Source organism: Siniperca chuatsi, linkage group LG15, assembly GCF_020085105.1.
Source record: "Siniperca chuatsi isolate FFG_IHB_CAS linkage group LG15, ASM2008510v1, whole genome shotgun sequence".
Classification (NCBI taxonomy): domain Eukaryota; kingdom Metazoa; phylum Chordata; class Actinopteri; order Centrarchiformes; family Sinipercidae; genus Siniperca; species Siniperca chuatsi.
The window spans coordinates 9,265,386-9,375,052 of record NC_058056.1 but is presented as its reverse complement, the minus strand read 5'-3'; the positions used below and the strand labels follow the sequence as shown (position 1 = coordinate 9,375,052).

Genomic DNA, 109,667 nt, shown 5'->3' with positions numbered 1-109,667 from the left:
CCTCTGCAGACAATAACAGGGGCAAAGTTCAGCCTAAGGTCTTTCTTTTTTACTTTCTTTTTGTACAGTCTCTCTTTGCTACATTTTTCATACAACTTTCTTATGCTCAGGGACAAAACGCTTTTGCTCTCCGCATGGGAATTTGACATGTAGTACTTAAAGCGGATCATCTTGCTTCACCGAGCCTTGATTTCTGATGGCGAAAAATACCATATGGGTTTACAGTGCATGATTAAATAATAACTTCTGTCCAGATGGCTTTAATTCTATAAATGTCTCTGATTCATTGATCCAAAACACTGAACTACTGCTAATCCAAAGCAAGGCATTCCTAAAGAAGACTTTTCGGACATAAATGTAACAATACTACAAGTGTGCAGCCGCGCTGTACTTAGGCACAGCAGTGCTTTGAACTAAATGCTAACACTAGCATGGCAACATGCTCAACAACATGACAATGCTAACAAAATGAAGCAGGTGTAATGTTTAGCATGTTCATCATATTAGTTAAGTGTGTTCGCGGGCTAACATTAGCTAATTAGCACTAAACACAAAGTACAGCTGAGGCTAACAGGAATGTCGTTAGTTTTACTGGTCATAAACCAAAGTAGTGGACAAATTAAAATTTTGACATTGCCCAACATTGCACCTATAGAGCCATGCTGCTAGCATGTAAAGAGAGTTCCTGTATACTTACATATCAAGTGAAACTTAGACATTTTCATGGTTCAGTCTGGAATTGTATTTATTTTACACAACTGTAACTCTCTTTATTCCTGTTTAAGTCAAACAAACTCTCGCCGTTAGGATTTGAACTGATGCTAACAGATGAAATCATCTCTCCGTTTCCCATTAGTTTCATTATTGATAGGTGTTTGTGAGCACATATGGACTGAGTGGCTTCCTGCTGAGTCTGTTGGCTAAAACACAACCATAAATTCATGATGCTCTAAATACAAATCTTCCCTGGGACCTTTGTCGTATGTCATCCTCTCTCTCTGTCCTGTCTTTTCTTGTTTCTTTTCAACCTAAACTGTTCAATTACACAAAAAATAACCTTTAAAACCACACATCTTTTGTTACTAAGCTCCCCAGCCATTAGAAACTGAAGAATCCCTGATGAATAAATTCCACAAAGAGCTTTCTCTATTCTCTTTGATGTAATCGATGACCTCTGTGGTGTGCCCCTTTCGCCTTGTGTAATTATATGTATTTTGTCATGGTGTTTGTTTTATACTTTGTTCTTCAAAATGCTGTCCAGAAGTTATAACCTATGACTAATTTCAAACCTCAGGGATCCAAAGCCCTAATAAAAGTCACTGTTGTTTAATGAAAATATAATGGAAATCCGCCATGGGCGAAAGAGAAGTTCAAATAAAATCGTAATAAAAAACCTATAAAAATAAAAATAAACTAATATAGACACAGATCGGCTGTTAATAAGTACGTTGTCAATACATTTCGACCTACTACCCTCTAAGGACAATTATCAGTGTCCGACTTAAAATAGACACTATTAACGCATATATTACAGATGACCTTTAAATCTCCAGTTCTAAAGTAAACTAAAAAGGTCAAAACTAAAGGTCAAAAATGAAAATCTCTATCAGTTATTTTCAAAATGAGTTAAGTAAGAGGTAAGAGTGTTTTTAAAAAATACCTTTACTTCCATCTAGACATGCGGTATAGGTATAGGTTTATGGTGTCTGTGTCACTGCTGTAACAGCTTGTATACATTGGTATTTTCGGCGCACCAATGGAGAGACATACAGTGTTATTTAAAGACGTTTCCAAGTGGGAGCTTGTACTGTAGAGGGACAAACCTGGAATTGAGCTCTGTGGGACTTTTTAGGAGCTGTGGGCCTCAGAGAGATGAATTGTCTAACAGACAAAGGTCTATTAGAAAGATGGGATCTGAGACAGCTCGGTGCTGAGCCAGATACCCACCTTAGTGCTTAAGTGAGTCGATTAAAATTTCATGATCAAATCTCAAAGGTCTATAAGAAGTAAGACTGAGCAATCTCCTGGCTGCATCCATTTCGGGGGTTTTTAGGAGGGATAGTCCGTGTGCTCTGGGGTCATCGAAAATCTAAGGTGAATTTTCTCAAAACTCTTTTTTTTTTGAAAGCCTAATGTCAGATCTCGTTTGCCTGCAGGGTGTACTTATTGCCATATGAGTTCTCAAAAGGATCCTGAATCAAAGACCCACTGTGTTCCTGCATATTTAATATTGATTCTGCTGACTCATAAGCCATTAGTTAGAATTGCTTGATTGAAAAGACCCGATAGTAGCTGATATAGTATCAGCCAAAAGGTGACATAAGTATCTTCTATAACATAAGTATCTTCAGTCTTAATTAAGTACATTCGTGTCAGTTGTATTTTCATCACCCTTTTAAAAGTGATGATTAGCCCATGAGGCATTTAATGCAAATAGTCCTAGGATAAAACACCTCATATCCTTGTTTACATTAATCTGAATAATCGTGGGTCACTGAACAAGCTGTGAGGTAGCAGACATATCTAAAGTTCACATCTTGCCTTGAGAAATGTTTAACTAAAACACCAGTCTGGATGAGTTAATCAAAAAACAAAAGCAAAGAGGCTTGGAGAGGTTAAAACTGCAGCTAATGTGCAAAGATGTAAAGTTAATTTTGCATCTTTGACTTCATTTTATTGATGATGCACAAGAAAGAATAGAATCAGCTTGTACATATGCCATTTGCCAATGAAGGTTCATGCACCAAGAGTTTATAGCACCCTGGTTAACCTGGCTGAAACTGATGCAAAATGATGTGTGTGTGTGTGTGTGTGTGTTCATGTGCATTTTTCTGGTGATGAAGCTGTGTCAGTGCCGGCCGTGGTTTGTTTGGGTGAACCCACAGACTTTATCTCTCGCTGCCAGAGATAAGTCTGACAAGTGCCACAGGTGAGAGCGGTCAGTGGCGTGACATGCCTTCTGGTGCTGAAGGCGTGTCATTTCCTGAAAGAACTGACTGGTTTCAAACAGTGGCTGCCAATACTGAGTGTGTGCAGGACTGAGCCTGGTAGAAAGTAAACTAAATGGGTTGGATATTATTCTCAACTGTTTCACAATGGCCACTGAGCATTCCTAATAGTGATGTGGTCAAAATCACATAGTTAAATACTTACAGCAGCTTAATATACATGAACCTGTATTAATTCATTTATTGGCCAATTGGGGGCAGCACAGCAAGCTGTTGTGTTACATATTATCACCTTATAAAGTTATTATGGAGAACGTGTTAGGAAAGCTGCCTGCACATTCTGCAGATACAGAGCAACGTTCATTTGTAGTTGTGTTTTCAGCCACCTGATGATGTTTAGGTCTCCACCAACTCCTGAGGGAAACATCTGGCTCTTTAGCTGCAAAATGCTCCACTATGTTCACCAGCTGGTCGCTAACTTTGTTTGTCTGTCTTGTTTGTCTTAGTGTTGGTTGAGAACAAAACAGAGCTAAAAGGAGAGTAAATACTGGACTTACATTCACCAGGTGGTCAGAAACATGACTCCAAATGAATGCTATTTTGCTGCATATCTATGGATGTATAAAAAAAAGCCATTGTTTGCTAACATGTGCACCATATCAACTTAAAAGGTGATAATATGTCAGTGTTTACAGCTTGTTTCTATGTGCACTGCCCCCATGTGGCCAAAAAAGGTAGTCATGCAGGTTTAATTTGCAGGCCATAAAAGCAAAACAATGGGCTGAAAGATGCTAAAAAGAGCTGAATGGAACTGCAAAGCTGGGTAACAACTCTCTGTGGGTTCAGAGCAACACCTTTCACATTACACATTTGATCCATTGTTAAAATAAAAATAGCGATCAGTGCACCTTTAAATACTCAGATTAGTCACAGACACAGCTGAAAGAAGTTTAGTTTCACTGCACTCCCTGAGAAGAGACTGACAAGCTGTATTTCCACAAGCCGTGACAGCCTTCAAACTGCTGGCTAGTTGGCCCACAAGGAGATTGAACCCGCCACCTTGGCGTTAGTACAGAAGCACCATGTTCAAACTAGCATACATAAGAGAGCTGCGGCAGATGTTCATGGCAAGGAGGTTCAGACAACATGGCGGTCAGGAAGGTCACCACCAAGTGAGTGAAGACTCACAGCTCAACAAGAGAATCACTAGCTGAACATTCAGAATATTATACTAACTACCAGCTGCTCCTTTCAACACTTCAGCCATATTGTTACACCGAATTATTAAATCAACGTAAAGCTGATGAAGTGGAACAACCAATTAGAAACTCAATCAAAAAGTAGCTCAAATCTCAATCTGCTCATTTGTATTAAGACAGTTTAGTTGCTGTACATCATAACGGTGCTCTGCAGTATTCAATTTAATGCAGTTCAGTCTTTATTGTCCCACACAGGCACATTTGTTCTGTAGGGCAAGACTTAGAAGACAGCTTTGAAGAGGTTTCAAACACTCTTAAAGGTATCATGTCGTTGCTCTTTCTATCCATCATTAGACTAATGAGGACTTTCATAACAGGGCGGTAATTTGAAAAAGATGCGATAAGTATTCTTCCCTAAAAAGCTGAAATCATTAGGTTTGCGAAGATAATAGTTTTTGAAGCAACATAATCAACGTTTCTTGCGTAGGTGTATTTTGGGCTGAGTGGAGCTGTGCATGGGATGAGAGAAGAGTCTTTTTGAAAAATGCCCTATGTATAGATTGAATAGAAAACAATAAACAAGGACATCACTCGAGATAATGTTTTGAATGAGTAGTTAATACATTTGTACCTTTGGCCTTCTTTTGTAAAGGGTTTATAAGAAGTAACTAAAAGCTTTATTAATGGCTAATAAATCATTTAGTAATATACATCAATTACAAGCCATTAATTAGAGGAATTTTGGGTTGTCAGATTGTGACAAATCCCTTTGGCTGCTGTGCTTTCTATTTGGTAATAATGCAGCTGCACATGTTGCACAAGACTGCAGTTAAAAATGTTAAGGCATAGTTCAACAGTTTTGGGTAATACGCTTATTTGCTTTCTTGCCAAGAGTTAAATGGTTAAATAAGAGTGCTGGACTGTTTCTTGGCTGAGCCCATATAACCACAACTTCTCCATTTTACACTTCAGTTTTTGTACAAATAGAGATACAGAATGTTAATTAGTGAGCTTTGGACAGAGCCAGGCTAACTGTTTCCCCATTTCCAGTCTTTATGCTAAGCTAAGCTAATCGTCTCCTGACCGTAGCTTACTATTTAGTGTATAGACATTAGAGTAGTATTAATTTTCTCATCTAACGCTTGGCAAGAAATCCAGTTCAGTTGATTTTGGCGGATTTTGAAACTTTGGATAGAGCCAGTCTAGCTGGTTCCAGTCTTTATGCTAAGCTAAGCTAAGCTAACCATCTCCTGGCTGTCAGCTTCATATTTAACAGACAGATATGAGTGGCATTGATCTTTTCGTCTAACTCTCAGCAAGAAAGCAAATAAGAAAGCGTATTACCTAAAATATGTTGAACAATTTCTTTAACAAGTTATTAATAAAGGTGATTTTTATATTACATAATATATAATACATTTTACTTATAGACACTTTATTAAAGGTGCCTTCTTAGATGGTGGTACCCAACTCTTACATCACCCTTTATCCATTCTCATATGTGTATGCATTTTATGGAGCTATTTTGGTAAAAAAAATGTTTTTGTCCCATTTGGACACATTTTATTGTGTAGGGTGAAGTTTAAAAGACCTTGATTAATTTAAAACATTATTTATGATATCCTGTCTGTTTGGTTTCTATACACTGTCAGCTCCCTGCTAATGAAGACTTTCATTCTGGAGAGAGAATATGCATTTTCCTAAAACTGCATATAGGAAACTGTCAAAAGCTCAACTAGTATCTGGTTCACTTCAAAGCTTAAAACCCTTTATGTTGAAAATGTCTGTATTCTGCGGATGAAATATTCAAACATTTTCCAGCATGCCCTCCTAGACTGTCTTAACTCCACTTCTCCCACATTATAAATTACCTTTTTATTATGTTTTACACTCTGTACATCCACCTAAGGAAGGAAGGAAGTGTCTATCATATGCTGGTCACTTATTGCTTTATGTCAGGTTTCCTTGAATGGGCAGTCCAGAGCTCAGTGAAGACTCTCTGTGCACAGTTTGATCCCGGGGCCGGAAGGACAGAGGCAGGCAATTTAAGCGGTTCAACATCTCTGGTCACTTCATGACTTTTTAATGTTTTCTATCCTGTTTCTATTTTATAATTCAGTAGCAGGACAGTGTACTGTAGGGAGCCGATGTATCATTAAGGAGGAGTTCTGATTGTGGGCCGACTGGCTTTTAACTCCATCTACTGGTCACTCATGTGGCTTTCATGTTAATAAGTATATACTGTAGCTCTGTGAAGTGAAAGAAATAAAAGAAGTGCAGTGGAGTGATATGTAAAATAGAAATCACATCAAAGGAAAGCGCGTTCAGCAGGCAGAATACAAATCTAAAATAATGTCCGGCCCAGGCAAGCTTTGAGTGTGCTCTCACACTGAGCTGTCTGGGCTTCCTCAGGTGACACTGCTGTAATCTCACAGCAGACATCACAGAGGAAACCCGCAGTTCTCTTCCTCTCCACAGTGCCACCGTGCTCTCCTTCACCCGCCAACGCACCATCAAAAATGCAAAATCGTGGCATGGAACCAAAAGTGGAACACGGCTCATGGTGAGGGGGGATATCACAGTGGAAGAGATTAGCGCTGGTGGGGGGGGGGGGAGTCTTAGAGTCAAAGTACTGTATTAACAGAATCCTGCAGTGAGAACAGCAGGCTTTTTATGGATAGGGGGGGCGAGGTGGTGGGGAGGTAACATTTGAGGAAACTAGTAGAAGTTGTTATAAATTACGTGGATTAAGTGAATCTTGTAGACTTGCGCATGCACTCATCAAGTGACCTAAAAACCCAGAGCAGAAACAAATCCCCGCCTGAAGAAAGAAAATGTATTACTGCTGATGCCATTAAAGCTTTGATTCAAACAATAGGAGACATTTTCAAGCAAAACATAACCCATTCCCAGTTCATTAAAGTTTCATTTGAAGTTCTGAACACCTGGCTGACAGCCGTTTCCTGGGAGAAATCCTTTGCCACACTAAGTGATGCATTTCACGGATTGAAAAATGAGCAGAAAAAGCCACAATTGCTCTTAGAGAACAATAAGAGCGCCACCTACAGGAGCTAAACTTCACTTATAATACGAAATCACTGCTCTTCCTTGGGTTGTTGGGGATCCCACAAGGGACAGATTAAAAAAAGAATGGTCAAATTTGAAGCAGCAGAGTCCTAATTTTGAGTCCCTTGTGTGAGTCAAGCTCCAAAAACACTGGATCCTACATTTCCCAGAATGCAACCAATAACATCATTTTTTGACTGGTAAATGCCCACGTCTTACAAATTCCATACTCCCCAGTTTGTTAATTCCTGCATTCTGTTATACATTACGTCCAATCCAAGGCCAAGATGACCCTGATGACATCACTATGACATCATCAGTTGTTTTTTTTCGGACTTCAGAACTCTCCTCTAGAGCCACAGAAGACATTATACAACTGTTTTCACAATAGTACTCATGACGAGAAAACTGACCTTGGCGCGTAAAATCGGTGGAGTGCGCTTTTAACAGAATTTTTACACCATTTCTAAAACTTTAAATAACAATACCTGTTAAAAGTATTAGTTAACCAACTGAACGCTCCAAAATAACAGACCTTGAGCCTCATCTAAAATTGAATGGCAATATTTTTATTAAGTTAGGAAATCAACACATTTAAGAAATTTAATTATATACACTGGTTCTACTGTATGGATTAAAAAAAGACAAAAATAAGCTTGACACACCAAGCTAATACATGATATAGACTTTGCATTTCACATACCCATAAATGATCTTGGTTCAAATTATAATTACAAGTTTATGTCATCCTCATGACTGAGTGGATGATGTGCCGTAACCTCAGAGTATTCATTTGTTCACATCAAAAGGATCAAGAACACTGTCACTGAACTGTTCTTAAATATCTTAAAACTACGCTATAAAATACATAAAGCATATCTACCATGTGTTCCATGGGAAACAAAGAAAAGGCAATGGTTTAAGAAATCATTTCTCATGAAATATTGGTAAGCCTTAAAATAAACTTTCAAGCGATTTCAGTAAGGTCATTTACAACAGGTAAAAGAGGCAGGGTTTTACCATTAAAGCAGTCAAATAATACTAACATTTGCTACTTTGTTCAAAATATACAGAAAATAACATTGGTGCAAAACGCGTCAGTCAGAGTCGCTAGTGGTATGCGCCACAGTAAACAACTATGCTGAAAATCACAGGGTGTAGCAAGTAAAATTAGACCAAGTGTTGTACAGTAGTGGCCATTGTAATACAGTAATCCAGTGTTTGTGACCTGTAGAGAACTTCTGTGGTATTAGTGTTCCTCTTTGTCTCTGCCTTTCTTGTCCTTCTCGTCCTGCAGGGCGGTGCCCAGTTTCTTGATGAGCACTGACAGCACCTTGTCCAGCGGGTCCATCACGCCCCTCTGCAGCCACTTGGGAATCGTAGTCCTGGCGTGGTGGAAGCCCAGTTTTTGCAAGATGTAGTCCACACCCACTGGGTCAATCTTACGTCCTGTCCAGGAGATAAGCCTGAAAATAGAGGAAATGTTTCCTTTAGTCAATGCTAAATGCATTTCAGACAGTTTATGCTAATTACCGGAGAATGATTTACACTCAAAACTACAGACTCATTTGTTCTTTACAAATGACTTCAGTCCCTCACTAACAGTGGTAGAACGTAGCTCAGTACAATTACTCAAGTACTGTACTTAATTAAAGTTTTGAAAATTTAATTAAGTATTTCCATTTTCTGCTACTTTATACTTCTACTGTATTTTTACTCCACTACATTATTTAACAATTGTAGTACTAGTTACTTTGGTGATTAAGTTATTATATACAGAATCTATGATGAATTTATAAAATACATTGCATTGCTACAGATTCATCTATCATGTATTCAAATTTAAAATTAGCTCCACCTCAACCACCTGCAACATACAACGCTGCTTACGCATTCATGCATTACTAATAATAATATAAATAGATACTTTTGATACTTTAAGTACATTTTACTGCCAATACTTACATACTTAACTTATTTTTACAGTATTTTTTAACATCATGGTATTACTACTTAAGTAAAGGAATACTCTAAATCCACAGCTCACTGAATAGCTGTCACTCACAATTCACAACTCAAAGTTTACACAAGCCCAACAAACGTGATGAAAACAGCTTGAAATGGGATTTTGGTGCGTCCTTTATGTTGTTTTCAAAGAAGCCTATATTCTACTGTTTCTACTAGAAATAGCAGAATTAGTATCAACACTCAGCTGCTTGCATTGTATGCTCTTTCTACTATAAATAGTAGAAATACCAAGACTCCAAGTTAATGGTCTTATACAATGCTGCGCGACAGCTTTGTATATTTGGAATTGTTTGTTTGGTATGTGCGTCATTGTGGGAATGTAGTGTGTCACAAATGCTCTTCTGTTTTCTCCTCTGCCGGTTTTGAATGAGCATTATTCGTGACTGAGCATTATGACATCATATGAAAGGGTGTGCGTCTGATCACAAAAAAACTAAACTAAACAAAAAAAAACAAAAAAACACTCCAAATGCCACTGGTGCGGTGGAGCAGAGCTGACCTGAGAGTCGGCTCCAAGTGCCAGGTGTTGCACATGAACTCCCTCCAGTCCACCGTGGTGTAGTTTATGCCGTCGTCCTTGTCCTTGTCTGTGGAGCTGTCGTCATGCAGGGCTGTGGGGCTCTTCTGGCCTGGCCGAGCCGCGAACATCCTCGGGGCAAAAAGGGCTGAGGACAGACGGGGGAGCGGAGAGGCAATAAGCTTGTTGCTTCGCACGCTCCACTGCCCTGATGTTTTCTTTTTAACGTGGCAAACACATTCTTCAACAACAACATCCAGAAGTAGAGCACAATAAACATTCATTAATATACCTGAAAGCACAGTCGGCACCTTGATAGTTTAGATCCAGACATTCTATTCACATTCAAATGCCCATCTGCCCTATTTTAATTAATCAGGATTCATCTTCACCGCTCACCTCTTCTCTCTTTCTATTCAGCTGCAGAATCAACAGAACAAAGTCATGGCACTATTTTAATTGTCATGAAGAATGCAAGGTTGTCGGCATAAAGAGTGCTAATTTTTTTCCTGTCTGACAATAGGAAACCCATTAAAATGCTGCCTGCACTGGGCTCTCTGACCTCCCCGCTGTGTGTGAAAATAACACTCAGCTTCCTGCGTTTCATGCTGCTCTCTAAAATGTGTCCAACAGCATACAAACAGCTTCACGGGTACGGAGGCAGACAGATGTGGTTCATCTTGTTATTTCTCTTTGGATAGTTTGATGAGTCATTTTCTTGACATGCTGTACAATGCATTGTTCAGAAGCTTGAAAGCATTTTCCACTCTTGAATAAAATCATTTTCATTGCTACACCTGTTGTAGATGACTCATGAATTTGTCCCAGAGAGTTTGGACAGTTGAAATGACTAAACAATGTTTATTTTCTCACTGACTGACTGAGTGAAAGGACTGTGGAATGAATGAATGACTGTTGGAAAGACAAAAACCTTTCTCCTTCTCCTTCAGGTAGGCAGACACCAGGTCATGAAGAAACATGATGAGCTCAGCGTCCATGGTGACGCAGATGTGGTCTGTGAATTCTGTCACCACGCTGCACTCCACTTTGGGTTTGCTGTTAGAGTCTGGAACAAAGCAAAAAATGTAAGATCTGGACCAGAGACAAACAACTGATTCTTTTACACTTCTGCTTAAAAGTTGCTAAAGCCTGCTTTAGTGTCAAGTGCACAATAATGTCCATAACAAGCTGGGGTTAACAGGCGTGTTGCTTTGGCAAAGCCATTCTTACAACTTCAAAATACAAATAGTCGGTTAGTCCAGGGTTAGCACTATTGGAATTGGATCACGGAATAGCAGCTGAACATACTATGGACTGACAAATCACTGAATAGGTTGAAACTGGGCCCTCTGAAACTGCAGAAAAATGGGTTCCCACAATATTTAGAGCCCAATTGCACAGTTGTGGGTCAAAAATGATCTAAGGTCACTTAAGCTTTTCTGGACTGGACTATTTGGGGGGAAAAATGGTTACATGGTTACATGCAACACTGTGGGGACATTTTATCATTTAATTATTCTAAAACGCTTTCAAATGTAAAGAAACACATTTGGTGTATAATTATACTGTTTTAATCTATGTTAAAATAGCCATTATTGAAGGAACAAAGAAAAACATCAATATAACAGGTGACTCCAAACTTTTGAACGGTAGTTTACTTAAACTTCCTCAGTGATTACATTTGAAGGATTTTATTCAAAAATCCTACATTTCCATTTGGCAAATGTTGCTTCCTAAATCACAGATTTCATTCTTAACACATAGCTGCTTTGTAAGCAGTGGTGTTAACATGACTCCTAATCTGAACACTCTGGGGGAAAAAAAGAAAGAAAGGGGGATCAAAATCAATGCAGCAGAACCAGAAATATCATGTTTTTTATTCCTCACATTCTACTTCCTTGGCAAACCTGGCCCCTACATTACCCATAATGCAACTCGACCCCCGACAGTTCAGTCAGAGATTCGGGTGTGTTATGCTAGTAGCGGCTAATGTAGCCTTGAGCCAGCATGCAGCACAGATGAGGAGCTTCTTCCTAACTCCACACCCACAGATTGTTTTCATTTTCTAACTTGTAGTCTTCAGGCCCAGCCGACGCGGCTTGGGACTTGAGGCAATTTATCAGACTTCAGCTAGTATGGAATGGAGCTAGAAAAAGCTTTATACAACTTCATCACATGTGCAGTAGTATAGTACTCCCCATTTTTCATTATCAACTACAAATGTCGCCGAAAGGTGACAAGTTTGCAGCATGTGTATAGAGTTAGTGTGTAACATGGAACTGGGACACACTGTGTTTTGTCAGATGAGGTGTGTTTGTTACAAATGCTTGACACCTGACTTTTGATTGAAACCACATTTCTTTAAACCAGATTGAAAAATAGAACAATTTTTTTTGTTGTACAAATAAAATATTACCGTGCAGCAAAGTTGATGCGATTGTCCTGAGGTCATGGAAGTCAAGTCAATTGACACAGTATTTGCTGACTAAAGTGATAAAAGGATACAGACCTGAAAACAGTCAGAAAAAACAACAGTGGGGCCCAGTCTTACCTGTTAGAGAAGGTTCATCAGGATCCTGTACGTGGATGGACTTGAAGTCCAGTTGCATTCTGGGAAGAGCAAAGATTGTCTCAGTTTCATGGTTGTAGCTGGAGGTGCTGCGGAAGCTGCTCAGCAGACTCGAGCTTTTGGCAGCCGCTCCGCTCTCTTGGTTGTTGGCTTCCACGTTCCTGAGCAAGTTCAACTCTGAAACAAGAGATAACACACGTCAAAACTCTTTTGAGTTGAAGGTCATGTTCACACTTACCTACGTTTCTGCTTTGTTAAATACTATCTGCGCCTATTTTACATTTAAGATAACAGGCAGCAGCTGCAAGGAAAGGGGGACAGAAGGTAGCTCTTTTGGAGAAGAAACGCTGCGTCTGTCTTCTTTTAGTCAGAGCTGTTTGAGGTTGAGAAAAGTTTGAAGTTTGAGAAGAGACTACAATGAAGCAACCATTTACACTCAGCTGCCACTTTATTAGGTACACCTAGCTAAATGAATGCAGTTTAATACACCAAATCTGCAATAAATTCTAACTTCATTAAGGTAAGAATATTCAGTTTTTGTTGATACTATCTTAGAGTAAGTGTTGATTGAACTTTATCCCATTATACTGAGAGGTGTTTCCAATATTTCTTCTACCACATTTATACCAATAAGGGTAGTGTGTATGTGCTGAAACATGCAGTGTGGGTATTTAGGGATGAACTGATCCGATACGCAGGATCAATATCGGCTATAATACTGAGGTTACTGAGCAGGTAACCTCGCCAAGGTGTGACCAATCCACAATTAAAGAATAAGTTCACATTTTTCAAGTCTGTCTTAAAACAACACTCACATGCCAACATCTACAATGAAACTGGATCTCTTGCATTGTACATGTTGGCATGTAAGTGTTGTTTTAAGACAAAATGTGATCTTATCCTTTAATACAGTTTTTTTTTTGCCAGTGTCATTATAAAATTGAGTGGTTCTACTATCAGTCATGGCAGGCCGCCAGCCATGGAAGCCTGACCTAAAAATGATTCCAATGAGCTCCACACAGTGAAGTATACAGATTTTAAATTTGAGAAAAAGAGGGCATTTGTATCAGATCGGTACTCAGATTCGACAGAGTTGAGGTATCGAGAAAGACAAGGTTGGATCGTGCATCCCTATTTGTGATGACAGGATACAAAATAAATGGTTACCTTCATTCCTCATGGCAGTGACGTAGTTGAACCATTCTTTGACTGTGGCGACTCCATGTGGGGGGTTTTCATGCCGCCGGCGGGTTATTTTGGTTATGGTGGCCATGGGGCTTTCGAGTGCACCGCAGGGTTTGGTCACCATAGTGTTATGACCAAGATGGAAATCCAGTGTCTGAACAATGTAGGTAGAATCATCTTTGGAGCCTGGAGGTGACAGAAACAAAAGCCAGTTATCAAAAAAGGGGATAATAGTGCCAAACCCAAGTGTATAAATGCAAAACTAATTGAGCTGCTGAAAAAAACATTTTCACTGCTGATTGTTATTTTTATTATGTAATTATTTTTCAACACCATTTATACAATGGAAGGCCCTGAAATGAACACTTTTTCTCACCGTCTTCCCAGATCTTCTGTGCCTCTGTCCAGAAGGCGATGTTGGGCTCTTCCAGGTGGAACAGAGCCCACGACTTGGAGCGGAAGTTGGGTCCGTGGAAGCAGGCCAGGGTCATGTGATTTCCATGGAGGCTCATTGAACCGCCCAGCTGCACGGCGTCCTCCGGCAGAGGCATCTGGAAGAGGGAGATGTGGCAGCCGGCGATTACCTTCAGCACCCCGGGCCAGTGGCGGTGATGGGCTGCATCCATGTCTGTGTGACAAAGACAGGAGACACAAAATGAGGGGGGGGGGTTAGGCAAATAAATCAATTCTAACCTGAACATGATGCATGCTGCTGGTGATCAGTTTTTGTGTATTATGTTGTTTTCATCCTTATCGAGCCTCCAGTCTTTCTAAATGCATGCTGCTTGTGCTTTTTGTTTGTTTCTAATTATCTCCTGAGCATGTTTGATTACATTCAGTTGCTGAACCACCTTGTCAACTGTTTGAAAAAGTGGTATACAAATTAAGCTTATTAGAATTACAAATCATTTCACTTCCTATAACTAGCACGACTGCCTAAGACACTTGCTGTGCATACCTTATGATGCCACAGTCTGCATTGCATATTTCACCCAGCAGTATAGAAAAAGGCATGCTTACAAAGCTCTGCAGCTCCTTTCTCAGTGTTGATGACAGGGGTTTTGGGGGGCAGGTAGGGGCCAGGGCCCCAGGTGGACAGGGCCCGCTTGCTGGTGTCGAACTGCTGAGTGAAAAACTCCTGCAGCTTCATGCCGATCTTGATGAGGTCTGGCGTGGTGGAGCGTGAAATGATCACCTGGAAAATGTCCCACTGCAGGTCTCCATGAACGAAGATTTCACTGCAAGGATGGAGGGAGAGGGAGAGGGAGGGAGGGAGGGAGGGAGGGAGGGAAAAGGTGAGAAACAGAGATACAAGACAGTACAGATTGAAGAAAACATAAAAAGGCAAATAAAAGGCAGAAGGAAATAGTGTAGATTAATCACTGCATCTGGAATATTATTTGTATCTGTATCATCATTTTGTTACACTGGCAGAAGTGTTGTGTTACGTGATAAGCTTCTGCTGACATCATTTCACACCTTTTCTCTGATAGGCTGGTGTCAACGGTGCACAGGTTGACCTTCCATTCGTCCTGCAGCTGCAGGTCAGCATTGCTGAAAACTCCCATCAGGATGCTGGAGCCCATGTAGTCCACACGCGCCTCCGTCGACCCCATGGTGATCTGGATCTTATGGCTGGGTTGCTGGTTGGGGTGTTCGGAGATGTGGGCTAGAAGACAGTAATTGGTTAGCACTGTGGCGTTAAGTGACCACTTATACAGTGAGGTGGCCATCAAACTGGATGAGAGAAAAACTGGTTTTGGAGAAAATTTGGAAGGAAACTGGGTTTATTTAAATTTAACTAGCAGTACTCTTTGGACCAGAACATCCACTAGATTGCAAAGCTGTTCACCCCCAAGAGTTTTTACATAATTTTTTTGCCAAAAATTGAGATGATGTCATGATGATTAAATTTAAATAAACAAAACACTAAAACGGTATTCCAATTTCTACATGATTTCCATATTTTTCCTTTTAAAAATACTATGTATTGTAGACTGGAGGTTGCATAACAAAATCAGTATGAAAAAAGATGAGCATATTCACACACTCATGTTTTCCACAAACATCTGTCAATTTAAAATGAAGTGATTAATTTAGCAATTTTGCTTAATTTATTTAAATTTCCTAAGCTTAAAAATATTTAACTCTCTTCAGTATCAATAACAGGTCTTTTTCTTGGGCAATAATTAAAATGTTTCATTTTCAAAATGATTTTGCTTTACAAAGAACAGCGTTAAAAGTCAAGGGCAGTGAACAGAGTGGAATCTGCTACATAAAGTAGAAATGTATCAATGATAAGCATTACATGCAAAGCAGCAGGAGGAGAAATAAAGTGTCATGAATACTCATAAACTCATGGTCTGAAGAAATACACATTTCTAAATACATTCTATTTATAAATGTATGTAACATGTAAATATGTCCTGTATTAGCTTATTTAAATACCAAATGCAATATATTAAATAAAGTATACATTTACACAGTGACTGTGAGAAAACAAGTGAGAACTTCTTTTTAAGCCTGTATTCTATCCCTGCACGGCTCCCAGTGTTGTGCGAGAACTCTGCACTGAACTCTGGCTCGGTTCCACATCCACAGTTTACACTTTGCTACAACAAGAGCTGCTAATGAGTTGTGGAAAAACACCAGATGCCTGAAAAATTGATGCTTTGTTTACTTACAGACCATCTCCAGGGTGTTCACGTCTATATTGCCACCCACCACCCCGCCCTTGGAGTCGAGCTTGGAGCGGCCGAGGCCGACAGACATGCTGATCTCTCGGTCCCGGTTGCTGCCGACAGACAGTCGGCCCTGACTCTTCAGCCCGCTGGTCGTCCAGCTGCAGGTGCAAACACAACTGTGAGCGCTCCTGAACTGCTGCTGAATAATGCAGAAGTGCTCTCTATGAAACATAAATGAAATCTCATTGCGAGAACTTCCCCAGCACTGAACACAGGTGACTGAAAAGGAAAAGACCAGCCAACCTCGAGTATTAAATCTGCTTCACAAGTCAACATTACAGCTTTTCAGGCCAACATGTCATTATGTACTTTAGCAATTACGTCATTATCTCAACGTGTCAATTCAATATGTTGTTATTAGGCCACTTGTTAGTACAGCTTTGTGGTTAACCTTTTGTGTCAATACAATTCCTGCTTTAAACAAAGACTACACCTATGCATAAATGTTTTTATGACGGAAGAATATTCTGAAGTCCTAAATAATTTAGACATGGAGGCCTAGTACCTTGACTTGGTGAGGAGGAGGCAAGAGACGTATGTGTTGCTCAGAGAGCCCACACATTTCCAGAGTAGAAGATGTTTTTTACTTTACAAAGACGCAGAGCTCATAAAACAGTACTGCGTTAGTTGTGAGGGTGTTGTGTTCGTCAATGATTCAGCAGGATTTTCTGCAATTCTGCCTTAACTGTAGAGATGAGAGTTGTAACGACTGCATATTCTGGTGACCAGTAAGATGCAACAGTATACAAGAGATGAATGGAGCCCATAACAGTAGGCGATAAAGGAGCATATGGGCTGGACTATCAGATGTTGAATGGATGTGTAGCAGGAGATAAAAGTGCATAGTGCAGCAAGGAGACAGTGTAGTAGCCCATTACTCCAATAAACGTAAATAAATGATACTGACAATGTCCAGCTTAGTCAATAACATTTTTAGCTTTATTCTTAGATTTATATCTTTTCTATACATTTACTTTCTCCATAGATTCTTTCACACTAAAGCAGTGTTTTCTAGCCAGCATTATAAAATGTGACTGGGCAATCTTTGTCCAACAGGACACCAACAGCAGGAGTCAATTCACTAAAAATAGCGATTTTTTTATCATTCAAAGCTTTTACTGGTGACATGAATCCCTCATAGACACATTTGCCAGAATTCTTACTCTGAGGCCAATTTTATGCGACACTCAGATGATTTATCTATACAAGCCCTGAGGGTGGAAATGTTACCAATGTCTGTTTATGTATAAATATTTATTAACTATTGCATCATCTGTTATATTTCTTTTCAAACATTAGTTTTAAAAAAGTTCATAAAAGTAGGGATATTTCTTACCTTGAAATACCAGCTTATTTCTCATAAAATAGCAATTAACACATCTCTATCTCTATCCATCCACTGTGTGTGTATAGATAGATAGATAGATAGATAGATAGATAGATAGATAGAGACACCTTGTATGTTTTAGTGTTGGCAAATAATTTAAAGTTCCTAACTATTAGACTGAGATTTTCCTATTAATGATGTGATCTTCAAAGGAATAGTTTGACATTTTTGAAAATATGTTTATTCATTTTCTTCTTTTTCTGTACAGCAAATCTGAAGTTACAGCCAGCAGGCGATTAGCTTAGCTTAGCACCTACCAGCTCCTCTAACACGTCGTATCTCCATTTGTTTCATCTGTACACAAACCTGCTGGTACTAGATTTTGTTACTTTGGACAGAGCCAGGCTAGCTGCCCCCCCTTCCAGTCTTTATGCTAAGCTAAGCTAACCATCTCCTGGCATCATATTTAGCGTATAGACATGCGAGTGGTATCTTCTCATCTAACTCTCAGCAAGAAAGCGAATAAGCGTATTACCACAAAATCACATTCGTTACATTCCTGACATGATTGATATTAAAGTATCTACATTAAAAAGGTGCAGGAACTGTAACCACTTACGTATTGTTTCCCATGACGTTGCTCATGTTCATTTGGACGGTGAGCTGTTTCAAGTTGATGGCAAACACCACCAGCGTCTCCCATGGCGCCCCCTGCTGACCTGTTGCCTTACCATTTTTACTGAAGGAAGGAGTGGATGTTTTTGTCACCGAATCTAGACGAGAATGAACAAAGATTAAGTAAAAGGCAGTCGAGGACAAATTATGAGCTTCCTTGAGTCATCATTGCGATTTGTAATTTTCCACTTCCATTTTTTGGTCTGTACATTGTTGTGTATTAAGACTCACCCTGACTTACAGCACAAGGAATTTTTACATCACATTCTGTGTTTTGGTAACTATGAGTAATATTTTTGTTTGAGTTCCATCTGGAAATGACAGGAGTGTTTGTAATTACCTCTCCTAGGAGCAGAGGAATCAGATACGCTCCTGGTGCGTCCAGGTGCAGGGGACTTGAGGTGGCCCAGGCCGCCCGGGGACATGTTGCTTCCAGTGGAGTGCTCAGAAAAGACATTGGGGGACTGGGGCATGTGCTGTGTTCCGGTGCTGCCATCCCAGGTCCTCCAGTAGGCTTTCCTGCTGGACTCGGGGGACAGATGTTGGGTGACGTTTTCGGCTGAGTCGGGGGTGGCGGGGCCAGAGGCTGAAGCAAGGTAAAGGTTGAGGGATGTAAGTAAAGGACAGCCTTTGAAATGTCAACATGGAGAAGTGGGAGGAAATGTTGGCTGACGGAAGGTCAGTGAAATGGGACATTAAAAATGAACACAAGCTAAACCCATAGAGATTAGGACATAGACGAAGGCTGAGATATTTGTAAAATCATGAATTTCCTTGCATATTTCTGCCCATAGTAAAAACCTTTCCTCTTATTCTTTTGTCCATATTATTCATTTTACTTGACGGCCATGTTAAATGTTACCATTCAGTTTTTTACAAACTTGAACAATGAACAGACAGAAAGTTTGGAAAACGCACAGTATCTAGTACAATCTTAGGAAAAGAGGAAGCTTAGAAAAGCTCTCACTCAAAGCTGAAAGTTTACAACAACTGTTACAACAAAGTGCTGGTTTTCTACAAAACAACAGAGTGGTAAAAACATATTGTACTATACATACTTGCATTTAACATTCAACAAACCGACCCTAACACAGACCAAAGCCAGTGAGTGGTCAGAAAGTCACCTGGCAGGTTGATTGTCTGGTCTCCCAGGAAGAGGCGCCTGGCAATACTTCGACGGTACCAGGCTCTCGGGAAGGCCAGGATCTCACTCAGTCGTCTCATGTCGTACTTGAAGGAAGCCGAGCCAATATCACACACAGCTAAGGGGAGAATATTACATTAGTACAGTAGTTACTGGTAGTATACGCTCCCTTAAAACAAATCTACAGGGGAAAAATAAGTACTTTTTACATTTTTCATCTATCATGCTCCCCAGTTTCATTTCTATGCTTGTAAAATGTCCCATTCATCGCTTCATGGACTCATTGCTGTATATATATTTAAAACCCCGCCTTTGTCTTGTGGTAGGCCACATCAAGGTTCCCACAGTGCTGCTGATAAAATTCTACGACTGTGCCTAAAAATGCATTTCAGATCCCCTAAAGATCCTACGCCGTAAGTATTCAGTTTGGTTGTGCCTCAAATATCCTGATTACATAGGCAAAACGGCTTGATTCCCAGATTAAGTGAACATGCAGAAGGACCCAACAGTGCTGTGTATGAACATTTAACACTATGCAATGGGTTCAAACATCTCACTAATATTATGAACCTTCATGTTGAATCAAACTGAAACAAAGTTAAAGACAATTAACAATATTAAAAACAAAAGGACATTTGTGTTGTAATACACATTCCAACATACTAATTTATGAATGTCCCTAATATTCCTTGAGTCCCTGACTTCCCCTGCCTGAAAATAAACCTTTATAAACTCCATTGCAAGTCTTCCAGAATGTTTAAGACCAGCAAGAAACTGAATCTGGAACAGAGTGAAAATGTCTTCTTGGCTGACGATGTACCTGAGATGTTGATGAGGGTGGTGTCCATTTTGCCACCTTTGGCAGGAATGAAGCTTTCAATGAAGGTGGGGCCTCCACTACGCCTCATCCTGGATAAGCTGACCTTCACAAACTCCAGGTTGATACTCAGAGAGTCTTTTCTTCCTGTTACTGAAGACGGCTCCTCGTCAACTGTACCTTCCGGAAAAAGAGCGACAATCATGAAGATCATGAAAACTTTAATCTAATTTCGGTCTTGGTGGCCAGTCATACGTTAATAACAAGTGGCATGAGTAAATACTGTACATCTATTATCCATAAAGCGTGAAGTCATGGTTATCCCCAGCTCCACAAAATCTAGAACATTTGTACATTTTTTAGAAATCATATCCACAGTAAAGGAGGAAAATAAGTTGCTATCAGCAGTAACATTAGAAACTGCAGCCCTGTATTATTAGCACATTAGAATATTAGTTTCCCCTTTTCCCTTTCTGTACCTAACGGCCCTGGGCCCGGAGGCAGGCCTGTGACAGCAGATTTCTGCTTTCCGGCGCCGTAGGGGTGGAAGACGTAGAGGGAGAAGTCAGACATGCAGGCAGTGAAACTGAGGCCTGAGGAGGTACAGGGGGGGCCGGTGAGGTCAGACTGGCTGCTGCTATGGCGGCTCCTGCCCAGAGGGCTCCCCAGCAACGGAGACGCTGGAAGGAGGCATAGGAGGGCGGAAAAACACAGGAAACTATTAACAATAGGAAACTATCACAATTTACAAGTCTGACACCAATCAGTAGCCTGTATTTGACACAAATGATTAAGCCACATTTTCATAATAGAAAGGCGTAAGCTAATTAAAGTAGAGATCCAAATTAATTGTCTGCTAAAAAGTTAATGCATCACATGCATATTAATGTAATACTGTAATATTAATACTATTTTTGGCTATAATAATTTAATTTATAGCCAAAAAATTTTGGCTTTGGAGCAAACTGTACATTTACTGTAAATATACCTGGACTAAATAAAAAATGTGACCTGAGTTGCACTAGAACAGCAAAAGAACAAAATCATGGCAGAACCTGCATGATCTGGCAAAAAGACAGACTGGAGAGCAAAGTAATGAATGCATGAGAACAAGCTGTGACCAACATTACATCACACAGGGCCCAGACATGGCATGGAGTGAAAGCTAACAGATATGCTCATGGTGTTTGATAGACTTTAAAAGATTTTGACTCTAAACGTTTTGTTCTTCACATATCTCTGCACACATTACAGCATCATTATTCCGCAAGTCGGGCTCCACAGACCTTTGCTGGGAGGTGATTTGGGGATATGTTGCCCTGGTGGAGTGGAGGACGGCGGGTGAGATCCGTCAGCGGGATGGGCTCCTGTCGGGGTCTCCAGTTCTCCACGGTTAGAAGAGAAGACCAGGTCTAAAGAGGGCAGTTTGAGCATGCACTCCACCCTGGACATCGGCAGGCAGCTGAAGCGGATCTGAGAGGGCTGCAAATACAGATAACTGATGTTTCAGTCTAAATTTCTCACTTCAATTTAAGGCGTGTAACTGTATGTCTACATGTACAACAACATCCATAGCTTACATTCAATTATCTTTGAATAGCCTGCACTTGTTACAAAAATTTGAAAGGTAAATGAGCTCTGGAGTAGATGCAAGGTGAAAAGTAAGCAGTTACATAGACATCAGATATGTTGGAGAGAGTGTGGATCATTTGATGTATATCACTCACAAATGTTTTGGAAATGTTAGAAAATAACAGTGCTTTGGGAAAAGGTATGTAAGATAATACAACAAATCCTAGGTTATAAGGACCCTGTGAGCTGTATGGTATTTAATTTCTCTGAAAGTGTAATGGAAAGCGACATATATTTGGCTAAAATGCTATTAATAGCAAGTATAATAGCTATTATGAGGAACTGGGGGAAGGTAGAGCCTGACTCAGGACCATTGACTAATAATTGTTGAAGAAATCTTGTTAATGGACAAACTGATACATATCTTCAGACTACAAAGAGCACATCTGGAAGAAAAATGGACATTATACAGGACTCAAAACAGCAACGGTGCTGCAAATAAATCCATCAGTAAGACTGCATGAATGGGGAAAAATGAGAATGAATTTCCCACACATTTTCTTTTTTGTTATGGTTATTATCTAATGTTGCAAATGTCTTAAAGATAAAGATTTTAATGAAAAAAAGTGCTCTGGAGAAAGCAAACTGTAAAGAATTACAGTCAGGTTGGCAGTACCTGGACTCTGACGTAGACAACCACATCCACAGGGAAGGAGGAGTAGGCCGACGTGGAAGAGGAAACCAGGGAGGTGGTGGATTCCTCCAGCTGCTCCACTGTCTCAAACTGACCCATGTCCTCCTCCTGGGAAGCCATAGCTGATGGGAGGACATAAACACAAATGAATGTCAGACACACAAGAAGGTGTTATTGTTCTCTAAGAACAGGATCCATAAAGATCTGATGGTGCAACAATCAAACCTGCATAATTCCTTTCCACTGGAGTGATTGGAATGGTCTCCAGTGCTTTTTCCAGGAAGTCCAGCAGACAGGGGCTGATGACCATTTCCTCTGGCAGAGTCTGGAGGGCCACCCAGGCATACAGCTTGGCCGTCTTTACTCCCCCACTGCCCTTACCTTTGGCTGCAAAGACACATGGGAGTTTAGGTCATCTGTAGCCTGGACTATACGTCGACAACACTTTTAAATTGGAACCATATTAACAATAGTCTTCCCCTATGTGGTACGCATCAATATGCATGAGCCCATTTGATCAAAGGTGCCCTCTGGATTCATGCCTTAAAATAAAGGATGAAATGGCATGCATTTGGTTCGGTGGGCCCACGTGTAGATACAAATCATCAGATCGGAGAGGGGTGGCAGTCTAGTGTCGGTGATTACGGATGGTGCTAGGGCATGCATATAAAAATGAGGGAATGCTCAGTACCTGATGGAATTGGTGGGGGTGGGGGAGGTAGGAGCGAGTTAGTCTTGCTTTGGACAGCATTGGGAGGGTTGGGAGGGCCGCTATCTTTCATACCATACAGCTTCGACTCTTTGGAGAGAGTGCGAGGGAGAGAGGATCCACGTGAGGCGTTGGGGGACTCCGTCTTCAGTGTCTTGGAGTTATAGTGCAACTGGGGGAGAGAAAAGGAAGAATGAGTCATTTAAAGCGCACAAACCCCCCCCTCCAAAAACAGTACAGTAGAAACTTGGATGTTGAGAGAGAAGCTGACCTTAACGTCTACTCCTGGAATGTAGAAGACTGTGGTCTCCAAGTCATTGGATTTGGTCTGCAGGGAGGAGGGACATTTCTTGCCAGCTAAGAGATGGGTGGTGGAGGTGTAGGTGGGCTGCAGCTTCTTCTTCTTGGGGGGAGACTCCTGGTCTAGACTCCTGAGGCTACGCTCACAGCTCCTACAAAAACCCACAGGGAGAAGACTCCTGTCATACGAAGAAGGTCTGCTTATGCCCTTTTCTGTTTAGTTATCTGAATATATAAAGTTTTATTTCCTGTATCCACTGAGGACAAGATAAAGCATAAAATTTCATTTGGTAAATCATTCGAGTGGATTTCGTAATGTAGAGGTTGATTTGACTCTTTACAAGGCGTTATTTCAAAAATGGGTCTTTCATCGTACCTCCTGAGGGAATTGTCCTCATGCTCTGGTTGCTGAGTAGTGGGGTGAAGGACACACTTCCCGCTGTCGATCTCCACACGGACATCCAGCTCAAAGTCGATGTTTCTTTCGGTTGTTGGGCCACCGAAGCCGCGGCTGGCAGGCGTGCTCGGCCAGCGCTCACTGAACAGCTGACTCACAGCAGAAAACCCCGAGGACTTCTTGTGAGACGCTTGGCTGAGAAGAATGAAGAAAGGGACTGTTTAGTGAAGGCTGGAAATTGTAAAGCTTTATTTATAGTAGAAAAAATGAATCATAAAAGAAAAGCTTTCACACAATTGTAATGTGAGATTAATGGTGCTTCCTTTCATCTAACATTCATCACAAAAATGCTTGAGTAGGCAAAAAACAAAACAAAAAAGACGACTCACAAAGGCCTTCGATAGCTCGGCGGTTTCTCGCGTTCAAACTCGTCCTCCTTTTCTGAGTCTTCGGAGGAGGAAGAGGACAGGTCATCACGCCTCATATCGTCGTGCTGGAAGGGAAGTGTCGGTGAGAAGACAGCAGGGGTGACAGGGGCACTGAAAACTGGGTGCTGGCCCTCGATAACAGACGGAGAATGAAGATGATGGAGATGATGAGAATGGAATGGCTCATCAATGGTGACTGACAACAGGTCCACCTCTGTCTCCTCAGGAAACTTCAGAGAAGGACAGAAAGTCAAACTCACACAAGGGGACAGTTTTCATGTCTTCTACTTAAAAACAAGATGTCTTAAGTAGGAAGGTAACCAAGGAATCATAACTTTGGAGGAGATAGTGTTCTGTTGATTGGACCACGAGGTATGTCCTTTTATTTATTTATATTCTTACATTTAGTGTTAATTAAATGCTAAAATCAAATTTCACTGCACAGTTTAGATGTCTAGTTTCATGACGTGTCCAATGACAGAACACTAGCAGCCTGCAACTGCTCTCAGAGGAGCTGAGAGGTCATGCACTTCCTGTGAGGAGGAATCAAAGAGAGACAGCGTGAGATGAGGAGGAAGATGAGGACAATGTGATGCCCCGACAGGAAAAAAGGTGAAAGACACTCTAGAGGGTGACAATGGAAAAATGCCCAAGAAAGTCTACAAGTATACAAGTCTACTATCCTTAGCAGCAGCCCGGGAAAAAAAGCCCAATTGTCAACAGTGACAACAGATCCCAGAAACAGGTACTAAAAGAGTTTGACTGCTGCTGAACATCGATAAAATGTTTGCTAACTGCATCTGAAACTAATCCGGACTCCAGTTCTTTTTAGGCAGCAATCTACTCACAAACATACAGTTTATTGATAGGTCAGTGGCCGGGGTACGTGGGTGGTTAAGGTCAAATGACCACAGAAGGATTGATAAGTGAAGCAAACTCTGGCAAAGGCTTTGGTTTTTGTGCGGAATAAAAAAAAGAGATACAACTGGCGGATTTAGTTTCCTCAGACAGAGCTAACCGTTTCCCCCCCAATTCCAGTCTTTATGCTAAGCTAAGCTAACCGGCTGATGACTTTAATTTCATATTAAAACAGACAGATATGAGAGTGGTATTGATCGTCTCATCTAACTCTCGATAAGAGAGGTAATAAGCGTATTACCCAAAATGTCGGGCTTTTCCTTTAAGGCTTACTGACTGTTGAGGCTCGTCTAAAGATGCCATATGAAGCACATCAATAAATTAAGATAGATCTTCCTATGTCACTGTAATTACCTTGAAGAAACATGACCATTGCTTGGTAGACTAAAAACCTCGACACTGTTCTTTACAATTTGTGCCACTACGTAAGTATGATTTAGTGGAATACCTGGTAACTGTTATATGGGGCACAAATGAAATGAATGAACCAGGGAGGTGATGCTGTTTAAGTTTTCAGACTTTTAGCGAGAGAAGAAGTGAAATGTCAATAAGGTGTTTGGCTTGAAGTGTCAAATTAGTTTAATTAATTTATCATAAACCTTTATCTTTATGGTAATTACTCCAATTAATTGCATTTTTTTATTATACACCAATGACCAAAGCTGGATTGATGTATATAATCTTAGCCTAAACTGTATTTTATCTGATATTGTTGGTGAGAGAGGAACTACTGTTGTGACAAAAAACAGCTGACAGACTGTGGTTCAGAGCCTAATCATGCATAGTTGTTAGAAATCTGCCAATATATTAAGGCTGAAGAAAAGTTGATTTGGATTTGTATGCCGTTTCAAGACAGGATGAGAAAGTGCGACTCCATAATTCATTAAGCAGCATTCCAACTATAAACTTGTATTTACAGGTGAGTCATGCAAGACTCGCTTGCGTTAGGGTTATTCAAATAAAATCAGGGACAAATTGCTATCTCATATATCTCTGGTTGATGGAATGCCACTGGTATTTATAATAAACACTGTAGAACATTCATTTTAAAATAAATCATGGTGTAACTGGGGACACAAAGTGCAGGATTACAGTAAGTTATCATGCAAACAAACACACTGCTGTTCAATATAACATTGGTGCATATCTATATAGCTGACGCTAGTATTTCATCATCCTGTTTTGATTTTGCATATTCAAAGTCCCATCAGAACTGTCAAGGTGATCACAGAGGACAAGAGGAAACAAATATTTGTTGGTGTTGGTTAGGTTTTTTAATTTGTTAAATGTAATCTTTTGAATCATCTACCTTGAATACCTCTCCTGGACTGACAGATGCATGTGCAGAGTCCAAGGCCTGATTATTGATCTTCAATTGAACAAAAGAGTTATTAAAAAAGGAGTTCATCCAAAATTGTTTAAAAAAAAAAAAAAAATCCTCAGAGCACTGGTCCCTCCATTTCAGCAGCCTTTAAAATCAACTGTAAAACCCATGACCATATGACATCATATGAGTCTTAGTATGTAAATATCATGCAGTAGGGAGTACAATTACAGTGACAAACACACAAATGGAACATGAATGAGACGATGATCTTCAAACTGTCAACATAAACGAAAAATAACTACTTTATCATCACCTTTATTACTGATTTCTTTAAAACAAATGTGTCAAGACCATACAGTACTTGCAATATTGCAATCAAATCTGTATGGAGCTAAAATATGTTAATGTATCATAGCTTTCTCTGTGTTGTCAGCATGTGAGATGCGAAGGATATTTTTAGAATTACCGTGTCCTGGATGTTGAAGGTGACCCGGGGTCCAGGGGAGGACGCATCCACACGCATATCTGGTAAATCATCCACATCCCCTATTCTGGAACTATGGACACAGTAAAGTGATGTAAATAAACTGCCAGAGACGCATAAATACAAATACTTAAAGTTGGAAGTGACATTGCTACAATACACATTACCTTACTGTTGGTTTCAAGAAATACTGTAACCGAACACTTCTTAATCAAAGCACAAATTGTTACTCATCAGATTCATTTCCAGTTATTTTTAGTCATTTATTCTGCCCCAGAGTTAATGTTTTTCCATTGCTTAAGGTCTTATAGTGTGTCAACTGTTTTAATATCATTACTACATTAATTCTGAGATATCTGCATAATTACTATAAACAAATGAGATAAGCACTTTCTCTCCTCTATGCTACATTCTAATTTGTGAGTCACTGCATCCTCTTTGTAAGAAGGTTAATGGGAAATGGGTTTCAAAAACATGTAGCGCCAACAGCAGTGGTGTGAGACAGAGGTTACTTGGTCTTGTTTGTTTACAATAAATGCTGGATGAAGCACCCATAACAGTATCATTTCCATAATAATATGATACCAGAGAAAGTGGCTATTCCTGCCCTCCTTTTTTACCTCTGTCTGTCCATCCGTTTTAGAGGGGGTCGGCCTGCTGCCGCAGAGATGCTTTTGGAGCGGTTGTAGCTTGGTTTGTAGCCAAGACCCCACTTATCCTTTAGAGAGGCCGCCTGGTAAGGAACAAACACAAAGGTCTCTTAAAAGTCTATATGACAGTTTCCAAACTTCTTTGGTGAATACATTGCTAATTGGGGAAGCTAAATGGATGAGCATTCACCCTCATGCTGGAGCGACGCAGTTTCTTTCGGACGTCTCTCCTGATGTCATTGACGGCCACAGACTCCAGCTGCTGATAGCGCTGGATCTCCTGGTTGATGGTGCCTTCACTGGCCCCCAATTTCCTGTGGTTAAGAAAAGAGACAGCAATGAAATGCGAGACATTTCTTCACAAGTGGAACCAATTAGAAGGATCAATATCACATTACGCAGAATAAGACGGTGTAGTCCCTCATTCGTCCAGGAGTGTTCTATCGTAGAAAAGGTTTCGGTCGTAGTCATCTGGACACTGTTTTCAGAATCAAGACGTTTCGGCTCCCATCCGGAAGTCATTCTCAATTGTGAAAAAATTGGACGGGAACTGGAAATTTAAACTATCAGGCCTATTGTTGTTATGCAGCCAGAGAACAATAGGCCTGATTACTGGGCCATCTTGAAACTATTAGGTCAGTTTCAGGTGAAACTAGCTATTTACAGATACTCAGGCAGATTCCTTCCTGAGGGCAGGGCTTATGTAACTCAGAGTAGTTTAAATTTCCAGTTCCCGTCCAATTTTTTCACAATTGAGAATGACTTCCGGATGGGAGCCGAAACGTCTTGATTCTGAAAACAGTGTCCAGATGACTACGACTGAAACCTTTTCTACGATTACGCAGAATCAAAATCAAAAAGTGAGTAAGCAGGAATCTTACTTGAGGTCATCGATGACCTTGGCCTGTTCGTTCAGCTCTCTGATGTCCACCACTCTCTTGGTGAACTTCCTCCCACGAGCATCAATCACTTGGTTCCCCATCACCATCTGCCTTCTGGGGTCAATGGTCTCCTGTTGGGTCAAAGCAATGATAAACACACTTATCTGGTAAGACTGTTGACAAAATGAAACAAACCTCATGATCAAACCCAAAAAAATTCCACCAGGTAGCTGCTGTAAATAAGAATGCATCCTTCCCAAATCTGTCTGATTAAAGGTGAGTTATTTTGATAGTTATAATTCAATCAGAATTGGTTATATGTAGTTCAATCCACACACCAGGTATGATAAAAACACAAAATTTCACAAAACAGGAGACACCACCACCACGCCACTCAAAGTGCAGGAGGAAAAAATAGCTCTATTGTCACAGGGATTTGTGTAACACACATGTATTTCTTTTCACCCATCATTGAAGCTTAATGAGAAGGGCAGTGAAAGCAAATGCTAAGCGACATGGTTCTCCATAATCATGCAATTTAGTTAAAGGACCAGGGTGTAGGATTTAGTGGCATCTAGAGGTGAAGTTGCAGATTGCCACCAACTGAATACCTCTCACCTTCCAAGCGTGTAGGAGAGACTACGGTGGCTGCAAAACTCGTGAAAGGACCTATCTAGAGCCAGTGTTTGGTTTGTCCGTTCTGGGCTACTGTAGAAATATGGTGGTTCAACATTGTGGACTCTGTAGAAGGGGACCCGCTCCCTCTGTAGATATTCTAAGGGCGGGTTCACACATAAAGTTCCGATCCCTGAATTGAACCAACGTGAGGATGACACATCGTTTCAAATTTCCAACTGGTCCGGTTGGAGTTCACAAAGGCGAGAAACGGTCGAGAAATTCTAAAGAAAAGCCATGCGGTGGAAATGTTCAATTATCGGTCATACAGTCTGCGAGTAAAAAGACAAGAAACCCCTCCAAATTTCTACCTGGACATCATACATCATGGAGCACCGTCAGCTTCTTTTCATTTTGATGTTGTTCTGGAGTGCCTATCAGCAGACTTAAGAGGACCGCGCATTTGAACGTCTCATAAGACAGCGGGTATTAAATAATTTAATAATGCAAGCGAGGAAGACACTCTGCCATCAGACAGTCTTCACAGAAGATGGCTGGTTCTGATGAGATCCTACCACCACTTGTGGAACAGTGAGGTAAGTGGGCCAAAATCACAAAGTTTTGTCATTTTGGAAGCAAACATGCTACTTGTTCGCCTGTCCCCAAAACAGGAAGAGAAAATGTTTTTTGCCCAATGTGTCCGCACCAGAGTTTGAGTCCGGTGTTCTCACCGACCCAAACTAACCGCACCAAGGGGGTGAACGATCCAGCGTTCAGTTCAACCGGACTAAACAAGACTGGTGTGAACCCGTCCTAAAGTAACGGAAATTAATATGAATATTATATTCCATTTCTGCCAATAGATCCTCCTAAATGCTACACACTGGACCTTTAAAGCATGCTCAGCATTTTGGAAACCACAACCTTCATCTGATAACTGCAGGTGACTGAAACGTAACGCCACCTTGCAAGTGATTTTGTCAGCCCAGAGAAGAGTTTAATACTGTGGGTGGCTACATACACAGGCCCAGGAGAGAGGTCTTTGGGCCCTGGCACTGCCCGCTCGGAGGCGAGGCGATGCACAGTTTAAGTAGTCAGCTGGGACAGAAACACTCTGAGGCCTGGGGCTGAGGCCCAGGATGTGGTTTACCAGACGCTTCCTTAAGGTCAGCCGAGGGCTGAACTGGCTGTCTCGACTCTGTAAACAACGGCAGGGACAGATAGGTGGAGAGGTGGAAGAATGGACGACTCAGGTCAGACTTTACCTTCTGAAGCTTTAAGGTAAGCCAGGTAGGATTTGTTCAAATGTACTGAAGAGATATTAAAAGAATAGTTTGACATTTTGGAAAATACACATATTCGCTTTCTTGCCAAGCGTTAGATGAGAAAATAGATACCACTCACATGTCTATCTGTTAAATATGAAGCAGCTGGTTAGCTTAGCATAAAGACTGTACAAAGGTAACCAAATTCACGGTTCAACGTGGGTTATGTGCCGGACTATTTCTAGGCCGGATGCCATGAACTCGTGGAGTCTTTTCGTCACTGTGAGGTTATCAGGCAGCGAGCGGCTAGCTGTTTCCCCTTGTTTCCAGCCTTTGGGTTAAGCTAAGCTAACTGGCTGCTAGGTGTAGCCTTATATTTAACAGACATAAATGAGAGTGATATCGATCTTCCCTTCTAACCTTCAGCAAGAAAGCAAATAAGAATATTTCCCAAAATGTCAAACTATTCCTTTAACTCATGACAACCACCAGTAGGAAGCTCAACTGCTGAAGTTCACTGCTTATGTTCTGCGTTTTTCTTTTATTACATCTAAAGTCTAAAGAAAATGAGTTAATAGATATCTTCTGAGAACATCCTATTTGGAGTCAAAAAAGAGAACATTTGATTTACTGTTGACAGCATATTTTTCTTAACATTACAATGTGCCATCACAACTCATTTGAAAGTGATATTTAAATGACGAAATGAACCCATTATTGACGGACCATGTGGATGGTAGGTGACATGGTGTCGGCTTCGTCCTCATCTGAAAGGTCCCCCATGTTGACAGAGTTCAGGTCAGCGATGTCGTCTACGTCCTCCTCGCCTGTCAGCGACGTCAGCGTGTTACCCAGCGCATTAAGGCGCTTGCCGATGTTGGGATCCATGTGAACATCAATACCACACATTTTCCAAAGCACATTCAGAGTCCAGGTACCAGCACTACTGCTCTCTGTATTTTGAGGAGGAGGAAGCCAGGAGGGAGAGAAAAGAAAGAACAGCAGAGGATGCGGATGAAATTAATGCAAAATAAAATTTCAGATAGTTGTCTCATGCTTATTGTGCAGCTTGAGGGTGTGATCCATATTTTATGGACTACAGCTTAGTTAAAAGAACTTGCCTGCAGAGGGTTGCCCTGTAGTCCTGGAACATACTTCATACGTACCATCAGGGACTACACCTGTATACAGACCACACACAGGCAACAGTATTTCAGAGGAGCTGCGTGTGTGCGATATAAAGTAGCATAAGAATTCTGTTTCTACCAACTGAAGTCAGGTCATTAATCACAAGATAACAGGCCCATGTAGTACATAGTTAAAATGTTTCTCTGTATCTTATGTTTGTTGAGAATCTCTGAGACTCAATTCATCTTTTATTAAGTATGTGTTTAATAATGCTACTTGCAACACACAAATATACAAAAATCGTTCTATATTTTATTTTGGTTTTGAATACTTTCCTTTCTTCACTTCAATCAATGCGTTTGACATTTATGAGTGAAGCAAAATTAACCTTATGTGTGACAAAATTCACACTTAAACATAATGCGTCACTCACAAGCATTCATGACCATATCCCCTCGGATTTCAGGCTTCCAGTCGTCCCAGGATGTCTCGAAGCCCTCAGCAAAGCGGATGCAGAAATTCTTGAAGTGGCCTTTGCTTACCAGGGACTCAGAGGAGCAGGCGGTGATCAGTGTGCTCTCAATGGTCAGGACCATAGCTGAGCCGGTGTCAAAATCTATGCTGTGGTTGGCCTGGCAGAGGGGCAAAGAGAGGGGTCACCCAGGCCTCAAGTGAGGGTGAAATACATGGAACAAGAACCCACTTCCATGTGTTCGGAAAAGGCAGAGTTAGCTGGTAACACTTCATTCTACAGTACTTTATTTTCACTTAATTAGTAAAATAAAATCATGATCTATGCGGTTATTTTCATGTGATTTTAAATAAATGATACTTGCAAAACTGCAAAATAATTATACTTTCTGCAAAGTCTGCAAATGACAGACTATCAATAAGCACTGCTCTTGTAAATACACCTATGAATGAAATGTTACCAAGCTTTTCAGTTTGTTAGATTGTGTCATTGCAGGCACATATTACCTGAATTTGTGGATTAACTTGGCATTGGTCCTAAAATAGGGGTCTGATAATCATCCCAGTCATAACTGAAGGCAGGTAAAAATATGTGACCTCTTAACTAACCAATTATCTATTATTATGACTTGGATCAAAATCAGACCATCGTTTTGGAGCAATTACAGCAGGAATCCAGGTAATTTCCAAAGGTCCACATGTTTTGTCTTATAAGAGTAGACAGAGCCTGCCATGTGCACCACTGCACTGTGTCATTAGATCTAGTATTGTGTATGAAATTTTGTACAATTTCATGGCAGTCTGAAAGATTAGCCAGAAAAATATCATTGTTTCCATTTAAGCAACAGATAACTGTACTGTACACCAATTGGCATAACCTCTTTTTAGTATGAAGTAATTACACACCCCAAACATCTCAGACACAAGCTCAAGCTTCATTAGTTGTTATGCCAGCTTTGTGGAGGAAATCTGATTGTAAGTGGTGTGACCTGCCATTTTTAAACAAAAGAGCACTTGTGATGCAGTGTACTTGTGACATGGAAGAGTACTGATCACAGTAAGTCATTGTCCCACAACAAGCCATCACAAGAGATGTAATAAATTGTAGGTTACTTTTCGTGCATTTTTATGCCGGCCTACTGATGTGCTGGCCCCAGCTTCAGAGTTGATGCCCTCCGTAACTGGTACTTGTCCTCTCTATGGAAATAAGTGTGACACAACAGCTGGTATATCTTGTCTCTATGGACATACTGTAAGTATAACAAAACAACTGATATGGACCATTCATTAATATCCAGTGTTTCCCCTAAAAGATTCTATTAGTGCGTAGGGGTGGTTATGTAAATCTTTTATCAAAACAAAAACATTAATAACATTTTAAATGTTAGCAGGTATTTCTGAATTATTTTACATATAAATAAACAATTTAAAAATAATAATAATAATAATAATAATAAAGAATCTGACAAAACCTTCTGCACTGGAAGCAGTCTATCAAAGTCTGATGAATACTAAAATGGCACACAGTGCATGACATCCACATTGTGCACTACTGGTGCGCCTCTCCTGGATGGATTTTTATCATACAAAATGGATTTTGTGGACAAAAAATAAATAAATAAAACATCACTAACATTATTCTCTTAAACACATTTAACTAACTCTATTGTACAGTAACGTTAAAATATGTTGTACATTTGTGTTGCCATTTAAATACAGGCCAGCCTGCATGTACTAGTTTTAGAGCAGTGTACTATATCAGTGGTTGTTTGCTTTGCATTAAAAGTGTACATTATAGAGGTTGATGAGGGGAATGAAGGTGTGTGGTGGGACGGATTAAAGGACAGTCTGCCCACTAACAGCTTAGGTAGGGGAAACACTGATATCAAAACTGATAACAGAGGAATTGTTCTTTTATAAAAATAAAGAACAAGAAGGCAATTTTGTTTTTAAAGGCTATTAATGAAACCAAAATTAATGTCATGAATGTCATGTACTGTAAATGTTGCCAAGTGCTGATGGAGATGATGATAATCTAATTTTCTTTTCAAAGAGGGGATGATGTGAATTAATCATTTGACAAAAGAAGCCCAAACATTATTCCTACGTGCTTTTACTTTTGTTTAGTTAGAGTCAGATTCCTAATAAAAGCCATCGAGTTTTAAAACAGACTACTGACAACACTAAAAACAACTTGGTTTCAAAAGATCTTATGTGCATTTAATTTGCTGCAACACATCAGCAAACCATGGCTTCTATGTAGAACAGTGAAACGCTGCTAAAAATTGAACTATGGTATTTGAATGCCACTGAAAGATGCTAAAGTGGTTTTAGCTATCTGAATACACTATTTGCATTAAACATGAAAAAACGTATGTAAATGTGAATATTTTAACTGAATGACCTTCAAGCCAACAGATTGCAAATCTGCTATTGTTTATAGAATAAGCAACTTCAATATATGAACTTGGAAAACTACATCCGGGAGTTAAAATGTAAAAATGTTACAGTTCGAAAATATTGATTTTAGAAGATCAAAACCAAGCAGAGCAGAATACCTGGGATGTGTTGGTGATGGGTAGGCAGATTCCAAGGTCGTTGACAGTCAGTTGCAGGAAGAGGGTGCTGAAGGCCTGGGCTGAGGTCTGTTGGATGCCTGGCAGCTTGTCCACCACCTCTTTGGTGGCCATATGGATGTCCTTGTTGAGGGCCAAGCGCTGCTCGTTCCAGTTATCATACGCTGCCTTGTAATTCAGCCAGAAGAGCACAGCTGCAGGAGGGCACATAGGTGGGTAGGAAGAACTTAAAATTAGATCTTGAATGTCATGTAAACAAGCCACATTAGATTTAGAGATATCGATGGGGGATTTTTGTTGTGTGTGAAAATCAGATGCAATTCCATCATCGAGCCATCCTTCTTTTACAAATCGGTGTTGAGTAGGTGGAATACTTCATGGAAACTATAGGTAGTTTCATAATACAAAATCCAAATAATAAATAAGGTTAATAGGAAATGGTTACAATTTTCTTCCCACACAACAAAAATAACTGACCACAACAAGTTTTATGTGAAATTTGAGTTTAATTTTTCCTTTCTTGTAGTTTAAGGATCGATAATTGTTTAAGGCCATGATACAAAAAGTGAACATGAGTGGTAAAACAGACATCAATATATTAAATAAAAGTTGTTACTGTATTCTGTTTGTTGGATGTTTTATTCCATTATCCTCAGAGGATCATGATTAATATTGGTGACAACACTGGGAGTCAAACCAACAGTGCTGATGCTTTAGCCAATGTGTTAAGGCACACAGGACAAGCTTTGACATTTGATATTGGATGTGATGCAGAGAAAAAGTAAACTGAACCTCGGTCAAATGCCACTGGCTGGGCGAAAACGATTGGCCTGTTGAGCGTGATGAGGACGGCCTCCTTGTCTGAGGAGCCACTGATCTCCTCCTGCAGAGCATTCCGCAGACCGATTCGAGTCCGGAAGTAAGCCACCTGGTGGAAGTCTGAGCCAGCTTCTTCATACACCTGTAAAATGACGGGGTAAAGAGTGTCAAGAGTGTATAATGAAGCACAAGAAGAACAAACCTTACTAAAAAGGGTGGATTCTGTATGATTGTATTTGTACTTTATTGTGAAAGTTACTGTAAAAAAACAACAAAAAAAACAGAGCTTTTATTTCACCAGTATGAGGCGGATCTGTACCTGGTGCTTGACTATCTGTCCAAGAGCCAGGTTGAGATCTACTTGACATTTGCCAAACAGTTTAAGGTAACTGCTGCTGCCACCAGGCTGAGCCTTGCATTGGATCCTGTTGGATAGCTCCAGCTCGATAAGGCCTGTCTCAAAGCGCACAGCTCGCATAGAAGGAGTAGTGGCTGTCATCTGGATTCCCTGTGAACAAGAAAATGGCATTCGGAAAATTCCTCAAAGCTTATCTTCGGCCACTGTGACTGATGTGTTGTTTTGGATTTCCATGCTGAAAGAAACTGAACATGAGATACCTTGAACATGAGGCTGAGAGAATAAAGCAGGATTTTTGGCTTGTCTGCATCTGTTGAAGTATCGTGCTCATTCCACAGTGGGATGGGTTGTTCTCCTCCTGCATGCATGGAGAGTATACAAGTCAACCTCACAAGTTCACACAGACTGTTGTAAAATGCTAGATAACGTGTGATATAGCGGGATTATGTTGTCTGTGTGTGAGTGTGAGTGTGTGTACCTGTATATGTGTGAGTGCCTGAAGTGTCCCAGTGCAACTACATTTAAAGACTCCCTGATGTGAATAATTCCCATACACCATTCTCATTATTCTTTACCCTAAAATGGCATGAAACTCCCAGTTCTCTCTCTTTTGGACAATGACATCCATCAAGCTTAGTGAGTTAAACGAAGTATTATCAGTACTGCAGTGGAAATCAACATGACTGGATTTGTGCCAGTGCCTTGGGCATTGTTTTGTGTGGAAAACTATTTTATTTCAATGACTTAAGTAGTAGCTGTAGGCTACAGAATACTGCAGGGAACAGTCAGAGGTTTAAGATTAAATTAACTTTATTGATCTGAGAGGAAAACTGGGCCATTACACCAGCAAAGAAAAGAAAACCGTAATGTACAGGTTCCACAGATACGTTATGTGCAAGTTTTGTCTTTGTAAATTAGTTAAGTTTGCAGTATAAAAATACCTATGTAACAGTGTGCGAGGTGTTTGGTACAGTACCTGAGACCTTCTGAATGACCTCGTTGACCTCCTTCATGAAAACCTTCTGCAGGAAAACCAGGTGGTTGAGTAGGTCTGTGGTCAGGTTGTGCTCAAATGAACCAATCTATACATCAGAGAAGACAAGTTAGGGCTAGTTAAAATCAACATCGGTTGCTCTGTTAATCCATCTTGGTGGCTAATTAGCTTTTATTCATCGTCCTGGCGTACAAATGTGAAGCCTCATCAGGAGCGTCTTACCTCAGCTACACAGCGCAGGTAATTTCCTTGGAGGTAGTTTCCTTGCTTTGCTGGGAAGTCGTCAGGTGCCCAGCCCTGGTCTGAGTGGCTCTCGTGCTCCTCCATGATGTACTCCCCTGACATGGTGACTGGGGGCAGGGTGAGGCTGGCTGATGGCGACATGGTGGACAGGTCCACTGGGGACACTTTTGACTGGAAGCAAAGCTTGTGGCTTGGCAACTCAAAGGTGAAACTGGTTTGTGCCCCTAAACACAGAAGCAGAAGAAGTATGGGAAGAAAGAAAGCATTTCTTTCATTACTTATTTTGCAGGGACTGGACATGCCTCAACGTTGATAATAACACCAGAAAGACAAGGTCATTTTATTTATTTTTTTTAAATTCAGTTTTTCCAATAAAATGCCTTTTTAAAAAGGGACAGTTCCCCCCAAAATACATATTTTTCGTCTTACCTGTAGTCCTATTTGTCCATCTACATGGGTTTACATCAACATGGAAATCAATGTCAGATCTACTCTCACACACACCTGTCATGCCATGGCTCTTCATGCGACCCATTTTGTACTCTGCTTTCAGTGAGGGCAGCAGGGCAGCCCCGATGGTGATGCCATCGATCATGGCGCTGAACTTGAGGACGATGGGCTTCTTCTCCAGGCCTTCGGGAAGCTGAGGGAACTCATTGGCTTCTATGGGGGTCTGATTGATGCTGGATGCTTTGTCAGAGGGTTGCGGGGTGGGGGTCTCCTCTCTAGTAGGAGGTTGACTGTAAAGGGAGAAAAAAAAAAAAAAAAACATTCAGTCAGAATTGGCTCATTATCTACAAAAGTGTTGACTTTGAATCTGTGAAGGTGGTGCTCTATCAAGTAACTGTTGCTATTGTTAATGGCTGGACTGGATTTGGCATCCGGTGCCGCAGATCAGTCCCAGATGTGAGGGGTAAACTGTTTGGAAGCTGAAGTACACATTGAAAAAATTGTGTTTGTGTTATTATGGAGAGCTTTGCAGATACTGGCTCATATTACTGTGAACATTAAATCATAAAAACGTTGTTTAATATCCTCAGCACACCTACAACTCTATAAATATATTAACATAATTCAGAATATTACCATGGAAACGGACCACACACAGGCTTTGAAAGCAGTTAACTGGCAACAGTGTGTATATACTGTAGTAACCTGTCACTATATGAAAGACTTCTTACGAGGATTTTATTAAGTATAGATTACAATCTAATGGCATTTGGTGTTGCATGATTCATTTAGGGTTTTAAATATACTTACAAGTGTAAAACAGTTTTGAGTCGGTTTCTCGTTACTTAAATGCTATAAATGAGACTTTGTTCAAAAAGAATTAAAAGATAGATAAATGAAGCATACATATTGGAGGGCTGGCGGATGAGGTCAGAGATTTGTTTGGAGAGCTGGTGGGAGCTGCGGACCATCATGCTGTGCAATGTAGCTGGGTGCTGGGGGATGTTGATCATGATGGCCCCCACTTTGAAGACAGCTGCATTGTTGGTCTTCAGTCCTCGCTGGGCGCTGTACAAGGCCTGGGACTTGGCGATGTTGCATTTGACCACCGTTCTGAAACACAGAGTAAAAGGGAATGAGCAACAGGACTGAAATTAGATTTTTTTTTTTTCTCTAAGGTGATGTGGACATTTGAATGGATGTGCAATTTAAGTGGAATTACTGAGAGGACATCAAACAGTGAAACACCATGCAGATTCAAGACAGCATTCAATTTTCTGGGAACAGATTGAATGAGCAATCATGACAGTGACACATGTTCCACTATGAATGAATAAGATAATGATTTGTACATTATGGCAGCCGAATGAAAGGTCTCTTATAAAGAAAAAGCTTTGTGATCCTGCCTCTTGTAGCGAATACAGCTTTCTCTACATTCTTAGCTAGCTTATGTAACTGAATGCTGAAATATCTGATGGTAAGATATTTCAGTATTTTGTCAGATTGTAAACATTAAGAAAACAGTCAAGAATGAAAAATAAAACAGGCCAACTTTCTGCCTTCATAAAATCAACAGGAATGGTAAACCTCACCTATGAAAGTGGCTTCAGACACACAAACAGTTAACATCAGCTAACAAAGAGTCCTGAGAAACGGTTCACTGAAAATACACATGGGTGACAGGCGACTCAGACAAATGGAGGATGTGCAATCAGGGCAGCTGTGTTTTTAAATTAACTAATGCATGTGAGCCCTAAATGGTAGCATTAACATACAGAAACTCTTGTTTAGCTGTGCTGGTGGGAGATGTTGGGAAATCCTCCAGTCTATGCAAGTAGTTGGAAGAGAAAGCCAAGGAATATAAAAAAAAAAACAGAAGAAGAGCAGAAGAAAGTGTGAAACAGTTCTGAGACACCATACGGTGAAAACACAGTTTTTCACAAGCAAGAACATTAAGGAGCCACTTAAAGTGAAAATGTGGTCAGCTCTGAGGGTCATGCTCCCTTGCTTTTTTTGTTTTGTTTTAGATGCACACGTTTATCATGAAAAGGCTCTGGACTAATAAAGTGGTTTGAAAGAAGAATAAACTAAGCCAACAAGTAAAATTTAATGTTATCATTAAACTGCATGTGGAAGAAAATATCTCAAAACAACTGCTGACAATCTGCTTATATGGTAGACACCATGCTTTAATTGTGACCCAACATATTTGCATTAGATCCTGTTGTTGATTATCACTTTATCCCTGTTCTTTGTTTGCACACTGCGTCCATTTGAATCAAACTGGCGAGTAGGAAAATATGTGGAGTGGCACTGCAATCATTCTTACTTACATCTGAATGTTGGGCAATTTTATACATCAGTAACAACTATGAAGTGCCAGGCTGTCTGGCATATACAAATTCAAACACTTGGGTGCAGTTTAGAGCATACAGTATGAAAACAGGATTAAGTCTCTGTTTTATTCTCACAGTGGGAGCATCTGTTAAATAGAATGAGATGAAAAAAAAACGTCTTAATGAAGCAGCAGTATAAGTTCTAAACTGAGATGAGACATCAGCCTGTCTGAATGCATGACTACAAGGCTTGTAACCTGATTAGGGTGGTTATGTTTTGAGGAAATTGCTTGCGGTAAAAACAAAAACCGCTGTTAAAATTACCTGGCTGGAAAGGAGTCGGTAATTGGCTCTCGCTGAGTGCCTACGCTTGTGGAAAACACTGCACCTACGTCTTAGTTTTCTCGGGGAAATTATAAACGTGCTTGACATTAGAGTATCCATGTGCAAGTTCTGTTGTGGTGTTTATCACGGAGTATGTTAAAAAAGTAAACAACCAATTTGGCCAAGTTGTAATACTTATGAGCTATGAGAAGTTCTATATTTGAGACCACAGTTAAAAGCAAACAGTTGTTCTCTTTTGTAACACAGAAAATAAAAGTATATTGATAAAACAGCAGGAATCATTCAGAATTCATTACCAGTTTCAAACCGAAATCAACAAACCATCAACCAGCGAGGGTTAGGATCAATACACTCTGTTATGCTATTCAAAGCATAATTATACGTCCCTCCTGTTTCTATGAATTTCTTTCAAGATGAGACATAAAAACCTTCATTAAAGGCTTATTTTTTAAAAATAATTGTTAAATCACTTCCCTAATTAGCAGAAGTTAAAGAGAATTTGTACGTACTGGATGTCAGGTGTTATGCCCTCCAGTAGAACAATGTTTACCCCTCCTATGTGAGCCGACGCACACGTCTCAGTCATTTTCTGGTGCAGGATATCTGTGGACACGTGAAAGAAAGATTCGATTAAACAGAACAAACTTTTACCAACCAAAAATTGCTGTCAACCTGTTTTTGCAGAAATTAAATGAAATATATTTTGTGTATGGAATCAATCATTTAATCAGGACAGAAGATTTTGGAACTTTACATCTTAAGAATACATACTTCAAGTTCCAGGCCAAAGACTGCAAATGTTATCATTAAAATTGTACTTATCCACCAAAGACTGGCTTTGATGCTTGATTCATGTAAGACATTTACTACCACAACTGATGGATTTTCTTTAAAGGTCATTGCATAGGTAAAACCGTTTACCTGAAGTGACTGACCAAGTTAAAGCTAATAAAACACAGCAACAAAAACTCAGGTTCATTCCCACTAACACCCACACAGATCTCAGCCTCACCTTTCATCTTCTCCTTCAGGGTGAAACTTCCATGGATCTTCTTCAGCTCAGCCTCCATGGTCAGCCCGCCGATGTCGGCCTCCAGGTGGGTGCGGTTCACCATGCCGATGCCGAACACTATGAGCGTGACGTGCTGGGGCTCAGAGCTCACCAGGCTCCGCCTGCGCCCGCCTGCGCCCGGGGGCTTGTTAGGCGTGGTGGGGTCTTGCTGCTCGTTCTCAAAGATCACTTTACAGAGCGGCTCTGAGGGCCGACGTCCACCTTCTGAGATCAAGATTCGTAATTAATTCTACATTTACACAATAATACTGTTAGTGCCTATTTATAACTGTCATTTTTGTAAAGACTAGACATGATTTGTGGGGTATGATTTTAGTACACCATGATACAGTCTTTGTTTAACTGTAGGTTTAGCAGGATGACATGCCCCTCTTTCAAAAATGTAGTGCAAAGTTTTAGTCCCTCAGAAACTTATTCTGTCACTGCATCAAGGTGTGTTCTGTTGAAACGCTGTCCACTACAAGCTACTCTCATACTTAACAAACTCCTCAGGGGGAATGTGGGGTCATAACAGCAGCAAAGGGTAATATTAGGATAAATGAACTAGAATTTAATAAATAATACAGCAAATAGGAAGTATTACATATGACACAGCAGAGAAGTACAACATTCAGTGAAAATCAAAAAAACATAACGTAACGTATAATAAAGTCATTTGAGACTCTGATGAATGAAGCAGCCATAAAACGTCCTGTAGTTCAGGTCAGGAGGGAAGAAGGCGTGTCAGGAGAGAATTGAGATGCAACAGCAAGGTTTGTGAAGCAAAGCAGAGGGTGCAGATGGAGATGAAGAAAGAGAAGAAGGGAAATCAAAAAGCACAGCAATATCTTAAAAATAATTATGCGTGGAAGGAAGGTATAATGGGTAAACGTGCAAAAAAATAAATGCATGGGTGGGATAAAGGATGCAGATTAGGAACTGGATGACTGCTGGAAGCTGATTCCCACCTGAAAGGCAGTTCTCTGGGGAGCTTTTCTCCAGGATTCCAGTGGGATCGGAGATGAGGGAGTAGAAGTTGAGCAGCTTGTACATGTTCTGCCAACATTCTGCGGATGGCTCGCTCTGCTCTGACACTGTGATGGAGTCTGAGTCGTCCATCTGGATGGCCATGTGGTCTGCCACGTCACGGGAGCCCTTCCTTGACACCTGAAGACGTTACACAATATTCCACATTACAAAACAAATAGAAATGTCACAATATGCATCATGGGGCTGAAGGGTAAATAAACAGTCTGGCTGACTTATTTCTTCTTTTATTGCCCACATTTTTACAGTAACAGTAATGTTATGAGCCTGTACGCTGTCATGACAATGCAAGGCGGTGAGATCTGTAAGATGACAACAGCTACTAATGACATCAACTTCAATATACAGGAAAGTAACTCAGTTATTTCTGTAGAGAGATTTCTAGCATTTCTAGAGAGAGAGCCCTGGTTTACATCATATCTGTAGAAGTCTGTCATGAGTCCCTCTGATACATCTTTTACCTTTATAAAAACCCACTTAGCTTGAAGTTAAGTTTGAAGTACATGTTCCAACTGTCAAAACAAAAACAAACGGTCCTGGGGATAATCAAGCCAGAGAGGTTTCTACCATTTTTCATGTTTTGTCTGAAAACTGTGGACTGAATAAAATTCTTATAAACAGCTGAAACTGTGTTCAGTAAAGGGTGCCCATTCTGAGAAATTCCTATTATCTACTGGCTCCCTCTAGGGTTTGTGTGTGGAAAATGAAACATTTTGTAATTTTACTGATCATATTTACACGCCTGGGCAGGTCTGCCACTGAGGAATATTCAAGACTTTTTAACACTATTTGATCCAGATCTTAACTAAAGTCCTTAGGCAGGTACTGGCTGCTCGAAGTTGTAGATTAAAAAAGGTAACTGGTAAATTATGCTGTAGAGGTTGAAAGTCCCATTCAGTATAAACATGCTGCTTAGCGATGCAGTTTTACTGAAAAGGTCTATATATAAAAGATGACTCCTCAAAAGTGTAAAAAAGGTCTATCTTTATTATAGTTACCTTAGAGGTGCGTCGCTCTGAACGTCCAAGGGAGCTGCGTCCTCGAGGCTCCCTTCTCCCCAGCGTGTCCATGCCTGATGGAGGCCCATTAGATGGTAAACCCCCAGTAACGCCTACTCCTCCGCCACCTGCTCCTCCCCCTCCACCCACCCCTCTCTTGCTCTTCAGGGTTTGGGTTCCGCTGCGTCCCGCCCCGTTGAGGCTGCCCCGTGAGCTGCGGCTGAAGTCAGAGGACCTGAAGTAGCGGTACGGCCGGGCCTTGAAGGTGGGTGTCGGGGAGGCCGAGCCGGCAGTGTAGCGGCTCAGCTTGATATCAGTCTGCGTGGCCTTGATGTCGTCAATCATGGTGCTGAACTGGTGGATGAGGCGCACCAGGGCCATGTCCACGCGCTGGCTGATGGCCTGACAGGCTATGGTGAAATCACAGTGGAATGTGTTGAAGTGGCGGCGGTTGAGGTCGTGGAATGAGAGTGGAGCTGCAGTGGGGCCCTGCGGAGCACTGGTTGACTTCTCCATCACCACTGCATTCAGGCTGAATGTCTCAATCAGCAGAGCTGGCTTGAACTCCAGCAAAGGGAGGTTCACCATGCCCTGTCTAAAGATGGAGGGAGGGACAGACAGGTTTATGTATGTATTAAGCAGATATTCTGTACTTACGTTTAGAGTGAACACCACACTAAAACTAATGAATTTCCTAATCATTTTTTATTGTTGTAACTTTCAGATGTTAGGATTAAGATTTATTTTACCTCCTGGATCTTTTGTTTTTCCGCTCTTTGGAGGTGTCAGAGTCAACGATGTCCGCTCTGAGACACTCTAGGTTGCCAGAAAAAGACAGATACTCTCCAAAATACATCTTATAACTAAGAGGAGTGGTGTCTTGGGCCTGGATGCCTGTGTAGCTCAGCAAAGGCTTAAAAACAACCTGAGGGTGGAAAACAGATATCAAGGCACAAAATGAAGACGTTTTTGTAGAGGTGATGTGTTAATTGAAGTATGAGCCTTGCAGATAGTGCTTCCGATACCTCCATATGGAATGAAGATAAACATGAAAAGACAAAGGACTTAGAGAGCATAAGTGACATTACATCACTTGCAAATTGATGTATTTTAATCCTAAATATTCTGCCTGTTTCCACGCTATCAACACAAATAAGAACCACATTTAAAACCTATTTTAAAACCACAAATTCGCATATTTCATTGAAAGTTTAGACAGAAAGCACAATAACTGAACATATGACAAAGAAATGCAGACAGATGTATTCACAGCACCTGAGCATCGGCCAGTTGAACCGCAGCTGGACACTGGTTGCCCTCTTCAATGTCGGCCATGTCGTCCTGGCTGGTGCTATGCTGGGAGTGGGTCCCATCCAGGGTGTTCTGGTCGCTGGACAGCACTGTGTTGAAGTCTGATGCTGAGGGGATTGTGGGCAGGTTACACGTCCCACCTAAGGGTGCGGAAGAGAGGTTCGGGATACATGTGGTGTGAGACCAGGCAGGTCTTGGGAGCTACTGCTGTGTTTTCTTGCGGAATATTTTGACACCAGAGCATGTGAGCAGAGGAGCAGCGCAGTGACAGTATGTTACTTGAGCAAGGACATGTACATATAAGCAGTAGTGAATTAGTAGAGTGCTGTAGGGTGAAACACTTTACCACTCCAGCTCCTCATAAAGTCATTAGAGGGAATTAAATGGAAGGCAACAACCGCATTACAGGGAGTGTTATGCACAATTTGGAACTCTAAACAGCCACATCACATTCACTTCATTTGTTTGTGAGGAACTGCTCAAGCTAATTTGCTGTGCTGTCATTGACTGACACCTGGGTGAGTAGATAGCAACAAAGCTTATCGTCTCAGGCACAAATGCAGCCTTTCACACATTTAATTGTACCCACACAACCAGAAGTGCTCTGCTAAATTGTAAAAAGTAAGATGTATCTTTTCAGTGATCCATGTGGGTGATTCCAAATATTGAACTACTAGTGAGGGAGGATGAAACAAACTCAGAGTGCAGCTGTTTGTAACTCAGAAGATGAGTGGGAGTACAGAGGGTGGGAAAGAGCAGCACTGTGAGGGATGAACAAAATCTCAGGTCGCTAAACTCTACTAATATGCTCTGGTTCTCACACAATGTTTGGCAGGAAGGTAACAGTGAGGAAACAACATGACTTTATCTATCCATCACAGCAGCACAGTTACAAGGGATTCCATAGAGTCTTATAAACGACCACTTGACTCTTTTGATATCAAACACAATTTATATCATTAAGCACATGTTTAATAACCTGTCAGCAGGCTGCTGTATTAGAGGACCACTAATGACCTATGGAGGTACACAGATTTAAAAAATTAATAAAAGAAAAAAAGACTAGCCCCGGTGTTGGACTGGTACACAATACTGGCCAATAACAAAACGGTAGGTATCTGAACTGGTAGCAGGAAAGAAAAACTGGCGTTCTAATTTAAAAGCTATAAACTGAGGTTTGCATTGTTTGCTCAAACTGCTTTGACATCTCTGACATCTTATCTAAACAGGCATGAATTGCTCTGAATGGGAAATATCATTCATATGGCACTCAGGTAAGACAATGTTTAAAACTGACCATGGTCTTATTCTTTAAAAAAGGCACCATGTGCAGGATTTGAAGTTTCCTGGCTTTGGCACTCCCTAAGGGTAGTGCAACAAAAGACAGTGACAGACAGCAATGCACATTGCCACTGTTTGTTGTATTTTTCAACAACTAAAAACTTTAGCCATCAGAATAATTGGATATATGCTATAATCACAGAAAAAATCTATACATGCTTTAACCCACAATATACAGTATTAATTGATTAACTGATATCTAATTTTTTGCTGCTGCAATAAATTAATTTCCCTCCAGCATGAATGAAGGTAATCTTGTCTTATTTACACACTAACAACATTCGTGTTTCCAGGTTTTCCTGCAGGATAGATTGACACAGAGTTCTAGGTGACTATTACTAACTAACAAAGGGGAACAAACTAACTTCTAGCTAGTTAATTAGTTCACCAACACCATCAGCACAACACTGAGCAACAATCCCTGACCTCCTTCTGGACTGTTAATTGTTGGCAGTGGTTGGTACTGGTAGTGGTTGCCAGGAGAATCCAGTGGGTCTAATAAAACAGCAACATTATATGGAATTTAACTGAATTCCTCCGCAACATACTAGGAGAAGCATGGAGGTGTTAACGATTAGCATCTATTCTAACAGCATTATAACAAAACTTTTAATAGTAAAAAATAGCATCATTTTGCCCTCAAAGTTCCACAGAAATTAGTTAATCTTAATGAACTGGAACACTCATCCAAATATTAAAGGGATTTTCTGCATAAAAATGAGATTTTTAATAAATATAAATTGATTGATTTGATTTGACAAGTAGAAAACCTCCAAGGCAAAACCTGAGTCCATGGTGTCTGACCTGTCTGCAGGCTGTTGTGCTGGGAGCGGTTAACCGGGGAGTCCTGGGCTCCAGCCCCCGTCCTGTTGCCCACAGCATTGGACATCCAGTTGTAAAAGCTGACGGAGGAGGGCTCTGACAGCAGCGGGTGCTCGGTCAGCATGTCTGTCCCTAAACTGTTTCCTAAGCCCCAGAAGAAAGAGATTGAGATCACATTACATCATGGAACAAACTACACATTTTTTTTTTAAAAATAAATAAATAATTTTTTTTTTTTTTTTTTTTTTTTAATCACACAGATACTGACTGCTGTTCACAGATAACTTTCATCTTGCATCATAGAGGCACACGTAGTTAATGTAAATTTAAATTTGGGGATTCTAAAAATTATGACAAAGACATGGTTTGTACAATTTCCAAGCTCTCACACCATACACACATACATTCTCATAAACAGTCATGGTCTTCTACTACATAACATAACATGTAGAGAAAATGCTTATCTTTTTACACTTTTTTTCTTATTTCGTTCACTCCCTGGTGTGTTTTGTTAGCTACATTCAAGCTTTTGCAACACTTTCTTTTATGAAGCCAGGTGATATCAGCAGGGTTTGCTGAAGACGTTGAAACAAAGTTAATAACTCAGGGCACACTCACTCCGCATATTCGTTCACTGTTTGCATGTGCTCGACGAGGGACCAAGCTGTGAATCTATTTTGGTTTGCTATTATTCACACTATTGAACGGTAGAGGTCAGCCTTGCACCAAAAATGACAAGCGCACTTTTACATGTTGTAATAAAAATCTAGGAAGTAAGCTCTGTATTCAGTTGTTACCAGAACCTTCCACACACTGTAGTTAGCAGCAGTGCAACACAACAGCGGTCCGGGCATGAGTACCTGTGCGAGTGAGGGAGGCGCTCTTGGCTGCAGTGGCGGCAGTCGGTTCGCTCCTCTGGGGCATGCCCTCCAGCAGGTTGTGCAGGCTCCGAAAGCTGCCTGTCAGATTGCTCAGGAGGCTCTCCTTCCTGGGGCTGTCCTTGACTGGCATGCCTACGCGGCTCACATGGGCGGGTGAGTCAGCTGCTGTGTCACCGCTGGTGTAGCTCAGCGACTGGTATGGATGGGAGCCCTGGGTATGACAAATGTACAGATTACTGAGAGGTCATGTTCACACAATACCACTGCCTGTGGCTTTTTATATTTCAAAAGATGAATGGGATACATAGTGACTGAAGCGATCCATTCCATCCAACAGTGGAATCACCTTCACACCACAGTCAGAAGCAATGTATGCTGTGAAATGTCACTTTCCTTCAAAGTACTCCATAACGTTCACATCAGCAGTGTTTTTCAGGGCTGCAACTAATGATTACTTGATGATTACTATTATCGACAAATCTGCCGATTATTTTCTCAATTAAATGATCAACCATTCGGTCTATAACATGTCAGAAAATAGTGAAGAAAGTTTTCCAGAGCCCATGGTGACATCTTCAATTTGCTTGTTTTATCTGATCAAGAGTCCAAATACCAAAAGGTATCAGATTTACTTGAAGACTAAGAAAACCAGAAAATATTCACATTTGAGGAGCTGGAGCCACTGAATTTTTGGCAGCGTGTACCATTAAGGCTGAGTCCTTATCAAAGCGGCCCTAGTTCAAATCCAACCTGTGGCCCTTTGCTGCATGTCATCGCCTCTCTCTCTCCACCCTTTCCTGTCTTTCTCTGCAGCTATCTCTATCTGAATAAAGGCAGAAATACGCCAAAAAATAATCTTAAAAAATAAAAACAAACAAAAACAAACCTTTGTTTCTCTGATAGCTCGCCATGTGAAGTGAAGTGAAACAACCCTTGCTAACACATCCTGGCTGCTAGTGTGTCCTTTAAAAAAAACTTGGCTGCACTGGAAGATTTTGCATGTACTGGCAACCTCATCTTTTTCTGTGAAACACTCTCACACTGGACAAGTAGGCTGGATTTACGAAAATTGAATACTGTTATCAACACAATCTGGTTTACATACAGTGTAGTACAGTACAGGTACAGAAATGTGTAGAGCAATTAGGTGATCAACAGAATATTAATCTGCAATCAATTAATTGTTTTAAGTATTTTTTTTAAGTCTGTAGCTTCTCAAATGAAAATTCCGGTTTTCTTAGTCTTCTATGATAGGAAACTGAACATCTTCGCATTCAGTAACCCATTTTACCATGGGCTCTGGGGACTTATGATGGGCATTTTTCACTGTTTGCTGACATTTTACAGAGGAACAATTGAGAAAAAAGCCTTGGTAGATGAATCAATAATGGAAATAATGGAAGTTGCAGCCTCAGAAATGTGTATGCGTAAGTATACTTTGCATTTATTAGGTATAACTGTACAATCTCATGCAACCTAATATGATTTTAACAGATAACTGGGACACAGAGATACACTAATTCTGAAAGTACCTTTATCCTGAGTGCAGACTCATTGTGTGTATGGGACTTTGACAGTTTCCTCATGATCTCCACTCCGCTGACAGGACCAGAGTTTGCTTCTTTTGGCGGGGGACGACTGCATGCTCCCTCCAGCAGCATGGTGTGTTCACTCACTGTGGCTTCACAATAATTACATAAAATAAAACTCCTAGAAGAACCATATGACTGCTCTAAAAGTCAAATCTGAAGATTCATACTATGTCATTTATGTCTGCATCTCCTTTCTGCTAACAAATGATAACAGTCTATTTATTTCTGTGCAAAAACACTGAGAAGTAGAGGTCAAGAGTTTCACCGTCCATCTGTTACCACAGATGGGTGGGTCAAAATAATATTAGCACACTGAAAGCTGTAAGTTCCCACCTGCGTCAAATTCAAATTCAGCTCCATCGGCGCTGGTGTCACTCTGCAGTGCAGCACCATTGTCCAGGCCCAAGATGGTCTCACCCAGGCTCTGCTGAGGCTCCTTGGGTTTGGTAAGCTGGTTGGGCCTCATCAGACCAATAGCTTTGAAACCTTGAGTCACAACAATAAATTTCATCCACTGTCTGGCCAAAGCAACCAGACCCTTCTTCAGGGTCACAAGGGCTGGAACCCCATCATTCTGGGATGGAAAGCAGAAGAGGAAAGAACTGCATTAGTGCCCCAGGTAAGGGATTAATTAAAATAGTGAAGGGGAGCCAAAAGCACTTAAGACCTATTAAAATAATTGGCGGTTGTTTTTTGCCCAAATGAAACCATATAACTCAATTTTAGTAGCCATTTAACTATATAGGGTCAAGTTGGAGTTTCCTAAAATTGATGCAATGGAAAAGAAGAGATTCAGAGGCCTTGCACTCACCATGGTAGCCTCCTCTATGACAGAGTAGTCAGCCTGCTGCAGATAGCGGTGAAGGATGTTACAAAGCATACAGGAGGGATTCTCATGCAGGTAGCGAGCTCGTTTAGTCACGCGGTTGTACTTGCTCCGGATGGGGATGTGGATGCTCTTTTTCTTTTGGGGAAAGACAAAAAGAGCTAAAAAGGAGGTTTGGAACTAGTGCACATAAAATCAAGTAAAACTAGATGTTGGGCTTTGGACTCCTTTACATTTACAAGTTGATAAAACAGCTGGTTTGATAAATTGCTAATTCACTGATGCAATCAGAGGACACTCGACATTTCTCCTATGCGATCATTTGTTTGTGTCTACAGATGTACTGCTCACCTCAAGAGCTTCTGTCATGATGCACCCCATAACAGCACACACGCGCAGTGTGCCCTCCATGTCCAGTTTGCGCAGAGAAGATTTGAGCTGGTCGATGGGAACCAACCAGGCTCCAATAGCAGGCGTGGCTGTGCTGAGCAGATTCAACTGTCTGTAAACACGACAGAGAATCAGAGGATCTTTTATCACCTTATAATAACTATTGATCAATATATTCTTAAACATATTTATACATTGATGTTGTTCTCCTGCCTCAGATAACATGCTAAGGGCTTTAACATATGTATTATCATAATGTCAACAACCTTTCCCATGTAACAATGGTTAAGAATTGATTTTTGTTGCTTTATTTTCAACTGCAGACCCCAGATACATGGTGCACTTGGTTAGTTGAGCTATAATAAAACTCTGAGGCTGACAGGTCTGCATCAGCAGCAAAGTTGACAAGGGTTGACAGCTGTTGCCAGGAACATGAGAGGATTTCTCATAAAAAACCCTCTCCAACAGATAATATTGTACTTATTACACTATATTGCCTTCACACGGCTGAAGCTAAAAGCGAACAACTAGTGAAGTCATCTGTACTTCAGCCAGATGACGGTGAAATGTGGTTGCTTTTTGTCTGAAAGGAAAATTCTATATATATTTCAACCTTGCTTATTTCCCATAAATGTGCCCTGGATGTAGATCCCTATACAGTTAGCCGTAGTAATTATTACCTGGGTCTACTTTCTGTGTTTACTTGGTCAGACTCAGAGATAAGCGTTTGAAATGAGTCATGTAAAAGTCGTATTTATTCGGAAAGCTGTAGGAGGCTTACGTAGATTTCCCCCGATATATGTTGTTTTGCGTGAATACTCATTTCCCTGAATCTCTACAATGGATGTGGTGAGTGCAAAGTTAGCACGACCCATAGTGTCACAATAGCCACATTTATGGGAAATCCCCCAGGTTGAAATATACCAGAATTTTGCTTTAACTATGAATTTATCTTTTTGTGTAGTTTTAGCACAAATCAAGGACTTACTGTAATTATGTGAAAGGATTTTTGCTAAGAGGTCTATAGATGTCAGTGGAGTCGTACCTGGAGATGGCCTGTGAAGGTGAACGCACATTAGTGGGAGCAGCAAAACTGAACCAGATCTCCCTGATGGTCAGCTTCATACTGCTGGAGTCAGGAGGCGGGGGCATGAGGGGGAGGTCTTTCTTCAGGTCGTCTGACTCCACACCTTCATCCTACAGAACACAAGAGAACAAGGTTTAACAGGGGCGCGTTCGGCTCCAACAAAAAAAAACAGAAATGGTGGTGCCTTGAACACCCTGTTGTGTAGGCAAGCGCACTGCCTTTTTAATACGGCAGGGTTTATATACACGTCACTGTGACTGGGTAACACCTCTGACACACCCACCAAAGAGCGAAAACGTATCTCAAAGCCCGATGCACATCGTTTTGAGGAAACACGTCGCTAACCCGGAAACCTGTAGCAAAACGGTGCAAACCGTTTTCTGATTGAATGTGCCCCTTGTGGATGACATTGGCTGGAATGAGTTCCAGTATTGCAGCTTTGGAATAGATTTACTGCCATCCTCTGTGACTGGAGCCACAACTCATCACTTTCAGCCCGATTACAGCTTTGATTCGCCACCCTCGCTTATTTTCAAGATCAGAGTGGATCTTTCCAAGTTTGATGACTTTAATGTCTTTCTTCTCACTCTGTTTAGGCTCAACCTGATTCTTTCAAATTACCAATGTAATTTTTTGATACACATCTGAACCAGTCTTAATGAACTAATTTGTGTGAGCAAGACAATTACTCAAATCGGAATCAGAGACTGGAAATAGGATGCATGTTTGCAGAGTAAAAATGCAGCAACACAGAAAATAAAGAAAAAAACAGATGAATAATCCACAATTTTAAGATGAGACGGGCCACGCATACACATTTTGTTTCAGATCAGTGCAATACAGCTTTGATTCTCTGTTAACAAGTTCACCTGCATTTTCTGTGACATTTAGGAGCTTGTAAGCTTGCCCTAAGTTACGTTTGTAACAGATAAAATGAAGAAGAAATGGGCTTAAAGAGAATTAACTTTGTCCTCACATAAGCGAGTTTGAGGTCAGTGTCAGCAGAGCTAAAAAGGCTTTTTATGCGTTTGTCGATCTCAAGAAAATGAGATAAAAGAGGACTGCAACGCACTGTGACACTCAAATGCCATGGGAAAAATTCAGTTATTAACTGAGCTCATAAAATAAATATTGCAGAATGAGGTTTTGATGGGGTTAAAGCAGAATTTACGTTGGTTCGGACCTAGTTTTCTTTTAATCTGAGCAAAGAAAAAAATCTGAGGGAGGTATGCATCTTTTAAGCCAGTTCACAGTAGCATAGAGAGCATTTCTCACTATGTCACCTGGTCGTCTGAGTCTGAGTGTTCATTGACATCAGAGGCAGGGCTGATCGCATCATGTGGCAGGTTGTCATCAGAGACGTCAGTGCTGTAACCGCTGCCCGTCTGAGAGCCAGTCGAACCATTGGACTTAGACATACCCGTCTTTCCTCCAGTGTCTGAGCGTCCCATCACACCAAATGAATTGTAAAGGATGGCTCCTGACTGACGGCCCCCTACAACACAAAGTGTAATACATTCACAAATCTGTACACAAATTCTCTACATCCTTCTTGATATACACTCATCTTTGATTTTTTCATACCCCTAGGTCTCAATATAAGTGCTGCTCAGAGAGTTTGGGATGTTTTACCTTTGACCGTGAGGTTCTCGATGCCACATTCAAACATGATCCAGCCCCATTTCTCAAGAGACGCTGTGGAACGGCTGAGGTCGCCTGCAGTGCCCTGGGCATCGGTTTCATCCACCAGTGAAAACTCCTCCAGTTCCTCCAAGCCAAACAGGACTTTGGACTTCTCAAAAGGGATTGCTGTGATGGCACATGTGCCAATGTCTACGAAGAGGAGAAGAAACAATGCAACTGTCAGAAAATGCCACATTATTATACACATCCCTGCAATTTTTAAAATTTCAGCAGAGAAGTGCCTGGGGAGAACAAACTAATCTGAAAAAGGATCATTTCTAAATAACTTTGGAGTCTAAATACTTTGCTTGCTACTGTAGGTCAAGTAGCATTTTATCTAGGGACAACTCGTACAGAATATTAACAAAGAGATTGTAGGTCATGTAAAAAGAGTAAGTAAACCACTTCAAAAGTGGCACAAGGGATCAGTCAGGGCTTTCATTCTCCTGAACTAACCTGTGGAGTCGAGGCCTCGCAGCTGGCTGTGGATACGGTGGATATTGAGCCTGGCGGCGATCTCTTTGCCTTTCTCGATGCCGGCGTTGGAGCGCAGCGAGCCGGAAGACTGAGGCTGCATCTTGGTGGCTGAGGCGTACTTCTCCAACATGACTGATGGTCGGCCATGTTCTGTGGTATTGGGTGTCTCCTCTACAATACCCCTGAAAGAAAACGTGTGTTTCAGCTTGGCTGCTGTCGCGAAGCCAGAGAAATACAATTTGTTGATTTTGCATTCTGAACACTTGCACAGAATAAACTAAATACAAATCTAAGTGAATTTTTCCCAAATTCCCAAAGATTATTACCCCACTGATAAGGTTCTAAGGTGAATGGTAGTGTTGAAAAAATTACATCCAAACAACCACAACTGAATGTGCCAGCAGGCATTTTAAAGCACGTAAAGCAAATTTGCCAAGAGCACATATACTCCAAAAAGCTTCGCCATTGCGCACGCACACACACGAGGAGTAGTCGAGGCATTACCTGTTCATTCTGAACTGGGTGGCAATCCTGTCGAAGCACAGCGCCACTAGAGACACATGTGTGACGCACTTATTGGAGCAAGACGGTGACCCCTCCTCTACAGAAGCCTGCAGGAGGCAAAGGTTCACCTGCAGGAAAAGGGAGTAAACAAAAAGACAACTAAGCCCCACCGTGCTGTAAAATGTTTTCTAAAAATAAATAAATCGGATGCTATCGACATAAATAATAGCCATGCCCACGAGAAGCTCTTAAGAAAAGACAAATTATTGCTCCACAGGGATGAATACAGTAATAAACAGATTAGTCATACTGTGTGTGAGGCTAATTTTCCCAAATGTAAGATTTTTTTTTGGTATTTCTCTATATGAAGATATAGAGAGGGCAGTAGAAAAACCAATACTGTAATAGTTACAAATGAGAAAAATGTATCATGCATCCAGTCAAGCTTTTAGTGTAAACAGACTTTAAATTCAGTTCAGTGTAATAAAAAAAGAAAAATATGAATGGTTTTGATTGTACAGGATACATCTCATATAGGTAACATCTGTTTTCAAACCTACGCTTTTGTATTTAACAAATGGCTTAATAAGTTGACCTACCATCATTATTCTACACAAATGCTGAGCGCATTGTATATTCATTGTTTAAATGTAATGTGATCTATAGCAATGCTCATGATTCTGTGCTTGCTCTTGAACCTCTCTTGGTCAGAGCACACTGCTGGCCTCATTATTCGGGGTCATGGGTCTTACCTTGGGGATGGAGACGTTGGCTTGAAGGCCCTTGATTTTCACATTATCTGGTTTGACGGACAGGTCTGTTTGGCCATGGGAGATGTTGAGCGAGCCAGGGGTCGTGCCCTCTGTCTTGGACAGCTTATGCTCCTGCTTGCCTGTTTGGCTCTGTGTGGATCCAGATCCAAAACAGTGGGACATCAGTCATTGGGCAACAAAGCCACTTTTTTTTTATTGGGAAGCAGATTTTTGTCAAATCAAAACATTTAGAAGGACTTATTTAAACACTTATTTCATACTCTTGACAAATAGTCAATAAATAGTCATCACAAGAACTACAGCTTTTACTTTGAAAAGCAAATCACTTGAATATTAGTTGATTCAAAGCCCGAACAATGATTATTAAGCTGTAATATGTCAACATTCAAAAATAAATATTAACATATGAAACTATATTGCTCTGTTCTGTGCATTGTGGTACTTACGGACTCAGTGACTGTGGACTTGCTGATCTGATAGGCTTCATTGAGTACTTTCCCATGCAGGTCATCCAGAATGCCTGCAGGATGACGGATACTGGCAAAGTGGACCATGGATTCGATGTACCTGAAAGAGGCCAAACAGACAGTTAGCTGTAATAAAACAAAAACTTTTCATTAGGGTTATAAATATTTTGTATTTAGTTGATATTTAGTTACATTTGTAAAAGACAGACACTTCAAACACCCCAACTGTTAGGGCATTATCAGAACTGATTCAGATATAAAAATCGCCCTTTCCAAGTATAATCAAATATACTATGTCAGTACTTGGAGGCTGACCCCTCTTCAACCTTCTAGCTACAGTTTACCCATCTCCACACTGCACTAGCCAAGACCTAAATGCTTGTAAGACCATTTTAAGCCCAGCACTGTTAGCCTTTGGCAAACTAAACATTCACACTGGTAGACACCCAAGAGCGAGACCAGACTCTGAAGCACTGTCAGCAGAATTTTAGATCCAAGATGCAGTGAGCATAGGGATTAAATTGGCTTAGGGTCAAATCTTAGCTTCAGGCTAAAAAATAACCCTTAACTAAGAATGTGTAGTGTGAGAAAGACTTTGTCAGCCAACTGTTTTTATTTTTCTAATCAGGTTTTTCAAATTGAGATCGAAAACGTAAGACGAGAGAGAGATGTGGTCAATAAAGCAGTATGACATGCAGACTGAAAACAAACAGTATTTTAAATCAGGACATAGTGAGAGTTTAAACAACACACACACAGACTGAAAAAATTACATGAAGTATAGTTACTACCTGTCCAGGGATTCAGCCACAAGGGGCGTGAGCACCACATTGATGGCTCCCTTCACCTCCACGATGGCAGTGGTCCTGGTCTGCGCTAAGGGCTGCTCCAGAGTCCAGTCATCTGTCGTTGTGTCTTCATCTGTGTTCTCCATGGCCCTCTTGTCCAGTGGGGTATATGGTGTACTGTGGAAGCACAAAGAGACAATCTCTGGTCATGCATTATATATTAATAATAAAAAATAAAGCATAGGTTGCTATATGTAAAGACAGTGTGAAACAATACATCATTTGGGTGTTGTTGAGTGTACTGAGATATACAAATACAAAAAAACACTTTATTGAGTGAATAGGTTTTTACTGTGAATGTATTGGGTAAGATGGGTGAAAACAATGTGGCTTAAATACCTGTTGTTCTCTCCCATCAGCTGAAGTCCTCTCTCCAGTAGAGAGCTGGCTGAGAGGCCCTGCTTTATCACCTGTAACGTAAAAGAAAATGTTACACCCCAAAACTGGTGCACTGGGTGTATTAGGGGTGGACACATCATTTTAACAGCCAATACCAAGACAAAGTTCTGAAGTTTAACTATAGTATTACATGCTGAAGGAGCCAATAACCTTGCTACACGCAGACAAAGACGGTTAGTTATAGTCAAAGACCTTAAAGCTGGGGACAGACAGCTGATCAAAGGAGGCAGAGCTCTCCTCACTGGTGGGTGTGTCCAAATCTAGGGGACGGTGCAGAGAAGACTTGGAGGTCCTCTTATTGGTGGGCTGCTTGACAGACCAATTTGAGACCTGGCAGAGGTGAAGTAAAGAGTGTTTTAATTGGACAAAAAAAGACATCACAGTGAAAATGAACAGGCTGGGCAATAGCACAGTTTCAGGCTTAGCTTTTATGTTTTTTGTAAGAAGCAAATTAAGTACAAGTACTTGTTTCGATCATTGATGGACCCAGGATTTGCACATATATGGACTAACGTGAAACACTTTACCTGATAGTGGGCTAGGTAGCTCTGGTAGCACGCCATGACGTGGGGTTGGCGGGTTACAAGGCCGGGTTCAGCCATCTTCTCCGCCTCCACTGAGCTCTCCTCCTCCATGGCCAGGGCTGAGACGAATGAGGCCTGGGATGTGTGGCTGGGCAGGGGCTGGGGCGGCAGCGGAGGCAGCATTGGGGGCAGGGGCAGGGGACGTGGCTCAGTGATCAGCTCCCCATTGAGAACGTAGGTGAGGGGGCCCTCAACACTGTGGTAGATGGAGCTCCGGCTGGGGGGGAAGTCAAAATATTTATACATGGGCATCAAACGATAATGTCAAGGTGTGGCCAGTTATAGCCCAAAAAATGTCAATATAAGCATGGGTGTTTTGGTGGCAAATGGCCTTTTGTTGCACTTGAATGACACTCCTGATACTGTCACTGTAGTGTTCTATGTCATAATTTAGCTATACATTTCCCTCTAATGGCAAATGAGTGATGTCAACAATTCCAACATTGCTGATATTATCCACCTTTTTAACTGGATGCCTGCCAGAATCTATAGTACCTCTTTTCTGTGTATAGTTTTCTGTGCTTGAATTAAGCCTTATGTTTCCACAGGCCTGTGCCAATTGAAGCTTTTCATGAGACTGAATTGATTATTTGTGTTTGTGTGGAGGCTGTATCAATCGCGTGTTGAAATCAATGTGAGAACATTTTGACTAACAGAAAAATGACAAGGTAGTTGCAGAACAAGACTGAAATCCAATTTGCCAAACACACCAGCAGTAAGTGGCTGCCCACGCATCAAACATCTCATTTGATACAACCCTTCTAGATCACATCCGTCCTTGCATGATCGAATCAAAGTAATAAATGAAAGCAGCAACGTGTTTAGCTTCGGGGCAAGTTGCTTAACACAGTGAAATGGCAAACTTGTTCGGTATTAAACATAAAAATGTCCTAACACTGTTAATGTATTCCTGCATATTGTGCCACAAAGACACTTTACAATCATTGCAAAGATGTCAGTGTGAGTCATCAGAAAGTTATTTGACACAATTGTTTACTGCCTGTTTCTCCATTCCAATCTGCAATGGTTTCCAAGTACAAGCTAACTGTTAAAGACCCTGCTGTTACGGTAACTCCAATACATGAAACAAGGTTTCTATATTATCTGCTTCTAAGTCCAGCTACCATGAAACTTCAAAATTGCAAAACATAAATTCTATTGCTCTGTCTAAATCTGCAAAAACTTGAAATTATGATTTTTTAATTTTTAATACTATAACACCATCGAAATGTCACAGTGACATCCCAAAATGGGAACTGACCAATTGGAGACACTTAACCAAAAACCAAATTCCTGCATTGATCACAAACGTAAAATGTAAATCATAAATCAAATATCCTTCACAATGGCCCCTTTAACATTATTTAAAAGGGTAACACTTCAAGCAATCTAGCAAGGTCAGAATTTGCTAGACAGGTCATTAATTCATCTGCTCTTACAGATGAGAAACGAGAGACTCTTTGATGTTACTGTGAGCTGTGAGCTGTCTAGACTCTACCATCACCTTAATCCTGTGCTTAACCTTGTACTTGATCTGACCGTCCACCGTCTCCTCTCAAATTTTCAAACCCTTTAACTTTGAGAACTTTTGTGAGTTTGACTGACACCGAGTTATGATCTAAGCTGACCTGTAGTTCTCCATGTGATACGGGGGCTGCTGTGGCTGCTGCATATGCTGCATCTGCTGCATCTGCTGCCTCCTCTTCTTCTTGCGGCCTGGGTACGTCCCTGGACCCTCATCGGCACTGCTGATTGGCTCAAAGTCCTCAGCAGCGGAGAAGTAGGCCTCGCTGTCAGCCACAGACATGCTGGAGTCTGCAGAGCGGTACTGATGGAAGGTGTTGGAGTCAGCTGAAGGCGTGAAGGGAAATGAGCCGTAACTCCTACGCTGGCGTGGTGAATCCAGGACGTTCTCATCGCTGCGGGAAACCTCGCTGCTGAACTGGACGCCTCCGGACAGAACTGGTGGAGGCTTGTCGGTGAAGACGGCAGCCGACAGGCTCTTGGTGCTGCCCAGTCGACCTGAGTGTACAGAGGACTGGCGCTTGAGAGGGGAGCAGAGGGGTGAGCGCACTGAGGAGCGGTCCTGGGAACTGTTGGGTGAGACTGGCGAGACCTCGGGGACCTCCCCTAGGGTGCTGCACAGAAAGAGGAGAAATAACAGAAGTAACATTTGGAGGCTATTATTGACTGTGTGTGGACATTAAAATTATATGATTATATGTAAAGACTAACAACATTCAGGCTGAAAATCCTGCTTGTGCTGCCTTCTAGTGGTTCCTACATGCTGGGACAGCTTATATTTATGTGTTAGTATTGTTTTCTGTTAAAATACATCACATATGTAACAGTAAACTAATAGTAAAGTAAAGTAAAATAGTATTTAGACAACAACTCACTCAGCAGGGCTTTTGCCGTTCATAGGGAACATGCGTTCCTCTGTGCTTGGCGAGGGAGTGTCCCTCTCTCCAGCCAGCAGGGGCAACGCGGCACTAGAGGAACTATTTTCCTCAGAGGAGGAGGCGGAGCTGTGGGAGCGTTGGGGCACCTGGAGACTGAGGTGTTGCTGACCACGCCTCTCAGGCAGCTCAGGAGGCAGGCATGGCGAGTGTGTGTCTGTCTTCAGTCCTACAACTCTCCCTGAGAAAACATACATTTGGTTCAGTAACTGTTGATACTTCCAGACAATTTTTTTCTGTATCAGTATGGTAGATTCAGTATTTCTCACCCCATGCATATATTCTGTATTTCATAGGGAGGTGGTCACACTTAGTTCTAAGTGCCTATCAATTAGGCAGACAAGATAATGATAACAAGCTCAATATATTACCATATAATATAAAAAATTATCATGTAATGGACCCCTAGGTAAACAAAGACCTGCAAATTACTCCTAGGGGTCGCCATATGGGATGAGTAGCTGTTGTTTTAGTAATTAATTAACATTGTGGAATTTATCTATTCTTACTTTTGCTTGGGATTCACAAAGAAACCCTCAAGCAACTCAGAATATCAGGAAATGTATATCTCTTTGCAAATCCATACCATCCACTTTGGGTGTTTCCTTGGTAATAATCCACTCCCCTGGCTGTAGCAAAGATTGGCCATAAGACATGTCTGACTCAGTGCTGGAAGAACAGAATGCAGATGAAGAGGAGGGCGTCAGCTCTTCAAGCTTGAAAAAGTCCAGGCCCATGTTGGTACCTCCAAAGAACCTGCAGCCTCCAAGGCAGCCACAGCGGTTCCTGCTGCGCCTGTTGCGAATGCCAGCCTCTTCCGGCCATAGGAACCAGAGTCTGAGGAGAAGAGGGCAAAGGGAGAGATAATTAAAGAGAATGATGAATGCAGCAAATAAAAAGTTTGGAAGACTGGACAACATCTTAGTCAACATCTGATAATCATTTATTACTTCCTTCTTTGTTCTGTTTAGTTTCCAGAAATCTGCATTGGCATACACTCCTAGAATCATGAATGTACATACATACTTTACCATTTCTTATAACCCACATACAGCTACAGTAATAAGAAACATCATGTCCAATTACAAGCTAGACAAGAACACCTGTACTGATAATGGTTCCCTGCAGACCTTTTATGAGATCTTGAGTTATTATGTTGAATCTATTAACCCAGTAGTTGGCCAATCTAGCAGCTGGTTATCACATCATGAGCTGGATTACTGCATATGACTAATCATCTCGTTTTGTTTAAATATATCTACTTTACATTACGAGCTGAACATCTTATGACTGTATCAGTGACTCATTATACAGCGGTGTGATACAGCAAGTGAGTCACTTCCACTTTAAAAAGAAGTTTCAGCATTGACATTTTTGTAAACAGTGTTTTGAACATTACCAGTGTCCCTTGATTAAACTAAATCTTAAAGCAAATTCACAAATGAAATACAGGTGAATAACAGTGGCCGATGATATAAATAAGAAATGCCAAAATGCCACAATGCCCCCCCACACACACACACACACAATGTGAGAGAAGTGCTTAGAAAAGTAAATAACACATGATAGTCTGTGTTTTCTACCTTTTGGTCTGAGCATCGTGTAGCTCTAGAAAATGCCTCTGGACTTCACATTTGGCTGGGTGGTCAGCAGCCAGGGCAATGTCTGCAGTGATGAGGTTCAGGTTGACTGAACCTGCCTCCAGCCAGACAGAGCGTCGCAGCAAAGGGGGCTGACCGAGACCTAATGGCTGACCTGGACCTTGACCTTGTCCAGCCGGCTGCAGCCTGGCTGTCTCGCTGTGCTGCTGCTGCTGCTGTTCGATGTACTGCCGGATGTTAACGTCCTGCACCACAGCGCTGATGCCCTCTCCCACCGCCTGGTTGTGCAGGTTGCAGTTAGCTACGCGAACGATACCCGTCTGGAGAGGAAGAAAGGAAAAATGGAAGATCTTTACACATACCAAAATCTAACAGCATATTTATAAACTGACATGGAGTTAAATAGTTATTAATAAATATCTTTACTTAAAATACAATCTATAAATGGTCGGTGCTTCTTACCTTGATGTTGGCAGCACAGCCATGCTCCACAATGAAGAGGTCAACTCCATCCATGGCCAGTCGAGTCATGGTGTACTTCAGCTCCTCTGATGTGCGACAGTGACCTGGCAGGCAGCTCATCTGAAAGACAACTATCATTTAGTAGCAGAAACTTTTCAACGGTTGCAAGGAAGCCATCTCCAATTTAGTCTGGCTGTGCTTTACTGCTAGATGGCCTGTGGCCACAGCTGCTCAGTTGTCAGAAACTAATGAGGGCTCTCAGGCAGAGTTTTTAAAAATATCCTTGTTAGTATTCGCATATAAACAAGACATTTTGTGAAACAGACTTGTTTTCTCCCACAGTTAATTCATACATCACAATGTTGTCTATGTATACTATGTATGGCTGCTGTGAGTAGATCAATAGTTTTGTGATAGAGACTGTTCAGTTTCTCCATCTGTGTAAAAGTGTGCTTTCTGAGTCATGCATCATTAGAGAAAGGTCCACAGTGGTCTCCTTTTATTATCTGTTGTAATTTGCACATTTCCTTTCACAATGGACAGTGCTGACCAACATTCAAATATCACACACAAAAAAAAAGCCTTCGGCCATAATGAGCTAATTTAGTGGCTTCCTGCATGAGATTCAGACACAAAGAGCTGCTAACTAGTAGAGACCAATGCTCGACAGCTACAGCAGATGAAGTGAAAATGTGGGAAATGAGGCTTCGGCCTTGTGCAGCATTTCATGTTATACTGCCTGTTTGTACCTTGGCATCGCAGATGCGACGGTCAGCGCCATGCTGGCAGATGACAGAGGGCTTGGGTTGTTCTAGCTGGAACTCTCGGGACACCACGTGGAAAACGAAAGTCTCGCCCCACTCTATCATACTGGCCACCTAATAATCACAAACACACACAGACACATTAGTATTTCGAAACATCAATAAATACATACAATACTGCAAGGGCAAATGCACAGAATAAAAAACAAAATAAATACAGTCATTGTGGGGGTGGACAAAGCACAAGGAAAACCTTAATAAAACATAATACAATCAAATATAACACCACCACAAGCTATAACATCAAAACTTATGAATCGTTCTGACACAGTCTCAAAAAACAAAAACAACTAAAGATTATAAATCTTCAAAAGTAGTTGCAGGGCTATTTTTGGATCGTTTTATATTGCACAGGTGGTTTATACAAGCAAGCTTTACAAAACCATGTTTTGGAAAGTACACACTCAGCTGACCTAAAGACCCATGACATAATCATAATCTAAGGCTGTTTATCCATTATAACATTTATCCCTTCCACATTCTCTTTCACTTTCACCAATCAAACACACAGACACACACACACACCTGTGGAACAGTGACCCTGCCGGTGAGCCCCCCAGCCTGCATGTCGATGAGCCAGGCGTACTCCAGCGTGTCGCTGCCCAGGGGGAGGCCCTGAGCGGAGAACATGGCATGGGCCCTCATCTGCAGGCCAGACAGACTCAGGTGGCCGTCCCTCAAAACCCCGTCCGCTGTGGGACGCTGTGGGCAAAAGAACGGTTTAACATACACAAATATTTTTAATCTTACATCACAGAAACTGAACATAAAGTGAAATTCATTCCATAATATCCCTGCACGTGCCATAAAAAAGAGCTTGTTATCTCACTGGAGGAGAGAGATTAGGGCTACACATTCTTTGCCAGGGATTAGGGAGAGATATTCACTCTGGGCACCAAATAGGATCCAACTCATGGCTAAAGCTTAGTAATTATGCGTGGTTATACAATATGCAGGTGCTTATGCAAACATGTGGCTAGTGAAAAGCATGTTTTACATTATGCAACGCTGATTCGCAAGCTTTATTCAGGGTATTTTCTAAGGACTGAGTACCTACCAGATTAAAGAGTAGTTGTTTGTGTATTAATTGTTTAGCTTTTTCAAATGTGAGATGTGCCATAGTTTAAAGTTTGTATTACTGTACTGGATTGCTTACCCGTTTAAATAAAAAATTAATGTAGGGGCCGACATGCCACTGTTACCCCAAGGATCATTTTGCTATATTTTTTGTGCTTCTGGACACAAACTTTTTATTTATTAAGCAATTTCCTACAGATAAAATCTAAATCTAGGCAATAACAGCACTGTATAGGGCCAAAAGAGCACATCACATCAGGCACATGTGTAGTTGTGCTTCAAACCTGGTAGTTGTCACTGATGAAGATGTGAACGGGAGACAGGAGCAGCTGAAGCATCGTCTCCTTGTAACCCTTTTTCATTTCAAAACACAGGCGCTCCAAAAAGCCGGATGGACCTTCGGGACCCTCGCTGCTACAGTGCTGGGGGCACAGAGAAAGTAAGAAAACATGTAGACTCATGCATCAACACACATCAAAACAAAAAGCATAGCTGGCAGATGTAAATTAAAAAAATATATATATTCCTTGCAAGCCAGGAAACAACTGAGGGTAAATAAAGTGGAATCAAACGTATATCTACACACTTTACTTGTATGTTCACACTATGTCATCCAACTTATACTCAATTTTTGTGCGCATTGGATACATTACATACATACATACATACATACATACATACATACATACATACATAGTCTCAATTCTGTATGTTTTCATATATTTTGCTAGCGCTGCTCATTGACTGTTTTTATTGTATGTGTCTAATATTCCGTTTGTAATGCATTGTATGTAGTTTATCTCACTTCCATATGTTTCTGTGTTCTGCTTCTGTTTTGCTAATGTTGCTCATTGCTGTTTTTATTATATGTCCAGCCCTTTGAGGCATGCTCTGTGATACTGGGCTATAATAAACTCTGACTAGACTTGACTGTGTACATTCTGCCTACATACTGCAAGTGTATTGTTCATTTTTGTCTTTTCTCATATGTTGTATCCTGATATTTTTCATCTATTTATATACATCAAATTTATATTTTACATATTTCTTTAGTGTCTATATTTCATGTCTCTACTGCTGTCTTGCATGCATACATTAGTGCACATTTTCATCATTTGGTTTTTCCACACTGTAGTGATGGAATAGTTTCATAATCTTTGAGAGTACCCCATTTGCTGTACTTCTACACTAATCTTTCTCTCTTTTTTTTGTTTTTTAAAAACCAAACCATTAAAACAGAACTATTAGCAGACATCAGTTTTACCATTGGCAGTCGGCCGTGGACTTTGTAGAGGTTGATGTACACGGTGATGTCCCAGGGGCGCAGATCCAGCGGATGGATGTCTGAGGCTCCCTTCTGTTCGCTGTCCTCCATTCCCAGAGGAGACCAGCCGAGGCCCGAGGAGGTGCAGGTGGACAACACGGGACTGGATACCGCCTCCTCAAAGTCTGTGTACATGTCGTCCTCACCAAAATAGTTTTCCTGTGGGAACAGATGTGGGAACAGATGAAAGGGAGGTTAGAAGGCTGTTTAATAAACTAACTGACTTCAAACTGACTTCTAACTGATTCATTACACCAATTCTTTCCTAGCGCACTGGATCATCCGAACTATTAAATTGAACTACTGATTACATTGAGTGCAAAACACCAACACGATTATCAACGGTCTCACCAAAATCTAGAATTTTGATATTACAAACTGACTACTGATTTCCGTACCTTGATGGCGATCAGTGCTCGGAGCAAAGGCCCATAGAGGATGATTTGAGAATCTGGGGACATTTCCATCTCCACATGAAGTCTGTCGGGGGGGAGCTCTGAGGGGTCAGTGGGCACCCGGTTGTGGGCGGCTGAAGCAGACGTGGAGGTGTAGCGTGGTTGGGTGTTGTGGGGTACCGAGGTGTGCTCTGGGGGACGCAGAGCTGACAGCATGGATTCCTCCATCTCAGACACTTCAGACACAAATCACAGGCAGACAACATTATGTAAAACAGCTCATTAAGACAGGTAAGGTGACTGAGGGAAGATTTTAAAGATAGTTCAAATTTCTTATAGAGTCCACAGTCTCATGGTTGGCTTTAGAGCAAACAACAAAAAATTGATACTAAAGCGGTAAGCTTACACGACTGTTTGAGTTGCTCATCAGCCTTCTGGGGATAAATGGGGTGCCAGGTGTAATCAATGATGAGCAAGAAGTTGGGTACACTCCAGCAATCCACCCAGCCAGCTCTGATATAAAGAAGAAAAACATGTACGCTCAGTGCACAGTCATAATGCTGAGTTTATCATCATTTCAAGTGGATTTTACAGTTCATCATTCGCTTTATGAACCGTTCAAGTTGAGGACATACAGTAGAGGAGAGAGACAGCAAATGGGTTGCGCCTGATTTCTCTGCAGCACAGAGTGCACCGGTCCAGACAGAATTCGATCGTAACCTCCCAGGGGGTAAGTGGGTCTCTCGCAGTGCTACATCAGTATAGTCTGGCTGTGGGCTATACATAATAAATGATCTGGATGTTGAGTTATCACAGTGCACAATACATGTGCTACCCAACTAACAAAGGTTGTCCAGCTCTTTGAACTTTCACTGACCTTTAGTGTGCTCTGCAACATTCTCCAAAAGGGATGACTAAGGTGGATGTAGAACAGTTCTACACATAACAAAGGGTCTAAATGGAAAAAGACTGGTGCAAGCTCCAAGAAAAGGCAGAGTTTATACCGCTTATCAAATGAGGGATACCTAAACATTAAGAAGTTAGTCCAAAGCAGAATCATTTTACACAACTGAGGACATTAACTAGAACCCTGTCTGAATAGAGCACAATTCAAAATGTCAAAATAGCCCTATTAAATGTTACTTAAAACCAAAAGAAGCAGCAACTATTGAACCAACCAAAGCATAAAAAGTGAAGGTTAGTATTACATTTACTTGAAATTACCACCTACTACCTTGAAAACATTTCTTTTCTACCTAAGCACTGATGTGAGTCAATGTTACAATGATGAATCATCCTGCTCTTTGCTAACATACTCAGTTTTTGCCCACAAGTAGAAAAATAATTCCTCACTCTGCGTGGGTGATGTTCCTCCAGCGGGACTTGTTGGGTTTGGGAGGGGGAGCACCTTGGTTCTCCCCTGGCATGAACATGTCTGGGGGCAGCTTAACGTTCTGGTAGTCTTTGGCCAGGGTGAGGAGAGGGTAGCGGCTCGGGTGGCACTCTGGCAGGGACAGTCGCATGTCTGTATCCTCTGCCTGAGGAGGACAAAGCACATATACGTGCATGCACCCACACATATTCATAGTTGGTGTATTCACATCTATGTGTGCTTGGAAAATACACCTGAATCTCAAAAATCAGCACCTAACTGATATGAAAATACACAGTATGTGCAGTCTGTAAGAATATTTTCCAGAAAGGAAAAATCCTTACAAATACACACAAAAAAAGGATATTTATTTTTGGAACAAATCATATTCACTTAAAGCATGACTCACCTTCAAGCTGAAGCGGGTATGGCAGGTGGTTGGAACAAACTCATTGAAAGGCAAAGTGAAGTCTATATTGAGCGTCTCGCCGCATGCTGCCAGGTACACTACAGAAGATCAATAATGCAATTGATTAATCTGCCCTGATCTGGAATTAAGTGGCGCATATACTGTACAATATATCATGACTTAACAAAGTTAAAAATATCCTGTCATGGACATCAGCTTCCAGTTTTAAAGAGAAAATAAAGACTACAAAAATAACGCCTTTTCTCTTTTTTCATCTTCTTTTCTTTATTGTCACGGAATCATCTGTACATATGTGTCTTAAATGAGCCAGTGATTTGTGGTCTGACTCAACATATTTGCACATTGTTACAGAAATCTGTTATGTATGTACGTAAATGTTAAGAGCCTTTACTGCAGCAAATTAAGCAATTTAGAGCCTGTTCAATTTTGGTATATACATAATTTGGTCATAATAAAAGATGCTTAGATATGCACAAAATATTAATCTACAGTTAATCTTTTTTATTTAAAAAAGAAGAAGTAGACATTTACTTTAGCCTGACCCTATAAATTGAGTTAGACTATTCAATAGATATTGCTTCTGTGGTTATTTGCATCTAGAAGGCCATCTTTCTTACCATTCTCCTGCTGCTTGGTGGAACAGTCGATCCAGTTGTGCTGGTTTGCTGCCCAGATCATCTCAAACTGGTGAAAAAGGACCTTGAACTTCCAGGAATAGGGCACAAAGGAGTAGATGTCTGGGGCGCTGTCACTCGCCCAGTCCTGAATCAAATCTATAAAGAAAGAAGAGACAGTGATGAAGTGAAAAAAATGGGAAGTTTTGCAATTAGTTTCATACATTTCGCTATTAAAATGCTAAGCGCTAAATGCTAAAGTTCTGATCTGCTGATTATCATGCACAAGATTTGTGGGCGTTCGTTCCGTCTGTTTGCTGGAGGACTCACCAGTGAAGAAGTTTTTCTGGGCGTAGATGAAGTGGTAGGTGGCCTTGTACACCTCAATCTCACACTGCCACGACTGAGGCATATTCCACACCCGAGGGTAGCTGGCTATGACATGAAACTGAAACAAAGGCAGAGCACGTACTATGTATATGCACGTTTGACATTGCATTTGCTCAACTTTTCCTAGCATCTTAACTCGACGGAGAAGCGATTTTTCAAATTTCTGTGCAAAAAGTCCACTGACAAGCTTATTGTATAATTGCCTGCTACTTACAGCCAGCATCTCAGCCTCCAGAAGAGTCCTGTACTGCATGCTGCTGGTGGTGTCCACGTGAAGCAGCTGACCTTTGATGGTAGGAGAGTAGCCTGAGGGCAGAAGAGAGAGGCAGAAAAGCAGGGCCATCAATTCTCAAAATCCAAAGCTATGGCCAAGTACTTGCAAATAATGTCATTTACCCGCAAAACTCGAAAAGCTACTTATGTTAACTACATTTCTGGGAACAGAGGAGAGCATTGACTGATGACTGACAAAATATTATCAGTTCAGTGCGATAAATTATTACACATATTTCATAAATTATCAGGGTTGAGAATGTCAGTGTGCCCTGAGGTCAGTTGGTTTATTCTGGATATGGCTTTAAATTGGTAAATTGATGGCTTTGCTTGATCTTTGGTCTGTATTACTGTATAGTGGAGGGAAAACTTCAATACTGAATTTAAGCTCACTTAACCCACGAGGTGTGGTGAGTGTTACATGTAAACATACTCAATGGAGTCTCATGTAGAAAAGTTTACAGAGATTCCAACTACTTTGACTTTACATTGTGTGCATGGTTTTACAGCAAACAAGGAACAATGGAGACATTTCCTCTGGTCTACAATTCACAGTGGTAGTACGTCAATGTGGTCTTGTCCCTGTGATGATGTCTTGAACTTCTTTCGGTCTCATGACAATTGTGACATGGGTTTTCCTCGGTCTCTGCCAATACTGGATGTTTTCAATGTAACTTACATAGCACACAAATTATTTAAGAGGATCCTATATGTGTATAACATGTAAATGTAAAATATGAATACAATAATTAGTCAAAACCATATGCTCTATAAAACTGAAGAAGTCAGTCACTATAGAGTCTCTGTTTTGGTCTTGAGCAGGATTACTTAATTTTGAATTTGACTCACCCCTCTCTGATCTTGACCTGATTCATGCTTTACCTAGGTAGTCCTGAATATGGTCCTGACCTATATGTGCAAATTTAGCCTTCTGTGTAACCTGATCACTGAGGGCTCAGCCCTATGAGGAACACTGATTTTGAACAATAAAACATTTTTCATCAAAGTTACACAAGTACAGAGACTTTTTTCATTTAGATTTTTTGTTAACACACCCCTTAGTCCTGCTTATTCCTTGTAAAAAAAAAAAAATAGTTATTAACAAGATTCCTTTTTTTTTTTCTCCCAATGACTAAACAGACCTTTATAACAGGGGTTGGTATTTTGCTTTGTGCTACATTAATTTGCACTTGTGAGCAAACAGTTGTTTTTAGCAGTTACAGAGCAATCATTCATTTGGAGTTGTGTTTGTGTCCACCTGATGAATGAACTCTCACTCTCTTTTAGGTCTCTACCAATGCCTCAGGGAAATATCTGGTTCTTTAGCTGCTAAATGCTCCACTATGTTCACCAGCTAGTCGCTTTTAGTTTTTCGCCGGTTTTTAGTTCTTTTTCACTAAAAACAGCTGCCTGCTGCAGCTGAAAACGATGTAATAAAATCAATGAGAGTGAACCAAAACAGTAAAGTTTTGGGCCGGACAACTAAACAATGAGCTGAAACTCACTATAAAGCTCCTTAAAGCCGAGGGGAGCCGCAGAGTCAGGTGATAATTCTCTGAAAGTTCATTAGTAGGAGCGACCCCTTAACATTGTCACACTGTCATTTGATACATTGTTATTATAAAATTATCAATTATAGCCGCTTTAATAAATTTTTCACAGCAAGACTGGTTTTTGCTATGATCTCAAGAGATCCTAGTTACGGGCCTAAATAATATGTGAATTATGATTTATTAAATAAGAAAATCGAAATGGAAACTGCTAAATTTTATTAAATCCCACTTATAAAAAACCCAATTCATACTGATAAAGAAATGATAAATGATATGATAAATTTCAATGGAAGTAAATAAAAGATCCAAATTTGCTTTTATCATCTTGAAGAATGTTTAATCCTCATTGTACAACACGTTGTGACATCCTAAAGTATGTGTCTACCTGACTTATGATAAGGCTGCTCATCGTGGGTGTAGTTCAGCCATTAGTCAACATATTACCAAATGATGGGAAAACTGTTGGAGTTGACGTGTGCTTCTACATGAACAAGATTTGTCCATAAGCCAGTGGGACATCTGCTGTGACAGCGGATCCAAGTGCTGACATTTTGGTCTACTGGTCTTCGAAATGCACACTTACCGTTCTCTCCTACAGTCATGGGGATGTTGACTTCTAGGTAAGAGCCTGCACCTACATTCACATGGATGGCATTGGTTTCCTAGTAACAGGGATGAAGACAGGGGATGGGGACAGAGAGCAAGCAAACAGAAAAGTCATACATGCTGTCAAATTAATAGAAAGGATGCCTTACTGCCTTAAAAATTAAAGAAAGTCACCTAATCTGAACAAAAATATGTTCAAAAGACGTAATAAAATGACAATTTTCCCTGACTCAAGCATTTTATATTTTCATTCAACATGCATTTATGTTGATATTTAGTATGCACTTCACATCCCTGCACTGCACTAGGATGAAAATTTGAAAAAGCATAAAACATGAGCCAATATCAATAGCTCAAATATGGTGAGGCATAAAGACAAAGACAAGGGGAGCAGCAGGGAGAGGAGGAAAGATCACAGAGGTTGGCAAGAAAGAAAGGAAAAAAAGAGAGAAGAAAGCACACAAGAGTAAGAGAAGGAGTCACCCTGTTTTTGGTAAAAAGCAGATCGATGGTGGCGTCAGCAATGATGTTCATGCGGAGCTCGAAGGCCTGAATCTGCCTGGGTTTTCCTGGCTGGGCAACCTCGGTCACTTTCATGGCCTGGTAGTCAGCTGGCAGGAAGAACTTCCACAGACAGTCCCTGATTAGAGTGAGAGTTCATAAAAATGACACTTATCTTACATCTATTACATTTGCACCTGTAGTGGTATGCTGTTAAAGTATATGCAAAAGATATAATGGTGCTATGTTTTCCTACTTAATGTAATTTACAAATTTCACCATTGCAAGTAAATTGGCTTCAGTTTAACTGCCAAGATCAGTCCTTGAAAAGCTCACAGAGGTTCTGTAATAGTGTAGTTTTGTGCTGATTTGCATTTTAATAGTTGCTAACATTTTAACCACATGTATACCAATTCATTAATGTCAAGATTTACAAGAGATTTCATGTTGAAATCATTACTCACCTCTGACGGTCTGCCCAGGGGCCGTAGTTGAAGTCCGTTCCTTTTCCACAGACAATGTCCAGACCCCAACATGGAGGTAGGTCCTGAAGCTTATCACTCTCACTGCACGTCTCTGCCTCCTCCCCACTCTCCTGCTCCGCAGGCACCAGACCTGCACACACACACACACAAAAAAACACACCAAGACATTTCAAGCCTTCTAACAACAAACACCGAAACAAAAATACACAAGTGTACAAAAACCCTTGCAGACAATCTTGAAACTACTGTATGACTGCTTCATAATCATCTAGCCAACGTCCATTGGTCAAGCTCATATTGTTCTGCTAGCAATGGAGTGTAAAGGGTTGTTCAATAGCAAAATACAGTACGTCCCAAATATAAACAAATCTGAAAGTTATTTCAAAGAAAAGGCAATTTCCTAGTAGCATTTTTTTTGGTATTGTTGCACCACTGCAAGTTTTGTTGGTTAACATTTTTAGATTTCGTGTGTGTGTGTGTGCATGAGCATACCAGGTTCATCCTGGTAATAGTAGATGTCAACATCGTTGGACTGCATGACCACAAAGCCTTCACCCATCAGTCTGGGAGGTCTAGATGCAAAATCACATTTCAGAGGCAAAGTACAGATTTTTTGCAGATGATATGAACTCTGTAGCCTATTCTAAATAATTCCAAGTAGGGTCACAGCAGGTTAGCAGGTACCTTAAAAGGTACAAAAGCACAAATTCAATATTCAGTCTGCAGTGAAGCTTGATTCTGGCATGAAGACACTCTTTCAATTTTATAAATGCAGTAGCCATCCTCATATTTTTGCTTCATCTCACTGGACATTCCAATACAGCCAAGACACGTCAAGGACTGTTGGAGGTTGAAATCACTGATGGCTTTTGCAGGGGCTACAGATGCCAAGTTTTTATTGAGAGTGACTCTTTAATCACAGAGGGTTAACGGAATTTTACTCTCAATGTCGTTTCATTCAGTGAAAGTGCGGAATGGTCTATGGTATCCCTGCTTATAAGGCAGTCAGTTAAAGCTGCCAGGTAAAAAACTACAGAGGAGAAAAAGGATGCTTTATTTAAACATTAAACTGCCAACATTTTTGGTATTAAAATTGTCAATCGCCCAATTCAGATATATACATCCTTATCATTTTCTATTCTCTTAAGATGCCTGCTCCTATACTCAGCAAACTAAGAGCAGAGTCTGTTTTTATTTTGTACAAACAAGCAGAGAAATATACAGTTGAGTTCAGTCCTCTGCCTGTGTTTAAGATTCACAAGGTACAATACATATTGCAGGATAAATAGGAAGAAACAGAGCGGTGCATAGAATTATTTTAAACTGATAATGATCTTATTTTCTACAGTCATTATGGTATGCTTAAAAAATGAGTGGCAAAGGATATTTTGAAGTTATTATTCTTCAGGCAAGAGTTTTATCTCACTAGTTATAGCAGTGACAACTACATAAGTTGAAAAATGATGTTTACAAGTTTCAAAAATTGCTTTGAATAAATAAATACCAGAGTCTGCTACATTATTCAGTCACTTTGGCATTGCTTTCATATGAATTTCACCCTTGAATTTAAACAGCAAAACCTCTTGAACTACCAGCCTTTAAAAATTGGCGATATTACAGCAACGCTCAAATTAAATTTAAAAAATTTGTAAAATGTTGCCCCAGCAAACTTTCTTTACCAGTAAGTGACTTGGACTTACTCATCATTCTGCATGCCAAGGTAGCGTGGACTGGGAACCAGCATGACGCGCACATTCTCCAGCGAGCCTTTGACGATGTGCATGTACTGGTCCAGGTGGCTGGATGGAGGCTTGGTGGCGTACGTCAGGAAGGCATCCTCAAAGTTCACACACAGAGTTTGGGGGAGGTAGTGGTTTCCAAACGCCAAACGACCCTACATTAGAGAAAAACACACACACACACACGCGCAATGACGGAACGAGGCCTAAACACTTTAAAGATGTGATTTTCTGTTCATAATCACTTGTTTTTCTAAACAATGCTCTTAAGCAATTTTTAAAACTGGAATCATGCCTCCTTTTTTAGACACCTGACCAAATTCCATAATTCCATGATTTTTGATGAATATGTGAGGTACTTACAGTGCTGATGTTTACTTTGATGACAGGAATGAGGGAGCGCCAAGATGAAGTGGGGTCTGGACTCTCTGCTTTGATGTCCACACTATACAGGGACCAGAGACATTCGGTCTTACAACAATTTAATAGTGCTAGATTTCCAGTCAGTGCAATTAATTTGGCCGTCAGTGGGAAATGACAATAGCTCTCCTCTGTGCCAACACATCCAGTGCATTTGGTGATAACAGACAGAAAAGGGAGCACATTTATGCAGTTTTTTCAGATTGCTTGTCATCAAATCTCCGTTCATCAATCATTGGACGGGAAACTGCTGATTCCTGCTTTTTTGCAGTTTTGTTTACCACTCAAATTTGTGGATTATTTAGCAAAAAATAGGCATTTATATCATCCTAAGTTAAGACAACTACAGAAGCAAGATACTGTAAGCACTCAGCACTCAGCAACTCAGTGTTGAAGTTTGATTTTCCCTGAGGCCTTGGTTGTACCTTTCTAGTGTCTTGCTTCTGTCCTCTCGTCCCCTCTCTTCGTCTTTTTTGGGTGTTATGAGTGTGGGTTCCAGTCCAAAGGTCTCCTGCAGTCGGGCGTAGAGGTCGGTCCGGTTGTAAACGTGAAATTCAAAGCCGTTAACTGTCACGTACAGCCTGGTCTCTGCCTTGGGGTCTGATGACAACACACAAGAGAGGAAACTCAGAACTCATGTTGATGTTTGCTGTTGCATCATCAAAAACAGATGGGAGAGCTTTTCTCTTTGCTGGACTGACATATTGTATTTATTAGATAAGAAAACCACTTTCAATCCAGGGACAGTTTATTAAAACGCTGCATTTATCAGTATTAGGATGATTACAAGCTGTTAAACTAAGTTCCTACGTGAACAAATCGCTACTCTACTCACCATGCTGTTTCTGTTTTGGGTTATACATTTTCCACCAACGAAATATGAGGAAGCCATCCTGTATCCTGTAACATGGGGGAGAGAATCAACCAATAAGCAAGCTATAAGATTATAGAGGAACAGAGGAGAAACACAACGCTGCAGCACAGGTCAGGTTACCTGATAGACATGTCTTGGTTGATGTAGTAGACATCTCTGAACATGACTTTCCCTGACAGCACAGAGAAGGAGAAGGAGCCTGTGGAGGGGTCAGACACATTTTGTGTTACAGACACATAAGAGTGTAAGTATAATATTTCCATTGTATAAAGTTATATGATTAAAGTTTCCAAAAGCAAGTGTAAACCTGTTTGGATTTGATCACAGTGGCCTGAATTCAAACCAACAAACCAGCTGATTAAAATGTTAAACAAATGATGTAATTAGATGGTTGTGTAAGAATAAAAACTTGTTTAATCAGCTTGTCTCTCTTATCACTGAGAAAAAAATAATCTTAATTAGCATCTAATTCTACAACAAGTAGGTCAGAGTTTGTCACTGAGCAAGAAAACTGAGCTGAAAAATGTCTTTCCCTGTTTCAATTACTGCATGCCGACAGAGTGACAACACCTGAGTGGTTCAACTAAAATCACCCCAGCTGACACTTCCTCATGGTTGTCGTATTTCTGACTTTTCCGCTAATTGGCTGAAGACAGGATGCATAACTCATCCAAGATCCTCTCACTAGGAAGCTTGTTTTGGTCAGTACTTTCCTGTGAATCTATGCAGATATGTTTACTCAACTCAGGCCTGGCAATGACAAGACACACCTTCAGGCATGTTCAAAGCTGCTTAACAAATTACAAACTGTGTCTGTATAGTAAATTCAAAACTGTGCTGTTTGTTATGAAGGTTTCGTTCTTGTGCATCTGTTTATTTCCAAACTTTTGTATCCTTACAAGGCCTTTTGTAAATACCGCCCCTGGACAGAGAAACAACCTCTTTAGAACTTAAGTTTGAATCAATTAAAATACAAATAAAAAAATCAATACAATTTAAAAAATACATTAGTGGGCTCACGGGTGACTGCTCACTTTGTAGCGACACATTTTGGCAGAGAGACGTTCACTAAGCAATGCCTTCCTCATAAAATTTTAACGCTGCCTTGGTAATCACTCATGCACGTCCTGTTTACTCATAACCAGTCAGCTGCAGGTTTCTGTCAACATTTTCTGCTGTGAATTTGTCAATTCACTGATAAAATGTTCAGTACAAACATGTCTCATTGCAAAGCAGGCATCACTCTGACATGCTCTGGCATGTACAGTATTGAGGGCTGCATTACAGAGCAGATGCACCTGACAAAATCTACTCTTTAGTAAAGAAATGTATGTGTTTTTGGAAGGAACTAATCACTTGCTAAAAAATAAAAAAATGGCAGAGTTACACTTTGATTAATGAACTTAAGGTGCTTTATAAATTAAGTTCTGTGTCATTTATGTAGAGAAATTCAATCTGGTGTTGGTTGCAGTTAGCTGTTCAAACTCTACAGAGATAATCACTGAGAGAAGCTGGCTCATCATGAAATATTCAGCAGAGTGAGTTAACGCCTTGAACTCAAAGCTTTGGCAGCGTTTCTCCTCCCTATTCATCACTGTGTGACATAGCTCCTGATGCACGCACCAATGTGAATGTAGCCATCCTTGTAGAGTCTGTTGATGATGAGGGTGAGGATGAGGCCAATGTTGCGGGAGTTGTAATAAGTTAAATAGATTATCCATCCACAGGACAGAATGGTAGCTGAAAGACAAAAACACAACACGGTCAGCTTTGTTAATACAAGGAATAATACGAGACAATAAGTAAAACAACATTTTTTACATTTTCTGATGTTTATAGTTTGTTTACCGTAAAGTCGGCGTATACTTTTAAATATGATCACTAATACTGATTTTGCCTGTTAAGTCAAACTGTTTAATTATACACGGGAATTACCTTGTTGTTATTAACAGTCAACAAACCGCAATTGGTCCTTTGAATACAGCTTGCCAGATGCTACTTTTCCTGGCATGACAGAGACCCATCAGCACAGAGACAGGACTGCAGCATTACAGTAGGAGTAGTCATACCAGTAACAGAACTGGAAACCTATCATGAATTCCACCTGTAAATGTGCTATTTTTTTTTAAAAAGAAATATAGCAATGCAGATGGAACTGATATAGTAACTACTTATTCTTTCATATCTGGGCTGACAGCTGGGTTTTGCTGCTGCACTAAAGGCTTTGTTTGACATTTTTTTCCCTTTTTCCCCAAAAGAGTTTTTTCCATCTTGAAAATCTTCTCTGTCAAATAAAGAAAACAGCAGCTTCATTCTGTGAGCCATGCTACATCGCTGGCCTACCGAGAGCTGCACCTGGACTGAGCAATAATTGGAAACTATCATCTGTCACACTTTAATCAAATTAAATTGCAATTAAACATTAATACAATCAGCTTGATTAAAGCATTAAATTAAAATACTAATTAAAATCTATCATGAAATGACATCTTAGACATATCAGGGAATATTACAAAGTTTTATCATACTTTATATCGTGCAGCTCAATGCAAACTTCAGTTTAATTAACATAATTGCACATATGTCCAAAGAACTTATTATAAACTGATATTGAAACAATTTTTCATGCTTACCACATTTGTCTTTATTATTTGCTAAATGAGCCACTACTATGCCCCTGATATTGAACTATCCGTTAGCATATTTTTAATGAGTATGGAAGCCAAAGAAGGTAATTTACATCTGTGTAGAGAACTTCATCACACCCATATAAAGTTAGAGAGACTGAAATAATATTAACACTCTTCCAAATAGTCAATATTTGTACCTGGCAGGATAACATGTTACAAAAAACTTAGTTTAATAAATGAGGTACAAATCAAAGTAGTAAAGATTTTCCACAATAGTTTAGACCAAAAGAAGCGATAGCATATCTTCTTTGAAACTGCAACTTGATCCAGGTCTGCACTTTACATGTGACAGATTACTTGAAGTCTCAAGAAAATATCCACTGATCTGCATATTTTCCACACAATGCAAATACAGACTACTTACCAACGAGGAGCCAGATGAAGTTCGAGTCGTGCTTGTTAAGAAAGTCATCCAGATCCACATAGCTGGGGAAAGTGCTTTCATTGTTTTTGGAAAAATGCCCATCCATGGCTACAGGCTCACAGTCTGATGTCTAAAACTGAAAAAGTCAAATGTCAGATTACATCCTTGGCACAGGAACAAAACCAAGAGGGAAAACAAAACTAAAAACCTCAGTAAAGAAAGACAAAGTTTTACAAAAAAATGTATTTGAAATATGCACCAATGGTTGCTGCATATGTTTTTCAGGAAGAGACAATACCTAAAACCGAATTCTTAACTTAAAACGGTGGCGGATGGAATTGTAATGCATACAAATAAAAAGACATGAGGAAAAAACAACATACAGTCCATTTATACCAACTTACACCTATTTACAACAAAACTGAAAAGAATCAAAACAACTTCAAAATGTGATGATTCTAGAAAAAAAAAAATCAAGCTCACAAAATACCAAATGCAAGCTTTTAATTGATGAAAGTTTAATTTTAACAAATGACATGAGCTATGTTTGCTGAAATAAATAAACAAATATTTAAATTATAAAAGGAATTAAATAATGTGTGACACTTAAAACTGCTGCTCCCACTCTGCCAGTCATTATTCTACAAATGTTGATATTATATAGAAAAATAAAACGCGCTGCCCCAATCTCCTGACAACAGACTTAAGTCTTACTATTTTTTTGTTTAAGAAAAAGAGTAAAAAGATGTCCTCATGGTCAGGGCTGAGTTATATGCACAGCCTGTTCAATGTCTCACTATGTGGGCAACATGTGCACTTACTTTGCATGTCATGAGGACATAGGCTGTCTCTGGTGATTTTCTTCTACAGTGTGTGGCAGGGGGCTGGTAGAAGGTTGTTGCACGTGAGTGTGAGTGTGAGGCTACAAGTGTATTCGGTGGTCTCAGTCAGCCCATGTTTAGGAGTCAAAAGCTTGAATACTGTTACACAAACTTACTTACTTACTCTCTCTCTCTCTCTCTCTCTCTCTCTCTCACACACACACACACACACACACACAAATCCTTATCTAATCCACTTTAAATGACACTGGCTGCAAAACCACTGAAATGTAACAAAACCCAGCACCCTCTCTTACAGAAAACACTGTTTCTAAAAGTGTCTTTTTGACAGATATTACATTTAAAAATATAAAATGAGTTAAATTTGACATTCTGTTATTTAACAGAAGATCTGGATCTCACAGGGGACTTGACATGAGCTACCTGCCAGATGCTAATCCAATTCTGGCTGTGGCTATGGGGTTTGTTTACTATGTCAAATTAGCCAGGACGCAAATACTTATTTAGGTGGTCAACTTTACTTGTTACTAAAACAGTGTTACCTGATGTGTGCATGTGTGTGTGCGCGTCTCTTATACACTACCTAAGTGTGATTAAATCTATCTGACTGCATCACAGCATAGATATTCCTGTAAGGCAAGTTCAGGTTTTGAGGGATACCCTACACTTCATGAGTTAGGTATGAGCAAAGATTATGCTGCCATCCCAAAAAGATCAGTGTTGTCAGTGACTCATAACAGTTACCTGTAACCTGAGTGTTTTCAGTTTTGGTTTAGAAGTGGTGGAGGAGGGTAATTCTGTGAGCTAAAGCAACAACCAATCCATTTTTAGTCAGCTACCACAGCTGTTTGCAAGCTTTCTAATGTTATGTTATGTTAGTGCACAGCTGTAACAAAAGAGTTTCCCCTTGGGGATCAATAAAGTATTTCTGTTATAGGCCATCAACATAGATACTGTACACATCAGACCAAACACAGCACCTGTCAACAAACCTAAATGAGAACAGTTTTGGGATGTAACTGCTTCTATTATCGTTGCAGATATGACAGGGGACAGGGAAACATACATCTGAACAGTCACTCTTGGACTGTGTACTTATGCTACTTAATAGTGAATTTTAAAAAAAAAATCTATTTTGCTAGGGAGTCTGGCAACCACAGCACAAGCAACATTTCACAGGTACACAAACTATCAAAACATGTAGTGCTGTTGTTCTAAGTATATTCATTTTCACAACAACATAGAACTAAATGGATGGACTAGAAATCAACATTAGCCTGTACCAAAGATGTCTGGTAGATTTAACCCTGCTCACCGCGTCAAACTCCACTGAAAGAATACACACCTTGTTGAATATGACCTAAGACCTTTTCGGAATTGCTGGAGACGCTTATTCGACAAACAGGTGATTCACAAAGCAGCACTTTAACAAAATTAAACCGTTAATTCAAATAACTCGGTAAACAGTGCTGTTTGGGTGTTGTATATTGCTTTACGTTAAACAAGATGATGAGGATGACAAGAGAAAAGAGAACTGTAATTTATCGAGGATAACGTCTTTGGCTTTGTTTACATATTGAACTAGTAAAGCTATAATCAACACGGTTTTCTGTCTTGATATAAGGCTATGTGTTTAGCTAAAATTCAACATGGCCAGGCGTATACCGATTACTAAACTAACAATTCACTTGAGTTCAGATGTAATCTGGAACCCAGAGCCATACCTGACACTAACCATACACCTAGCTAGCTAATCCCAGGTCTTTAATCATTTCCTGAGCATTAATCTCAGCACTGGACACAAACACGAACTGTTGCCTAACGTGTTTCTTTTTTTTTGGCGTTTGTAACGTTATTACCTTCTTTTATACAGTCTATGGTTAGTACAAGAGGCTGCTGGCCCGTCCAGTACAGCCAGTCAGCTTATTAGCTAATGACGTTTTAGCTTGTGGATAGTGTAATTATTAAGCTAGCCGCTAAACATCATAACGTTTGCACAGAGGTTAGCTAGCAAGCTAATGACAACAGGCCGCACCCTATAACTTCTCCGTCCTCAAACTGTGAAAACAAGTCACTTGGTGATAGTAAAATACCTTATTGTCCTCGATAAAGCATGTGGTTTCATCTTTGCTCCAGTTATTCAGGAGTTGCTGTCCTTTTGTCGTGTCGGACATGGACATAGCTAGCATCCTCTGTTGAATATTTACCTGGCAATCGGCCAGTTACCATTTCTTCCTGTTCTGTCGAGAGTAGTCACAAAATCGACCAATAGGAAAAATGGTAAGTCGGAGACTGACCAATTAGAGGACCGCGTGAGCGAAGCCACACACAGTTGATACACAGTCTACCTATCAACATGAATGTTTTTATAGTAGTAGAAATATTTTTAAGCTTTTTTGATACAGTTATATTGGTATATATTATATTGGTATATATTATTATTCTATTTTTTAAATGATCAGTTTCCCAAAATAACCAAAAACAACAGCCTTGTAAAAATGTAAACAAAAAAGAGTGTAGGCCAAATACAATTAAACAAATTCATGCGCACACATTATAAGCATTTGAAAATTAAAAAATGCACGTAAAATATAACAGTAAATGGTAAAGAAATAAGGTAGTTTATCAACCTGTGTTTTCCTACTGTTAAACTAAAAGCATAAAGCAAAGAGATTACCTCTCATTTAGACTGCAGATCAAACCCCTTTCTACATAAGATAAATGGGATTCAATATTCAATGTGGACCATATTTTTTCAAGGAACCATGCTGAAATATTTCCCTTATTCAGTGAACATGATACAGAGGTCTTGCTGATTTCCATCTCAATATATCTCAGTAAAACAAGGCCTCTGGCCAGTAGAGTAATAAAGGCTACGGATTCAGTTTCTGAAGCAGTGAAATGCAGTGCTGGTGGGGCCACTCCATGCCTACATGTTTCAAAGAGTCATTAGCATGGTAGTTGTAGTTGGTAGGTTAGAAACAAAAAAATAAATGACTGTCCACTGACATTGTATCCCCAAATATAGCCTATCCAAGAGCATTTTTGTGCTCTTTCCTGCCATCATATTGAAACAGAAAGTCTATATTCAGCCTGTTCCATATGTTGTTGTTGATATTTCATTTAAATCTTAATTTAAGGTTCTTTTTGAACACATTTTATCTGACAAGATTAATTATGTTTAGCATTTTCATTTTGCTAATCAGGTTTTTTTGGGAATGTTAAAGTATTTTATTCAAATTAATTACAACAATCACTCTTCATTTTGGTACTTGTGTATGTTAGTTTTGTAAATACTCTCAACATTCCTTTACAATGGTCTTTGGTTAAATACCTGCAAAGAATAGTATTCCATTTATACGAGAGTGAGACTATTTGCTGTATTCGTAAGGATAGATGTAGTTTGCTGCCAATCCAACGTAAACTTTCCATATGTAAAATCCTATACCGGTTAGGCATGGGACGATATGAAAATTTCATGTCACGATTATCCTGGCCAAAATAATTGCGATTCATGATATTATCCCAATAATCATCAAAATATGCTAAAAACTCTTGGCACTAAAACATACTGGAATCACTTTACCTTATATTTTGTTAAGAAACAAATATTTTATTGCATCTGGAGGACACACATCTTTGTTTGTTTTTCACTAAAAAGGATGTTTACTAAAATCTTAAATAAGGCAATCATAAATCATAAGGTCCCCCTGCCTGGAATGACTGGAAAGATGCGGGCCCCCCCTTGTGGCTAGCTAAGTCACTCATGTGAGGATATTCATGATTATCCCGATTCATGATTATCCCGATAATGGAAATTCACCACGATCAACTTATCATGGTGATAAGTATTGTGGTATGTTGATTAAGATTTGTAAAGTCTGTTAAAACCAGACTAAGAATCTACAGCCATAACAGCTCTGTGAGGGTGTACTTAGGCACAGCAGTGCTTTCAGCTAAATGCTAACGCTAGCATGGCAACATGCTTACAATGACAATGCTAACATGCTGATGTTTAGTAGATATAATTACCATGTTCACCATCTTAGTTTAGCACGTTAGCATGCTAACATTTGCTTACACAAAGTAAAGATGAGGCCGATGGGAATGTCTTAGTTTTGGACAAGGAAAATTTTTAACTGATCATAGTGCTAGATGAAATGTCAGGGGATCAAACTTATTAGAATTCATCTTGAGGGTGACATGAATGTCTGTACCAAATTTCATGGCAATCCATCCAATAGTTGTTGAGACATTTCACTCAAAACCACAAATATCAACCTTATGGTGGCACTACAAGAAAAGTCAAGGGATCACTAGAGTGATTAGGGTTCATCTTCTGGGAACCATGAATGTTGTACATTTTGTGCCAATCCATCAAGCAGATGTTGAGATATTTAACAGGATAAGTGAAAACTTGCTGGTGGCGCTAGAGGAAAAGTCAGAGGGTCACCAAAGTCAGTCAGATCCATTCTCAGAGGACCATGAATGTCTGTACGAAATTCCATGGCAATCCATCCAATAGTTGTTGAGATAGTTTATTGTAGTCTGGACCATAGTGACGGATCAACCAACCTAGAGCCACGCTGCTAGCATTAGAGACATTCTGTTGACTGATGTCAAACTAAATAGTTTGCCAACATGGGAGTTCTTTCAAAACTTAACACAAATGAGTTGATAAAGTGGTTTGAATCTTAAAGTAACTGAAAACTGTTATCTTCTGGCCTGGAAACCAAAAGGAAAGAATACAAGAGACCATTTGATTTCCTCTTCTATTCAAGAACCATCTAATGTCAAATCACCAGAAACAGTTAAGGGTACAAGATCAACTTTGTTATCTCTAAGAACTGCCAGAACTCCAGGGTACTGTTCAATGTAAGAGGCTGTTGTCGTGCCCTCCTCCAGTCACAACAACAAAGCCTCCCCAAAGAACGCGTAGGAGTGATTTTACTGAAAAGGTGCCAAACATCCGGCTCAAAGCTTTTCCCTGCCAATCAAGCCTTCCCCTCAAGACCAACCTATTTTGGCTGTGGCTTTAAAAGAAACCATATCTCACATGAATTATTTTTCCTGTCTTGTGAATGTTTTTTCAACTAAATTCCTGAAGGAGGTCCTTGGTACAGTCGCTACAGATATTCTATTAGTAATTAACAGTTCTTTCACTTTTGGTTCATTCCCCTCTTGTTTTAAATATGCAACAGTTCAAGGCCCTCTAGAGAACACCTAATTATAATTTTCTTGCTTGAGGCAATTATAGATAAACTTCGATCTTCAAGCTGCCTTTTTTTTTCATCCAGTGGTTTAGAGAAAGCAGTTTCCTCACAGATGATATCATTTATGGATACATCTCAGAGAAACTGCAGTCAGGTTGTTAAGGACTTCACAGTTCATGAACTGCCTCAGTTAAAGTTACTTATTATTTCTGCCTCACTGATATATCACTGTTGTACTATATTCTTTTCAGTTATACTGTCTGACCCCACAGACCAATGTTATTATAATGCTATTTAATGTTATTCAGCCACACCTTGAAAAGTTGGTTAGTCACAGATATATCTCCCAGATAGGCGTGGTGGTGTCAATCTCAGTGATTGATCTGATGTATGCTGTGTTATCAGGGTACATTTAGGCCCAATGCTGCTTTCAATGCATACTGCATGCCTAACACTTTGCCAGATTGTTGTAACTTGATCAATCAACTACTTTACATCAAGACATCAAGTACTGAATGTCTAAAAACGTTCTGCAGGACAAGAAAATATATTAAGCACTTTTGGCACACTCAGATCCATTAACCTTGTCAAGTGGTAGTTGGTCAGCCAAAATTGAGCTTGCCAGTAGAAATCAGAGAGTGATGTTTGAGTAAGATTTCTGTTTCCATCAGCAGTGTTGTAAAATTAGGTGGTGATTCTGAAGGCCAGGCTAGAGAAGGTGCACATAATTTCCAGTTAAAGAGGGCCAGCATTCCTAATGCTAAACTAAAAAACAACATCAATTTGCTTGTATTTTACCCTGCTCTATTGTGCCTGTTGTGCCTAGAACAATTTTTGGTATTTCACTGGTTTTACTTTCAAGGCACGGCTCATGGTCCCTGAATACATCTCAGAGCTATTTAACCTCATAGAGTCAGAGCTTAGCCTTATGTCTGAAGGCGATTGGATGATTTGTTATCAGGGCCCATTCAGCTCTGGAGCTTGCTGTTTGAGGAGCTTGAGCTGGCCAACCTTTACATCGTTTGTTTCTCTCGACTCAAATCATCAAACATGTCATTTTTAGCCACGGTGGCTCAAGGGGGTATCAGTCGGTTGGTCAGTCCACCACTTTGGTCCAGACTGAAACATCTCTACAACTCCTGGATGGATTGCCATGCAATTTTGTGCTGACATTCATAGTGCCCAAAAGATGAAACGTTGGCGATCCTCTGACTTTTCCTCTTGTGTCACCAGCTGGTCAAAGTTTCCACTTATTCACTGAAATATCATAATCTAGTAGATGGATTATTACAAAATTTTGAACAGACATTTATGGCTCCCAGACAATGTATCCTAAGGTCTTTGGCGATCCCCTGACTTTTCCTCCCGCGCCACCATGAGGATGACATTTGTGGTTTTGAATGAATGTCTCAACAACTATTGGATGGTTGGGTTATCAAGAAATCTGGTACAGACATTCAGCCTTAGCTTTACTTTGTTTAGTGCTAGTAAGCAAATGTTAGCATGCTAACATGCTAAACTAAGATGGTGAACATGCTAAACATCGGCATCATTTAACTCAAAGCACTCCTGTATCAGCCTGACAGCTGCTAGGATGGCCGTAGACTCAAAGTCTTGTCATCAGTTCTAAAACACATAAACATTTGTGTAAATTGAAACCACTGTAAAGGATGTTACATTGACTTGATCAGTCTTTATTATTCATTACTCCATTTGCACGAGTAGACAAAAGTTCACTGTTAAAAAAAACATCAAGTAAAATGGAAGGAAGCAAAGTGGTTAAATGTAGACCACTGTCTGTCATTTGTTGCATTTCTAATAAACATGGTTTGACTGTCTCTGCATTCAAAATTACACGTAAATGCAGGGAAAATGGAGAATGGCACATTATCAACTCAACATATAACAAAGTCAAAACAAGTAGCATGATTGGAAGCAATACCCAAAGCAAATAAACTAGACTGCATGACCACAGAGGGATGCATGTTGGCAGTAAAGATGGACAATCCTAACAGCAAATAGCTGGGTTGTTGCTATGGGAGTTAAAAAAAAAAAAATATCAGTGCCAATCCATTTTACACACAACTGGGTGAATGCATTTAATGATAACTCTACACTCTAAACACTGTCCGCCCCCACCCCGCCCCTGTCAGGAAGTATTGTGATAAGATTTGATTTACAGTGCTTTTGTCTTTTTCTTTAATGAAATCCCTGTGCTTCATGATTACTCACAACCTTCTTGTCATGTCGCTTGATCTGCACCATTCACATTCAGCACTCAGGTTTAGTAATTTAATTTAATTTTTTTTTTTTTTTTTAAAAGGGAATCCACAAGCTCAAAAGGTTCAAAGGCCAGCTGAGGTTGTTGTCTAACAACCGGCAGTCAAGAAACTAATAACAAGTCATATTTTAATAAATATAATTTCCAATTAAATTGCAAATGTCCTGGTGGGCACCTCAGCCAATTTTAACACCAGAAATTAATACAGACCCTCTTATTAACAGAAGGCATTGAATACATGAATAATTCATCCTGCAGAGAATAATTTAAGTCTTCTAAAAACATTAAACTCACATTATGCTTACAGTTGATCAAGGCAATATATCAAAATCTTAATTCTAATGGCTCATAACAGCAGTAACAATCAGTCTTTGAAATCATGCCTTGTATTGATCATTTCAGCAAAGCAGAAACAAATATTCACGCTAATGGCAGTCTTGCCTCAAGAGTACATGTGCACGCATTCATGTAACAGTAAAAACCAAAAACAATACAACAACATTTTTTCCATTAACCGTCCAATACATAAAGTGCAGGTGAAGACTGGAGTCAAAAGCTCATGAGTACGTCTCGTTCCTGCATGCTGGTGAAGAATGGCTTCCCAAACACGAATGAGTGCAGCCCTGCCCTCAGCTTCTCTGCGAAGGCCATTACAATGTTCAGGTCTCCTTCCACTGTCAGATCCAGGTCCGTCTTTAAGTTGCGCAAGGATCGAAACGGCTTCTTCCCTTTTTGCCTGTGAAGGGAGGAGGAAAGACATTGTAGTGTAACTGTTAACAGCCTACAATACTCTGAGCCAGAGGATTTGCATTAGCATCTAGTTGGGTTGCAGCTGTGCACAGGAATGCCATGTCACGATGAATTATGTATGCTGCTGCGCGATGGCAACTGAGCATAAACAATCTTGTCAAGGCACCTGTAAAATAGCATGCCCTTAGACCTCAGGCTGTTAGCAACACCATAAACAAGACCGCTTTTATGCTTTCGCACGAGCACACAAATAATGGTTCTGCTTGTGTAGCGACTGTTGTCTTTGGAGTGAGATATATTCAGGCGTTTACTATGTATGGGAACAAATGGAAGTCAAAATAATATCTCTGTGAACATTTTAAGCATTTCAGACATAGGAAGGAAAATAAAATCAGCGTAATCAAAGAAATGTTTTACAATGTTTGTAACATTTGGTAACATTTCCTTTAATATTTAGTCACCAAAAAAAAAGTCAACTGAATATCTGTATTATAAGTTATATTAATAAATTACTGCATATTGCAATTTTAGGAAATTACTTTTTTTTAAAGCATTGTGTATTTTCTTTTTGTGATCTACAATTCAACATATCAAGTTGCCATAGTGCCCAGTAGAATTTTGATCACTTGTGCACGATACCTGTCGTTTTCTTCACTGTGTGCCCTCCCATAATACTGATGCCCTTTATGCGTCATATCTGTGTTGGTTCTAGGGTAAAACACCTATCTTGTACTGTTTCCTGAATTTTTTAATATGTATAACCATAGTATACTTTAAACTCTGCATCTACTCTTGGGATTAACCACGTTTAAGGGTAAATCTTTCCTAAGATCAGAGCTCCACAACCACTTCCCCTGGAGACCTGGAGGTTTTAAATGTAATAGTTCTTTACACATCCAGTAGACACAGAGTTAACATTAGCATTCATTTAGAGTCGTGTTTCGGGCCTCCTGATGAATGCAAGCCATATATTCACTCTCCTTTTAGCTCTGTTTTGGTCTCCACCAACTCCTGAGGGAAATATCTGGCTCTTTAGCTGCTAAGCGCTCCACTTTGTTCACCAGCTCGTCGCCAACTTGGTATGTCTGCTGTTTGGTGCTGAGCAGGAAGTGTACAGTGGGTTTATCTGAGTTTTTTCACTGAAAACAGCTGCCTGTTGCAGCTGGAAACGATGCTGATGAGAGCGGTGAGAGCGAATCAAAAACAGTGAAGTCGCGGGCCGTAAAACCAAAATAACAAGCTGAAAAGACGCTAAAACACTGAGGGGAACCGCAGAGTCGGGTGATAATTTTATATCGGTTTGTCACTACAAGTGACACCTTACACATTATACAGTCAATTGATCCATTGTTAAAATAAAACTATTCATTAGTGCAGCTTTACAATAATTACATTTTTGATCTGGTGACACAAAACAAATGTGCAGTTTTGAAAGACAAAGACACAAAAACTGTTTTTCTTGTGTGAGTATAATATTTGGTGTATTAGCATTTTGTGTGCATGCAGGCTTATTTGCATTTACTGATGCAACAATGTAAGAACTTTCAGCAAGCCCAGTGTCTCATGTGATGCTGTGCCATCTAGTTTGTACTGTGCACTGTATACTTTGAGTGTAAATGATCTCAAAAAGTCTTCACAATTTCAAAATAGATCACTGGCTATGTAATGTTTCGCATAGCCAGGCTACAGAGACATTGATGATGATGATGATTTATATTTATAGTTTGTGAATTTAATGTTTTTCTACAATTAAAATGTAGAATAAGAGGCCCGAAATTCATCAACAAATACTTGTGCACAATAGAGAAGCATTTGCATAAGTCCTCAAATGTCTTTTGGAAACAAGAGAAAAGCCAAATCAAACAAACATGGAGTGGCTGCTGTCCTGAAAGGAGCAGCAAGGTCAGTCCACTGTTGGGGAGCACAGAAGGAGACGAGTCAAGCCCAGATGGAGCGATGACCAGGTCGGCACAGGGAGGGTGGCATGAAAACAAATTCGGTGAAAGCTTAAGACACGGTTGGCTGCAGTGTCTCAGATGAATTGTTGGGACTTAAGGAGGTGCTTCAGGAGCCGAGCCAAAAGGTGGTTACTCTAACCCCGATGGGACTAGAGCGTGACTAGAGATACAATTATTTCTAGTTCTTTTACAAGGAACAGAAGAAGGTCCCCACAGAGCAGGGTAATTCCATGAATTTAGTGTAAAGCTACAGTACTGGTTTCTAACTTGTTTTATCATTTAGCGTCTGTTCCAGTAAGTGCCTAAACGAGAGACGCATGAATGCAAAGTCTGGTGTGAGGCCATCAAAAGCCACAAGGTGACCTTGCAGCCTGGCATACAGTCTCATTTCTGATCAGACAAATGAGTTCTTGTCAGTGATCAAATGATGATCATAAAAACATCATTTAGTGTTTTGATGATGGGGGAAAGCGTCATCTCTGGCGCCACTCCTTGGTCAGTACATTATTTACCAAACACTTGTCACTGTGTCGATGGGGAAGTTGTCATTCTGGCATGATGCTGAGGATTCATCACCCTGTGTAGCTCGACAACCAGCTGCCTCGTCCCAGTTTCTTCCCAACACCAATCACCATCATAAACCAGTCCTGTGAACCTGACTCACCAGGCTATATTTTGTTCATGTCACTAAAGGTTTCTTCTGGTATATACAAGCTAGAGCTGCAGCTAACAAATTATTTTCATTATTGATTAATCGGCTGATAATTTTTTTTAAATGATTTGTTTAAGCTATAAAAAGTGTCAGAAAATAGTTAAAACTGCCCATCATCAAGTTTACAGAGCCCAAGGCAACATCTTCAAATTGCTTGCTTTGCCTTACCAACAGTCCAAAACACAAAAGATATTACATTTACAATGATGCAAAACAAATAGCCAAAATGATCAAATGTTAAGCCTTTTTGCTTGATTAACGACTCATTATCAAAACTGTTGTAATGGTGCTTATAAGACTTATTGGCTGAAACTGATGCTTTCCATAACCTCCGTAGTACCGAGGGTGCTACACTTCTGGTTTGTTTTATATGCACAAGGGCCCTTAACTGCTAAAGGTCTGCAATGGCGCACGTCTTCAGCGTCCTCAGAGCCTTTTTCCTGTGTAACTATCAAATGGCAAATCCTTTTCGGCTAAACTGAAGGACAGACTTTTTGTGCTCTTCACCACATACATTATGAGGGCTGTGCCTTTTGAAGGGCAAATATGAAAGAGGGGAATATTAAAATCATTCAAATGGCTTCACTTCTTCCACCAGACAGGAAAGTGCTAACCCCTGATTGTGTGTGATGTTTAGCGATCAGACAAAGCATGTTGTAAGATCTGTGTGTGAGAACATGGCTGTTATTTCGGCGAAACAGAGGGAGAGATGCATCGTGAAAATAGACTGCCTGTTGCTGTTACTAAAAAAAAAAAAATATGTCATCTCTACATCTTTCCAGTCTCATAGAGGGAACAGATAGTTGTTGCCAGCTCAGCACTACTGTTGGCTGGACATATGCTCTCGCTCTCACACACACACACACACACACACACACACACACACACACACACACACACACACACACACACACACACACACACACACACACACACACACACACACACACAAAAATAAAATAAAAGTGTTGCATCCGTTATGTCCTGGGAAGTTTTATACACCTATGTACTTTGTGTATTAAAGTGGTTGTAAATGATTTAAGATGGTGTAGTCCCTCATTCGTCCAGGAGTGTTCTATCGTAGAAAAGGTTTCAGTCGTAGTCATCTGGACACTGTTTTCAGAATCAAGACGTTTCGGCTCCCATCCGGAAGTCATTCTCAATTGTGAAAAAATTGGACGGGAACTGGAAATTTAAGCTACTCTGAGTTACATAAGCCCTTATGGGCTTAAATTTCCACGTCCAACGTCTTGATTCTGAAAACAGTGTCCAGATGACTACGACTGAAACCTTTTCTACGTTGTAAATGATTCCACTCCTATCAGGGCAGGTTAGCTAATTATTGGCATTTAACTTCACCCTGTAAGGCTGTATCATCAGAGTCCTTCAAAACACTCAGCAGCTGAAGTCTCTCAGTTACTGCGTTTGTGCATCAGTAAAGCCAACTGCAGTATTGTTTGTGATGCATCACAGTCGGCTTGTTCAGAACAGGGTGAAGGATGACTCACTTGATCATATGAGGGTTTTTTTTTTTTTGTACCGTGTTCTTTGCACTTCTTCTTCTGCAAAAAGTAGCCTGCATGGTCCCCTGACCATATATTCTGCTCTGTGTTTCTTGACATACTGCTCTTCATCTTGATTTAAGTACCCCCGTTTCCAAAACATTGTTTTGGTTCAGAACTCTGAGGGTGTGTGCTCACCCTGTGTGTTCCCCACCCGCAGCCCCACTGTCCATCTACCTGGTGGTGTTTGAGATTCGTTTCAGCTGGGTCACCCAGGGCTAACAGATGTTCCTCAAATCGGAGTTAATGTTGTCAGATCCCTATCTTTCCGTATTTGGTCATTTTGTCCCTCTGAGCTTGCTGTACCTTCACCCTTGCACAACAAAACCCAGGGGATAACATTACCAGATGCAGACTTGACATGACTATTTTGACTCCAAACTTCAGACTGTGTGTTACATCAAGACACAGACTAAAAAGCTTAAGGGTATTTCTGGCTGTGTGTCCTGTGTGTGTGTCCTGTGTGTGTGTGGGGGGGGTCAGTGGCTGCAGTGCCAAGTCCAAGCAAAAATAAAAAAAAAAAAAATGGTAGAAAGCTAGTGAATTATCAGATCTGGTGTGATTTTTCCTTTTGTTTTTCTGTGGAGCAGGATGTGTGAGTGTAGTGGTCTACTGCCACACAATAATCCGTTTTGTTCTTTGAATTTAAGTCTTCTTAGTGACAGCTCTTACGTCTCGTCCTCGATGTACTTGAGCAGCGTGAGGGCCTTCCTGTGGAGCAGCAGCAGGAACTGGGCCAGATAGGTGCTCCGCAGGGACAGGCCTGGCTTCAGCATGAACACCTGGGTACGACACAGGATGTCAATTAGTAGTCCAGTCTACGGCTCTGCTGGAAAAGGTTGGAATAATACACTGCTCCTCCTTTGTGCTGACCTTGAGAAAGAAACATATTGCATTTGTCATGTGAAAAACTTTGCAACCCCAACTCTGGGAGCACCTTTGAGGGAACGGATGTTGGGTTGTGATCCTTGAGACCCTAAATTCTACTGTTTTGTATCAATGGGATCTTGAGACTATATCAGCGAGGTGGGAGCACATCACTCAAGTATTTGCTGCAGCCAGATACAAGGCCTGGTCTGTGTTCAATAGCACTCTACCTCAAACTAAATATAAGAAATGCATCCGCCACTTTCAACTTCACAATTTTATACACTGCAGTAAAGAACAAGGTTAGTCGATGACAACAACAACAAATACCAATTTCACTTCCACTTTTCTGTTCTATACTTTGCAGTGCTGAACCCCCGTAATAAGTATCAGCTGGTCGAATCCTCACTCAGAGCTGACAAACTGAACATCATTTGAAAGCAGTTAAGCACTTAAGTATTTTATACACAGTTCTGCAACAGAGGGTATAGTATTTGGCTCAAGGTATCAGTTAAGACTTGCTATATTCTTGTTCGTTTGTTTTGGATGATGAAGTATACATTTATGGATGGTCCATAACGTAAGCAGACTGCCGTTTCATAGAGTAGTGGGTACGGTCCTTTCTCCCTTTATGGTTATAGGAGTAGCTTTTCTTTCATTTATTTATTAATATTTCAATGATGACAATGAGAATCATAAGAATGGTTGTGTGTTTTTTTATTATGTTCCTGTTATGTTACTATTTCTGTCAATATGTTGCAGGGTTTACTTTTTCTTATTTCTTCTGACTTGCTCAGGAGTGCTTTTTTTGGTTTTCACTGAAACAATAAAGAATAACATGGCAAGAAGTATTGTTATATTCTTACCTCATCTATAAATGACTTCACCAAAGTGTCTTTATGCATGACGTCTTGAAATATATTCCTAAGGAAAAAGGCATTGTGGTTATGATATTAACATTTTTTAATTTGAGAGGATTTTTTTTTTTTTAAAACATAGCGCAAATAAAATAATGTATTAAAAATGAAGAACTATAACTTTCATGCAACTCACAAATACAACAGATACACTGTGTTGCGAGGCTTACAGGTCAGGTGTGAAGGTTTCATCAGTGTGAAAGACTGTGTCAGGGGGTATGTCCTCCTCGCTGTCTGTCTTCCAGAGCGCACTTAGCTCAGACCGCATGTAGCGCCGCTGGTTGTACGTGTGCTCGTGGCACGGTGGCATCTGCTTGACTGTGTTGATGTCGACGTCGATGTGCGTGGTCGGGTAAGGTGAGTAGAGCACCTGGCGGAAGGGCAGGACGAAGCTGCCTGTGGAGTCCTGGGAATGGGGGGAAATGAAAAAAAAAAAAAAAGGGGGGGGGGTAAGCCTACATTGACAACTTGTCAACCCTCAGGTAGTCTTACAACCAGGTCTGATTGTTTTTTTCATGTGATGTGTAAGAGCATGCTCTTATTATTCTGCTTAGAGCGTAGGAAAGCGTTCCCTCCACCACATTCTGTCCCAATTTAAAAAGCCGTCAGCACAGCGCTCACAATGTTTCTATAAGGAGAAACAACAACATTAGGAAGCTCCTTGCGTGGAAAAAGAAAAAATGATTTATCAGAACTTCTGCCCTGCATATATAAACAAAACCCAATACATAAACCAAGAATGAACGTAAATTATTTCACTTTTTGCAAGCAAGAAGCTTCCAATTTCCTTTTTTTGTTGTTTCTCACTGGGCCAGTTCCTTTTGTTCCCCACTGCATTTCATGTGGAAATCTATAAGATCCTGCAGGAGCTCCACAACACAGCCGATGTGTACCACACAGACTCTTTATGATTGAACTAACAAGCACTACCAAGTTTTCTGCTGCTGTTCTCATTCTGCTCTTGCTGACAAAAAGAGCCATGTGCATATGTAGCGTTACCCTTACCTCGCAAAACAGCAGTAAACAATATGGCAGCTTCTCTAATAGCTTAAACTTTGCTGACATTCACAAATTTCTCAGTTCTTCACTTGACCCCAAGTAACTAATGTAGAAAACTGAGTAGAATACACTAACAACAAAGCTAAACATCTGGAACGCATTAAGTTATGTCAATATCTTAATTTGCACATTACAGTCGGATGATTAAAAAAAAAAAAAAACCCTATGAAGACAACACAAAAAGCTGCATGTATTAAAACAGATCTGAAGAAGTGTAGTAATAAAAATATCTTATTGCAACAATTTCAGGTCAGAGAAAGAAATCAGGTCAGAACAACAGACCGGGCAACATCAAACAAGCGGGAAAAACAGAACAATAACGCAGCTCTAATTCGAATCACATTGTAGTGTTTAATGAGAGGGAACTGGTGGCTACCTTGAGCAGGCCCTGAACGAACAGGCCTGTGTCATATTTGAAGGAAGAGTCAGCCCTGCAGAGGCGAGAGCACTTCCTCTCAGCCGGGGTGAGGAAGAGGCAGAGAGTCCGCACAATCTGCGAAAAAAACAGTCATGATTTCAACACTTGGACAGTTAACCGGAGGAGCCTTCAGAAAATATCTGGTTTGGATTATTTACACTATACACACACACTATTAAATAGCTTTCAGGTGAAGGAAAACGAGTACGGGCATATTTTGGTACAAAATTGCTAAAACGTGACATAATTGCAACTATTTACCATTATAAAACGGGGGTGCAAATCTATGCTACCATGCTGTCTTGGGTTTCCCTTTTAAAAACATTACCTTGATTTTGCTGGTTGTTCAATTAAAAAAGTGCTGGATTCCTGCACTCTGTCAGCACAAAATCTATTTAAGAAGCTACATTTCAGCACAAATTGTACTGAAGAAGCCACATTTTGGTTATAGACCTTAATCTGGTATTAGGCTTGAGGCTAGTTGTTAGATACAAATAAAACTCTTGATTTAATTGGTGCTCAGTTCAGGCCCAAAGCCAATTAAACTCCAAATTAAGGCTGTGTACCCCTTTTGATATTCACCAGGCAAAATGTTTCTGCTGTAAATCTCTTAAACAAACGTATGGTGTGCAATATTAGTTTTCCTTCTCGGTTAGCGTGTCCAACTGTTCTTCTTTTAATTCCGATATCTGTCCATTTAGAGTTTTACTTTCTCTTATAACTTCCATGTTTTTGGAAACAGTTGCAGCAGTAACTGTGCTGCCAAGCCCAGACAGACATTCAAAATACTGACACAAGCAGTAACAGAGACTGAAAAAGTGCATGAGGGGCTCATTAAACTCAAAACAACAGCACAAACACTTCAAAACATTTCAAATTATGTAGATGCATTACAAATTTGTCTGCATGCAGCTACTAATCCAGTACATTTACCTTATTTACTTTCTCTGGGTTGCTTCCAACCACTATTGAACAGCCGCAAGTCTGCAGATGAGAGCTGATGGCCCTGAACCAAAGAGACAGAGACATGCAAATTAGAGCCAATTAGCTTCATTAACATTGCTCTAATTATTAATGACAGCTTTTAGGAATAATGATTGAGACAGAGGAACTGGGTCTGAAAAACATTCATGAGGCTTTACATAGAGGAGGAATTAAGATAGTAACTGGCTCTGGGACAGTGGAAATGTACATCTGACTAGTAATCCTTAAATTTACCTTTTTACGCATGTAGTTTGGTTCATATTCTGGCCTTTTGAATATATTCTTAGAAATTAAATAGTCCATTTCACATCTAAAGTCATCATCTGATTGGTTGCAAAAAATAACTATTTTGCCTGATCACTTTAAAACTTCATCTTGCATTACCTCAAATAAACAACCAGTCTGTCAGTCTCTTCTTATTAAAACTCTCCATCAGCTATAAATATCCTTTAGATTCAAGTAATTAAATTCCAGTTTACAGATGCTTTATCATCTCCACAGGACGCTGAACTAATCTCAACTCTGAGCAAATGGGAGCTTCATTGCCGGAATGGACTTTCCGGACACTCAACACTAACAGCGATTTAGCTTTCGTCCTTTCTCTGGAGGAAACTTCGGCTAAGTGGAGAGCCATTATTCATCATTGGAAGGTTGATGGGTGTTAAATGGGCATTGTTCATCATCTGTCTCCATTTGCCTGTGCCGGAGTGCTTACTTGTGGAGGAAATCCTCGTGGCAGCTGTCCCCGATGTCATCATCATTTAGCACGGTGTCTTTTATCTACTCAGCAGGAGTGAAACAAATGAGTCATTTTTAAAATTGGTCTCAACAAAGACAAAAGTGCTGACGGGCACATTTGCAGGCACCGCGATGAAAATAAGATGCAAAAAGCCATCGTGTAACAGTGTAGGAAACAGTAAGATTCTAGGCAGCTTCTTTGTGTTGCATTTGCCTATTAGAAGGGAACAAATGTGAGCTGAATCACACTGGGTGGTAATCGAGGCAGAGGACGTGGATCATTTAAACCTCTTGGAAACGGGCTGTTTTAGTAAAAATAATGAAACTGAAATTTAACAAAGTTGGAGTCATATGTGATTGTAGTCAATAAAGATATGCACTTCTTTTCAGTCAACCACTGACACCATGATGTTTAGATGATAAACAGACTTTGCCACCGATAAGAAAGTTAATCATAAATCTACAGTGTTTTCCTGTTGATTAATTAATCATTATGGTTTCTAGTTCTGTTGTTGGTCATTGTCCAGTTTTGAAGTATGAGAGGATGAGGTAGTGTGTGTGTGCTGCTCACATCTATATCTTCTGGCACACTGTATGTCTTCATAGAGGCCAACAGCTCCATGATGGGGACAATCTCCAAGCTCAGCACTGAGATGATGTTGAAGCCCTAAAGTTGAAGGAAAGTGGAAAACGATTAACTCAAGCACTGCAAAAATACCAAAGCCAGTCGACCGACGGCATTCATTTTTGGGCCAGCAGCTAAGATTTCTGGCTTTCAAATGGCATGTTCTGCATTTTAATGCATTTTACTCAATTCACAATAAAGGGCGGTGTTGGCACAGCGAGACAAGCTGTGAAAGCTGAAAGCCTCATTCTCAAACTGAAAATAAATAAATAAATAAAACAACTCAAAAGGTTACTGTTACTACTGAACTTTGCATGGCGATGTACAGGGGATGGACTCAATAAAACCCATTAGAGCTAGACTGATAAATTGGCTGGGTCGATATACGTAGTTTGTCCTCCAGAGAGCACCGACAAGTTTGTTTTTCAACTGTAAAATGTCCCACCCAGTACATATATTGGTCACAGTTTGTTAAAAAAAAATAAAAAAAAATTAAGGGCTCCATGTCAAAAATGCTTGTTTATGTTGTTATGTGTATATGTAAAAAAAATTAATTAATTAATTAACTGAAGAAATAAAGAAATAAGGCATTTCGATATCAGTATTATTGGACTATAAAACACATCATGAAAAAGAACTTACACTTAGAGGTAAATTAGCAACAATTACAAACACTCCTAAAAATGTTTGAAGGGACAGTTCGGGCCGGGTATGGTTTGAAACGTTTCAATACTAGTGCCGACACCGTTAAGTGAGTTTCGTACCAGTACCAAAACAATCCTTTTCTCAATACCTCACTTCAAGAAATATGAACTTGTTTTCCCACAGCACCCCTTTTCATTTAATAATACAAGTCAAACTTCTTAAATGTTAAAACAAGCAGCTGTACAAGACATTTGCCTAAATAAAACAATCTAAAATCTAGGCAAAATAATGATTCACATCAGGAAATATCTGATCAAGGAATAAGCAAACAGAGATTATTATTCTGACCAGACATTCAATGCCAACTTTCGGTACTTGACAGTTTGACACTTAGCGGTAAAGATACATACAGATACATCTTGGTCTGTGCCAAAGAAGTACTGAGGACCAATACCAGCCCTAAGGCCAGTAAGCAGTATTTGTCAGCTATCAGAGGCCTTGCAAGCCGGACTCTGATAGATACGCTTTCAAAGCAACACAATACGACTAACAGAGCACCAAAAATGTCAAACTGTGGGTGCACCAGGCAAAATTAAAAAAACCTACTAAAATATTTACTGCCAGGGGAAAGAGCCTGACAAGAGAAACACCGTTCAAAAGATAAAACTGACAAACACGTCATGAACATATGCAGAACACAGCAGATTAATAGATAGGCCTCCTACTGGTTGACATTCAACCTAACAGACCCACTTTTACGGCAGTGTCTGCAATGATGATGTATTATGAAGCCGTTTTTCATGAAGTGTTGTGTGTCACGTTATTTTGTCTACCCCTTTTATTACCTGCTCACTAGCTTTCCTCTGTAGGAACTCTCAGACCTAATTAGCTAAATTACTCCTCGGAGTTGGGAGACTGCAACTTTATTATTCTGCCAATGTTGTTGCATTCCCAAATGGGTAAAACAGAGGTGATGTATTACTTAATACCCCTTTAAAATCAGCAACTAAGGCTAGGGTTTTAAGGTACGTTTTATGAGTATAAAGGGTAATTATTTGCCTACTCTTGTGTGAATACTAAGTGTATGTCCAAGAGAGAGAAATCAACAGGGTCAGCAGGAAGAGCAGGGTACCTTCTGCATCCAAATGCGCCCCTTGCGGATAACATGCTTTAGCCTCTCCACACAGATGGTGTGCAGAGGCAGGTAGAAGGCCAGCTCTGTCTGAGGCAGGATAATGGACAAGGCACAAGTGTTCTTGTCCCCCTTCAGCTCGCCATCGAAGATGAGAGACACAATGATGACGCCCTTTTCTGCCAGAACAAAGAACTTCACATCCACAGCGCCACACTCAGCACTACGCAGAATCTCCCCGTTGAGTGTATGATTGGCCAAAAATGTGACCTCTCCATCGCTGAGGAACATCACTTGGTCACCCTTTGGTGTCCAGATGTGGCGCACCCGTGGACCCAGGATGTTGTCCCAGTAGGCAAAGGTGGCAGCCAGCAGCGGGCATTCTCCCTCTACTGCTACCTCAGACTTTGCCACAGCAGGTGACTGGGGTGGACAGCCAGAAGACATCGGAGAGGCTTGGAAACGTCACTGTCTAATAAACCTACATCATAAACACAGAAAACATCAGCTGTGTTAATAGTACTAGTAAAGTGCAACATTGTAAAAATAGTTTAATGTCAAATCTTGGTAAAAAAAAAAAAAAAAAAAGTAGAATGTACTTCAATTCCAAAGTTCTCTAAAGCAACCTATCTGATTTGCCATTTGTTATTGCCTAATGATAATAAATAGCCTACTCATTTTAAGCTCACGTAAAAGAAATCTAATAAATCTAAGGCTTTAAGTGGAAATGAAAGTGATTTGCTTGGGATGCTGTTTAAGTCAGCTGATATATCTTAGACCCACCCAAAATCAACTTCTCTTTCTCCCACAATGTCGTGTTTGACAAACGTGAAAAATCTGAATGTTTTCTGCAAGGACAAACTCCTTTCAAAAGTAACAGCAATTTCATGCTTAACTGATTTTGCAAAATATACTTCTGTGAAAAGCTTACGCAAAAGCCCATGGCAGTCTTCATGGTCTCCTGTGGAATTCGGCATTCATACTTAATATACTTACACTTTATTTCAGTAAAACGTCTCTTTTTTTATTTTTTACTTTCCGCGCCGCTCACTATAACTCGAGAACAGGTGTTTTGCTTAGAAACTGATGAGGCGTTTCAGACATAGCGTGATGTAACATACTAAATAAAAAAATAAACTGATACTTGATTGATTGTAAGAATGACGAATTTACCAGCAACCCCTGTTAAATTAAGGTTTGTAGCTGTTGTGTTGCCAGGTAGCAGTGTATATCCGCAGCAAGCAATGCTGCTTTATATTGATAGCTTTTACAACCGAATTTGGTGTTACATATTTCACGTTACACAAAGAAGAACAGAGCGTAAACAGGTTTCCAACTCAGATTTACGTATTGTAAAATTAACAAACAATCTAGTGGAGTTGTTAACATGTATAATGTAACGGCAATAACATTATCGGTAAGGCGTTTATCAGTCAATACTGTAGTATGCTAACTCATGCTTTTGAAACCAGTCTAAGTCGCTAACTAGCGTTAGCCAAACTAACACTGACAAAGCATAACAATGACAGCACCGTGACTTACTTGTTCGGTCTTTTTGTTGCTTAATCCCCACACCACAGTGTCTCTAGAGGAAGAGTTTCAAATGTTGCTGAACATTCATCGTTGCATTTTTGCCATAGCATGTAACACTTTAATGACGATTAGCCAGCTGCACTTTTGTTGTCTTCAAGACACTTCCTACTACGTCAGCCCTACGTCAGCAACTGCTAGAGATGTACAGCGTCCTCTAGCGAACGAGGCATGGCCATGGAGTAGACAGTGAGTCAATGATGGGATTTTTATTCCAGGCAGAAAATTAGTTATTTAAAATAAATTTACATGGAGCCTGATCATACACATGGATGTATCTATGGGTAAAACACTTTGTGTTTGTTTTTTAATTTCATCTTCTTTGAGTCCAAATGGCAGCCCCACTTTAGTCCTGGAGACCTAATACTGCTTTCTTCTTTTCCCCCCTTCAATCATACCACTGTAAATTACGAGTCACGACATCTCCCAAGAGTATCTGGCTGCAGACCTCCACCAGGGGAGCCTAAACTGTGTCAATAATTTTCCTTGACGATATAGCTGATATTTTCCCATTACAGGAAACACCCTTAGCTCTCCTTTACCTTAAGAATGGGCTCATCCATTGCAGGAAAATGAGGAATTCCCCTCTTTCACACATCTATAGAAGAGAGCATGTGTGCAATACGAAGCAGTTATCCAGTGAACCCCTCCCATCTCAGAAATTGGGTTGAACTACTGTAGGATTGCAAATACCTTCACACTTATTCTAAGCGCTGTATATTCACCTACACACTGTACACACTTGAGCTTACACCTAATTCACAATGTTATTCTTAAGGCTCTCAGTAAGACACTAATGGTTGACGCTGTTGGCTCTAAATGGCAATCAGCAATTCAGAGACTGAATCCTGCAAACAGTCAACCCTAATTACGTAACAGGATTACACAGGGAGTTGGAAACGGTTGTGCCACCTTCTGAGACATTTCTGGTGGTGTCCTGTCATTTTAGGAACTATTCTTATTCGCTTTCTTGCCTGGCAAGCTCACGATGACGCCAAGTTTCTAGGAAGTCACTGCTCCTGGCCAAGAAATAGTCCGGCGCAAAAAAAACACAAATTGTCATTTTTATACTTCATTTTTTGCACAAATTAAATAAACAGATTCTGTTACCTTTGGGCACAGCCGGGCTAGCTGAATATTCTTCAACACATTCATATTCTTTCTGTCATGTCTTTGATCACGCCACGACTTTTGCTTTTGTAGAAAGTGTCTTCTCCACTTCCCGCCCTTCTCTCTGTGAATGAATTTCTACGAGCCACAGGAAGAACAAGGCGCTGAAAGTCCTTTAGTTTTCCGACAGAGCTCAGCAACAGCAAACTTGGACAGTGTGTGGATGGTCAGCCAGCAAGTCAGCTGAAAATAGTTGGCTCCTGCTGAAGTTTTCAAGGTCACTGCCCATCAACAGCCACTCCACAAATTGTGTACGTCCTGGCCGGCCTGCTGATGTGATTGCACTTGTATTGCAGCTTTGCTACTTAACAGAAGTGAGAGGCTGATTCCAACAAAGGCTTCCTCTTGGTGGATCGTCTATAAGCTGAAGGTGTTGTTAATACGTCTTCTGTTACCTCTGCCCTGATGAAGATCCTGCGAGGTCGAAAGCGGCCTTCATTTTTAACAATATTCATGCCCGTTTAAAAGGATCTTAATGTACCTCATCACCTTGCTTTACATAAAAGTGCCTCAAGATCTTTTCCCTTCCTTGTTACAATTCTTTTCATCTTCAAAACCACCTTAAAGTTCCTAGATCTCAGTTCATGAGAAATTGAGCGCTTGGCTTTTTGTATTTTTTTTCGAATTCTCACAAATGTCATTTTGAGAACACTTACCTCTGTTGTTTGGGTCAATGACAAGATTAGAATCATTTTTCATTTATTTGGGGTTAATCCTACCTTTTTACCACTTGTCAGCCACTTACGGTATGTTGGTATAACAATGTAACATGATGACAGGGTGGCAAAAATACATTAGATTAGATTTACCTTTTCAGGCACTTTGGCTGCAGCCCATCACAAAGATGCAATCAGACTCTCTAACTACCCACAGTCAGAACAGACACAACCAACAACCAACTTACTGGCAGTATCAGCACACTGTAAAGGGTTTTACTTTGTTCCTTGCAGGTTTTCTTGCACCAGGACCGATAAGGCTTGGACAATCGTGTGTGTCGCCCACAATATCTGTGTCTCTAAGTATCACTTTTGGTCTGTTACTACCCACCTGCTTCAGTAGGTGCTAACTTCAGTCTTATATTCACACAGTTGGATCTGCCTACACAATATCTTGCTAGGAAATGTAGGGACATATTTCTTAATGTTTGAGTTAGTCTTTCTCTGTAAACATTGTTGTATGTATATATCATATATCATTATGTAGTAGCTCATATAGTATCAGGCAGAGTTTTAAAGGAATAGTTCAACATTTTGGGAAACACGCTTAGAATTGCTTTCTTGCTCAAAGTTAAATGATAAAATTGAGGCTATGTATATATGTATATAAAAAACTGTATATATTGTTTCATTTCATTTTATTTATTTTAATATGAATTTAATTATCTGTTATGTTGTGTGTAGCATGAAGGGACTACAAACTTTCATTTCATTAAATAACCTTGTGTTGTAAAATGCTAAATAAATTACCTTGCACCTTGTAAGTAATTTAAGTAAACCAAGAAAGTGGCGCGCAACCCCTCGTGAAACCACAATTCTTTACGCGTTTTTACACTTCGGTTTTTGTGTAGATTAAACAAACAAGATATAACGAGTTAAATTAATAAAGCTTTTGAGGTGCTGGTAGGCAGACAAAATTTGAACCTAGGCTAGCTAGTTCCCCCCGTTTTCCGTCTTTATGCTGGGCTAAGCTAACGTCGCCATCCTGTAGTTACATATGGGGTCATGATCTTCTCATCTAACTCTGGGCAGGAAAGCGAATAAGTGTATTTCCCAAAATGCTGAACAATTCCCTTTACAAATCTGTGTTTTTGAAAACTGATGCTGATAATATTACTTGCATTAAAATTGCCCATTGCCAGTATTTTGATATTCACTGTCTTTAATTTGACTGTTTACATGTCATAAAATACAGTTTTATATAGTTGTAATCTCCTGGATTTACTCTTTGTCTGTAAAGATTGCATTATACTAACTGCTTCAACGTTTCAGTCACTCTGATTTTAATAGAAATGCACCTTTGTCAGTGTAGACTCTGTCCCCTCTGACAGTAAAAAGGCTTTATTTGAAATTTGTATGATCATACTTTCATCCTAGTTCATCATTCAACTTGGCGAGGAGACTTTTTATGCAGCATTACTGTTGTCTTCAGCTGTCATTTTATCTATCTGTGCCCAAACGAGTGGGAGGCAAATCTGTCTGTGCTGCCTATTTGCCATCCACACACCCATTCACAATGAGTGTGAAAAAAAAATCACTAGTCATTTATGCTCCAAATTATTAAATTTTTTTGTCATGATGATCACTCACTGAATGAAACCCTCTCTTTCACAGTTTCACACACAATTAGCTGTATAGTTGTGAAACCATCAGCTGCAAATGCTCTGACTTGCGTGCTAATGATTTTATAAGAAGCTTCTTTCAGCCTACAGTACATTTGAGACAGCACTGACTGTATGTTCCTGCAGTTGACCTATTACATTAATGGATAGTGTGTGGGTTATTAATTTAAAGATGAAGAAACTACTCCATTACTCACGATAAACATATAGAGCAAATGGCTGTCCAGCTGATCACTATGATGCCATCCATAGAGCCATGCCAGTGGCCTGTTTGTTGTGCGTTTGTTGTTATGTGTCAGTTGGTCAGTCCAGACTGAAACATCTCAACAACTATAGGCCAGATTGCAATGGATTTTTTTTTTTTTACAGTCATTCATGGTCCCCTGAGGATGAAGTCTAAGATTTTGGTGATCCTGGGACTTTTCCTCTCGTGCCACCATGAGATTTTCATTTGTGGTTCTGAGTGAAGTGTCTCGACAACTATTTGCAATGAAATTTGGTACAGACATTGAATCCCCTCTCAGGATGAATTGTAATAACTTTGGTGAGCCCTTAACTAAGCCCTTCCTCTAGCGCTATCATCAGGTCAAAATTTTAATACTTTAAATACTTTGGTTTATGACCAAATACCTGCCAAGCAAATGACATTCCCATCAGCCTCAAATGTACTTTGTGTTTAGTGCTAATTAGTAAATGTTAGTATTCTATCATGCTAAGCTAAGATGGTTAACAAGGTAAACGTTGTACCTGCTGTTCAGCATATATATATATTTCTCAGCAAAATCAGAAAGGGCATTTGTTGTAATTATGAGACATCCCTTTGACTGGCAGCCTGTCTTTTTCTTTTGACTTGGATACGAAGGCCTTGTGATAACATTAAATAGCATTTTAAGTTCATTTTCATTAATTATTTTAAATTCAAATAAATTACATCTCATTATTGTCAACTGAGCTTTAAGGTAAGAATGTTAATTGTCCAGTCTTGATGAAGACAGTCAAGTCACTTAATAGCATCTCAGTAAGTCATCTCAAATGGATCTGTAGTGTGTTTGGCACAGTAAATACCTCATGAATTGCTAATTTAATTTGGATTAATCACAATTTCATTTGGAATTTTAAGTACAAAGAGCTGAATTGGATGACTGAGCCGTGGAGTCTGTGGCTGTGTCTCTGTAACTGTGGTTCACTTTATTAGCGTCAGTGTTTTTGCTCAGGGAGACGGAATTGAGAGTAGTGACAGCACAGCATCCCTTTTCATCTGACATTAGACAGACAGACGGTCTCCTGTTTCCGCCCAGGCCGGCAGCCTGATGCCCACCGCCAACATCCATTAGGATCGGTTTAACATCAGTCTTTTCCCCACAAACCTACATGGCCACGAGAAATGGGGCAAAACTGCCCTTAGAGCTGCCTCTGGGGCCTCCATGAATCCTTGCTTGCCTCATTCTGCCACCTCACTCCAAGCTCTTTGTGAAATAGATCTAAGATCTGAAAATAACATGCTGACATGAGTGCATGCTGTGTTGGGCACAATGACATTTAATATAAACATATATACAACATACACAACATAAAACACTGATATGAATACACATTGCAAATGAGTGGGAAGAAGAACAAACATGATACAGATGAATCATATAAATATGATCATGAAGATCCAAAGTATGTCATGCTCAGTAAAGGCTGATCCTGGCAATTCCAATTACTCCTCAATTTTTAAAAAGGGCAAAGTATGGACAGGCTACTGGGCAATAATAAGCCCGATCCCTTTGTATGATTTCAAAGCAGGCTCCTGGTTTGAAACAAGGCACAACAAAAACGATCTGTGTTGCCATTCAAAAGAGGGAACTTCAAAGAATCTCATTTTCTCTTGCCCAGCTGCACTGTGACTCGCTGCCACGGGCCAATCATTATAATGAGTTTTAAAAAAAGGACTTTGGAACAGACAACTAAACAGACTAACACTGCAAGCTACTGTACATAATGTCTCACATACTATCTCAAAGATTGATCATGAGCTGTAAGGATGATCAAGAACAGGAGCTTTAATGGCGGTTTATGTACTTGCTGTCTGAGTAGCAATACTCAATGGGTGCACATTGGTCAAAAGATTATAATAGTAAATGAAAATTGGAATATAATACACAGTATTATGAGCCTATCCATTATATGGAGAATCTGTAGTTTCCCTGAGTTGCTAAATTGTAAGAATTATCAGGAATACAAGTATCTACTAATATCTAACTGCTACATGTTCCATTACATTAACATTACAAAACCGTTATTACCGTGTTTCCCTAAAATCTACCAGAACACCCAAAACTTGATCACTTCAAACTAGAAAAGGCTACATTTTCTAAGAAAATGTACATGTACTCACAGCCGGAAATTGGCAGTTGAGACATTTAAAATAGCTGAAATACTGAAACAGCTGTAGTTGAAGTGGCAGTGGAAATACACATATTGACAGTTCAAATGGAAGTACTAAAAGAAGTTGATGTTTCAGCTTAAGTGTAAGACCTAATTGAAGATGAGGTGTCATTTTAATTGTAAAAGTAAAGTTGAAGTTTCAGTTGAAGTGAAATTCAAACCCTGAAAAGTGTTGAAATGTCAGTTGAAGTGTAGGTGATACATTGAGCTAGATGTTTCAGTTTAAGTAGGTGTCCTGAAAGAAATGAATGCCTGTTCAAGTGAATAAACTAAAAGAAGTTAGTTTATTCACTTGTTTAGTGACTCTGTTGAAGTGTCTGCTGAAGTGTAAGCACTGAAAGCAGTTGAGTATGTGTATGAACAGTGTAAGCTAAGGAAGGTAGAAGAGATAAAGGCTTTGTTTCTTGTTGTTGTTGTCAAATGTGAATACCTGAAACCTAAAAGGGATTGAAGTGTCAGTAGTAATGTCAGCAATGAAAGAAGTTTCAGTTCCAGTTGAAGAGGAATGCATAAAAGCAGTTGAAATGTCATGTGCAAAGAGCAAGAGATGAAAGCAGTTGAAGTATCAGAATATAAAAAATCTGTTTGTATCAAAGGACATGTAACCGATTAAAGCAGTTGAAATGTTAATGAAAGTAATAAATTAGTAGCTTTCAACGGTTGCATACTGGTCCAAAGACTACAATACAAAATTAATATTAGAATATAACAAACAGTATTAGGAGCCTCATTGTAAATGATATAAAGGATATTTACTTTCCCCAGGTAGCTCTACATTTTTAAGCATTGTCAGGAATATAAGAAAGGTATCTAAAAATATCTGACTTTTAAATGTTACATTATGTTAACATTAAAAACTTGGTGTTACTCCTTTTATCGTGTTTCCCTGAAATCTGCCAGAACTCCCAAAACTTTGGACTGGATCAATACAAATTACCTGAGGTTTTAATACAGATTTAGGGGCACCAGCACCAAGAGTGTTCTTAGCAGAAAGGAATCAATACTCCTGCTCCTCTAGATGGATACTAACAGAATGTATTAAAAGCCCAAGACCATCCAAGGCAGGTTTTGATAGCAAAAATGAAAAGCCTTTATTTTGTACTGACAATCTGAATAGTTAAAACTTAGTGACACATTTCACCTTGAAAATGCCTTCATCAGGGTGACGAGCTATGACAACAGTGTAACTCGGACCTTCTTTGATTTTTAATGCATCACTTCAAGCTTGACCAATTTCCACTTTAAATGCAATCACATACTCTGAGAGAAGGAGATTTGTATGGGCTTCCTTAATGTCACACATCTGTCTTTTAATTTTAGCTGCTATTATGACTTTTAATATGCGCTGTTGTTGCAGAAGTCATGAACTGTGCCTTTCTGGCTCAAAGGCACCAGTTATTGTCCAGTCCAGATCTACTGTCTGTGTTTGTGTTGGAATTTCATGCCTCATATGTGCTCATCATGCTTTATTTGTCATGCCGTAAGCTGTGAGCCCTTTGAACACCTGCCTCTGCTCTTCCCTTTTGCCGTGATTATGTCATTTATTTATACTGGAGTTTTCTGGTCACCATATGCAAATATGCATTTGTATGCTAAGTTGACTATGTGTGGCTAACATCTGTTTAGTCTATCTCGTTGGATATGATGATGCATGATGAAAAGGCTAAGCACATGGTCTTTTCAGCCGTTTTCGAAACTGCCTTCTCTGGCTATGAATCCCAAACTCAGCACCGACTCAGTAGTAAACTGGAAATGAATGAGGCTGAATTTTTATATGACCAAAAATTCAATGGGACGTATCCTGACTTTACAGCCCAAGCAACAGCTGCTACAGTAGCTCAGCGTACTGTATCTAAGCGTCATTTAATATGTCTTCCCATGGCACACGGAGCTCTACAACAAAGCTCCTCTCTCTAAGTTTTCCCAGTCCGTCCCCTGTCTCTGCTTGAGAATCTCTTTTAACACACCTTGCTGCATCTCTCTTGCAATGTACCACCGCTACTAGCATCCTGCTGTCTTCTTAGGGTGTTGCTTTGTCCCTCGCAAGTTTTCTTGGGTCAAGACCAAAGCTTCCACAATCCCTTTGAACTTGTTTTCCAATTCCCTATGTCTAAGTGCCAGTGGCACTCTGTGGGGCTGCTTTACTCAGAACTCAAACCTGAGCAGTCAGGCACATAATTCACTCAATATTCTGGAGAAGTTTTTGGTACTTTATTTTTTTTTTTAGCTTTCTATTGCTGTACACAACAACACTGCATGGTCCTATTTCACATACCGGTTTTCATCAGCCCATATCAAGGGAATTGCATCCATATTGGACGATTCCACACCTCATGATTTACTGTACATCTAATGTGCTAATGTAATGCTAATGTGAAGTAGAGAGAGTAGAGAATGTTTTATGTAGCAAGGCAGAAAGGAAAGGTGTGTATGTATCACATCTAACTTTCATGCATGAGACATGCTGTGATTTAGTTGCCCAACCTTAACTTTACCATTGTTTATTAGTTGCCATGAGCAGATATTGTAGAAATGGAGTCTGTTGCCTGTCATTTAACATATTCTGGGATTTTGCAGAATCTTCCAGTTCATGTTCTTGTCTGGGACAGGTTTGGTGTTCATTCAAGTTTTGTCATTTTTTTTATTCCTTTATTATCAGTGATATTTACATGACAAACTCATCATGACTCACTTGTATGTACAAATGTTCTTGGCTAACTTCATGTGTTGAAATTTTTCTTTTATGCCCTGTTGCTCTTATTACATTGTGCCTTCAGACACTATTAAGTGTCAACCCTAGTCTTACTTCTGCAGATTTAAATTCCTGTAGACATCCTTCCTATACTGCTAAGACATGAAGGGACTCCCAGTCGTTTCCAAACAGTGACAGTTTTTGGAAGGAAGCCAAGTGGAGACAGCCGTCTGGGTTTCCCGTGCGTCTTTTATCCTGGATCAAACAATCAAAAAGACAACATGAAACATGCAGCACAGGTACTTCTCCTGCTTATTGCTCCCTTTTTGGGAAAGAGCTGAACATGCTATAATGATTATTCAGGCTGCTTCTCTCTCTCCAGACTTGCTTGAAGTGACATTCTGCTGTCTGCAGGCTCAGTCCAACTCATCTCGCAGCACCTGCTAAGACAGGGAAGCATATATTTAGGAGCAGGTGATCTTTGTTATCCCGATACACTGCAGCTTTTTAGCTCATAATTTAGTTTGGCAAGCAAGCACATTTTTACATCATCGTCACCGGGATTATCATACTGTCCATACATTTCCTGACAGAAGGGAGGTATATTTATCCCTGCAACTAACTGTGATGCTCTAATGATGATCAGAGTGTGTGCTGTGTGGTAATGAGCCAAAAGCTGTTTGTGTGGCAAGCTTCCTGCTATCTCAAAGCTCTACCCCCCTAACAGCGGCGCATATATTTGATTTTAACTTCAGGTATTAAGTTAAAATATTTCAACTTTCATCAGTGGATATCTCATGGGTTTATCTCCTCTACTTATGCCTTTCATTCTATTGGTAATTGCATTTAGCCCCTCAGGTCCCCATCATTCATTCTGTCTAATTAGCTCTCTTGACCCTCTAAGCAAGGCTGTGACCTCTTCATCCAGTAAAGGTGCTGACTTCTGCCTCATCACTTTAACTGCTGGCTGACATGTGACCAGCGCTAAACGGATTGTGGATCCTTCTTGGGCCAATACATGCAATTAG

The 109,667-nt window shown here is 40.2% G+C and overlaps 2 protein-coding genes across 14 annotated transcripts; both read right to left on the bottom strand.

The window, feature by feature from the left end:
• Positions 1-7,761: 7,761 nt before the first annotated feature.
• On the bottom strand, positions 7,762-80,812 carry kiaa1109 (KIAA1109 ortholog). Of its 13 annotated transcripts, none has more exons than XM_044165727.1 (91): positions 80,649-80,812; positions 77,714-77,849; positions 76,283-76,399; positions 74,780-74,858; positions 74,621-74,685; positions 74,211-74,385; positions 73,729-73,810; positions 73,327-73,520; positions 72,119-72,198; positions 71,606-71,756; positions 71,124-71,280; positions 70,618-70,696; positions 68,423-68,514; positions 68,149-68,266; positions 67,822-67,977; positions 67,184-67,281; positions 66,756-66,940; positions 65,809-65,915; positions 65,406-65,638; positions 64,948-65,166; positions 63,968-64,105; positions 63,132-63,308; positions 62,532-62,660; positions 61,783-61,902; positions 61,303-61,640; positions 60,306-60,556; positions 59,660-59,900; positions 58,889-59,398; positions 57,204-57,477; positions 56,869-57,006; positions 56,617-56,687; positions 56,221-56,394; positions 55,409-55,529; positions 54,942-55,091; positions 54,190-54,317; positions 53,665-53,867; positions 53,158-53,358; positions 52,809-53,020; positions 51,484-51,635; positions 50,400-50,550; positions 50,034-50,186; positions 49,556-49,796; positions 49,163-49,311; positions 47,610-47,841; positions 46,732-46,893; positions 44,551-44,726; positions 44,025-44,200; positions 43,276-43,870; positions 42,199-42,397; positions 41,192-41,455; positions 40,689-40,782; positions 39,274-39,324; positions 38,405-38,611; positions 37,553-37,788; positions 37,028-37,272; positions 36,788-36,893; positions 36,072-36,169; positions 35,773-35,961; positions 35,427-35,595; positions 34,617-34,828; positions 33,172-33,255; positions 32,021-32,219; positions 31,581-31,640; positions 31,186-31,412; positions 30,216-30,392; positions 28,580-28,710; positions 27,889-28,012; positions 27,669-27,781; positions 27,031-27,121; positions 26,547-26,606; positions 24,281-24,549; positions 23,871-24,086; positions 23,466-23,646; positions 23,177-23,366; positions 22,711-22,872; positions 22,468-22,607; positions 21,506-21,701; positions 20,699-20,899; positions 20,223-20,399; positions 19,383-19,520; positions 18,599-18,844; positions 18,203-18,356; positions 16,197-16,354; positions 14,992-15,181; positions 14,533-14,750; positions 13,889-14,140; positions 13,495-13,698; positions 12,310-12,504; positions 10,690-10,824; positions 9,741-9,906; positions 7,762-8,679 (listed from the first exon to the last, which is right to left on the bottom strand). In XM_044165727.1, the coding sequence occupies exons 2-91, from the start codon at positions 77,817-77,819 to the stop codon at positions 8,463-8,465; spliced, it is 15,597 nt and encodes a 5,198-aa protein (XP_044021662.1). In that variant the 5' UTR covers positions 77,820-77,849; positions 80,649-80,812; the 3' UTR covers positions 7,762-8,462. The 13 variants fall into 13 exon arrangements, with proteins under 13 accessions (XP_044021662.1, XP_044021663.1, XP_044021669.1 ...); XM_044165728.1 differs by having other exon boundaries at positions 20,223-20,393; XM_044165734.1 differs by having other exon boundaries at positions 23,270-23,366.
• A 4,629-nt stretch (positions 80,813-85,441) lies between these two features.
• On the bottom strand, positions 85,442-100,168 carry c9orf72 (C9orf72-SMCR8 complex subunit). Its single transcript, XM_044166894.1, has 10 exons — positions 99,959-100,168; positions 98,417-98,897; positions 96,586-96,681; positions 95,992-96,056; positions 95,226-95,298; positions 94,251-94,367; positions 92,986-93,221; positions 92,765-92,822; positions 91,704-91,813; positions 85,442-86,785 (listed from the first exon to the last, which is right to left on the bottom strand). Exons 2-10 carry the CDS (start codon positions 98,861-98,863, stop codon positions 86,599-86,601), a joined length of 1,389 nt encoding a protein of 462 aa, XP_044022829.1. The 5' UTR covers positions 98,864-98,897; positions 99,959-100,168; the 3' UTR covers positions 85,442-86,598.
• Positions 100,169-109,667: the final 9,499 nt, after the last annotated feature.

Excerpts from the sequence above, each read along its gene's own strand:
- kiaa1109 (XM_044165727.1), bottom strand. The coding sequence starts at position 77,819 with ATGGATGGGCATTTTTCCAAAAACAATGAAAGCACTTTCCCCAGCTAT. Across the intron at positions 26,607-27,030 it reads CCTTCAACATCCAGGACACG|ATCAATAATCAGGCCTTGGA; the intron begins GTAATTCTAAAA and ends GTTCAATTGAAG. Across the intron at positions 14,141-14,532 it reads GAAAGGAGCTGCAGAGCTTT|ACATGGATGCAGCCCATCAC; the intron begins GTAAGCATGCCT and ends TTTGTCACACAG.
- c9orf72 (XM_044166894.1), bottom strand. The coding sequence starts at position 98,863 with ATGTCTTCTGGCTGTCCACCCCAGTCACCTGCTGTGGCAAAGTCTGAG. Across the intron at positions 95,299-95,991 it reads CACGAGGATTTCCTCCACAA|GGCCATCAGCTCTCATCTGC; the intron begins GTAAGCACTCCG and ends TCTTTGGTTCAG. Across the intron at positions 93,222-94,250 it reads TCGTTCAGGGCCTGCTCAAG|GACTCCACAGGCAGCTTCGT; the intron begins GTAGCCACCAGT and ends CCCCATTCCCAG.